Below are 144,179 nucleotides of genomic sequence, written 5' to 3' on the forward strand. Positions count from 1 at the left end.
TTTTACATCTTTATGCAGTTAAAACAATGTAAAACGGTTACATTTTAATTTTGACTCGATTTATAGGCTAGAGATGAAGAAGAACCGAAAATGTCTGTTTTTTTCTTTTAACAGGTTTGTTATTGAGCATTTACAGAAATTTCTTGTGGTACAGAAAACTTCTGTAATTTTAATTTAAATTAACAGCTTTTTTACAGTGTTGTATGTCGATGACCAAGGCAATATGGTATATGGAGGAACTTAAGTAGAGCAGTGAGTTAAACGCCATGCAGCTAAATGCAATCCGTACAATTGCATTTAATTGTTTTCATCATATGCTAAACGTGTAGCCCCTCATGCAATGTTTACGCTGATGTATTACATCATTAACAAGCTGTTCCACAGTGCGTACCCCAAAAACGTCGTACCAATCGGATGCGCACTAGAATTCGTCAACACAGAGATGTCAGGAAGACTAAAGGGATGTGAGATGCTTGTCGGTGAGAAGAATGGTGGTGAGAAGTGTATGGCACAGAGAATTTCGACATAAGTGCAACTACACCTAAGCTACACAATACAAGGCCGGAGCATAATATAGCTCAGAACCGACCTCTCTGCTTTTTCCATAATAAGTTTTTCTCTGTGCAATGACTCGGCACTCATTGTGTTACAGTGGCACGCAATGACTCAGCAGAACTGTTCCCAAATGCGCACGTTTATGCAATGGCAGACAGTCAATGTGCAATGAATGGGTAGCCCAAGTAAAATGAATATAAGAAAATCAAAGAAGCCAATTAATGCAATGCGCTGTTACATTAACAAGTCTGTGTGCTTTAGCGATACAGTTAAAACTCGATTTAACGAAGTGATGACCACGCTCGAATTATTTCGTTAAATCGAGACGTTCGTAAAATCGAAAAATTAATTTTTTTCGGTCCTTCGAAAAGGAACATTGTAACGTCGCGATCCGCAAAGGCTACCTCGGCATTGTATTTGCTGCTAATTCAGCCATCTGTTGCATAAATAATAAAATAACGAAAGCAACCACCGCCACCCCTACCGAGGCTGTGTTGAGTCGGCTATTCCGTGCATGGGCGGCGCTCAGCCTCATCAAAATAAAGCTAGGGATGGGACTATGGTCCCTAGAAGTGTTAAAACGATAGCTTTACAGCGCACGCTCGAAGAAGAACCCGTCTGTGTCAAAATTAGAAAGAAATCACCGCTTCTTTAGTAATTTATTTGAGGAAATACTTCGTTAAATCGAGTTCGGCGAGGTTCGTTTCGTTAATTCGGGTTAATGATAAAATTGAACCCTATGGGTACCTGCCGGGCAAATGTAAATTTCTTCGTTATATCGGGAACTTCGTAAAATCTGATTTCGTTAGATCGAGTTTTAACTGTGTACCTAATGTGAACCGACGATATGTACAGGTTTACGTTGTGATTGCATTGCGTACATTATCAGCATGCTTTTGGTTCATTAATTTGTGAGAAAAAAAATGACTAGGTATATCTACGGTGCTTTTTCGCAATAGGATGCCTCGTGCACGTGCGATAGTCGAGCTTGCATACACTCCCAGTAATACGCATCGTCGCTGCAATCATAAAGCCTTTATTTACGTCTTCCCTAAAGCTTCGCTTCACATATATATTCCCATATGCACATTTAATCCACATATTGTGTCTTCTTTTTTTCTGGTCTGAGGACCTGCAATATTATGTTGCACCCCCAGCTTGGGATTTCATTGAATCAAAAGCCCAAACTTTCCCACTTTAGTGGGAAAATTTATTACGAAGGCTCGATCGTGCCTAAGCAGGCAGAAAGCCTAACAGCTCAAGAAAAAAATAATAATACAGGTGAGCGTGTACAAACAGTGAGAACACAGAACCGCGTTTGTATAGGCCCAGCTGTGAGCCCACGTGCTCGATTTCGCTCCATCTGCCAGCAGTGCGCTCCGCTCGGTTGATCGCGAAAGGCGAGTGGCCCGCAGAGGCCAATGCGCTCGCTGCGGCGCAATTCAGTTGGCGTCTGGTGCTTGCTTGCGAAAGCAGGGTGTTATACGAGAAATGACGCAGCGAATAGCAGCTGCAGCAACCGGCTCTCCTGCAAAAGGAACCGCGCGCCGCCCATCGCGTGGGCCCCGCTTCCTCCGTTTTCGACTCTTGAGTCACGTCACAACGCCGCTTATCCTCCTCAGGGAGAAACCGTGACGTGAAAGGCAGCCACGTTCGTGAATGCTCCAGCGACACCACTCGTGCACTCACGCGTGCGCGTTGAGATACGCGCGCACGTGAGACGTTGTGTAGGGCCTTTATTGTTATTTTTATTTACTTTAATTTATGGACCGGTTGGTGTGTGCTAAATGTCACTTTCTTTTTTCCTTTTCCAGGACATAGTGTAGAAAGTCGCAGTGAGCCTGTCGCACGAATAAAGATGGCCTTTTGATTTTTGAAGCTGTATATGGTGTACCTGCAAGATAACTAACTTCTTTTCCGCACCAAAACAAAAGCATAATGTAAAGGCAGATATGCGCTCAAACGCATGTCACTAGACAGTAAAAAACAAGGAACACACCCAGAAACCGATGCGCCGTACGTTTGATGTACTTAAGCTGGTTTTTACGTAGAAGGGTGAAAGTAAAATATGAACGGCAGATGGGGGTTATCCAGAGTAACGGTCCGCTTCGCCGCACTAATGGGCTTTTACAAAAGTATGCACGGTATATGGCTGTCTGCAAAAGCGGCTACCCAGAAAAGTGACAGGCTTCCGTGATGGATTTTCAATTCGCGGCATATAGTTGGAAAATGGCAGGGCACGGCATGGTTTCGGCAGTTAAAGTCGCACGGGCCCCTCGGCTTTGAGCTTGACGTTGAGCGACGGTTAGCTTTGTGCGCGATCGATGAACCACATTCGTGAGTTGGCCATGCTGTTTTGCCTTTCTCAACTGATGCGTTAAAGTACTTCCCACGTTGCCAACTTATGTTGCACGTGAGCTGTATATTGCTACGTGATCCGCGATGCCATTAAAAGAACTGCGCACTCATAAAGAGCTCTGATTTCCTTCATGTTTCAGGTGGCGTATACAGTGGGCCTTTCTTTTAAACGGGAACAAAAAAGCCTAATCTAAGTCTTACAAATTGTTATTTGTTTGCTCGAAGCTGTCTACTCTGAAGAGAACTCCATATAGGTGCAGACATGACAGTTCTTTTTCTTCTTTATATAATATTAGACGCATCGATTTCAACGTTAGGCGCTCAACAATTGAGCTACAGCAATCTGAGGAACCGCAGTTGCGCACCTATAAGTATTAACGAACTAAAGAACACAATCTGCAGGCGATAATGTGAGAACGACGGATTGAGTTATCTAAGATTTGGTAATTCACATTTCAGTTATGAAATATTGTGTGCATATTTGTACCACGAAGCCTTTGATGAACATTGGCGAATGTGAATCCGCTTTGCACAGCACGCGGACTGCCACACAGACTGTAAAGTTCAGGGGCGCAGGAACAAAACGATTCTAATTTAATGCTATGCTACGCATCGTAATTTTCTTCAGCGGTGCTATCGCGCGTTCTGTCTACGTTATTAGCGCATTCGGTCGGCCGGGAACGTCTAGCACAAGCAAAAAAGAGTAGAATGGAGTGAGAGAGGGAGAAAGAGAAACAACTTTATTTATGGTCTAACGAGGTCGTTAAATTAGCTTGCCGGTGGTCAAAAGGTGGTGACCAATTTGCTCGCGACGACAGTTTCGACACACTTAGTATTTTCATATTACTCATATTCTGTAAACTTCATGGCCTATATATACATTCACAAAGCATTCACGCTAGAATTGTTCGTAAGAGCAGTTGTCAGCCATTCAATTATGCTGATAAACACCTTAATACCGAAAGTAGCCAGCCAATGGCAAACAGCCTTTATGAGCGAAAAGTTTTCTAGATTGGCGATATTAAGGGCACGAGCTAATGACATATCGCGGACAGCATTTGGGTAGAATAATTTTCGTTGACGCAAGCTCAGCGCTTGAACACAAAAGTTCTTACGTTATAACTAATCCGTAAGAATAGACACCTGTCGATCGCAATGTAGGACTTACTATTAGCGAGGACTGGGGTCAATGGCAAATAGCACTCAAGTATAAATGACTGGGAAGTAGGCATGAAAAGTCGTTGAAAATGAAGGTTATCGCTCGTAAGAGCTGTTTACCTCTATTTTCTAGGTTAATAATATGCCCAACATCCAAAATGGCGGGGGCCTGTGGTTACGAATAGTTCTTAGCGTACGCACATTTTTTTAGAATATTGGTGCAGATTTAGAAATATCGCCCACAAGGGCCGGTATTTGCAAAGCATTTTATACGCTAGAGAGAGAGAGGGGGGGAAAGGCTTAATACGCTAGACGTGCTCGTAAGAACAGGGGCCGGCGAATGAAGAAAGCAGCAAAGACAACGTTAGCCAGAGGTCCAGCCAAACAATTACAATTATATATATATAGCTCTATTAAGATGTTCCTGCATGTAGAATTGGCCGACTTTCTTAAACATGCTAATATGGCTTATTTTTTTGTGACACCGGGCCTCACTCGGGGCACTGTTTCCATCAATAAGCGTTTCTCTCTCTTTCTGCCCTATAATTTACACTTAATTTCATGCGATCGCACGCTACTTTCGACCAGTACCCCTCACATACTTATGTTCATGTTAGCCGCAGTAAAAACACTATCATGGGCCGCGACCTCGCAACTGCATTCCTTTTTTTATCCCACAGCAAGCGCTCATATATCTCCTTGTACATGTGTTCGTACCCATAAGTTCTTCTATGAAATGGAGGCTGTTAGCCGAAACCATTTGAGGGGAGCGTGCACTTCTTTTCTGGTTCACCTCTCTGCCTTTCCTCGGTTTCGGTATCTCTTTACTCGGAAAGTCATCAAAACTTTCACTCGCTTTTCTCTGGGAAACCAGGGTAAAGTTTTTATGCATGTATCTGGGACGCAGTGAATATGACAAGAATCCTCACTAAAGAGTAGTAAAGAAAGTATTGAAGGCAGATAAGTTAAGTGCGAAGGTACATAAATGTTTAAATACAACGCAGAATCTAAATGACGTTGTTGTTGTTGTTGTTGTTGTTGTTGTTGTTGTTGTTGTTGTTGTTGTTGTTGTTGTTGTTGTTGTTGTTGTTGTTGTTGTTGTTGTTGTTGTTGTTGTTGTTGTTGTTGTTGTTGTTGTTGTTGTTGTTGTTGTTGTTGTTGTTGTTGTTGTTGTTGTTGTTGTTGTTGTTGTTGTTGTTGTTGTTGTTGTTGTTGTTGTTTTCTATCACCTAACTAGCATGCTGAAGCTGCCAGACAACATCAGAGGAATCCGACAGAAATCTACCCAGCGGCGGGCGATATGGACTTTTATGTAAAGACCGTGTGTAATCTAAGCGCTGCGCCCCCATGACGACCGTCGCGCGTAAGGATGAATCCTTCTTAGCAATAGCGAACCACAGCACTGCTTCTTCTTAATAAGAGGCCTGTCTCTCCGTCGACGTTTCAGAAACAGGATTTACCTTGATCAATTTCCATATTTTTGGAAACAATCTCTTTAAGTAAATATGATGCAGGGTTCCCACTTCCGGATAAATTTGTTAGCGACGGCTCCATCAAGACTTAAAAATGTATGAAAAACCTAATTTTACCCTCGCTTTGAAGTGCATTCTAGACGCCAAGAGAATACGTGCCGTGCCTTAAGCCGATGACTTCTATACATAGCACATGAGCAGGCATGCGTGCTCGAATAAGAACTCGAGCCACAAAGCGCTGGCAGAAGAGAACATAATGTCATGTGGTAGTAACGGTGAAGAAAGCAGTAAAACTGTGAATGGCGAAACCAGTGTTTTCTTGGGCGAACCTGTGCCCTCAATAACAGAATACAGTCAAAGCACAACGATAGCGGGCAACACAGTCGGCGATCGGCGAAAATCTCATCTCCCGGTCAAGCGCGTCGGCTTTTATGCACGAGTCATCGAAGGTCCTAGAGTAATCGGTGGTACCAGCGTGTTTTCCAGAAAGCTCTACGCAATTCGCGTCACACATGCAATCAGATTATACAAGCTTCCGTGAGAGCATGACCATTGACAACATTCGAGAAACTTTCGATGCATGCTGGCGCGTCCCGCGCTGAGCGATAACATTTGTTAGATGGTGAAAAGCGCTCACTCGTAAAAGATAAGGAAGTCCACGTGTCAATAAAGACGGGCACATTGTTCCTACAACAGTTACCGTTGCAGGTTGCGTTGCTTGTAGCGTAAAGATCGGCATAGGAAAGGTACAGAGAGCCGGTCACAAAACCGACAGCAAACTCACGCAACGCAATCAAGAGGGCACTTTTTTTTTCCGAACGCGCTAGAAACCGAACCCGATATTGCCATAGTATCGTTCAAGCTCGCTCCGTTTTTCCCTTTTTATTCACAAGGGAAAGACACAAGGACGAGAAAGGGGAAGATCCAAAGATCTAACGCAATGATGTTTAGCAAGAGAGTAATCCGAACTTTAAAGGTAACCTGCAAGGTCAAACTTGTATGACTTCTTATCGTGCTTAAAAGCACCCAGACACCGAAATAGAAGTCCGAATGTGGACATGAGTTTTCTTATTATTGCAGTTTTTATTTACTTGCTAGCAGTGATGCAAGTTGGCCAGCAGTCTGTAACAAATATCCCTTTTAAGGGAGCGGCTGTCCCGTTCGCGTTCTGGTTTTTTTGTTTTATCGTTTTTGCGCTAGTTTAGGCTTTCAGGCAATGGCCGGAAAGGTAGCAGATCAGCTATTCAGGGCTATATTCGTTGCCACTCACAGGCTTCGCGCGCCCTGTTTCTAATCCAGTCAGTTTGGTAGGTAAGAGGAAAACTTTGAAGAAAGAAAATATTTTCGGAAATGTTGTTTTCTTCACGTTCTCTAGAAAATTTTCTTACGGCAGGTTCCTTCTAAGATTAAAAACAAAGAGAGAAAATTCTCTTATGACTGGACCGGTTACTGTAGCTAGAAGCTTGGCATGATATTCCACGTGTAACATAATGAGCGATGAAAGAAAGGTAAAAAAAAAAAACATGAATATCTAGCGCTATATTGGAATCGAAATGACGCGAAGCTTGTTCAAGTTTGCGAAGTAGCCTCGCAGCCTGTAACTGTTAGCTAGTTGTGTCATAGAGATGAAGGCAATGTATGAAGCTTGTTCAGGAAAGAATGTTGTGGAGAGGTGTACGCAGATAATTACGACACATATACAGGGTGTCCTACGTAGCTTGAGCCAAACATTAAAAATATGCAAAGGCCAAATAGCCGGACAGATCCAATATAATGTTGTTTGCCGTCGCTTGGAGATATTCAGATATTTCTTTCGTTCTGCATAATTAGATAATCAGTCTTAATTAATTAACTTCTCAAATGTTATATATATATATATATATATATATATTTATATATATATATATATATATATATATATATATATATATATATATATATATATGTATTAAAAGTGTCAATGTGGAGATTGTAAAGCAACATGAAAAACTCCGAATACAGTTTTCTGTTGCTCAATACATGCTGCATAGAAGTGTTTTTCCGTGCGTGACAGAAGCCTGCAAATACACGCAACGCGCCACGAGCGGCCAGTCACGCGGCAATTTTGCATTCATTTGCGGGCTTCTTTCACGCTCGGAAAAACACTTCTATGCAGCACGTATTGAGCAACAGAAAGCTGTATCGGGAGTTTTTCATGTTGCTCTACAATTTTCTCATTTACTTTTCATCTAAATATAATAAATTGATTAATTATTACCACTTATCTAATGAGGCAGACTGAAAGAATAATCTGAGTATCTCCAAGCGACGGCAAGCAGCGTTACTTTGGTTCTGTCCAGCTATGTGGTAGTGGAATACATTTAATATTTGGTACAAATTCCATGGTACACCCTGTATAGGCACCTTTAAGGATTCGTAACTCTTGTGTCACAAGAATGGCCCAGTAACCAGTGGCTCAAACCCAATTACCTAAGTTGCCTACTATGGGCCAGACAGCAGCTAACACCGAGGTACAAATCGGGCACCTATGCAGTGGCTGAACTAGGCATGGCGGTTTGTATCAAACCCTGTTACTTCCTTATATCAGCGCGATGTGCTACCCATTAGAACATGGACAGACAGACGCTGGAAATGGGGTCAAGTACCCTAAGAATGCTAACCAGAGTAATAGATGCCTGCAGGAAAACACACGTGCAACGTAACAACGCGTGAACTTAAGAGGAAGCTTTAGCTCGGGGTATACTCTAAATACATGTAAAAGAAAAATTCGTTTTTCTGGGAAACCACTGCACCAAATTTGGTGAGGTTAAATGCATTTAAAAGAAAAATTTAAAATCTAGTGGCTGTTGGTTTCGAATTTTTTTATTTGGGTTGTAAATTTTTGTTTTAAAGTGGCAAAAATCGAACATTTTCAGAAAACGAAACTATCAAGCTTACGACGCTGCAACTGGGCAAAGTAAAACGATGTAACAAATACGTGAATTGCATCTAATAGTACATCTAAAGCGGACAAAGTTGATATGTTACACATGAATCTCAAAAACTTTAGTAATATGTAAACACAGCTTTTGCAAAACCCTTGTACACAACGTAAGAAATTCACGTAAGTTACCAAATGACATCAAATTTGTCCGCTTTCAATGATCTAGCGGATACCATTTTCGGAACCACGATATCTGTTTTTGATGCAGAGCCATTAATTTAAAAATTTGTGCTTCTATTTTTTTGAAACTTTCGCATTTTTAAAATCTTTTTAACAGAATCGAGGCCCTAAATCGAAATTCAGCTTCCAGCAATCACTAGAATTTAACTTTCTCTCTCAAATGCAACAAATTTCATTAAAATCGGTCCAGAGGTTATCCCAGAAAAACGTTTTTGTGTTTTACATGTATTTGAATATGCTGCGTCGGAGTTTGGCCCGAGCTCAAGCTTCCTCTTAATGATGTTTGCTAAGTCTGGCCTCAGACTACGCCTACATTTTTTGTTGCCTTTAGTTGCCTCCCACCCCTCCAGAAAAGAAACAATACATACATGCAGTAAAGAAAGACAAAACAATGTGAACAAATGGATACGTGGCATTTCACAGCGCAGGCTCCTCGGCAACTTTCCTCGGATCAAGCCTTTATCTCTTACCCAGCACGCCAGACAGTTAACCACTGTCAGCTTATACGTTTATTTGCAGCTTTGATAAAGCAAGGAAGGCCAGCTTTGAATAAACCAAAAAGACCGCACCAAAAGGGGAGCCTGAGTCTCCGATTTCAAGCCTCTGCTAAGGATTGGGGCTACGGGCCAGTATCTTCGGAGCTTTATACTGGTGGAACTAGCAATTGCGGCTTACGGTCTGTCACTTCGATCTTGTATTTCGCGATGTTTCGAAGGATAAATGAGTTGCTCGCAAGATCCGGCTGAAGTCTTGGTATAATTAACGGTGCCTTTGCTCTCGCTTGAGAATATTCTGAGACCTTAGGCTCATGCCTCTTTGATGCAGTAAGCGACAAAAGGGCCTGCCATGGTTCTTAAGATCCACGATTCTCTGAAACGGACACTTGAGCGCGCGCCCGCGCGCGCGCGTGTGTGTGTATCAATTCTTCTTATGCTTTTGTTTTACAACATATCTGCATCCCCTTATCACTTCACTCTTTCTCTTGCTTTGTTTCGTTTTCTTTTCTTCTTTCTTTCTTTCTTTCTTGCATTTTTTCTCCAAATCACAACAGTTGGTAGGTTTGGTATAGAGGATTTGTACACGGGTATTTGTGCAATATGACGCATGAGCGCTTCCCTTTCCTTGCTTTGCACGTTGTCCTCTCTGCGCTCTTTGCAAGCTTGCCAAATTGGATGGAATGCTCAAATTTAAAAAAAAAGGAAAAAAAGTTGGACGCGATACAGCGGTAAATGAGGGAGAACTGCGTCAGAATTACTTCGAACCTCTTGGAGGTCCCAGATCTATGATTCAAGCCACGTTCACCTCATTGAAAGATGTTCAGTGGCTCACTCGACCCCGTTCTACCTCTGCAAGACGCAAAGTGCGACTTACTGTGGTCCGGAGCATATATATATATATATATATATATATATATATATATATATATATATATATATATATATATATATATATATATATATATATATATATATATATATATATATATATATATATATGTATATATATATATATATGTATATATATATATATATATATATGTATATATATATATATATGTATATATATATATGTATATATATATATATATATATATATATATATATATAGAGAGAGAGAGAGAGAGAGAGAGAGAAAGTGTGTGTGTGTCCCAGCTAACTTTAGCTAGAGTTTAACAATATGTGAACGCCATGTAGCTATACAGAACCAAAGTAATGTTGTTTACCATCACTTGGAGATACTCAAATTATTTTTTTCATTCCACCCAATTAGATTATTATTCCTAATTAATCAATCAACATCTCAAATACTATTATTAGATCCAAGATGGAAAATGTCAAGGAGAAAATTGTAGAGCGGCATGAAAAACTCTCGATGAAACTTTCTGTTGCTCAATACGTGCTACATCAAAGTGTTTTTCCGAGCGCGAAAGAAGAATTGTAGCGAAGAAGAAGGACGCAATAGTGGGCCGTCCTCTGCAGTGCTTTCGAGTGAGTCAATCTTTCTAGCGCTTTTGCTCTGGGAGCACCGCTCGTGCTGGGAATCCGTGCCCTGCTCTGACGGTTGGTCCCAAACGCCGGTGATAATGAACGCTTCTACATATATGTGTAATATATCATGTAAAAAAGCCAGCCAGCCAGCCATGAAACCAAAGGAAATGTAGCTAGGGGTAATATGCTGTGGTTGAAATTGAAATGTAGAAAATAATGAAGAAAAAGACAATTGAAAGTGGACGAAAAGATAACTTGTCGCCTGCAGGGACCGAACCCATTAACCTTCGCCCCCACGCTTTCGGTACACTACCAATTCTTCGGCAGTGACCGCCACCAAGCCGTCCACTCACTTGGTTATTTATGTGTACTAGATATAGCCCTGGGAGCGTTAGTCAGCGCGACTCAGAGCAATGGCATACGTAATCTGAGAAAGAAGTGACCACACGAACAAAAAGGCAACTTTAGGAACTTAATCAGGCTTTTTCGTACGTTGGACTACTCCGTCGCTTATATATAGTTGCAGGAAATGCCGCAGTGATCCGCTACATGGCTGGTAGTGATGCAAGAAAAGTTCATCAGCATGTTACACTCCTGCAACACGTGAACGTGAAAGCGTGCTGCACACTTGGTGACGTATTAGCTTATACGATCGGAGGGGTCAGACTTCTTGCAGGACATAACGGGCTGCAGTGTGAAATACACGTGTGGCACTTTAGGTTCACCTCTTCAACGACACATGTGAGCACTTAATGCACTAGCTAAAGGTGCAGCATGCTTGTCACCAGTAAGTGTAACCACTCGACTGGACGCCGCGTTCGTTTTTCTTTTTCTTTTTTTCGAGGCCGTCGCGCAAAGAGCCACTTAAGGTATTCGCCTTAATAAGAGGACGAGGAACACATGACTTGTGACTGGGCGCTGCTGGCTAACACTTGAGCCTTCTATCTAGGACTTCAGAGTCGCACCGTCTCCCAAAGTATGAAGAAAAGTGAGATAGCGAAGGAAACTATGCTTTGAAAAACAACAACCAGCTTGGTGTCAGCAACAACCGCCAAGCCTCTTAAAGGAAAATGCTCATGAACTCTATCCAGCAGTCCTAATTCATTCTATTCTTTCGGCAGCAAAGGAACTCAGGCCTCATTGAAGAAACTTCGAGGCCGTGACAGCTAAAATCATTATTCAAGTATTATTGCGCAACAAGAAAGGTAAGGATGTAAAAGGAAAAGAACACACACCAAGCGCAATGCTTGAGTAATGGATTACCAACTTGCCCGGAATGCTATTCTCATTAAGCTAAAATCACTCCAAGACACTGCAGTTCGACAGAAAAATATAGCGATGGCCTCTTCATCTGGTACCGCCCGATCAGAAACAGGCGAGCTTAACCTTTCGTTATGCTGGTTTCCAGTAGGTGGCGCCAATGCTCTCTGAAACGCTTCGCTCTCGGACACACTCGCAGTCACCCATCGCAGTTTCATAGTCTTTTCTTATGGCGCTTCCTTTTTTTTCTTGTTTTTTTAGGTCCTCTCCCTGCTCCCGCCTGTTCTCGTCTTAAAATAAAGCCCTTTTTCTGATGTTTCTGACAGGAATGAAACAATAACAAAAGGAGGCACTGTATCGACCACACTTGATGAAGGCCAAAAACAACGGCACATCAGTGCATGCGGGGCCGAAAACTGTTGCGCTGTGAACGTGAACAGAAACAACAAGCGACCTATAGGTGAAAGGACGGGGTAGGTATAGGGACGAGAGGAGCGCATTGTAAAGACAGAAATGTCAGTGGGCACTGAGTCATGCCAACGGAAAATAAATGGAACTTCTTCTATCTCTCTCTCTCCACATCTCAAGGGCGCTCATCCCGCAGTCAGGCCGAGAGCTTGACCAGGTTTCTTTCTTATTTCTTTTTCCTACTCCGTTTTCTCGCGGACCGCGCTTGACAGGGCGGAGTTCTTTCGACACAAGTGTTCTCCTACATACTGCGGCAGGGGAAAAAATACCAGTCCCGGCTGTCAGACGAGAAGGACGATGTGCTCGAGTGCGTAGGCGCCGCTTAAGCTGCCCCCAGGGCACACCCACATCGTTGCCTGGAGGACAACTTTCTCTGTACTTTGTAGTCTCACGTTCTCCACTTGTTTTCAGCTTGTTTTTTTTTTCTTTTCCTCGCTTTGATCGTGGACTCGCGCGTCGATGATGTGTCGGCGGCTTGGATAAGCTGTCACATGAATGCCAATTACTCATTGCTGCTTAGTTTCCTTTAGGCACGCCATTTTCTTTTTTGTTTTATTTCGTTCTTCTTGTGTGACGTAAAGCTGCCATGTCCTTATCAGGATATAGCGCCCCTACCACAGCACCGCTCAAAGTTGGCATCTTGTGGAGTGAACGAAGCATATTTGAGAGAGGTACCACAGCTGCAAAAAAGTTGTCGTCAGTTATGTGCAGAACGACTTCCGGCAACTTGTGTCCTACTTCAGCCTCAGCAGAACCGTATGCTGGGCCACGTCTTAGTAATCCATAGTTAAACCTACAGGGTTAAACTGCACGCACCACGAAAAGACAAGACGGACTAAGCGCTGAGATATCAACCTGAATTATATTGATAATTCAATGCTTTGTCCATCTTGTCTTATTTTTCGCCCTCTGTAGTTTTGCGCTGTAGATTCAAGTACTTGTGCCGTTCGTGTTTCAAAATTGTTCTGTCGGTTGTCATCTAGATCGCTTTGAAGAGATAGTACCTCTTAGAACCTATTATTCCCATTGTGCGCGAACTTGCTCTCTCAATGTGAACTACGTTTTTATTTACTCCATCCGGATAACCTGCTGATTGAACGGCACCAATCGTCGTATATTTCTGGTGATTTTGTACTTACTGTGCTTCTTGAAGGTTGTGTGATATCTGTACAGGCGTACCTTTGGCCTATTTACGAAATTAATCAGTTATAAAACTAACGCTTCAGGTCTCTCTCCGTCGCCCGTGTGTCAATGTGCGCTGTACAATGAGAGTAAAAGGATTTCAACAAGCGAAGCAGGCAAAGGAAGGTCTGCCCTATACTGACCTGATTCCTACAAGAATACGAGCGTGTTCTATCTCGCACGGAAGTCCTACACCACCTGTGCTGTTATCGGTTTATATGTTTGTTTCTTTTTCAGTTTTGGGGTTTTACGCGCCCGAACCACGATCTGATTATGAGTCTCGCCGTAGTTGGGAACTCCGAATTAATCTTCACCATGCACCTGCATGGGGTTCGTTGCCGTGTATCCAATGCACGCTACACGGCCGTTTTCGCATTTCGTCCCCATCGGAATGCTGCCGCCACGTTCGGGATTTGATTCCGCGACCTCGCACTTAGCAGTGCAACGCCAAAAGCCACTAAGCGACATCGGTTTGTGTTAGCGCGCAGTGTAATCAATTGGTAATCTACATTTCTTGTCGACTCGACGCATCACAAGTGACTAACACGGCTGCCTGAGTGTTCTACTTGTGCGCGGCGTCTCGCTCCGGATGCCTTGTGCTGTTTTAACGCCTCAGTTCTGGTTCAAGTTTTCACTAGAATGCTAGTCTCCAGTCCACCTATCACTTACGTACGATCTAACGCTCAATCTTTCCACAGGAAACGACGAAATCAGGCAATCACGTGAAGAAGCACGTCGTGAGACACCTAATGCACGCCATACGTATACGTCACGCAGATGTTGCCGACCGACACATCCAGATGGACTTCTTTCACGAGCATTGAACAGCTCGTGCTGGAGTCCCGAGTCCCGAAATTCGCGCACTGCTCCAATGGCAGAAATTCCTGCGCGCAAGTTCCTTCACGCGTTCGCTTCACTGGTCGATTTTCCCAAAGCATTTTTCCTATTTGCGACGCTGTCCTTGCGACGTTTCATGCTCCGACAGTGGTGAGGCGCCTTGCGAGAGTCTCTTTCGCGGCATTAGATCTACCCTGTTTAAATAAACATTGACGAGCATTTCTGCACTGAAGTCACGTGGTGTGGTATTTTGTTCGGAGCGCTTTTAAATGTTTAGAGCAATGACGGTGGTAGCTTCAAAAATGCAGACGTGATCTCTTCTTGCATGGCATATAGCTTGAACGAATGTCTACTATGCGACGACGGGTGCTACATGAGCTTACAGAAGAAGTATACTTCGCAGTTGGATTTTCATTGGTGTATCGCGTTGTTCAACGCAAGATTGTTGCTACCTACACAATCACAACAAGCGCCATCTGCAACGATGATCCATAGTGCTTGTTTCACAACAAAGCACTTCACTACTGTCTGTGAAAGTGGCACATTTACGCTTCTGACAGTCTTCTAATTCAGACCACCATTGCGGTATACCTCGGTGTGAATTTGTATGTCGTCTTCCGAAAGTTGAGTTCGGCACTGTTGTTTGTTACGCATGTGCGCGTTACTTTCTAGCGTTGTGGTTCAGTGTGTGAATTTTTTTTTACCTATTTCAACCTCCTTTCCTCTTTTATTAGCGCTCCGCTTCTTCACTAACTATCACCCCTTTTACTTGCCCAATTATTCTGTGTGCCAACCTCGGAGCACTCGCGGACCTATGTTACCACCGTATCCGATATGCGGGCTGCACACAGAAGCCCGATCTTAGCGCGGAGCTGAAAATGTTCACTGCGCGTGATGCATTCCGAAACAGTGCAATTTATACCACCCGTAATTGCAACCTGTGTGTCTCTGGCCCACTGTGGGTGAAACTGCATCAGTTTTCGTCAATTTTACATAGCCATACTTACCTGGGGCCGCTGGCTGGTCTATAAACGTAAACACTGGGTAGTTTGTTCTTTTCCAACCAGCAACTAGCCGTTACCCTTTGCCTCCTTCCCACACACACACGCGCGCACAAAAGCACATACAGAAGTCGGAGGCCTTACGCCTTAGAGGAAGTATTCTTTTGCGTGTACTAACAAAGAGTACGTCTACATTTTCCTGTTGTCTGTACCAGAAAACATACGGAATGCAGTGCGATTACTGAGAGCGTGTCAGAAGTGTTAAGTTACGTTGAAGGAGTGAGAGCCTATATGCTTAGTGAGAGCCTATATGCTTTCAGAGCAACGATACTTACACATCAAGTGCACTTTGTAAGCGACACAAAGGAGGCGGATGTAATCCCTTGTGCTGTCTCAAAATAGACCTCGTCGAAACGGACTCCTGTAGTCACTCGACTATAACGTCAGCTATAGAAAATTCTTATAGAAAATTGTACTGAGTAATGCGAAGAGCAACTTTTTGGGCGCATATTTTACCAACATATGTGTCATTCGACCATATTTGCTTAGCAACGCACAGCCGTTGCTACTGAACCACTGTGGTGGGCACACAAGTCCCTTTATTATATATCCAAGCATCAAAAGAAAAGAAAACGATTTTATTTTCATGAACATCGAACAAAAAGAAATGAAGCCAACAGCCGAACCATTGAATTTTGTACGAGGCACTGTATTCAGTGAAGCAACTGGTGATATTGCCTCCTGTGATATCTTATTCAGCGCTATAAATCTTTTGCGCTTATGCCGACTACTTCGTTTAAGCTACATTAAAATGCGTTTATGCGAGGCACTGATTTTCTCTGCCGTCATGTAGAACCTCGATTTTGACCTCACCAATGTAGTTGTACTTTAAAACTCCGACGACCTTGTATAGTGTACTTTTTTCAAGCTATCAGGGTTCTCTTTAAAAGAGTTGTGCACATATGCTGTTCAGAATTTTCAGCTAACCAATCGATGGATTGTTCACATGATATACTGAGTTCATATTTCCGAATATCCTTTCTTGAGTATGATTTATTTAATCAAGCATTTAATTAATAATTAAGTCTATTTAATTGAGATATTTAATTTAGCCGAAAACACAGGAATAAAGATTAAGCAAACTCTGGCAGTATCGCGCATACATTTAATTAATTTACGTCAGCATTTGTTTAATCGTCGGTTACAGTCTGATTTATAAAGGTCCCTTTAGGAAGGAGTCCGCAGGCACCAAATAAACAAGAGCAAGATGCATGGCTTTATTGTAACCATCTACTTAAGTAATGTTTACATGCGCCCATTGAGGTCAAAGCAGCGAACACTGTCTTGCAAGCATTATAGGCCAGAGCATGCTAGCCTAGGCCGACCTCTTGCCTCTCAAATAATTTATCTCTCTCTTGCTTCACAAAATAGTTTTGCTTTGCGCTCGCCAGTTTGTCTCTGTACATATAATTCATCAACTTTCCTTCGGGGGGCTATCATGAAAATTTTGCCAGCACAACAGTTTTGTTTATTCACCCTGCCAGCAAGTGTGTTATATCAGGAAGGTACCCGTCTTCCTAAACACGGAAATACCAAAACCTTAGTATTATTCTGTCTTCAGTGCCAAGATATCACTCGCCATTTCGCGCGAGCTATCGCATCCATCTTCTCTTTTCCGTTTTTGTTGATAACTGCACTCACGCCAAGAATGATTGACGGTGGTGCCAGTTTCCCGTGCTCATTGATCCAGAACACTATCGTACAAGGGCCTCGGGGCTATCAGTGCAGCGTTCCGACGTGCAGTCACGTGTCTTTTATGCCACAGCAGTCTCCGGCAACCTGAAACGTGCCTCTAGCTCTCTGCACGAGTCAGGACGCAATGCTGTACTCAATAGCCCTAGTATTGCGCGTTCTGTAGTATTAATACGAGCACGAAGCTGCAACTTTTTTTTTACAGTGATTCGTACTTGAAACTTTTTTTTCATAGTGGCCTCAAAGCTACGAAAACTGTGTATAGCATTTTCAGAGCATATATTTCGCTACGAGTAATGCCGCGCGCGTTGCTGAACAAAACAAAATTAATAGTGGTAACCTCGCGGACAAAATACAAAAATAAATGACCGTGCTTGACAAGCTTATCGCCTGAATCTCACTGCTCTTTTGGGAAAGTAAGCACAATATAATCGCCAAGTGCATTTCCAGTACGAGTAGACAGTGATGATTAGTATGTTGCAGAATTATTGTAACGCGAAGAGGGAGCTCTTCTGGACCGTCAGGTTTAGTTCACGCTATATTCCTGCCCACATATTAAAAAATTATACTGAAAAGGCTTGATGAATACAGCGGGCTTCGTCGCAGGGGTGGAGGAGCCCTCCAGGAAATGAAGAGTAAGCGCGTGAGCCACCCCGTGGCCATCTCTTTAAAAAAATATTCTCAGGATTAGGTATCTTACGGGCCTAATTGTTCTCAACGCTGTCCCAGGGCGCATGCTGCGTCTCATGTACAGCCCTCCAACTTCTTTCTCCTCTTGCTTTGTTGTTGCTATACGTAGCATACGACACCGCGTTGAAGCATGCGTTTCAGAAAAAAATACTCTGGTGCATATTTTACCATGGGGCATATATAATTATGGGGTTTTACGTGCCAAAACCACTTTCTGATTATGAGGCACGCCGTAGTAGAGGACTCCGGAAATTTCGACTACCTGGGGTTCTTTAACGTTCACCTAAATCTAAATACACGGGTGTTTTCGCATTTCGGCCCCATCGAAATGCGACCGCCGTGGCCGGAATTCGATCCCACGACCTCGTGCTCAGCAGCCCAACACCATAGCCACTGAGCAACCACGGCGGGTGCAGTTTGCTGAAGATCAAAATAACCGCACAATTCACCAAGCAGGGTTTGTTCATTGTTTAACAAGCATTAACTTTTTCTTTCTGAACGTACTGACTTGTGTGCTCAATTGTTCCCACTATGCTTCAATTTATTCTACGTCCTTTATAGATGCAAGGGCAACAGACAAAAAGGCACAGTAAGGAATGGTCTGAAGAAGTCGGCGCCCTATAGTGGCAGACATATGGCAGCGGCAAGCCACCAGTCTGGCCTTTGTGTTCTAATGAGATATCCTGCCTTACTCCATCCCGAGAGACTTGGGAAATGTTACGTTAGTGTGCGACTCGCCGCGACGCTCTCTCCTGAGGTGATCTTCCGAGGAGATCCCACGAGAAGCAAGTTCGGCAGTTCGACGGTCACTCTTGACCCGAGGTGAAGTCGCGAATGTGTGCGTGACTTCACTCCTGGCACTACTTAGATTTATTTTTTCTTGGTGCCGCACCCTAGTGGACCGACTGCGACTTCTCTCTTAAGTGGGGCCGCGATCAGGGAATTGGGGAAATGGATGTGCTCAGCGCAAGTTATGTCTGTTTTTTAATTTTTCCAAGCACGAAAATATAGAGTTGTAGAGTTGTAGAGAATATAGAGAAAATGGAGTTGCACAAGGTAGGCCATTACGAACGCACTGTGCAGTTTACAGCTAATCGTCCTTACGGCTGTATGCTCAAACCATATCGTAAGATCTGTGATGCGCTAGAGGTCTGGGAGCTTCCGGGGAGCTCTATGATGAAAATATTTGTTTCAATGAAAGCAAGGCAATACCTTTTGCAACCAGCGCGTAGAGCAGCGGATTGTACTGTCAATTGTTTCGCGTATGTATGCTATCGTGAGACCATTTCTGGTGAGCGTTTACAGGACATACTGTCAGGTACTATGGTATCACTGTTGTGTCATTACAGTCAACCAGGCGATATATGCCGTTCTTTTCTTTTAGTTCGAAATCATTTTTTTAGTCCCCTGTGATAAAAATTCATGTGGATTCCTGGATGACGAGGAAATCGCCTGCATGAGAAATCTCAACGATAGTGTAACTAATTAAAATGGTTTATTTATCTTTGATGTACACTTTAGTGCTCGCATTGTAGTTGCGAAACGGAAGCTGAGTGATATTGAAATAATGTCTCCTTGATAGAAATTTCAAGACTATGGCACCACTTTCAAGATATCTCTCCCCAAACTCTAAACATGCATTGACGTTCCACTTACGTTCCATTGACGTTCCACATTGACGTTCCAATTGTCAACTGTAACGTCAATGTATTTCCTAACTCAAAAGTGATGCATGCCTCAGTATTTCTGATAAGCAGACATGAATCCTTTGCTGCATGACGTCAATATTATGGAAGGCTCACCAAGCAGGGTTGTAAATCTAAAGCCAGTGTATTTCTATGATAGAAGGATGAAATGCGTATGTTGCCTGAGTTGACATTTTCATTCGGGATAGTTCGCTTTTTTCTCATCAGTGCGTTATATGAAGGATCCTTCCTTCATTTCCAACGATTATACATGGACAATTCTTGCCCGCACTCGGCTTACCGGGGACTTTCAAAGTTTACTTCGTTCAGCCTCCCCAGCACAGTCGAGAATCCTTTGCTAAACACAACTTCGCAAGTGCACTCACTTTTGTCGAAACAAAGAATCTTGGGGCATTGGTCCAAACTGTCAGAAGCACTAAAGTTCTCAACGGCGCATTGATCCGCTTATTGAGGGTATGGTGACTTTGTGGCAGGACTGTTGCTTGCTCCATCGCGTTTATGTTCGCACGCTTTCTCTCCTCTATCTCTTCTTAATCTATATTTATTTAATCTCGTACCTCCTTCTATTATGTTTATTACTTTTATCTCGTTATCCCAGCATGAGTATTCAGCTGGTGTACACACTGACTAAACTCTCAGTCTTTGCCTTTCCTTTTTATCCTTCTTCATAGTTCAGAGCTTAATTGATCTCGCAAGGGGGCAACTCAGAAAGCAAATTCTTAAAACAAGTAACGTTCACCTTATCTTATATCTGGCCATCGACGGCTCCTATGCGAGCATCTTAGTTGACTGCAATTCTGAACGTACCCTAGGCGAGGTCATCACGTTATCCTACGAGAAAATGGTGAATATTACCGGCCCAAAATTTTTGTGCTTTGTTTCCGAGGGGAGGGCGGGGGGAGGGGTTAGTTTAGCGGCAATGGCGCTGTGCAGATGAGCGCAAGGTTTTGTTTTCGACTGCAGTCCGAAACTGTGGCAATTCCAGACGAGCAAGCGTCTGTCTTCTGAAGTTTCTGTGAACGTTAGGGAGGCCTAGGGGGTCAAAATTTGCAAAAATCCCGCTATCAGACGACGTGTTTTTGCTGAATACTTAATACCCACCAAGCACGATCTGATTCAGGGCTAATAACTAATAAGCAATGCTTAGCACACACTATACGTACATCGTGGAAACACTGAATGAGACCTAATAAACTGAATAATTTTTCCTTTATGCGTACACCAGAGCATACCTCCGATGTTAAGCGCTTACGTGTAGAACACTGCGCATTTAGACAGTAGTGATGCACTGCCTAAAAACGCCAACCTCCCTGTGGCAAAAAAAAAAGAAATATGCTTCTCGCATTCGCGCGTCTCGCCGAACTCCTCCGTCGTTGGCACGCCGGTGGCTCCGCTTGATTTTACTTTTGGCGCCTTATTATGAAAGTCATACTTGTGCGCTTCCGTGCGCCCGAGAGAATTCAATTCGGAGTCAAAGCTCGTGCGCTAACTTTCCAGGCACTCGCTCATCACGTTGCATGGAGCGCACGTGACCCATTTGCGCGTTGGACCAGAAAGGCCGCCGCTCTTCCTCGCAAAGGTGTGAAGTTCGCGACGGCAACAACGCGCCGAGCGGCGAACTTTAAACGCAATCTACTGTTGCAGCTTTGGAGCGAGGAATGTCACGTTGCGACCTTCCTGCACAATGTGGCAATAAAAGTAGGCAAGAGCTTTGGGAGTACGAAGGCTATTAGACAGCGACAGCAACTTCGCCGCGTTCCCGGGCATGTGGTAATGAAAAAGAAAATTTCTAATGACGCGCCATTTGTAAGTCATTCTTGTAAAAATAAACTTAGAGGTTTTCCCTCGTTCTTTGTCATTTCGCCGTTTTTAATTAAATCTCTCGCACCTGTCCTGACAGCTTTGGCCGCTTCCTGTCAGTGTCGCTTAGGCACATTTGTGCTGACGGAGTCCTCCGTACGCTGGAGGAAGTGTTGTCGCATGCCCCAGCATCTCTGCCGAGGCAAGCGACAATGCAGGAAAATTGACTACTTGCTGTGAGCATGCCTGTAGCGAGTGAGATAGCGCCGGTTTGGTCTTGTCGCAGGGCCGAGCCCCAACCCCGGCGCCGGGGCCGTGTACGTGACCCCCTTATCCTCATTTGTTTTCCCCGTACGACTGAATTAGCAACCGCTACCTCGAAATGTTAAGCTGCTACTAGTTTTACCGCTACCACCACTACGGGCGCTACCAATGGTAAACGAGAAATACTATTTCTACGGTTATACTGCTCACACTCCTGGCACTCCATCTGAAATAGCAAGCCCTCCAGGTAGCGCGGCCGACGTCTTCAAATTTCACTAAGCTCTCGCTCTCTCTTTCCTAGTATTACTAAAGTGAGTACTGCAACTAGAATTGTGAGCGTTATTACAAGTACTAAGTAGTGACTACTGGAAATGCTATCGCTAGCACTGCGAATTCTTGTAAAGTATTGCATTATTACCAGTTCCCAAACAAACCTGCAGGGTCTGGTCAGACAGAAAGACATGGAGAAGCTATAGATCAGAACGGAGCTAGAGATTAAAATGCGAATAACTTTGAGGTGGCATGAAGTTAAAGTAAGCATGGTCAGCGCTATATATATATATATATATATATATATATATATATATATATATATATATATATATATATATATATATATATATATATGGGCGATTCAGATTATCAAAGTTGGCTCCACTAGCGCATATAAAAAAGAAGGTATCTTTATTTTTGTTTTTAGGTACTGATATGGCGCAATTTTCTCTCTTGCATGGGGGGTTTTCTGTTTCCAGTATCTGTATGAGACTTTAAATCTTCTTTGGTTTGTTTTCATGACGTTCGGTGATTCCTAGCTTATTTAGTGTTTTGACACGTATCTAGGAGTAGCGGATACCGTCTTTAGGTGACAAATTTTATTTGGTCGTATCATTAAAAAAGAGAATTTTGCTTACCGACGGCAATAGCAGTGGCCATCCGTGTAAATGTGTGGTAACTGTGTTAAATTCCCAGTGGACCTGGTGAGAAATTGTACATTTACCTTAACGTTTGCAGTTTATGTTTACGGCTTGCGGTTGATGCGCCCAGTAAAGGGTGTTCATTCAATTTTTATTTTAGCTCGGATTTATTTCCTGGACGTATTCTGGTGAACAAAATATTTCCGCGAATCCACTCCTGCGAAGTTAGCTTGGTCAGCGAAGCTGTAGATATGTTGCGCCTAATGTAGGGCAACTTGTCAAACACTGATCACGTTATGTGCGCCCATTACATACATTGCTCTTCAAAGCGACATATGAGACAAACGCACGTTTCAATGCATTATACGAATCCTTTATTTTACTTATTGCTTTGGAATTACTGCTATAACTGTTTTGTCGTCGCTAAGATACACACATATGTTTCCGGTTCTTATTTGGGAAATGCTTTTGGCCAACGTTAAACCAATGCATGACCAGCGTGCGGTACTTTGTTGAATCGGATCGTTGAAGTAACCGAGGCCAATGTCTTCCACGAAATGGGTAAACCACTGCTTTGTTTCTGGTTTTGAGATGCCTAAGTTAAAGTTTCTGACAACGACGACCGGCGAGGGATTTGTGGCAACGTATGCGTTGATCAAGGCGGAAGTGCGCGTGCCTCGTCATCAATCATGCGTTTTAACGGCTTTTTTATCATTATTTGTGCGTTTCATATTGAAACTAAAGCTGTGCTTGTGGGTTTGCTTTAGGCCTCGGCCTTAGCTGGTGTGAGTCCTTGCTCCTGACCCTGCACTACCACTGGGATCGGCCCACGTGGGCTTTCTGTCGTCGTGCTGGACGCGAAAAAAAGAAATTTATTGTTGGGTTTTATGTGCCAAAACCACTTTCTGATTAAGAGGCACGCCGTAGCGGAGGACTCCCGAAATTTCGACCACCTGGGGTTCTTTAAGTGCACCTAAATCTAAGTACACGGTTTTTCGCCTTTCGCTCCCATCGAAATGCGGCCGCCGGGGCCGGTATACGATTCCGCGACCTCGTGCTCAGCAGCCCAACACCAGAGCCACGGAGCAACAACGGCGGGTCACGGGAAAAAATCACGGGGTCCTATAACCATAGACAGCTTAGCTGCGATAAACCTGAATTGAATTAAACGCCAGAGACACCCCTACCCTGTTTAGAAAACATCAAAACTTTGTCTGCCTTTGCGCATTTATTTTAAACATAAATAGAAACATTCGGCAGCATGTTACACTCCGGTAACACGTGAATGCGAAAGCCTGCAGCACACTTGGTAATGCGCCGTGTCGCATCGTCGCGTCGCTGCTTTCGCAGTTCGGCTTCTCCGGCTCGTTTTCGACGCTAGCTGCAGCTTCGTGCGCTCGCATTTCGCGCCAACGACGTTTCTCTTCGACTTTACGTTGCATCGTCTCAGCAGGGCATTGAAACGTATGCTGTTCGGTGCGTTGTATGGGTGACTTCAGTCAATGTATGCACTGTTCGCTTCACTTTGCCGAGCGCTTGTATCCTCGCCTTACGGGGATGAGCCATTGTATTTTTTGCTTGCTTGCGGGGGTGTGAGCCATCGAGAAGTGCACGTATGTCTTTTTTTTTTGTGTGTGTACAGATCGAGTAGACGCCTCGTTTCTGTACGTTGTATGCGTGATTCTAATAAATGTACGCACTACACGTTACACTTTGGTGAGTGCTTGTAGCCTCTGCACTATGAGAGGGATGAGCCACTGCATTTTTTGCTTGCTTGAGAAGGGGGAGGGGGGGTTGCAATTCATTGCTAATGATGGTATTTTTGCACCATTGGACCCGACCACGTGTTTTTTTTTTCTTTTTCTTTTTTGTTTAAGGCAGGGCATCAGCCACTCAAGGCTTTCGCCTTAAAGAGAACAAGCATTTGTCCCTGATATTATCACGGATGGCAATGGGTTAATCAAAAAGCTGTGTGAGTACGGTTCGTGATCCATAGTGCTACATTAACGAAGCATTGCTAGAAACTTTTCGAAAGAAATAATCAAAGTGCAAATCGTTTTGACGCTGCCCTTCTTAGCTTCCATGCCGTCATTTCGAACTATTGTTCTTCATACGTTCTTAAAGACAGTAAAGACAGTAAAGACAGACGGACGCACATATTTTTTCTTGATTATGTAAACTGGAGGAGTTCATCCCTATAAAGACACGCGCACTGTAACAACTGTGCGAACAGACAGTTTCACGGACAGGACATTGTGACTGTCGTTTGTTTTGGAATTGTAAGATAAAGCGGCTCTGCCCGTAAATATTTTACGCCACATTACGCACCGCCCGACGCTTCGCTTTGCTACTGTGGGCGTTTTCTTGCGCGAGCACTCTAACCGCCTCGGATAGCACGTCTGATTACTTGAGTAACTCCTCGGGGCAATTTACTCGGCGCGCTGCATAAGAAGTTAATGGCCGGGACTTTGTTAAAGATGCGCAGCGACGTCGTCCGTTCTTGACGCTTGTGGTCAGCGTCTTCGGCTCAGGCGTCACATAGAGCGCCTAAAATGAGCCGTCACTTCTCGAGGGCCCCTAAATTTACGCCGTGGAAAGCGGGGCTCGCACTACCCCGCTCGCGTAATTTTACTCGCCAGCTCCGTATATAATGAGGGCTGCTTAAAGGACAAGCTTCTGCGAGAAAAAATTACAGTGACTAAGTTCTTACTGGAGTAAGGATTGCCACACTTTGTGTCCGCGCTTAAGAGACCCACCGGCAGCGGTTTCCGATGTTCTTACAGTGAACGCTGTTATCACTGAGTACGTGAAGGTGGTAAATATATTAGTCCAGCCCTAAAATGTGCCAGACGCACTTGGTATTATAGCGGCTGTAACAGTTCTTGTGACTCTGCGACTGCTACTAGAGCCTTTTACAATATATTTATTTTTCACAAATATATTATTAATCTTTTCTCACTTTCTACCAAATATGACGGACGACGTGTTTGTTTTGTCTTTTCTTCGTTTTAGTGCCTATATAGTTATTACATTTTTCATTTAGCAATAGTGAGAATGCTGTTTAGTTAGTCAGAGAGGGGGGGGGGGGGGTGTTTTGTGAGTTTCCACCTAGTGGACGTATCCAGTTCGTCTGCTGCAGAAGTTCTGAGGATGTGTTGCCGTCACGGGCGGCGGAACGATTTAAAAATATATTAGCTCCTTCTCCGAGAAATTTAAGTGGTGTGCAGTTTATACAAGGTTGACGGGTGATCACTATGCAGCCTTTCGGCGCAAGAGTGACTATAAAGCATGCGGAAACTTTTCTTGGCTGCGCAAACTTGCGACGATCCTCACTAGTCGCGGTATGAGTACGTCTTGTGAAATATTTAGCCTGTATCAGTTTTCACTCGACGAAGAGCAACAGCCCTTGTGAAATGCCAGCGTTAATTGAAAAACTTCACATCATCTGATCGTTGCAAGGAGCGTCTCATAGCTCTCACTGAAACTAGTAAATATTCCGAGTAGCCTCATAGCCGGCTGTGGACTATCGCAATGCTTTCGCCAGCAATTGAGGGAAAGCTACAGCAGCAGAGATTCTACATTGTTAGAATTGTCAGTGGTTGCTCGTATTGTAGTGAAATCCGGAAAGTGATATTTCTTTTTTTTTTTTGCACGCGATATTGGTAAGCTGCCGTTTCTAACCAAGTTCGGCATGGCAAATGTTACTAATACGACAAATATCTACAGCCCTAAAGCTAGCGCACCTCTGTACGAGCGCTCAGAAATATTTTTATTCTTTTTAATTTCTATTACAGTTAACAATATTGCATCAGCTATAGACCTTTTTTTTTTCATGAGCACCGCAATATTGTTTCAGCAGTGACACCATCTATGAGGAGTTTGCATGCTGGCTTGGGCGAGCGCTCCGTGTCGTATGCCAGGCATACCTTCGGCGGCAGTTTCCGGTGAAGGTTTCCGCGCTCGCGCGGTCTCTTTAGTGTCAGGTGGCGTTTTCTACCTCGGTAACGGTTCTGTGAAACGCACGGGAATGATTTAAGTTGACGTGGCCGGAGTTATGGGTGGCGTTGAGGAGGACGGAGCACCCAGCTTGACGTGTGCGCGTGTATTTCAGCGCATCTACAATCAGCGTCAGAGATCAGTCGTGTATTCAAAATTCGCTTCATGAATTTGTCTTTACCGCAACATTCTGAATGTAATTCTAAAGTTTGGTTTAGCAGAAATGAATAGTTAAGAAACATATGCGACGATCGGGATAGCGGGATCGGGATAGCGTTCATCTACGGAATAAGTTCTGCTCTTTACTTTGACAAGCGCTCAAATAGTTATCCCTACAAACATTGCGCTACAACCTCGTTTGTTCAACGTGGTTTCCGCCCACTAATACAATAGTTTTGGTAAGTAATAACAACTTGTCGTACAGCGTGAATTCCACTTGTCGAGTGATCGGGCGACCGGCTGCAAACTGCGCGAGCGTCCGAGGCAGGGTTATGTGCTGCGTTATGGATGTGTTTGTGCTTTAGAGCGCATGGTCCAGGCTTGCGGCATGACTGTGCGACGTCTTACTGCCGTGTTAGCCTTTGTGGCTCTTTTTTTGTGTGTGTGAAAGAAAAACATGAAAACCAATTTGTCTTTTCGCTCTTGTTCGTCCGCTCGTCTATGACGGACCCAGCCGTTTTACAGAAATTGTGTCCTCACAAATAGCCGTCGGATTCTTTTTATGTGGTCCCCTTTGGATACTGCATTTCAGGGCCAAAGGGCAATGCCGAAGCACAAAGTTTATGTGTCTCGTGCATGTTGGTTGACCAACCGTAGTGATTCATCCCTGTGTTGAGCAGCGCCATCGGCGTCCACTACAGTCCACTAGACTTGAAATGCATGAGAATGATTACGGGGCGTGACACAAATATTTTATAACAATTGACGCTTAGATGTATCCTGGTTGCATTGGGTTGGCCGTACACGAGCCCAAGAATTTGCGTTCTAGTTCCCACTCCAAGCGATCAGATAGTGTGAAGATTTTCCAATTAACGCTGGCATTTCCCAAACACTGTTGCTCTTCGAGTTGAATCCGATACAGGCTAAATAGATCGCATGACGTACACAAAGCGTGGTTAGTGACGAGCATCGCATGTTTGCGCAACCAAGAAAATTTTCCGCATACTGTAGTTACCCGAGGACCTGGTATAAGTTGAAGTTGAAGTTTATTGTTTGCTACTGCATGTACAGAAAACGGGATTATGCATTATATACAGCATCAGGAGGTCCCAGAGGGAAAAACAGCCAGGAGGACCTCGTATCGTTCCTGGGTACATAAGAGTATTAGAGCATCAAGAACAGGGCTAGCAGAAAAAGTAGAAAAATACAATCGGCAGGGAACAAGTTATAGAGAGAGAGAGAGATGCAAATGAGAGAAAGGCAGGGAGGTTAACCAGACTTAAAACCTCCGGTTTGCTACCCTGCACTAGGGGAAGGGAAAGGGGAAGTAAAGACGGAAAGAAGAGCGTGACAAAAATAAAAGCGTGAGAAAAAAAATATGAAAAGGGATGAAATGGGGTCCTTATAGTCTTTCTAATAGGCCACTGTCACGTAGAAAAGTCAACAAAGCCTTGACCGACTTTTGCGGCGACGACAGTTCACGTCGGCATTCCAAAACTGACTGTGCTGAAAGTGGCCTGTCGTCAAGGCGTGCCAACGTGGTCGCTAGTGACAGCCGGTGCGCGCTGTATTGAGGACAGTGGCAGAGCACGTGTTCGATGGTCTCCTCGCCGCCGCAGTGTCTGCAAGCCGCGCTGTCGTCCATACCGACTCGGAAGGCGAAGGATCTTGTGTAGGCGACACCAAGCCACAGTCGGCAAAGTACTGCTGTTTCTAGTCGAGAGAGTCCAGATGGGGGTCGAAGTCGAAGGGATGGGTCCAGTCGGTGTAGACGTGTATGCTGTAAGCTTGGTGTGTTCCATAAAGTTTTGATGGATTCATTTGCAAGCACACGAATTTTCGTTGCAGCGTCTGTTCTTGAGAATGGAATGGAGTCTTGCAAGCCCTCCTCATGTGCAGATCGTGCTGCTGCGTCGGCAAGTTCATTGCCCATTATGCCACAGTGGCTTGGAATCCACTGCAACGTGATGTCGTGTCCTTGCTCGACGAGGTGGTGAAGCAGCAGTCTGATTTCTAGAACTAGTTGTTCGTGGGGTCCTCGGCGTAAGGCAGAAACCAAACAATGAAGTGCAGCCTTGGAGTCAGTGAACACGCTCCATTTCTTGGGTAGTTCTTCAGAAATTACCCGAAGTGCACAACGAATAGCAGCAAGCTCCGCGGCAGTCGATGTAGTCTGGTGAGAGAGTCGAATCTTTATGGTGGAAGGTTTTGCAGGAAAGATCACCGATCCTGCAGACCCATTCACCGTGGTTGAAGCGTCAGTATACAGATGATGATGATCGTTGTACGTCTCGTACAGCAAGAGCAGTGAAAGCTGCTTGAGTGCTGGAGACGAGAGTTGGGCTTTTGTTCGTATGCCTGGTACGATAAGTCGAACCTTTGCTTGAGCCAAGCACCATGGTGGAAACGGAACTTTCGCTGGAGCTGTATAACCTGATGGAAGGTATGCACGATAGGGCAGGACAGTTTCACAAAAGGAAGCGCGTGGTCGATCCTCTGGCAGTGAGGCTAGATGATGGGCAGGGGCTCGAGCAAGGTGTCTTACGTGTGCTCTGAGTGCTTCCATGACTATATGGGTCTTGGCTGGGAAATCGTGTGCAATCGCAATGGTTTCAGCCGTTGATGAACACCGCGGCAATCCAAGACACACTCTTAGCGCCTGGGCCTGGACGCTTTCGAGTGTACGGATATTACTTCTGCAGGTGTTGGTCAGCAAAGGCAAGCTGTATCGCAAATACCCAAGAAAGAGCGTCCTGTACAGTTGCATCATTGCATGTACTGAAGTACCCCAGACATTTCCTCCAAGAAACTTAAACACATTAGAGATATCCGTCAGGCGCTTCTTTAGGTAGGCCACATGAGGACTCCAGCAGAGGTCGCGATCAATGATTACTCCTAAGAATCGGTGCGTCCTGACATAAGGAATGTTTTGACCGTCGATAGAGACATCGTATACTCTCATTGGCTTCCGGCTAAACGCGACCAATGCGCATTTTTCTGGCGAGATCTTGAGGCCTTGTTCATTTAAGTAGGCCGATGTTGACGTGGCAGCTTTTTGAAGCCTGGCGCGTACTTGCGGCCGTGTCACACCAGATGCCCACACGCAGATGTCATCGGCATACATTGAAATTTTAACTGTGTTCGGAAGTCGTTCCACGAGACCAATGAGTACAAGGTTGAAAAGCGTTGGACTCAAGACACCACCTTGTGGAACTCCATGGTGCGTATAATATTCCGAGTTTGGGCGAGCTTCAGTGTTAAGAAATAGAGACCGCCTATGTAAATAACTGCGAGTCCAACGATATAATGGACCGCCTAGGCCCACCGATTCCAATGCTTCAAGTATGGCGTCATGAAGAACGTTGTCGTAGGCTCCCTTTATATCTAAGAACATTGCGACAGATAACCTCTTACACGCCTTTTGGTGTTGAACATAGGTTACCAGATCGATAACGTTGTCGATAGAACATCGGTGACGTCGAAAACCAGCCATGGCGTCCGGGTAGATTTCGTAATGTTCAAGATACCACTCAAGTCTGGCGAGGATCATTCGCTCCATTACCTTCCCAACGCAACTTGCCAGCGCAATCGGTCGGTATGAAGTAATCTCTAAGGGAGACTTGCCAGGCTTAAGAAGCGGTACCAGGCGGCTGAGCTTCCAATCTTGAGGAACTTTGCCCTCTTGCCAGGACTCGTTATAGATATGAAGGAGTGCACTTCGTGCCCGTTCACCAAGGTGACATAGCATGCGGTAAGATATGTCATCCGGACCAGGCGACGACGACCGATTACAGAGGGCGAGCGCCGCGTCAAGCTCTTGCGTCGTGAAAGGCAGATCCATGCGTGAATCGCGTGAATCTGGAATACGGTTCAATGTAAGCGAACCTGTGCGAGTTGGCTGGCCCGCAATCATAGCACAGAAGTCTTCCGCCACATCAATGTCTTGTCGGCGCTGGAATAGTGCTAGGGCCTTAAACGGGAAACGCTGTTCCGGAACAGAACGTAGACCTCGCACAGTTCTCCATATTTGAGATAGCGGTTTGCGGGGATCTAGCGACGCACAAAATTTCGACCAACGCTGAGCCTCTAGTTTATCCATGCGCCGTTGTATCTTCTTTTGCATTCGCCTGGCTGTTCTGAGATCCTGAATTGACTTAGTGCGTCGATATCTCCTTTCGGCACGACGGCGAATCGCACGAAGCCGCTCCAATTCCAGGTCGAATTGAGAATACCTTGGAGAACACGTAAGTGTGCGCGTGGCCATCTGTGCCGTGTTCTTAATAGCTTGTTGAAGGCCACAAGAGAGGCCTTTGTGACAAGCGTCCTCAATCTGGGATGTAAAGACAGACCAATCTATTCTTCGTATCGTGGTGAACGTATACGTGTTAGACATTCCGTTGATCTTGAGGTAAGTGGGGATGTGGTCACTTCCGTGCGTTTCAATGTCCAAAAACCACTTAACATGTGTGGCGAGGCGGTGGGAGACGAAAGTCAAATCGAGGCAGCTGCTGTACGTTATTCCCCGCAGAAATGTTGGACTCGCGTCATTCAGCAGGCAGAGACCATTGTTGGAAGCTAATGAAGCTAGTCGTCTTCCCGTCGCGTTAACCTTTGAGCTTCCCCAAATGGTATGGTGAGCGTTGAAATCCCCAGTGATAATCCATGGACCAGGTTGTGTTTTCAAGATGTCTTCTAGTCTTTTGGTGTCAAATCGACTCGATGGAGACAGATACACCCCCAAGAGTGCAAAGGTGACTTTCCTATTTTTAACAGTCATGCACACATACTGATTGTCGTCATGATGTTGCACCGGTTGGACGACGTAAGTGAGTTCACGGCGAATAAACACGACCACCTTGCTACTTTTGATGTCTCTTGATGAGAATATTGTCTCGTAGCCGGATAGCCTCATTGGATGGGATAATCTTGGTTCACATATGACAATGATTGGAAAGCGGTTAGTGAGAACAAATTGACGAAAATCGGCGATGCGAGATCTTAGACCTCTCGCGTTCCACTGAAGGATCGACGCTTCTCTGACCTTACGAAATGACTTGTGATTGTCAGTCATGGCTTCACTCAAGGCTTGCTAGGACGGGGCTCAGCGCGTCGAGCACTTGTAGTCCACTACGAGCAAATGGAGTGTCAATGCTTGTCAGCATGACCCTGATGACATTCACAATGGATCGCAGCACCGGGATCATTTGGCAGTCGACTGTTGAAGCCTCACCGACAGAAGCGGGCTTCGATGGGAGCATCAAGCGTGGAGGCTCCTTAGAATACTGTGAGCTTGCAAGCGCCGGCCACTCTTCCACGGGGGCAGCAGTTCCCCTCTGAGGCTTCCTTGTGCTCTCGGGCGTTCCATATGAAGATGATGGCGTTGGCGCAAGCGGCGCACGAGCTCCACCCTGTCTTGAGCGTTTCCGTCGATGACGACGTCGACGCCGGATCTTTTCTGAGGCTTCTCTATGGATTGAGTTATCCCTCACCATTTGCTTCAGAACTTCGAACTCTTTTTTGATTCTTGGGCATTCTTTAGACGTCGCTTCATGGGTGCCTTCACAGGTGCCACACCTTAAGTTTGTGGCACGGCAGACATCTACCGTGTGTGACTACGCGCACCGGGGGCATATTGGGGAGTTTGTGCAGGCGCCCTTAACATGTCCGATCTTAAAGCACTTGTGGCATTGAAGCGGCTTTGGGATAAACCGTCGTACGACATGTCGGAAGTGACCGACCTTTACGTGCGAAGGGATGGAATCCCCCTTGAACACAATCTTCACACAACGGCTGTTGCCAAGTCGGCATACGTGCGTGATGACCATTCCTTCGTATGCCGGTTTGATCAGAATTGGCAGGTCCGAGTTCGAAATAGCCAAGTCAATATCGTAGATCACACCTGCAGTGCAGGCCCCATCCATAGGTATGACCGATCGTACTTTTATGTTGCCCAAATCTGTTATCTGTCGTAGCGTCTCCAGCGTGGTTCCACGGGTTGTGTCGACAGCTAGAACATTCTTTCGTGTGTTCAGCCGGACTTCCTTGATTTCGTTAGGCGCCTTTCCCTCAAGAAAAACAGAGAGAGCTTGCCTGTTCAATACTCGAAGGCTGACAGAAGAATCCACTGGCATGAAGAGGATGGTGTGCGGCCAGCGTTCACTACCTGCCTGCATGGTTGACGTACTCGCTGGTGACGACGCCTTGATAAGCCTCCTTTTAGCCCTTCGGCTCCTCACCGACACGAAGCTGTCATCAGATGAGTCGTCACCTGTGATTGAGTAGACCTCTGTGTCTTCGCTGGTGCTGGACCAGGTGCCTCGTTTCCTTGAGGAACTTGTTAATGTAGTGATCTTGCCAGACGGGCCGGCAATAGGCTCTGCATCCATGGCCACAGGAGTAGGAGTCTCTCTTGAGTGGTCACTGGTGGTTGACCAGGTGCCTTGACTCATAGAAGAGATTGCCGTTGCAGACTTCTGGCAGCACGGGCCTGCGGAACGTTCCGCGTCCATCGCCTCAAGCCAGGACGCGGAAAATGCCCCAGAGACTGATGAAAATTTGACGAAAACTGGCTAGCTGGGACAGATGCGTTCTAGCACTGAGTAACTTCGAACAAGTTATAATAGTAAACAACTCGATATGCATTAAAACAGCGCTATACAATAATATCACAACAAGCACTCCCAAACAGGAATGTCTAGTAATGTACAAAAAATACGCTTTTCTGCACACTACTAGCAGCCGACATCATGTTAATTTTTTCTCGGAGTACGAGCTAAAACATATCAAATTCGTTCCACACCACGCGACGGCAACACATTCAAGCAGCGCCGGGTCGGCTCGCACAAGTCAGAAAGGAGGAAAGATTTGCCTTTTCCTCCTGATTTGACTGGGGAACCAGCGCTAGCAAGGAGGCGCTACGGCTGTTTGAGTGCGTAACTAAAATATGTTTGCACCGTCCGGTAGGGAAGCCACGAAGATGGCGCGACATATTTAACAATAACAGACGCGCGCCTTTGTCGACGTTTGCTGCGCCCGATTAATCTAGCCAAGTTCAGTACACGCATAGATGTTCATGCAAAAACCACTAGAAGGAACTCTGACACTAGCGTCTACTGGAGCTGCAAGCGGAGGAGTTCAGCGAGCGTAGGAATGATGGGTGGTGCGTGGATTTGCCTAAACATCATCGTCTTGGCTTCTATAACGGTTTCGTGGCTTTGTAAACTTGCCGTTTTCCACAAAGTGTTGTGTAATAAATGAATGAATGAATAAATAAATAAATAAATAAACAAATAAGCATTACTAAAATTGTCCGATGACAGGATCCGAACACAGGGCCTCTAGCACAGACGCCCAATATTGAAACCGTTACGCCATGGACGCATGAATCGACAAGTGACATCTGACGCCCTTATGAACTTCTCGCGGGCAAGCCAGAGTGTTCAGGCGCTTGGTGTGTTCCGAGTGGGCCACCTCGAGTGGGTGAACCGCTGCAATCAGCAGCGATAGTGCGTGTTCGCAGAGCCTTCTTCACTTGGAAAAGTATATATCTTTCTGAAATTCAGCACAATGATTGCAGATACAGCGTTATAAACAAAGCCACAAGAATGTCTGAATCCACGAGCACGAAGATCAGACAAATCCATGTACTATAGAGATCATTAGCATGGTGGCTGAACTATTGCAGCGCCAGAGTTTTCTCTAGGAATTATTCTAGGAAACTCCATGAGTCCATGGACATGCGGGACGAGGAGCGCATGCACTGCTATGATCTAGAACATCTGTGTCCAGGCAGATAAGAAGCTAGACGCATGGGCTTCAGTATGGGCGGTGAGTTTGCTATAGTAAAATTGTAGCATATGCTACCGTAAACTTTGTCCATCGCTCGTTAGGCTGTGTGTTCCAGTGCCGCTGTTGGCGCGCGAAATTTCAGCGCTGTTTACCCATACGGCACACATTAAACCTTCTTGAAAGACGTCTACCTACGTTTTTCTCTTTGACGAACGATATTTATAAAAATTAGCAAGTAACTCAAAAGAAAACGAAGAAATCAATATTGATGATGAGGGACGAAGGCGTTTCAAGGACAGGAAGGTATGCGTAATGCCACTTTAATTATCGGCGTGTTGTGGCGCAGGCGAGGCAAACTTCATGCATTCGCGTGACAGGTCACTTACGTGCCTGACACGACGCTTATATTAAAGGCGACAACAAAACCTATAATTGGAAGTCTGTTCGATGGAAACCGTGAATCATTTACGTTCCGCGGTCGTTAACAGGTCGATCACAGTATAGCGCAAAAACTTAATGCTGCCAACAAGAACAGAAGAACGAATGTTAATGTTCAACTCCAAATGAAAATTTCGTTCTTCATTGAAACCGACTCGTCAAAAATATTCTGAGGCATAAAGCGATACACTGTCACATCAAATCGATTGCATAAAAACGCGGATATTGCTTGCACTGTAAATCGCAATAGAACAATATCAAATTGATGAGCTGGCACTGCATATCTTGTAGTGGTTCCCTATATGTCACCAGGCTCAATGGGCAGAATTAAAGCTGAGACATATGCATTCAGCAGAAATACTGTGCTCACTACCAATTCCAAGAAAAACGTCTTGGAATTATGTGGTGAAGTGCATTGATGTACCGCTTAACATTTACCATCACTATGAAAATAGAAGCGTAAGCGCCTAAACCAATAACAATGTAGTGCTTTAGTGCCTCGTCGTTCTCTTACTGAAGCAGACGTACGCGTTACAAAGCACGGCGCTTTTGACGTAACACCATCTCCGTTTTAATGACGCGCTGGTCCTTCCATATAGAATCGGTTTTCACGCAAGGTTAACGAAGATAGAGCGAAGTGTCTCAGCGTCCCCTCAGGCTCCTTCCAGGCAATAGAAGCTAATAAGTGGATGGCAATAAACAACAAGGTTGTGAGAAAGTCTGTCTGGTTGAAACTGTGAAAATTACAGCGCGTTGGGTTGCAGGACAGATGCGCCTGTGAAGATAAATAAGCGCTTGTATTGTGTCTTATCACTTGCTTGCGTTGTGTATTCTATCGTGCTTTATTTTGCTCAAGCTTAATGGTTTTCGTCTAGCGTGGTTTCTAGCGTGGTCTGACCCAGAGCCTGTTATTTCTGATCGCTATAATCGCTAGTTGTCTTTAGAAAAGAGCCCAGATAAGGTGGTACGTCACTATACATAAAATACATTTAAAAAACTATCCTGTATATGATGCGCTACATGAATTTTTGCCAGTCACCTGAATATTAAATGATTGTGCACCGGTAATCGCATCAGTATATTGCCCCCCTTGCAACCGCACTCATAACTTTCTTTAACTATTAATACTCTCATTGAATATGCTACCGTGATAAGTCTTTTCGTTAAGAGGAAGCTTTAGCTCGGGCCCAACTCCGACGCGGCCTATTCAAATACATGTAAAACGCAAAAACGTTTTTATGAGATAACCCTTGGACCTATTTTAATGAAATTTATCGCATTTGAAAGAGAAAGTTGAATTCTAGTGACTGTTGGAAGCGGAATTTCGATTTAGGGCTTGAATTTTCTTAAAACGATTTTCAAATATTTGACCGCTTGAAAAAAATAGAAGCACGAAGTTTACAAATTCATAGCTCTGCATCAAGAACCGATATCGCGGTTCTGTAAACGGCATCCATTAGATCATTCAAAGCGGACAAATTTATTATGTCATTTTACATCTTAGGTGAATTTGTTACGTTGGTTACAACGGTTTTGCAAAAGTTGTATTCCCCTATGAATAAATTTTTTTTATATTCATGTGTAACATATCAATTTTGTCCGCTTTAGATGTACTATTAGATGCAATTCACAGAATTATATTATCATTTTTAGTGGTTAAGTTACAGAGTTGTAAACTTGATAGCTTCGTTTTTTGAAAATGTTTGATTTTTGTGAATTTTTAATAAAATATTGACGATCTAACTCAAAAATTCGAAACCAACAGTCACTAGATTTTAAGTTTGTCTTTTAAATGCAACAAACCTCGTCAAATTTGGTGCAGTGGTTGCCGAGAAAAACGAATTCTCCTTTTACATGTATTTAGATAGGAGCACTCGAGCTAAAGCTTCCTCTTAAGTTGATCGGTGATTCTAACATTGAATCTTTAGCTAATACCGCTCAGACACCGTTGTTTCTTGATGCTACTGAACCATTTAACTATGCCAATGCTATTTCCTCATCAACTATTATAACATTTGATAGCGAAACATTTATCGATTTATTCAAAACGAACTGCGAGCTGAACGACGTTATTTGGGCACTTTCCAGCTCGAGTTAAATGGTCACATGCGAATACTTTCTTTTCTCCCGCGTCTAAAAAAACAAAAGTGCATTATATATCAAACATAATATCGTAGAAATCTCAATATATATACAAAGCGCCTTCCATTATATGACAGAAGATGACTATATGATGAACGACTGGGATGACATCTACAGAGAAAATGACCAATATACCTGCTATGTCCAATTTCCTCAAAACGCTAAGGTTTGCAGCGATGGTGCTTTTGCTTCACACCGAGCGAAAATGTGAAAAAAAATCACAGGACTCATAGGTAGCTCGAGAGTAATAAAATAATCAAAGAAACAAATGAATTATATCAAAATTTCATAAGTTTCAAGGACCTGACTATACTGGCAGAGTATTTTTCAAAAATTAGAAATAGTTTAATCCAGATCCCAGGAAAGCTCGAAATTAGTGCTACAAAGCGATGTCATGTGCTATATCCAGTGACTCCCCAAAAATATGGAATGCAGTCCGCTATCTTAACGGCAGAATTATGGACAATATTCCGAGTAGCCTCACATTTAATAATGCTGAATATTGCGATGTGCAGAAATTTGTTACCATTTCTTAAGTGCTGGGACAGCTTCACAAATGCTAGATGGCGGTGTACACTTTGAGAGGTACGTGGCGTTTAAGGTTACATACTCTTTGTATCTCCTTATAACGAGCAAAGGACCATACACAGTACTGAAGCCATTGAACAAGAATACGACTGCTGGCAATGACGATGTCAAAACATAATCGAATATAAAACTCACTGCCATCTTATGTGCACCCTTATGTTACCTTTGTAATAATGCATTGGGTGCAAGCATCTTTCCTGGCAGGAGGAAAGTCGTCAGAGTAACGGTACTTCACAAAGCTTGCTTCTTTAAAGACGTGAATAATTGTAGATCCATCTCTACCCTTCCATTTTATTTTTAAACGCTTTAGAACAACTTATACTAGCAAGATTGGCCAAGAATTTGTTGAACAACAACCTGGTTTCTGTGCGAAAAGGTCACCGTAGATGGCACTGCTAAAGATTAAAGAAAAAAAAACATCTAATAACTTTGACAATGTCTTGTGCACTATAGGGCTTTTTTTTAGATTTATGAAATGTGATTTAGAATATATGAAACATAATATTTTGCTCGCTCCGTAAACTGACACTTTATGGTCATTGAGTTAAATTTGATTCAAAGTTATTAAACTAAATAAAATTCTGGAGTTCTACGGGCCAAAATCACGATCTCATTATGATTCATGCCGTAGGGGGTGCCTTGAAATTTTGGCCACCTAGGTTTCTCTAATGTGCACCTAAACATAAGACTGCAGTCTGAATTATTTCACACTTTTCAATCTTAAATGAAGATGATAATGTTTGGTGTACCTTAAGGTTTTATTTTGGATCCACTGTTTCTGATTTTGTACATAAATTATATTGTTAACATTCCACTTACCCCCGACATCATTCTATACGCTCACAACATCTGCTCATTCTTTTCTGAGAGTAAATTGTGTGGAATTGAAGTAGTGGTTAATAAATAAATTAGTAACCTTGCCAAGTTTAAATCACCTTTATGCAAATGTAAAAAAAAAACTAAAGTAATGAACGTTAAGCTTATAAATGAGCCTGTAATACCTATGTTTGTACTAACTTTACCAGATGTATGGTAGAGTGGGCATCTGTTTTTAATTTCTTAGGTGCCATTTTCGAGGAATCTTTTAGCTGAACACGTGAACACGTGAACAATATATGCAAATATGTTCACATCATGAACCGTTTTATTTAAGCTTAGATTACTGGTTCTAGTATTGATGACAGTTGTATTTCTCGCTCATTCAATCTCATCTCCGTTGCTGCTTATTAATATGGGGTTTAACAAGCCAAAGAAACAATGGTATATTATTGCTTCTTCAGAAAGGAGACCTGTAGGGCAGTAAGAAACATAATTTTAAAGATTATATGGTAGGTTTTTTTTAAACCATGTTATTTTAAATATAAATCAATTCTTCAATCTTACACTGACGTCGTACATATGGTGTGAAATTGCAAGATATGAGTTTGCATGCTATGATTTTTCCAGTAATATGTAATATAATATTTCACATGTTTACTTCAAAGTGTCACAACACAGGGCCAATTGTGCAACTTAACAATGTAATTATTTAGTACAGAACTTTCAGAGCACACACCCAGCTTTCATCCAAATTGTGAAGCAAACTACATAATTCGTCAGTTTTAAATTGCAGTGATGTCCTATCTTCTGACCTGTCCCACAAAATAAAACAGAAAACTGTTCCTGTTCGAAGCAGGAATTATACTATTGTTTTAATGCAAGCTGCGGGAAATTATACTTCTTCTTATGTTAGAGTAATGCAACGAAAATATTGTTCAACCTAAATATACGTCAATGTAAATATTTTATAAACTTTCAAGCATCTATTTCTATAAAATATTGTGTACATGTATGTGCCTTTACCACGTGAGCACTGTGCAGGTGGCAGGGCCATGATCAGGCAGAGATGATCTGGATTTGGCACTGTCATCCAAGTTGTGTCTGAAACAGCGATAGAAAAAATTAATAAGATAAGAAAAATATGCCATGGCACTTATTCATTAAAGGCGTGGATCTTGTGCCACGAATTCCCGCATTCCTGGATGGTCCAAGTTTTGCGTCTGAAAGTGATATGCCTTCTTTCTTTATCAGAGAATAAGTTCCATGTTTTAAGGCCGTTTAATGACAGTTATCGTTCCCCTATTCGAAAATACTATTTAATTCAAACGAGTGTAGACGGATTTTAGCCGCAGCTATTTGGCAGCAAGTCGGTTTAAACAGAACTTGTGTCAGCAGGTCTAAACAAGACCTGCTGACACACAAAGAGATCTGAAGAAGGACCTGTATGGTAAACAGACAGGTTAAATTTGAACTAAACCATACGAATTCATTGCTTGAACGGGTTTGTACTGGAACTATTGTGTACCTACGCAGACTTCTTCAACACAGTAAGGTTGACACAGGGCCGTTCTTCAGGTGTGTAAAAATAATATGACCAATAGCTGGCATAAATAGGCTATTAATGAAGCTTCACGTACTATCGCACACATATACAAAAAAACCTTCCGCCATAACCTTCGTTGGTTTGGTTGGTAGCAACTTTATTTATAGTCCTGCAGAGCTTTCGTCAAGGGGGCCTTAGGTCTCCCACGTGGGGAAATCGAGGTGTCGCCTGTACGTCTCCTCGCGGGCCTGTTGGACGGCCTTCGTTAGCGTATGATTTATTACATATATCCATCAGCATAGAAATGTTCTGCACGTAACGACACACATACATTTGCCCAAACATGTCATTAACTTTGATCCTCCAATAATTCTCACTTAATGGGAACGTCTTATGATACTGAAACGGGCGAACGTGAACATGTTGGCAAGAAATATAACTACTTTGTCCGTACTGCAGTGCATAACAATCTTCAGTCACGGATTCTATATTTCTTTTTCTAGCAACTAAAGATTTCTTACACAGAATTGGCCGAGCGGAAACCCCCGAATGTGATTGTGGATTTGTAGATGAAGATATATATCACCTCCTTCTAGATTGCCTACATCACGACACACCAAGATGCCGACTTAAATCAGCGCCAAGTAAATTAGACCGCAGACTTTCCGTTTAAGGAAACTTTTGGGCCCTTGGCCAACAACGGCCTTGCAGAAGAACGCTTTAAAAGCACTAAAGACTTTTTTTGAAGACAGCGGCATCGTGGGACGTTATTAGTGCTTTCATTGTTCTGTTCATTTCAATGTCACTCTATATATCCATCTGTTTGGGAATTATGTTATGCGCGCCAACATCTCCTTATCTCATATCAATAATAAAAAAAAGATTCAACAGAAAGGCATAGGTATCCTTGTACCGAAAATAACTGTAGAAAAAAATGCAATCACAAGGGAAGGTACGAAGCACAAGCGTACGAGAATAAAGCGGGCAAAAGTGTGATGTATCGACGCTTGATTTCATATTTTAGGGAACATTAAGAGTAACGGCAAAAGTTGGGAAGACAAGACTGTGACGCGCGCGTATAGCAGGAGTATAGTGCACAGATAGTTTCGACGACTTGGCTTACCTTTAGAACCATTTCGCAAAGTAGAAGGAAGTACCTCAAAAATACAAGAACAATTCACATGCAATCTTGAGCTCACTAGTAGAAATAGTCCAACCATCGCCGAGACCCTATATCATTTCACCTTTATTTTTTCGAGTGTTAATTTTTCCAGTTACCTTTTGTTTAACTTGAAGTCTCAGTCAGTAAGTTATTACGACAATAGCAGCCGTCTCATGGTATTTCCCCAGCGTGCAAACATGTGACGTACACATCGCGTTTCAGGGCTCACAACGTAATCTACCGAATACATGAAAACAGCAAGCATCGCCAAGTCTAAAAAACTAATATCCTTCATCCTCATTTTGTGATTTTTTTAAAGACTTTCGCTAGTGCTGCTTGAATCCATCACATAAAGTTATGTGAAACGCATGGCTGCCTTGCTGGAAAGACAACAATCAAGAGCCTGTGCGTCCCCGGGAGAGAAGAGATGGGTTTAGGCGGGGTTCGTTTTTTAGTTGGAACGCCTTCGACAGGTGCGAGAAAAGAAAAGCGGCGTCACAGAACTGTCGTCGAGTGCAAGCGGAAGTCGTTTATCAGCGGCTGTCTCAAGTAAGCATGGCGTGCGTTGGGGCCTCATGGCCTACTGAGAGCCGCCTTCAAATCGCAATGCGCTCCGGAAATCTGATGTGTTAGCCGTTAGAAATATTGCTTATTTTAAAAAAGACAAAGCACCACGACAATCAAGGCTATAAATCTGCCTAAATTTCTAGTCCTTAAATGAAAAATCAGTTCTGCGGGAGCTTGCAAGACAGAGCAATGTTCATGAAAGGAAAAATTGTTATCCATCCAGCTGTAGCATGAAGCTACACAGAAGCCTTAAGAAGGGTTTCCCAGAAAAAAAGAAAAAAGCTTTGCAGTTAAATAAAAATTCGAGCTCGTCCCGGGGTCGAACATGGTTTCAACGCCTTTTCGCGGTGATGCCTCTAACATCTGAGCTAACCAAAGGGCTAGTTGATCGCTACGGCAACGACCAATCATTCCACAACTCGAAGCACTGGAAAGTGAATATGGCAAACCAGTTCTGCTAAAGCCCGCAAGGTGGGCATGGTAGAGCGACCACTCCGGACAGGTGTCCATCATGTATTTAGGACTCAGAGCAGGACGAATTTCAACGCGAAAGCATTTATATGTCCCGTCGGGCAGGAAATCCAGCGTGATCAAGCGGTGATACGAAAAATAATCATCAGTGCGCCTTGTATGACGTCAGTAGTAACACAAAATTTATTGATTGGTACAACCACGTTAATTAGCAGTAATTATGAGTTATTAATGTGAATTAAGGTCAATTAATGTGAATTAGAGTGCTGTAAAGAGAAAGTTGGAACAAGTTAAGAGCAAGGTGACTTAAGGTGGAGTTAAATGAATTAAGGTGAAGTGAACGCAGGGAAAATTAAAGTTGATTAAAGTGGATTAACGCGGGTTAAGGTCGATTACAGTGGATTAAAGTACAGTTGTGAAGGACACGTCACAATGTACGACGTCACGTATAGTGGACGTAACAAATTAGAGAAGTCATAATGCCTTCGCATTCTAATCACGTAAGGATAATTAAGTGACTGTCAATTCTTTCTTCAAATGCGAAGTTTTCTTTCTCAGGAACCCGCGTTCGCTTTCCTTTGTAGCTTCATCCTGCAGTTGGGCGGACGATAATTTTCCCTTTCAATTTCGGGCCCTGTATGGCTCAATTGTGCCCATGTTGTATCTGACAGCCAAATTTAGAAATTTGACTGACTGGCTTGAATGAAGTGAGGATACTGTTTTTTGGGTACGCGTCGACGTTCCTGTAGCAGGCTTCGCAGAATTATTCAACCCAGCCTGTCAGCAAATTAGTATATCAGACAAACTCTTACTATGCTTCATGTTATGTGTCAATCGATCTTGCGGAAAAAGAAGGTGCTCTTGTAGTGTAGCCGACTATGAAAAGGACAACGTGGTGACTCTGTCGGATATTTTTGTTGCGGTGGCGCTCGCTGTTGTCCGTGCACACAGAATAAGTAAATCCCCTTGTTCGAACATCTCTCCATAACATATTGATAGATCTGCAGAATGTATTTCCCAATTTTTTTTCATGCTGTTACTGCTTGCTGGCTTCGTCAATAGTAGAGTTTAGCCCCCTACTGTGTTTCTTTATTGCCCTACTCCGTTATCAACCCGGTTTTCGGCCGATCGCTCAAAGTAGGCACTGGCAATTGGGGAAAAGATAGCCACGACGCCCGAGCCCGGCCGTCAATTTGACGTTGTCCATTTCAAATGAGATTCGTGAGGTTTTGCTCAAATTATTATAAAAGAATGTTGCAAACATTATCCCTGATATATGCTTCCTGACGCGCATGTTCTTACTGAATCAGTCTTCGATATCGGAAGTGTAAGGTCTGTAAATAGGTTCAGGTTCTCGAGGTTGTGACAGGATGACCTAAGGCATGTTGTTGATGGCAAATTAGTCTGTTACTGTCTTCGATAGAGGCGAAAAGTGGTCACACTAACTGTTTCCTTGATGGCGTGACTTGTATTTTACACTGTCGCGAGAGCGATACGAAACAAAAAGAAGTGCAAATGTTGTTACGATCCACTTCCCTGAACTGAAAAAGTCTATTTGCAGGAAGTTTAACAGGCTTCTTTTTGTCCACCTTGGCAACCTTAATCTGTAAATGGCATGTCCATAAACGCTGCGTTACGTTTCACCCGTTTAATAATATTTGGGGTTTTAAGTGCCAAAACCACTTTCTGATTATGAGGCACGCCGTAGTGGAGGACTCCGGAAATTTTGACCACCTGGGGTTCTTTAACGTGCCCCTAAATCTAAGCACACGGGTGTTTTCGCATTTCGCCCCCATCGAAATGCGGCCGCCATGGCCGGGATTCGATCCCGCGACCTCGTGCTCAGCAGCCCAACACCATAGCCACTGAGCAACCACGGCGGGTGGTTTCACCCGTTTCCTTCCCCGTTACAATATCGTTATACGGTCTGTGGGTTCTTTAAGTCAAAGAGGTAAACAAATGCAGGAGAGGCGGCGAACACATCGCTAATAGTCTAGAGAACTTCCGCTTCCTTACATGTGCTATTCAGCAAAACCGTGTTGCATTGTAACTGTAAATATTGGCCTGACAATATAATTTTATTTACCTACATTGACAAGCCTTGCATATATAGCAGAGCTTAGATGTTTATTTTTACAGCGACGCTGTTAAGGACTACTTCCCCCAGGATCGTGTCCGTGTGTTAAAGCTATCACATCAGGACTGGCCCCGTCCTCGTCGTCTCCCACATCTCGCTCGTAGGCGCCCCTCGGCGGTATACCGCGCGAACGCGCTCGTGCGACTGCTCCCGCGTTCGTCGTCATCATAAATTAATTACTGAAGAAACACAAAGTCGAAATCAATTTTACAGCGAATTACAGCGAAGCTGTTAAGGGCTAGTTGCCCAGGATCGTGTCCGTCTATAAACGCAAAACTCACCATGCGTGGGCCGATCCCGGAGATTATGCAATACCAGGCCGATCCGCGGCGGAAGTGAAGCAAGCGTTAAGCACTCCCCATACGTGGGCTGATCCCGAAGATGATGCAATGCCGGGCCGACCCGCAGGGGAGGTGCAGTTCGCCGTTAAGGGGCCCACGTACACAGCTTTGCTGGTCAACCTCCTTCACATAGTAGAAGGGCACTGAGGTTTTTATCAGCGGGTAGTTCATAATTTATCTTACAGGTCTTGAGGGTATGAAACGTGGTACCACATACCACACCATTTGCTACTTCTAGTTGCACTTATTGTCGAGTTACGAGGCAGTTACAACTTTGGCGCACTCGCGTGAACACGATGCAGCGCTGCGTGCAGGTATATCTATAATGTAGAAAAATTATGCCTGTAATAACTGTTACCGACGCTTGCATCTGCGTAACTGCGTTCCCTTCGCTATTCGTGTATCTCTTGAGGCGCTTATTTCTACGTGCAAGAAAATTAATCTGCAAGAATAGTAGACAATCATATCACAATGTAGTCGTAAAACATATTATGCTTACTGGTCCACATCAAGCCGAATCTATCGATTTTTAGGAAGTGATTAATTGAGGCCTTATCTCACTTCTTTCCCTTGGCCCAAGCGTGGTATTTTTGCTATATGGGCTTATTTATGAAACCGTGTTATATCTGTCTCAAGATTTGATTCATTCATTTTTATGTTTTTTGTTTCCTGTAAACACACCCGGCTTTCAGAAACCGCTTAGGGATCGATTCGACTGTTTTTGTTCTAGCGCTAAGTAAAGATCACGCTGCTGAAGTGAAGCTTAACATAGGTTCAACGCAGTTCCGTTAGGCGATATTAGCACAGTTGTGCTATATCTCCGAGGGTATAGTAAGCTTGCGTCTGAAGTGTTGCGGCTGGAGACCCCACTGAACATTACGTACTTCAAGCTAAGGACAAATAAACATAAGGCCATATTTCAACTTCTTCATGGCGTAACTTGAACTTGAATCTCACGGAAAAAAAGAACACATGGAATTCAGAATATGGTTCTCATCGCTGGTTCAGTCTTGGCAACTAGGATGGGGAATCGGATATAAAGGAACACTAACAATAAATAGTCAACCAGATCATACCGTTAGATTACACTGTCAGGTGTCGTGTCATGTGCCATCATCTTTCGCGTCCTTCATGAGTTCCTAACTGATTTCTCATATCCCAAAGAGTCTGTGCATTTTCTCGATAGGATGGCTTATTAAACAAGTCAAGGATGAACTTCCCTGCGGGGACTACGTGCATAAACTACGGCAAAGATGACTTCATTCGAACATCATAGATTGGCCTGTATTTATCCATATGTGTGGTCTTCTTGCGCAAGCAAGTGCATGAGGACTTCTTAATTTGTCGTTTTAGTTTTGTAGGAGGCCGATTTTTCTCTAGCGGCCCCAGTTTATTCGGCGCCCTCCTCCCGGGTGACAGAGTGGCTATAATCGACTCTCTAGGAAAAGTCGCTTGGGCATCAAAGATGCGTAGTTTTTACAGCGAAGCTGTATATGACTAGGAACCCGGAATTCCTTCGTCTCCGTACCCAAAAACTCAACCAATCACAGCGGGAGGCGCGCGCCGCGTGCGTCGCTTGGGTTCCTTGTAGCGCAAACAGATGGCGCTCGCCTCGGTGCATTTGTGGCAGTGGCGGCGCGGGCCGTGCGTTGAAAGGAAAAAAATAAAGAACCAGAAATCTCGCCTTTATGCACAGCGATCGCTGAGAGCGTTTCCCAATCAAGATTACAGTTGCTTAAGCTGAAGTTGCCGGGAAGCGGCGACTGTAGATTACGAAGTATCGAGTGACTTAACTACACTTTCATGTGTAAAAGAAGAACCCGCCTAGCAAATGATTTCATTTGTGTTCTGATAGCGCTATGAAAGGTCACACATAGTTAGGACTCCCGAAGAGCAGTGTGAATACGATCAGTGGTGATGGGAACAGTAACTTCAAAAAGTACAACCGCGCCGTGCTCAGGCTGTGTAGGACGCAGCGGTTCCTGCGCAAAGCAAGCCACGCACAGTTAGGACGCCTAAAGAACAGTGCCAATACGATGAACTACGAAATGTACAGCAACGTTAGTTTGCATAAAGGGTAGTGCTCAGTCTCGGCAGGACCCAGTTCAAGGCCCTGTCACATTGGTCTGTCGGATCAGGTGATACCACAGCTTCGCTTGCAATCCACCTTCACAGCGTAGATTGGAGCCCTCTCTTTTACAGCTAAACTGTTAGCTTCTAGTTGTTGAAAATTTTTCGTGGTGCGCTTACCCAAAACATAGCAGCTGGAAAATGGGCTTGTGTGTGAGTTTCCGCGTATGACAGTTATGTTTTCTCGTATATTCTAATTACAATACGATGCTATAATGTCTGTAAGTTGTGTGTAAGTCGTACTTTATGAATTTTCCGACGCATTTTACTTTAACAAATTCAACTAGTTCAATACCACACTCACACCAGGTGGAGGGACCAAAAAGAAACGGTAGCTGGAAGGATTTGTGTTGAAGTTTATGCGTAGACGTAACAGAATTATGTTTTCTTGTATGTTCTAATTACATTCCTTCTCATGCACATCACTTCAAAATTGTGAAAGGTATCTTTGTCACATCAACATTGTACATATTCATTGTGTACACTCTATATATGGAACATCATTTTATACATGTTACAATTGGTTTATGTGTAACTGTGCCTTTCCGTGGGTCTATACGATTATATTGGTGTGAGTGAGGACTGGGCACTACTTTGAAAACGTGCGTGCGTGCGTGACGTACGTCGCCTGTGGTGGTGGTGGTACTTGTTTAACGTCCCCAACAGCTTTGCTGTATATACCTACACTTTCACAAGGTGGAATGGCGGAGGATATTTTTTTAAACGTAATGGCAAAAGAACGTGAAGCTCTTTGTACTGCTAAGGCAGAGGCTAAGAAGGACGCGGAGTCAACGCAAGACCACGGCGCACCACGAGAGTGCAATTAGAGCGCTACGGACTGGGAAGAAGCAGCGAAACCAAAGGACAAGCAAACGACGCATGACAGTTTCCTTCTGCTTTATACGAATGAATGCAATCCTAATCTTGTAGAAAATCGCCTTGGCCGCGCTTGCAATGTGTGTGATAAGCTGTAATTTTCGCAAAATGTTACCCTAAAAAATTAACGGACAGCTCATCTTATCTCCTCAGACACCATATCACTTGGAGATTCCGTCATTCCATGATATCCCCCCAGGACAATAAATGACCGACGTGCAAAAATCTCTTGCGATGAACGTTTAGAAATGAGTATTTAAAGTTTGCGGCAGTATGAAATAACTGTCAATAGTAGACCACCACCGGAAAGTGTTCTGGCGCACCTTTGTAAATCCTTTCCCCAGCGTAGGGTAGCCAACCGGACTCTTGAATGGATAACATCCCTCCCTTCCCTACATCTCTCTCTCTCTCTTTCTGTAACTCCACAGATTTTCATCATATTGTTTTTATATTTGTTTTCTTCACTTCAGGCGGCGACTTACGGTTTTCTTTCACCTCGTCGTCGGTGGTAGCCGATTGGCCAGTACACTGCAGCGCATATAACAAACCGGGCTGTGGCGGCAGTGGTGAAATAGGCCATGCGTTAAAGCAAGCACGGCTATCGTCCAGCTTCAACATATCCGTTACAGCCATGGCAGGCGCAATTCCGGTTCGCCACGTGGCTGACTGGCAGCCAAAATGCCTCACCGAAGTGTTCTAGCCAGGCATTCGTGAACCCCTGACTCATAACTATATTCGTTCTCGCTGGAGTGAAAGAGCGTAACCAGATATGGGCGATAAGCAAAGAACAGTGGGATAAAGGGAAGAGATGACAAAGCAAACGAGAATCTTCCGAAGTAATCTATAAAAAAACGAAACGTGTCGGATATCTAGTGGGTAACTACGCCGGCGGGCATACAAGAAGGATTAATTTTCGCTACGGCATGCATTCGCTATTTTTTCATTCTTTGTGGTGTTGAGCGAGACATTGAAAATCAATTATGTGTCTGCGTGAAGAATACATTGCAGCAAACGCAGATGGAACATTGATTCGAAGAGATTCCTCTTCTGTGTAACAGTCTAGATAAGCTATCTCTCTCTCGAAAATTTCGTGTCCTCTTCCATGGCGAACATATTAGCTCTCCCTTATTTCTGAGTTACAGTGTTCATGTAGACAAACAGAAACTTTTGCGGGTTGGTTAATTGCTCGTGTAGATTCCGTGGCGCTTTTAATGTATCCGTCTTGCGTCTTCCGTATCCGCCTTCCAAAGAAACCCTCAGGCCGCCTTCTGCTTGCTTGCGAAGCTCCAAGCCTGAGGTCAAGACTGTTCATTTAACATGTGTCTTAACATCTGCAGAGGCTCGTTGCACAGAAAATAATGAACGATGAAAACATGAAGCGATATCTCCAGAGGCAAACAAGGCGAGATGAAACACGACGAGGACATCGTCACCATGCAACGTCAAGTTCGTAACGCTGATTGTTCCCATAATTTCATGTCTCTGCGCAACCCTTTATTTCGCCCTTACCAGCAAAAAATCTGAAAAAAATATGCATCATTTAACACTGCATTGTATGTTAATGACTAGATACTTATTTACAATTTTGGCAGATATGTAGTTCCTGCGACTTCCATCTCGAGTACGACACTAATGTCCGTCACGGCTCCCATCCAAAAGTCCATCTCCAGTACAAATAGAAACAGAGGCCGCAACGCTCATTCTGTAAAACAGTTTATTGCCTTTATTTTTTGTCCATATGTAAAGAATAGATCACAAAGGCCTAGTCAAGCTGGACCGACTTCTTATCATCTGTGCCAACTTCTCATACTCGGTGTGACGTGATCTTGTGCAGCAGCCCACACGTATTCTGCGCTTCAGGGGACACAGCGAAAACAGCTACTGGAAGAATTAAAGCCATGCTATTTGAAGTGCATTGAGTTACAAGTGCTCTGAAGAAAAAAAAACACATTGGGGACACTTGAGTGCTTTCTTTTTAACTGGTCCAAACAGCCTTTTCGTGGATAGCTGCTGAAACATAAGCGCGCGGTACACAACTGCCAACTAACACCACATAATAAAATATTGAGATTTCCGGGACAGAATCGCCGGTACATACAAATTCGAAAAGTACATGGCGCAGTGCTATAAGCCTTCGGCATGATAAGTTTTATATTCTGAAATTGCTATCATGGAGAAAGGAATTTGCACAGCTTGTTCTGCCACCTTGTAATCGCATTGAATGAAAGGCAATTGGCAAACAAACCAGACAACAATCACGGATCATCTCAGCACAGTTCTATGCGGCGTCCAGATGATGAACGCCCGTCGCATGCTACCTTCTGAATAGATAAGTATGTATAGACCACACAAGAAATAGTGAATGAAGCAGCAACAATCCCGCACTAATCGAAGAAATCAAACAGTCGAATGCGTGCATATTTCAGCACATAGCTTATGAGCTTAAGAAGTCTCAGTAGCGTCTCAACTGAACTCCTCACATTCTAGTACGAGATGAATAGAGCTTCATGCAAAGCAAAAGGCAGCAATCAAGCTGCACAACGCTATCGGTATTCTTCTGGCAGCTGTGCCAAATTTCTATTTCGATTCACTGTCTTTCATAAAGCAAGTATTCTCGCCAGTTCAAAGCCTTTTTAAATGGAGAAAGGTTAACATAAGTCATAAAAGTTTGCTTAAAACCACTGTTTCAAACCTTCCATCAAATGCTTTTTTTTTTCAAGCTTCGACTGCCAGCATTCGACTGCCTAATTTGTTCTAGCGATTCAGCCCATTCCATAACAACTCCTTCGCAATAAAGTCTCACTGCTTACAACATTTGTAGCGTTTGTAACAATGCCTACGAAAAATACCGTTCCAAAAAATGACAGCTTAGTTCTAAAGCTTTTGTATCACGTGTTTTTACAGAACGGAGTAGGCAAGTGGTCAATCTCAGGACCAGCAAGTATCTAGATGATTAAATCTTAATTTAGTGTGCAAACAATATTGTGCCGCCCTCTCGAAAAGGTTAATCAGAGTTTATTGAGCTGTAACACATTCGCAATCCCGTATTCATGTAGGTTCCTGAAGACTCCACGCACACTCCCGATTCATCAGTGTGACGGACTTCTTCCTCGTTGCACATTGACATTACAAAATGCCCCTCGGCCAATAACGTGTAACCAGAGGGAAAGCATGAACATGTCTCGTGTTGGCAAATTCAAACGCTTCACTGATCAATAAACCACTGCGCTGAAAGAAAGCCCGTGTGTGCTCTTCAAACACGGATGCCTACAATGGAATCCTTGATCCGCTAAAAAGTGGCAAGTAATAAAGAAACATATTTAGGCATGTATATAAAGTCACACGTGAGGTTGACATCGTCGCCACAATTGTTTCCTTAGGTAATATATTTTAAACGTACTCAATCCGCAACTCTTCATCACAGCACGCTTCTTTCAATAATTACAGTTATGTTGCATCCTGTATTCCTTACACAAATATATTTCTATATTTGTTTATATATATTTATATATTTCAGAAGCTTTTTCTTAGTCTTTATGTACAAACCTGCCTACAAACGATTAGATACGCGCGCTTTTACTACTTACAGAATCAGCAAGGGGGCGAAATATGATCATCCTACATATTTATCTTTCTTTTTATTCTACGCGTAATCATCATAAATGTTAAAAGTCGTGAACGTGGCTTACAAAGAATAAAGACACACACGACGCATCGCACTTCAGTAGAATAAACAAGATGTGCGCACTTTATTGTTAGACTGTGTTGTCTCTCTCTCTCTCTCTCTTTCTATTAAATGTTATTAAATGTTAGACGTCCCTATTCATTATTTTTGTGAGACCAGATGCAAGACTCTATGCAAGATTCTTATTTATTTCCGTCTTTACTTGCACGCAGTGTCATATGTATTGCTATGGAATAATACAGGCGTGAAGGCTTTTGCGTACCATTCTCGCTGTCCGAATTCGGAAAAAATTAGACTTGAACACGGTGCAGCAAACCTTTCCAGTAAGATTTAAATTAGTTCTTCCTAACAAATTTATTGAAAAACAAAGATATCTTCTACTACCTATTACGAACGTTGCCGAAATCTACGGAAATGCAACCGAAGTAAGTTGGTACTGGGTGCGGCATCAATGTCTAAGGCGATTTCCCCTTCTAAAGTTGTCGAGCGCTTCCCTACAGCATTCGTTTAAGCACTAGCAGAAAGTGATATTCTTTGCGGCTCTATAGGCTAAAATACATATCACTCCGACTAAGTGTTGTACTACAATTTCGAACCTTGTCTCATGTCTCTAGCATGCTACCAACACTTCTGCTAACTCATTCATTCATACAAGGATTAATAGACAGCTTAGTTCCGGCGATATTTCTGCCCAACTACCTACAGGAGCTTTCCATGGCTACTGTACCTAGCCACAAAAACTCTCCTTAAAATAGGAGGTCGAATAGTTGCCGCAGCGACTACCATGCAATTGTATTGTCTAATTCTAAGCTTGGGCAGATCACAGTGCACATGCGACGATATGTAATATTCATTTACGTTAAAGCGATAACAACGCGGCTGCCATGGTTTAAGTTTTCTTATAACGACTAGTCAAAAAGACAAAAATATGCTTCTTTGGTACATTCACGTCCTGTGCCCCTTTTCAAATGTCTTCAAAAATTTTCACGGAAAGGTCCAGCAACTATAGTTATATTTCAGTTTGCTACCACGCGTTCTGAGCTTTCAGCCTGCACATGAATGTCTTCACCTGAGCGCACGCTGTGCAACGCAGGTTCTTCTACGCACAAGCCAACATTGACAACCCGTCTCAACGCATCTCGAGATATATTTATAACTCTGCTAGTAAGACTACTGGTATACGAGCAAACGCGAGTCAAGGGCATGGCACGAGTCAAAGAAACGGGGTACCTGGCGTGCCCTCCTACACTTGAGCTGATTAGGCATGCTCTTGCGAGGAAAGGGAAATAACCCTGGTGCACCTTCACCGCACAATATGGATGGGAATAAAAATACCTCTGGAGCTAGTTGCGCGATTCTTTCAGTTTTCTTGGAACTCTTACATAACACTGACACAAGAGGTGCACGGTTCGAGGATATGTTCGCGCAGGTTGGAAACAGTTTTACATATCTATGTACAGATCACACTTTCTTCGCACTCGAAGAGCGAGGTGAAACTCGCAGTCGTGTGGTTTTCGTTTGTACAACAGTGTGCTACTCTTGGAGAAAAAAGCAATAGTCTACAAAGAGAAGACGGTGGTCGTGTTTGCGTTGCCCCGTCTTGCTTGCAGTTCCGACTGATATGAGCGCAATGTAGATTCCCCCTACACCGGAGACGATGCGTCTGAAGAGGTGTCCTTGCTGTGATACGTTGAACTCCTACACTCTTTCTACGTAGCACCTCCCGAAGTTAGTTCCATTTGTTCATTTCGCTCTTGCATGTCTCCGCCGTGAACTAAGAAACGAAAAACGTGTTTTAAAACGTCCCGATGAAAGTTGGTAGTTTGTTATTTCAATGATGAACTAGGATGCGCGTGCAGACCCTGTTTTCGGAAGACGTCATACGTAAACTTAGATCACAATGCGCGGCAGTGACAAGAGACAACTTAGTGAACTAACCTTTAAATTATAGTTGTGCATTCAAAGACAAATATTAGAACGCTGGAGTTGTCTTCGTTAAACAGAATTTCCGTTCGTTAACTGAACTAGCCGGCTCCCCTTGGGTATTACCATAAGCATGGATTCAGCTCCTACTTGCGAGTTGACAACTCGTCCAATATTGTAACCATCCCCGCAGCAAGCTTAAAACGTCTTGAGACGCTGTCCAGGCCTAGGCCGCGTGAAAAGTGCCACTCGGCTAACGGTTGACGAGTACAGCAAATATTAAGCGTTTGAAACGTAAGAAGACAGGAAACTACATCAGTTCTCCGACCTTTATGCTGGTCGATTTTCTGGCTACTTACATAAACTCTAGCTTGCGCGCGTCTGTCTCAGAGGCACCCTACGGCTGCCTCTCAACGATGTTTCGGATCATCCATTTTCTTTGAGTTTTGTATTTAAAAAAATGTCCATTGAAGTGGCCTTCCCGCCCCTCTTAAATACTGTTATGTTCGTGAAGTTTAATAACGGATACAAAAAAATTAGGTTTCAGTTATTAAAACGTTGAACGGAGCTCGTCACCGACATGCGCACGGCCGCTATGAGGCACGCTGCAATCTAACTTACATGCATTGTGAACGATATCTAAAGAGAATCTAAGTCGTCTCTGAGCTAATTTGTGCATTTAATAACCAGAAAAATACTGAGAGAACTTGTCTCTCTCACAGAGACAACTATCAAAGAATACAACAGGACGTTGTTCCCACTGTACCTGGAACCATGAGCCGCTAGATGTCCAGATCATGGCGTCATGGCACCATCCTTATACAAGCATGCAGATGCTCAGAGGAGCCAACAATATTAAAAGGCCCCTAACCAGGCCCAACTGCAAATTTCTGTTATACACTGAAAGTTGTAGGACTCCGTCTGAGAAGCGCTTTGCTAAAAAAATTTATGGTATTGGTTCATATTTAGAAGAGATCGAAGGAATTGACTGGCCTGTTATTATGCGGCTAAAAAGCGAGCGTTACTCCTAACGGAGACACAATTTTTGCCTCGACTAGCGTCCGCAAGCAGTGTTCCTTCCCTGCTTTCACCCATACTGGAGCCGTAGGATGAGCCTTCGGCGTTGGATGGTTAAACTAAGTCACGTGCCTTGCTGAATGACGTAGCTAGCAGTGAGTTTTACATCATGACATTTCTGCATGTTACCTTGCCTCTCTGGCTGGGAGCACGGCTTCCTCGAGAGGAAAAGCGCAAGGCGTTCGGTTTTAAATTTCAGCCGTATTATAGCGAAGTACTATGCAGAAACGAAAGTCAGCATGTTGTGTATACGCTGCGCTTGTTTGTCTAAAATGGCCAAACTCGTTGAGGGGTGCATTACCAGAGCCTCACGCCTCACGCCTTTTCAGTGTCTGCCTCACGCCGATTAGTGAATGAGAATCTAGTAACCCACTGTGTCCCGGTTGATTTCATCCCGGTTATAGAGCATTACATGCTTCAACAATACTTGCAGTGAGGAGTTAATGCGTTGTCCATGTATGAAATGGTATCAAGTGAACTGCGCATTACGGAAGCCCGCGTGAGAACGTGTCATAGTGTAACTACACACTTTAGGTTTCTGCAAAACGTAGCTTAATGTTGCTTTAAAACCACCTTTATTGTGACGTTCTATCTGAATGAAGTTCTTTTACCACTTGTTTTGTTCTTTTAAGGGGGGGGGGGGAAGCTAGCTCGTGAAAAATTCCTTTATACCGTTAATATATTTGTTCCATTCGACCTGAACAGCGTAAATTGAAGGCTAAACGTCTAAGCACCGTCTTGTGACTACAATAACAAGAGAAAAAAACAATTAACTCACAAATGTCCTTACTACTTCAACAAACTTTTACCCCTAGGATCTTCTACAGTCAACATCCGGAACATCCTATCGGAACATATTATTCCACTACGTGCAGAGTGTGCAATACTACGAGGCAATCGCATGGTAAGTTACTGCGCGCCCGCTTCACATTGTCAACGACTTCTTCGGCATTCGCAAATTGTCCGGTCAGACACACACATACACGTCTATAGCACCGATGGAAGCACGCACCAGCTCTTAATCGCGACGCGCAACCTTTGTCCGAGAGAAGCTAGGCTACGTTGTCACGGGTGTATACAGTGCACTTTTGAGACTCTGCGGCAGGCACTACTGTCAAGGGTGATCGTATTATCCGAGGAAACACTGAACCACCTTCAATCGCGAGACGATGCCGACTTTCCCTATAGTTTGCCCTCCTGGGGCCCTATTTCCCTAAAAGAACCTAGACTTAATGTCTGATCAACCTACAAATTAATCAATACTTTCCTCTGGAGCTTAAGGGCGAGCCTTTAAAATGTTGTCTGACCCTGAAATATTAAAACAAACAACCTACTTCACTTGTGTTAACTTTAGGGGAAAACTTACAGTAAAAAGTTGTAGAGCCTTGTATATAAGAAAAAATCTAATGCAGCTGCTTCTAATTTCCTACTTGTTGGGTAATCATTTTTTCTGTGTCTTAAACAAAGCCCGCAATATGTGAAAAAAAAAAAATAAAGCACGTGACACGCCCGCTCGACCAGCGCGATTGCAGTGCTCTCAGACAGGCTAGAAAGAACAAACAGCGCATTTAGCCTGCTGTGCTGCCGCTTAAATGTTGACTGGGCAAGGACGCAGGCGTTGGCTACGCGATTTACGATAGTCATGTGCTTGCGGAAGTGGAATGCAACGGAAGACGGCAGACGGCGATGGCGAAGAGCGCGCGAGAATGAAGGCGGAGCAGGAGGGTGCAGCGGAATCATGAGGCGGAAAGCAGAGGAGGATGGTATGGCGAAAGCGTGAGAAGAAAATTGTAGTGCCGTGCCAGCAGGGCTTTGTGGTCACGAGATGGCGTCACGGAGAGTAGCGCGCGTCGTCTGTATGGAAACAAAGCGCTGCACTAGCGGAAGTCTGTCTGCGGCGGCTGCTGTGAATCGCGCTCACGCGTTGACCACGCGCCGTCTCTAGCGATCTCCCGATTAGCGAGGCAGTCACGCCACATTTCACTCTGTTTGCAACGTCCCGCACGAGACAGATTGGCCGTGCCAGCGATATGAAAACGCGTATATAGCAGCGCTCAACTTTCGCATTAGGAAGTATTGTAATCGTCAGTGTCCTCCCCCCCCCCCTTTGGTGGCTTTCCTTTAGGATGCAGAAAAAATGCCTACGCAAGAAGTAGAAGTGTAGAAGCTGCTGAATTAGATGTGTTCTAGGACGCCTTACTATTTACTGAGAAGCTCCCCTTTAACTCTTGCGAAGTCAGTTAAGTTCTAAGAATTATGTAGTTAGCCAGTATAGAAAATTATCGTGCATTGCTTTTGGACGTGTCGTTCTAGCGTGCTTTGATATTGGACGTGTCGTTCTAGAGTGTATTGACTCCTTCAAGCAGCTTGAGGAACATTCCTTCCTCCCATTCTAAAGCATCCTCGGAGCATGCGAACGCCGATGACTGTGCGTGAACCTGCGTCAACTCGGTGCAATGTGGTTTCTCAATTTTCGCCGAAGGCCGCATTTTCGCCGAAGGCCGCCAGACCGAAAGCCTGGCGCGAAAAAAAAAATGTAGTCTGTATATATTTAGCTCCCGTCTCAACTTAGGCCACTACTTTGATGCAGCGTAACAATGAACTGTTTCAGCGAAAAGACCAACAAACTGGAGCTTAGCCTTACCACATGCATACAAAATGATTTTGCGTGACATTGTGGCTAGCCTGTTATATGTCGAGATCTTCATGTAGTAACACTGATGTGAGCCAGTATGCATTTGCAGTAGGATTTCAATCTTCTCGTAAAACTCTTCACGAAAGTCGTGCATTACTGCGCGTTATGTTTTAGCTAAGCTGCACCATTACCTGTGTCCGTTCGTAATCACTGATGCAACAGACAACCGCGATATCCACTTTCATTGAGATGTATGATGAAAGGCGCGATTACAATTCGACGAACTGTTTTTGCGCGAAACTTACGGTTAGTTGACTTCTACTATTTAATGTGAGCTACCAGTCTGTCCGCAATGACGGATCATGAAGACATTTCGTAATTAAATAATCGTGCAATGCTATTCTACAGTTAAGAGGAAGCTAACTTCATAACTCTCACAAATGATGCTGGTATCAATAAGCAGCTTGCGGTATGCATTTGACTTATACTAATCTTGCGGCTACTCGGAACCAGCTACTGCTGAACTGTACCACATGCCTCTTTTCCTTTCTTCCTGTGTCGGGCTTTCGTGGTCTGTCGCACGAGGCAATAATCTTCTCGTTGACGCATATCAAGCTTAATGGTTGTGTTGTGATAAATACTTTTTGATTTGTTGCGGTGGCGTAACACCACATTTATCATTATCCTTCCTCATATTCTAGCTATTGTTCTACCTGCGCTCTCGATGAACCCTTCGACCGAATCTTGAATATTATCCGTTCAGCAGCACATGCAACACCAGTACCTGTACATCAAGATATCGTGTATGTGGTCATGGGCACTTCAGATTTGCTCCCCCTACCTCAAAACGCACGACTGACATTACTCACGCTACGACTAACACTATAGAGATCATGACAATACTCGGTTACGGAGTAGCTTTAATGACGATTTTGTAACGCAGCATGAACACTTTTTTTAATAAAAAGCGATAGCAGTAACTGGCTCTTGACAACAATCTGATGTAAAAACACAGTGGTAAACTGAAAAGTAGAAATATTGAAAAGGGTTACTATGTTACAAAAAAACCACATGACCGCTGCTACGACAGAAGTCAAATAGCAAATATTGGTCGGCACTGAGTCATATCGCCTGTAGAAACGGGCATGGATTATGGTTCATGAATAACCCTGGCTGCACCTTACACATGACCATAGCTGCCTTGCAGAGCGGAAGACAACGAGGTACACCAAAAGAGAATACAGCGTCCTATTCAGGAGGATAGACAACCAGAATACTACTACGCACTAACGCCATTCCTGTACATAACCTTCTTTGAGATGATTGCGTCCATACAAATGCCGACCACCTCGTTGATAAGCACTTGCGCCCAAATGCTGGCGAATAAAAAGTGTTTGCTCTCGCCAACGGGAGATAGTTTCTCGTCCATACGTACCTTATATCAAGAAAGGAGTCGCACTGTTGACTTCGTGCAAAGCGTACTCAGAGTGAAGCCATACGTAGCTATATCTATAGCTCCCTTGGCTTTAAGGGCGAACGTAATTATTGCGTCATCAATCAAAGAGGCCACCCTGCGAGACGGCAGTTGGGCCTTACTTGATCATGTATTTACAGTCAGCGGTGCTATATGGTAAGCTTCGCTTAGTTGCCTGGCTTCTATTTGCTTCAATCGCATAACATGAGATGCGCTTGAAACGACCGCCACAAGCCTTCACTGTGTCGTCACAGCAGACCAACCTTCAATGAACTATAGTCAAATGCTGGTTCTCCACGCATTCTACAGAATATCGCTGCTACATGAAGAAACCCAGGCTTAGGGCTGAACATTTTTTGAGCCTTAAACATGGTCGTTAAGGATGCCCTCTAGCAAAAGGAAGGTCGACACTGTGTGAAAACCTATACGCATGCGCGCACCGGCCAGACGAGAGAAGGCTGCGGTCGCACCACCGTCAGGGTGCCTCGCCGCCGCTGGGTAAGCTAGCCCTCCTTCGCTGGTTGTCGTCGTCGGACGCCGGTGTGACGCGAATCGTGAGGCGCCGCGAGCCGGTGCCCACGATCTCTTCGACGTCCGACGACTCCTCGGCGAAGTCGCTCAGTTCCTCGAGCGAAGCGGCTTCTTCTCCCTGCAGGCGCCTTTGGATGATGCCGCCCATCATTTGGTAGTCGGCCGCCTCGGCGTCCCTCAGGATCTCCGTTTCAGCCGCTATGGCCGCCACCATGGGAGTCGGTGCCGGGGAGGTGGGACTTTCTGGAGGCGGAAGCAGGCACGCCGTGCTCTCCAGTTCATCCGTAATGCTCGTGTATTCGCCGCGCAAAGCCGACAAGAAGGGAGCTCGAGAACTGCTGGTGGGCGCCGGTCGCGGTTCAGTCCATCGGCTGACGCACGACATGCCCCGCTCCAGACGGCTGGTCCTGCCAGAGGCTTGGTGATGTTGCAGTATGTCACTGCCACCGCCAACGTCAGGTTGGCAGACGCTCTGCCAGCGCTGCAGATTCTTCCGCTTCTGCGAAGCCATGTCGAGAACTTCGTTGGTGGCTACCGTGAGCTGTCGGCTGAGCCGCTGGTGCGCCGTCTTCCTTCGGATGGAGCCGCCGCGCCGCCTGCCGGAGCCCTGCCGTACGAGGAGGTCTGGCGGTGCCACCGACGTGCCGTCGGGCGCCGACAGCGCGATCATAACCGGCCTCTTGGGAGACACCGGCGCAGTCTCTTCTGGCCTCCTGCTAGCCTCGGTGCCCTTGTCTGATGATGCTGGCAGCTGTGGAGGCTGCGATGGCGGCGGTGACGGAGACCTAGGCCCGTGATCGGTCGGACTCGCACTGTTGTCGCTCTCGGCCGACGGACTGCGGCTGTCTTCGAGGTCCAGCTCCTGCACCTCGAGCAGGCGCTGTACCGAGGCGGAGATCTGCTCCGAGAGGTGCTCGACTTGTGTTAGTCGGATGTCCAAACCCTGGATGGTGGCGTTGGCCTTCATCTCCCACTGGTGGATGTCTTCCACCCTCTGCGACATGGCGTCCACTCTGCGTGGACAAGTTGGGGTTTCAAGTTCCGACACATGAAAAGGTGCATGTTTCATTTCCATCTGAAGTGAGCGCTCTAAGCAATATCATGTTCTTAAGCTCATCGATTGGTACAGTGCTGTAAGACCAGGTAATTTAGATAGCAGCCCAATTATGTCTATGAGCTCGCTCAGGAACCGGTAAAGCGCAAAGGCGCGTAGAATAAAGAAAATTGGCAATTTGTAGAATCTATCCAACAGCGTTTGCAATCTCACTCCATGCAGTTGCCCCATTCTGTCCCAAAGGCTGCCAATAGATGGCGCCGTTTGGGCTATACCTACCTCTCAGTGGTATTGAAGACACGGTTCTCGGTAGTCATCTGCTTCTGAGTCTCTTGCTCGCGAAAGTAGCCCTCGACACACTCCTGCTCGAAGTCGTGAATACGTTCGATGTCCGGCTCATCCAGGAACAGCTTCAGTCCGTGGTCGAAGGTGCGGCTCTTGCCTTTCCACCAGCGCACCCCGCACTTGATGGCTAGATGCACGTGCGACAGCACGATCAGTGGTGGTGGAAGCAGCGGCTTCTGCTCGTACTCCATTACCACCGTGAATCGCTGCGACTTCCAGACGTGCTGGGAGATGGCGTTCACCTCGATGAAGATGTTGCTGAAAGAAAGCCACGCAACCTGAGCATACGCAGAAGTCTCGCTCAATGCTTGCTTCGCTTCAATGTGTTCAGTTTTTCTAACCCTGCTGCCAACGTATACCTTATACGCATGGGCTTGTTCGCTTTGTGTGTGATTAGCTTAGGCCTATATAAATCAATAGTATCAATCAATCATTACAATCAATTACACAATTCTTAGGACGTCGATGGATGCATATGGTGCTTTTCAGCGAGTAACTAGATTCACGAACACGAGTATACTATTGATTTAGATTAGGCTTAACACCCTGGAATCTTGCATTCGACATAGAAATGGCTGTATTACTAGGAGGCTTCGTATACGCCACTGCTTCGGCTAGCAAAAAAACAGGTGAAAAGGCATACTACAATGTCCCTCACATGTGTTCTAACGTGGGGCTTGACAGCCTGTTGTGAATCTGCGCCATCTGTGCACTGCTTATAGTGATCTCAACAATAGACATATTTTGAGATCAGCCTGCTGGTTAATTAACGACGCTGTTGTCCTGCATCAAAATATAGCGTTTTTACCTGCCTTCAGATAAGAAGTTCGGCAAGACTTCTATTTAAATTTATTTTCCGTTGTAAGCTCTTAAGTAACTCATACTTTCCGCGCATAAAAATCAGACTACGAGGGAGATTATTGAGGCCTTCTATATCAGGAAAAAAGGGTCGCGTTGTGTAAGCATGCCATCGTTAAATTTGCATGATAGTGAACTTGAATTTTTTAAGCCGCTTCATAGCGTAGCATTAGATTAAATGGTTTTGCGTGTTTTTTGCCTGCGCACCGATAATGACGCCATAGATGGGAGAGCGCGTGGCTATGGGTTATGTACATAAGTGTCTGTATGCCTTTGAATAAAGTTAGTTGTGAGTTCATCGCTGTCCTGTGTGTTCCTGCCTTCTGTCATCGTCTTTTCGCGCTGCCCCTTCAAGATGTTCAACTCAAGTACGTTAATGAATGAGCTCGTGCTAGCCCTCTTGTAGTGGCTTCACTCACCCAGTCCCTCCCTTTCTCCCTCCCTCCGACTGCCCCCCCCCCCTGTGCTTTCGCACTCACTCACTCCCAAATCAACACACTCCGTCGTTACCGTTTTGTCCCACGTGATTAGTGTTTTGTGAGAAAGTAGGATTTTCACTGATAAATTCACAGCCATCACTGACGTATAAAACGTACAGTCGATCTTACTTGAACACAGCGATGAGAAGGTTGACTAGCAGTATGTTGGCGACCAAGAGGTAGACTGCCATAATTGCCGGGTTGATCCAGCTGCCCGTCTGGCAGGTATAATCGCCAGGCTGCCCCTCGTTCGTGCAGACGGCTGGTCACGCCACACGTGCAAAAGACCATGCACGTTCCACGCTACAGAACACGTCTACACCGCACCATAATTAAACAGCAACCAGTTATACCTTCTTATAGCAATGACGGTCAAAGAACGAATGAATAGCTTCTGCAGAGCTTAGGGAACTGCCATGGGTGTTAGCTTTACGCTACAATCTTCGATATAAAGCCAGGCCACACAGGAGTAGCTGGCGTTCTTTTTCCTTTCTTTCGTTTTTTTTTCTCCCTAGTCCTATGCGAAGCTTCGTACGCAGAACTTTTCGAATCAAGTTTCGCTTAACTAAGCCCCGGCTGCTATGCAAAACTAAATCGGTGCGTTGGCTGTACTTGGGCTTTATGCGCACCCTATATAGCAGATTCCATTGCTGTTGTTGAAAGTGATATCATCGCAGTAATGAATTCTCTGTGTTTATTTAATTTCTTTTAGGTTCGCAACTTGCCCCGGTAGAACACAGAAAGCTTTCCTATCTACTTAAACTGCTGTTTCAGGTCATATTTCCTGTATGCCACACTGCATGTTATGAACGCGCCAACACATCTCAGCGTTCTCAGTTTGAAAAGACGGCATCAGTCAATCTCTTTGCATTACTTCCTTCCTGGTTCTACGGTAAGATAAATATAAACTGGCGCCCCCGGCCCTAACGCTTTTAATCTTTTCATGCAGGGTGTCCCAACATCATTCATGTGCAAACTCCACGTAGCTCAACAGAATCAAGGTAATGTTCTTTGCCGTCGCTTGGAGATACTAAGATTATCTTTTTTGCATTTAGCTTGATTACACAGCTAGTCTGAATCAATTAATCGACTTCTCAAATATTATAATCAGATGAAAAGTGGCAATGAAAAAATTGTAGGGCAACATGAAAAGCTCCCGATACAGCTTTCTCGTGCTCAACACGTGTTACTTAACAGTGTTTTCCGCAAATGCAAGCAAAGTGCCTCAGGTGGCCAGTCGCACCGCTACATTGCGTGTATTCGCGGGCTTATTTCACGCCCGGAAAAACACTTTTATGTCGCGCGTATTGAACAGAAAGCTGTAGAGAGCTTTTCATGTTGCTTCACAATTTTCTCCTTAGCACGTTTCATCTAATTATAAGATTTGAGACGTTGAATAATTAAGACCAAATAATTATTACGCGGAATGAAAAAAATGATCTGAGAATCTCCAAGCGACAGCAAACACTACCTTGATTCTGTCCAGCCACGTGGCATTTGCATATCTTTAAATCTTCATGCATGATAGTTGGGATACCCTGTATAAAAACTACAGTACACGTGTTCATCACACATGCCCTGGTTACGACTGCGACCTTCTGGTTTCAAAGTAAAGTTATAGAGTCGTTTGTTTTATTTTTTTCCAGTTCAAGGTTCCATTTTCATTAATTAATTGTTGTTTTCAAACTTACGGTCGATGCTGTCGGCGAACACCTCGCCGTAGATCATCCAGTAAGGCATGAAGAATATGTTCTTGATGAGACCCCAAGACGCGGTTTCTTGCGGGTGCAGAATAGATTGTCTCGCCACTCCGTAGCTCATCAGTATCACGAGTAGTAGGACCACGAAGTACATCATGTTGATCACCTGCGGGAGCACACGACGAAACGCAGTTCTAATCTCTGCGGGCAGTCAACGGATCTGGCTTATACGCTAATGAGTGCAGCTGGTGAGCCCGAACTTGTACGCTAGGCTTCGGATTGTGGCAACAGCACTCAGACGAAGACAGCACCCTTATCAAAAAGTGCCTATGTACTAACACACTACGTATGTGCATGTTATGCCTTTTTATTTGATCAACATGAACCCTAAATCCTCCACCACGACACTTTTAACTAGTGAACAGCGTGGTGAGTAATAACTTCTTTCGTACGTGATATTGACACTTGTACTTGGTTATCTTTCTCCCGTGGTTGCTTTTCACCGTCTAACAAATGTCAAACTTTATCGCTAGGCTTACATGTGCTGGAAGGTTCTTGAACGTTATAGATGGTTCTATCTGTTGTCTGCTGTCATCGAACTTTGTGTAATATTGTATGCGCGGTGGGAATTGTGCAGTACTTGCTGGAAGGCACGCATGCACCAGCGGTTACGTTGAAAGCTTCGACGAGTCATGTAGCAAAGACGACGCGCTTGACCCGTTGATCACATTCCGATGATCATCGACTGTGCTTGTCGCTGTCGTGGTGCTTTCAGTGTAGCCTGTTTTGTCTGGGCACAGGTTCGCCCAATAAGGAGGTAGTTTTCCAATGCACACTTCTTGCTACAATCCAAGAAAAGTTAGCGCGCTTTGGGGCTTATCTTGCCCCTCAAAAGTAATCGTCATTTGCCTTGCCCACCATTCCTTTCTTCAACGCTGCGCGCCCAGTACTTCATGGTCACGAACGGCATGCGCGTTATCTGCGTGACACAGCATTCTCTACAGTAAAGTAGCGAGCGCAGGGTTTTCAAGAAAGGAAACGCAAGCAAGGCAGATGATGATTATTGGTTGGAGGACAGGATAAGCCTCAAAGGGTGCAAACTTTATTAAGACTGTATAAAACGTATATATAGTCAATATAACGTGACAATATTTAGAAACGAGGATCGACTACTTCGAAACACATATTTAAAGATCTCCCTTCTATTTCCTAGCAAACCTAAACATAAGTTGCACAAAAACACGTGTTACATATGACAGCCAGCTTTAAATGCAATGTATACCAGAATATGCGCTCACCATGAATATTAACAAGTAATCAGGGTAGCTAGAAATCCTGTCTTAAAAGTTTATCATTATACGCCCATATATAGCGAAACACGACAATTTACTGCATTAATTCTTTCCTTCAAAAAGGAACGTTGCTGACACCCTTTTCTTTCATCTCCTTCCCCGCTTTGTCTGGGGAAAAACAGAAAACATTGTACCAACGTACCATTTTGCCGATCATGGTGACGTAGGGACCGAGGTATTTATTCACGCTCAGAATGTCCAGAAGCCGAATGTACCAGTACATGACTGTGAGGCAGTATAGTAGCCGGCCCTCGGCATGTGTGGACGTGCTGAAGCGCATAGACATTCCCACCAGAAAGACGCTGATGACGACAACGTCGCAAGGATTCCACTTTTTCGCAGCCCAGACAAGTATCTTTTGAGTGAAGTTCTCGGGCTCCGACATCATTGCCTGCCGAAACAAATCAAACGGGTTGGGTTTTGTTTTTGTTTTTCTTTTTTTTTGCACATATAGTTCCCGCACCTCAGGTAACAGGGGAGTCATATATATATACGAAACCTTGCACGCGGCGTGCGCTAGCAATTAGCAAATACAGGTCCCATTGAAAGCAGGAGGCACAGAACACGCATTCACGCAAGGAAACACTTTTCTGTAATTTCACGTGTGCACTAATTGCGATGCCTTGTAATTACAAATGTAGTGCTCTCAGACATGTGCACTCACTCCAAAGAGTGAACAGGTGAAGCTGAACTGGTCTCGTGTTTTGTTTTGTTTATTTTTTTGTGCGAGTGTGTGTTCTGTGCTGGCTGCTTTCAATGGAACCTGTATTCCTAATTGCTAGCGCACGCCAAGCGCGATATATATATATATATATATATATATATATATATATATATATATATATATATATATATATATATATATATATATATATATATATATATATATATATAGAGAGAGAGAGAGAGAGAGAGAGAGAGAGAGAGAGAGAGAGAGAGAGAACAGTCTGTCAAATGTGCTCCGTCCTGCATGCATGCTTACACAAAAATCTGAAGGAAAAGTTTAAGTATGCGTATTAAGTATAATGCTCGACCTTAGAAATGATTTTATTTGTTTAAATGATCCTGTGCTCTCATTATCATTCAAATTATTAAAATTAGCCGGCACGTAGAAAGCGCAAGTCCTCTTGCCATAGTTGGTGTGCAAACGAGGTACGACATATTTTTCTATCTCACGTAAGCAGAGGGATTTCACGTTGGAGTTTTTGAATATACTAGAAAAACAATTTTTACACATGGCGTCAAACAGAACTTGCTGCTCGACAAAGAACATGTCCGACTTGTACATGCTTAACAAGACAAGCTCCCCGTAACCAAGTCTGCCATAAGAGAGGCTATAGGCTATATTCTTTTATGATGCGGCTAAGTATCTTCAATCTACTAGAAGAGGCAAAGCCGCAAATTATTATTCCGTACTTTCTGATCGATCCCCCGCGTGATTTGTAAAGCATTTTACGAACATTTGCCTCGCACAAATATTTCAGAGCATATAAATGAGCGAACACAGAACCGTAAACGTCTTGCGAGCTCTTCAATGTGAACATCCCATGACAGGGTGTCATCGAAGTGTAAAGCCAAGTATTTTGTGTTTTTTACCAACGTTACCAGAGGAAGAGAACGTGCAATGCAGCCACTGGAGCGGAGATAAACAGGAGAAATATACGAAGCTACTTTATATGGACTCTGAAAACATACCATGTTAGTATTCGATTTATCAATAGACATTTTGTTGTCAACGAAGCAATCAAGTAGTTTAGACACATCATACTGTAGTACTCTAGCGGCTTCGTCCAAAAATTTGTTCTATATAACCGAAGCCGTGTCATCAGCATATAAATAAATTTTTGATGTTAGTCATAAGCTAGCAAAATCTTTCATATAACTATTAAGAGGAAGCTTTAGCTCGGGCCCAACTCCGACGCGGCCTATTCAAATACATGTAAAACGCAAAAACGTTTTTATGAGATAACCCCTGGACCGATTTTGATGAAATTTGTCGTATTTGAAAGAGAAACTTAAATTCTAGTGACTGTTGGAAGCGGAATTTCGATTTAGGGCTTGAATTTTCTTAAAATGATTTTCAAATATTTGACCGTTTGAAAAAAGTAGAAGCACGAAGTTTATAAATTCATAGCTCTGCATCAACAACCGATATCGCGGTTCTGTAAACGGCATCCATTAGATCATTCAAAGCGGACAAATTCAATATGTGATTTTACATCTTATGTGAATTTGTTACGTTGGTTACAACGGTTTTGCAAAGGTTGTATTTCTCTATGATTAAATTTTTTTTATATTAATGTGTAACATATCAATTTTGTCCGCTTTAGATGTACTATTAGATGCAATTCACATAATTGTATTATCATTTTTAGTGGTTAAGTTGCAGAGTTGTAAACTTGATAGTTTCGTTTTTTGAAAATTTTCGATTTTTGCCAATTTTTAATAAAAAATTGACAATCTAACTCAAAAATTCGAAACCAACAGTCACTAGATTTTAAGTTTGTCTTTTAAATGCAACAAACCTCGTCAAATTTGGTGCAGTGGTTGCCGAGAAAAACGAATTCTCCTTTTACATGTATTTAGATAGGAGCACTTGAGCTAAAGCTTCCTCTTAAACAAGAGCGGTCCCAAAACGGACCCTTGCGGCACGACTCATTTAACCCACAACGAAGAACTATAAGACTCCGCCACACAGACACATTGCTGCCTGCCTATACATATGTTCTATGTATAGTCTAAAGAAGCTTCAGCTGCTAGACAGAGCTCGTTCAGTCTCTCTTTTTTCGTCTCGGCTCTCGTGTAGAGGCACTGCTGAAGATAGAACCTTACCAACACGCCGTGTTTGTCCCGCTTCTAACCAGCACACAATAAAACATAAGAACACAACCGATGTGGTATCATGTATATGCACAGAAGTCAAAGTGTCGTGATTTATGTAAAATCCCTTACCTCTCTCACTTTTTCTATGGCTAATGTCACAATATAAGCAATCACGTAGACCTCCTGCCAGGTTGGTTCGGGGCGCATCTTCACAAGAACCACGTACGTGAAGAAGCAAAGAAATATTCCATAGGCAATCTGTGAAAAAGCAAACAAATACTTTTTGCTCAACTTCTCTAAAAAAGAACCTTATTAGGTTGCGGGATTTCCAAACTCCCTCTAACCCTACCAAAATAAGACGGTGCAGCGTGTCGTAACAAAAAGTACGAGCTTGCACCAGATTTCATGACCCCACATCATGAAGCAAAAGAGTCGTGTACCACTGTTTCATGGAAATGTTTCTTTTTTAAAGTCACTTACTTAGCGGGAAGTCAGAGATTGTAAAACTCGATAAAACTAAACACTCTCCTCAGTGTACCGGTGTGGTTTACATACAGTCCTAACTCTGGTGCGCTCGCAGAATATGTCTAATTGATGCCCTACGTGCAGTATTGCTCCTTCTTTTCGACATTGCTTCGAAAATAGTAGCGAAACGCGGAAACACCCGTGTACTTAGATTTAGGTGCACGTTAAAGAGCGCTAGGTGATCCCAATTTCTGGAGTCCCTAACTACTGCGTGCCCCTTAATCAGATCGTGGTTTTGGCGTGTAAACACCGTAATTTAATTTGTTTGTTTGTTTTTCTCAAAAATAGTAGCGGCCATAGCCAAGGCACAGTGAACTGCACAGACATCGGCTTTGGCAAAGTTTACAGCTTCCTGTCTGTTTAAGTGGAATACGCAGCGCGTAGACTGTGAATGATGACTGGAAAGGCCCGTAGAGGAACGTCCCGCGGAGTTTCCCCGTTCCATCCCACATACTGTACTCACAGCGTGGCTCCAGAACTTGGTAACGGGCGCAGCGTAGAACTCGTAAATCTTTCGTCCCAGCTTGAGAGGCCGCTTGCGCGTGCGTATCTTGAGGTAGGCAGCTTCGGTGTCCGCCGGGAAGAGGCTGCCGTTCTCGAGACGGTTGAAGACTGACGAGCACTTGCGGGACAGCGGACCGCCGAGCGTTTCGGGGTCGAGGTTGATCACGCCCGGCGGGTTGAGCACTCCACCCGGCGGGTCGTCTACGTCCGGGTTCGAATCTTCCTCGTCGTCCTGCAGGTCCAGGTAATGCTCTTCCTCGGTCTGCGGCATCAGCTGCAGCTCTTCCTTCGACTTGAACTCAAGCCAGAGCACCGTCGGCGGAAACAAGAGCCCCAGGATCACCTGCGCGCGAAACCGAAGAGCACTCACTTTTCAGGATGCAGTGCTTTACAGCCACGCGCTGGCACGCACTTTTAACTTCGATTCTGAGAACAAAACGGAAAATTCGAAGCGCTTGCACAGACAGGGACCGACAACAAAGGTTTTAAGATTGCATCGCGTTGCGAGGGCGTGTTGGCACTAAAGCGGTGACACCAGGTACCGAAGGAACCGAAGACGCTGAAAGAAAATGCGCTTGAATTTTGAGTGATTGTGTTTGCCGACGGCGGTGCACCGGTGAAGAGGCAGTTGCAATGAATGCACATGGAACCTGAATCAAATACATGGTCATAAAACAATTGTGGCAGCAACTCGACAAGTAAAATTTATTTCATGCCGTACTTGTCCAGAAACACACACACAAAGGCGCGCGCGCGCACACGCACGCACACGCACACACACACGCACACACACACACACACACACACACACACACACACACACACGCACACACGCACACACGCACACACGCACACACGCACACACGCACACACGCACGCACGCACGCACGCACACACACACACACACACACACACACACACACACACACTCCATCTTTCCCCTCAATTCTACTCAATTTCGTTCATTTTATCTGTCAAAATTTGCTCTTAGGAGTCCACACCTTGAGGCTGACATTCTTTCGGGTCCGGAGTGCGCCCATCCAGAGCTCGGCAAGCAGCATCTGATTGGCTGTGTGGGCAAGGAATCCGCTGTGGTTGGCAGCAACGGCCAGACCCAGGCAAGTCTGCTTGCTCCAGTTCTGCAGCTCGTACGTCAGTAGCTGTAGCGTTGTGTTTTCGTCTTGGCGGTAGCAGTAGTCCAAAAGGTCCAGCGCGAGCTTCTCGAATTCCCTGCGCAAGCGACCAGCGCCAGTAGCGTTTGTTTTTACCACTAGTTTATGGGGTTTCTTGGCGCACGTGTGCCAATATCTTTATTTTCTTTCTGTTCTGGCGAAGATGCTTCAAGTGGCATTTAGAGAAATGCCTTTTTATGTTCTTTTGACGAAGATGCCAGAGTGGAATATTGTGAATATGTATCTCGTTTTTATACTCCTATATGTTCTTCCTTTTAATACCTTTATCGTTTGTAGTTGGTCATGAACTTCGTTACAGGAAAGTGTAGAGTCGTTATAAAGGATCAAGATAATCTGTGCAGTAATATATTGGTTATTTACTTGTATTCCTGGTGAAACATCTGGTGCCAAAGACGCGTATTCATGCCCAACAGTTTCTGAAAACGAAACGCGTGACTTGGATATTGTAAAGCGGTGACATACACAACATTAGTATGGATTGGCGGACGGTCTCGTTCAGTAGGTTTGCGTATGCATACAGCACGTGTCATTTGGGAGTCACTTCATGTTTTGTGTTCTCTTGTTCTCTTCATTCGCTTGTAGTTCGTACGCACACTTTCAGGTGCGCATCATGTACAATACCTTGCCATGTGTAGCCACAGCAATAAAAGGCAACTGTGTACATAGCATGTATGGATATTTCCGTAAGAGAGCCATGAAAGGTTTTTTTATATTTTTTTCACCGCATAGTGGTCATCGTGTTCACAATCCATATCGGAAGTTTCAAGATTGTGCCTTATGCCTTCTACTGAAAATCGAACTCTCCGCGAAGCTATTGGCCTTGATTTAAACAAAATATTGATGGCGATCGGTGCAATCAGGCATAGCCTGTGTCTGCTCCCCTTACCAACTGACCGGCTTCCCACACTTCCCACGCCTGCACCTTTTTTACACTTCGACTTGCCTAATGCTAACGCAATAGAGGTCTGTATAGTGTAACGACTCTTCTCGCTTCGTTCTAAGCCTTTATCATCCACCGTTCATTACCAGCCGATGCTAGTGAAAACTCAGGTGGAGGAGCGCTCAGAGCGCTGGAGAAGCGCGAACAGCAGTTATATTACAGAGAATCATGCCATTATTCCGGCCACACCTTTTTGTATTGAGTATTGCTGCGAAGAGACGATGGTAAACTCTGAGCACAAAATACATGTCTATAAGCTCAGTTAAAATTTTAATAAATAGAATTATCTATCTGTAAGTATGCTGAAAGTTGTCAAGCTGCAAAGGGTGTCCGTCTCTTCCCTTTTCTCAGGTCGCCTCAGTGAGCGCAATGGCGTTACACTTCAAAGACGATACTTTACCGGGCATTCTGTCTGAGCTCGTCGGAAGCGTCTGCTTCCAGGTCGTCCTGCGCAGCCTCGTGCGCCATCGCCCAGTAGAGTCGGCTGGCCACGAGGGCCTTGACGATGGCTTCTTCACCGTTCTGCCACATGAATATGGCCATGCGCTGGCGTTTCATCAGCACTGCCCAGATAAGCAGTTCGTTGAACGGGTGCGAGAACGTCGATTCGGAGCCCAAGAGTGCCAACGAGGCCTCGGTATTCAGGGCCGTGTGCAGCGTAGGGGCCTGCGTAAAGCCCAAGGCAGGGTCAGATAGGAAGTGACTGAGTTTATTTTTATTCAAGACAAATCACCTCTGTGACTATGAGATGTTAACTGGCTGGACGAGGGAACGATCAGTCTCAAATAACTAATAAGAGAGAGAGGGAGCGACGTCAAGGTTAACCAGTGCATAAACGGGCTGGCTAACCGGTGTTTTGGTAAGCAGGAAACAGAATTAGGTAAACTAGCAATGCACATGAGCAAAAGAAAAGGAGAAATGAACAAAACGAATAAATGCTCAAGGGGAACAACATAGAAAAGGACAAGGTGTTTTTAAAGCATCGAAGGCAGCGCCCGACCGTATGGGGTCGCAAGGCCCCATACGGTCGCACACAAGAAAAAGAAGAGCTAACAAGCCATGACATTTACTGTACTCATTCTATTTTTACAAGTAATCCAAGAAGGACCGCAATTTCACTTTCTGAAAACACCTTTCTTTGCCTAAATAAATTTGTGCTTCGCATCTTCTTGGTGAGCGCAACGTCGCACGCTCTCCCGCATCTCATATCCACTCTTTCTTTATGCATGCTCCTACTGTATCGCAGTACAATAAACTTCGCGGCACTGCTAGCAAGTTTACTATAAATATTGTAGCAGGTCTTGAATATGGCACTTCGCACGCGAATAGGCCGAGCGGGTGGTGGCGTTCAGCGAATGGCCCTTGACACGACTCACCGTGGACATGCGGCGCATGACAGTCGAGTAGAGGTTTCGGAACTTCCGTCGGCAGTAGGCCGACCGGTAGGCGCCGCCCATGAGCTTCTCCACCACCAGGCCAATGTCGTAGAGTGTGTACCGGTAGCCGGAAGGAAGGTTCTGCGAATGCAGGCGCCGATCGCGCGCTGTTCGAGAGCAGCAGCGCAAGCACCGCGACTCAAATACGATTCAGCGCGTGCGCCCTCTGGGCTGGACTCTGTGAGCGCACCTCGTTGGAAAAATAGGTACGTCGAACCTGACAGCCGAGTGATGAATGTGAATCGTTAGCGGCAGTCATTTTATGCAACATTGTAAGTCCATTCTTCTCAATACTTGAAGAATGCTTTTGTGAACATTATAACGGCGTGTAGTAGTTGTGTAGGTGTCTTACAGGAGTACGTAATACGCGCGAGCAGCGCCGACACACTCACAGTCAGTGCTTCGTACACCACCCCTGTTTTTGACTCGCTTTATTGCTCTTTGGCAGCACGATTCACAAACATAAAATATTAGGGGCCACTCAACTGAAATTCATCATTATCATCAGCCTGGCTACGCCGACTGCAGGGCAAAGGCCTCTCCCATACTTCTCCAACTACCCCGGTCATGGTATGGCCATGTTGTCCCTGCAAACTTCTTAATCTCATCCGCCCGCCTAACTTTCTGCCGCCCCCAGCTACGCTTTCCTTCTCATGGAATCCTGTCCGTAACCCTAAGTTTGGACAGCGACAATTCTGATAGGCAGGAGGAGGCCTGGAATCGACATCGGGACGAGATGAAGAGGAAACGAATCGCCCAGGAAACAGACGAACAGCGCGCCGAACGACTGGCTGAACGCCGCAACATAGCCAGACAACCAGACTAACCTGGACTTGCAATCAGGATTAACCAAGGCTTAGGATTCGCTACGTATATCGTGGCATAGCCGAGCTAAGCCACTGCCAATTTTTTATTATTCTGATTATTTCATTCTCATGATGCGGATCCGCAGTCACTACCTGCCCTAAGTAGATGTATTCCCTTACCACTGCCAGTGCCTCGCTACCTATCGTAAACTGCTGTTCTCCTACGAGACTGTTAAACATTACTTTAGTTTTCTGCAGATTAATTTTTAGACCCACCCTTCTACTTTGCCTGTTCAATTCAGTGACCGTGCTAACTGAAATTACATGCAAACAAAAAAAATATCTTCAACTGGTGTATTTGTTCTTCAGCTTGCTTGTATGACGTAATGAGTACGCAGCGTTTGGGTAATAAATGATGTTTTCCAGTTTTTGCTTGGAGACGCGGCACGGCACCCACGGCTAATAAATGAGCAGTGTTCAGATTAATTTTTCGTTAGTTTATTTTCAACCTATAGTATCTCAATTGTCCATAGTCTTATTCAAAAGTACCTGTGGCTCTACATAATTCTTTCTTTCTTTTTCTTTTTCGCTGCAGTTTACGGACACGTCTATACCGACATCATTTCCTTCATGTTCTGCACTCTTGGAAAGAACTATATGCTTCATTATTTCGTATGATCGAAGCTCCGCATATGGTATGCGAACATTTCAGCCGAAGTGGGAATACAGCTGCATGCGCCTTGTGGCCGATATCCATAGGAACTTTCAGCTTTAAACGGGGGGGGGGGGGGGGGAGGAGGAGAGGGGGCCGGCCAAAAACACGGCAAATACTGTAGAGCGCGCAATTTTGAATGATGGAGCTCTTTGCTGGAGAATTGCTTCAAACTGTTGAAATGTACTTTGCACTTTGAGTAATCACTGGGCACTCTAACCAGACACTTACATATAGCTACTAAAGAGATTTTGTATGGTCGCATTTTGACGTTATGCACATTTTCTTAGAACTCCTCTATGTGTATGCTGAATACTCAGCACACGCTTATACATGTGAGAACATGGGAGGTAGTAATAGTTACTTCCAAAAAAGTCAATTGGTTTAGAAAAAACACCAATATTGTTAATATTGTATTTTTTGCAGAAATTGTGGATTCAGATGTAGGCGGTATTAAACAGACTTTCTCTCCAGAAGAATATCTGAACAATTCCATACGGTCTACACTCGCACGGAAATGATGGAGACAATTTTTTAGACGGAGACAACACCGCTCGTCCAAGACATCAGCTATTCGATTTAATGACGCACATTACCTACTACCGAAAGAAATTTAGTATAATAAAACAGCAGGCAAAGAGGTCGAGATGAAGTAATAGGTTGGTCACAACTAATACAAGCGAAAACTGACGGGCAGACTTAAATCGTCGGCATGTCGTCTTCTAATTTGCTTTTAACTAAGATTTCCCCGAAACATTCCACAGTTTAAAAATAAATTAAGTGGTGATTTGATAAAGAGGACCACGAGAAAGTGCACCAATATGATTTTGTTATGCATATCATTTAGCCACAATTCAACCAAACTTCATGCCATGAAAACAGAAGAGAAATTACTGTGGCATAAAGGCAGCGCAAAATTGAGATAACGTGCATAGAGAATTTGATAAATATATTACATATTGATAAAGATATGGTCACGTTGCTAATATTACCGTCCTTCCGTTTCAAAATTTTGCTGCGAAGCAGACCCGTTGGTTTTCGTCACACCTCCCAGCACCAGTCCCTCTTCTGTGCATTAAATGTTTGTTGTATTTTGCTTTCTTCTGTTTTTGAAGCTCAGTTCAGTCGCAAGTTTAATCCGAATCAAAAGTTCGAACTTGCAAAACCATGCGAATGCTGACAGCATTCGCACTGTTAATAATACTGTTAAATTAATACTTATAGCACTATGAAATGCTTACCGAGCACCAAATCAAAGCATTTGTTGCTAGTTTTATGCCTCTATAGCAGATGAACGTGGTGCGTGGAACTCATACGCACAAATACCCTGATAAAAAGAGTGACCAGCCCCAAGCGTCCGCAATACTAAAAAGAAAAGCTACCAAGAAACACAAAGCAATGCGGTCAGCGTCCATTGTATATCATTAAGACCGACAAGAGAAGGAATAAAAAACTCAAATATATTATCTGCATTATGCTTTACTTCAATTCCACTAGAACTTAGTGGAGCAAAAACGTGAAGCTTGCAACAAACTCCCTACCGCTCCATTTATTTCTCAAGGCCAACTGTCTTTTATTGAAGTATCCACCCATAAAATTTAGTCCCTAATAAAAAAAAACTTATTATTGCCGTCTGTTATTCGGCACGGCCAAGGCAGCTTACCCATTTACTTGCTACCCCACGAACGAATATATATAAAAATGAAAGAAAAAAGCGAAATGACGCATTTGCGCACAACTTTAACGCGCTGCATGCGTAAATAACAGCACAGAAAGCGAAAACCGGTTACTGAATAAAGAAAAATGATTGTGCGTGTGCAGGGGGAACGATGATAGGAAGAAACGGGCTTTCCAATTTCACGCTGCACGACAACGTCTTGATGCGCACGATCGAGAGGCCGGAGTTTTTTTTCCTCGCATGTCAAAATGCCAAAAGCTTCTTTTTTGTTGCTGTTGTCTACCAGGTGTCACCGTCGACCTGCCGTTCTTTTCCTTCGTTCAGTTGCGTTGTCGGGCAGGTGTCACCTTAAAGCCGTGCAGGACTGGCGAGGCTGAAGGCGTGCAACCTTACGTCCGCTCCCGTGAGCTACTGAGGAGCCTCGTTCAAGATGACAGCAGCGCGCGCCGGCTGTGCAAGCTCACACGCGCTACTGTCAATATTAAGATGCGTGTAGAATAAGCGTGCAAAAGTTACGAAAACTAAGTTTAATATGAAGAACTGTAGGTTCTACGTGAGATATGGCTCAGGGCTTGGTGTAGAAGGGAGCTAGACTAAATCGGAGCAAAAGTGAGATTTACGTTTGCTCACAGAAGTTTACGGGACACAAATTTCACCGCGAATGGGAATTCCTGCTTCGTTCAGGCACGGTGCTTCTAATTGCATGGATTACTGTCTAGTTCGCAAAACTACTACGCACGGAAACTTCCGATTGCAGACCATGTGCCCAAGCTTCCCGGGAATACAAATTTCTTTTTTCTTTCTTTCCTTCTTTCTTTTATATCTATCTATCTATCTATCTATCTATCTATCTATCTATCTATCTATCTATCTATCTATCTATCTATCTATCTATCTATCTATCTATCTATCTATCTATCTATCTATCTATCTATCTATCTATTCAATCAATCAATCAATCAAATAGACTGCCGTGTCAAATCCACGATGAAGCACCTATTTTGGGCCAGGATATGTGCCACATTATAATAAAGAGTGGTGCAGTCCGGTGACCAGCAGTCTCCACAACACTGCACAAAACCTGCGTGAGGCGGTGCAAGTTACCATCGTATCGCTGCCGAAGGTGTCCTTACCTTGCGCACCTCTTTCACAAGAAAGCGAAAGGTATTGCTGGGTCCATGTTTCTGCCATTGAGAAAAAAATGGGAAGGGAGCAATGAGATTGAATCAGTGAAGGTGTATCGACAAATACCGAAAGAATAGAGGCGGTAGGCAAGAAGGCGGTTCTTTACGCAAGCTGCGACATACGCTCGAACAGAGTTGGCGTGGGTGCACCGCTTTAAAGGGCGGTGGATCTCACGCTGAAAAGTCGTTTCTAGAATAAAGGGTCTATTGGTCTCTTGTTAACTAAAAAAGCCATGTACTCTCCTAAACTGCGACAGATAGGTCATGGTGGATATCGAATAAAATATAAGAGAGAGCCGATATCACCCGTTAAAGCCAGGCAATCAAGTTGGGGCACCGAATTAAGCTCAAGCTATGTTATAAAACACCGTTTCCTTAAACCCTGCAAATTCCAGCTGAGAGACTTCGCCCCCGCCAGGTCTTACACGAATCAGAAAAGTGAGGCGTTCAGAAATGTCAGGCGTTCTCTATAGCACCATCAACATTGGTTATAATTTTGCTCTCTTACATCCGATGGACATTTACGCAATAAAAGTAAGTTAATTGTAGTAAAAAAAATATCGCATCCTTATATAATTTTCATTTTAAACTGTTCATGCCATTTAAGTTGTTTATTAAGCATGTTCACTATAAACGTACATGACGTGTAGGGAAATTACAGCACAGGCTAAATTGGGACTTCGCAAGCGTGTTCAGCATTTGAAGCTTTTGCTTACTGTGCTGTAGAGTTCCTCGAGGCGTGGTATGGTCAGGAACTTGTGCATGCTGACCCCGTTCTCCAGCAGGATCTGCACGAAGTCTACTCGATCCATGGCGAGCGCGTCCATCATCGCTTGCTCCAGCGCGCCCGGCTACGTCAGTGCAATGAACGTAACGAAGCTCTGAGTCTGTCAACGCAGCTAAAGTGTTCCCTCCCTTGAGATCATCAAACGCACCTGCCTACTGTTGCTTTTCGTTACAAACATTTTTTTCGTTTCCTCTTAGATTTAAGAACATATGTGTACCAGTAGGAATGGAAACCGAGGCAAGATATGCTCACACTCTAAAAAGCTGATTAGAGGATTCAGAGCAATGAATAAGTAGATAAGACTACGTCCCTGATATCACCTCTGTCTCTCGTTAGGCGTCATAGGGTAACAAAACACTAGGTAAAATTAGAAGTTCACATTTCTAGTTCACAACCACATGCTCTCTATATGAGTAGGTTTTTCTGCCATTTTAACGCTAAGACTGCAACCAAAAACATCTTATACGCGCCGGAGCACGTATTTTCTGATGATGGGTGCTGCATTGGTGATATACTCCTTGCACCAAAACCAGCTTGATAAGGCAGTAAGCCAATTTTGGCTTCTATCCACAAGACTTCGCTTTTGAGAGTTTTAGTAATGACCGGAAATCGGACACCCGTCTCTTGTGATAGCTGTCAACGTTATAAAGGAGGTGATCGCCGTGAAGATAGCCACTCGTCGAAGGTGCGTACAGCAGATAAGTTTTGTGACCGTTTTCTCTTAGCTTTCAACATGTAAGCGAACAGAAGGAAATAGAAGGGTTTGAAATAACGCGATTCTTTAGCTCAAGGAGCATGCACTCATATGAATCAGACCCCTTCTTCCGGCGATAATAGGTCCCTATTGCTCAATTAAGGTATCAAATCAGTTCATTCAATAAAAATGCCTCTAAATAACATCCTCCTGTGATTTCCTCAGCTAAATTTGGATCAAAAAGACGCAATTGCGGTCACACTTTCTTCGGTGATCAAGGGCCCATAGACTTTCTTTCTTCCGCGACATGGGGTACCACACATTAACTTCATCTGATGATGCCGATAATTCATGTTCTAGTATCCCAGAAACGCACTACGATTAGCAGCGTCCGCACAAGAAGTGAGGATTGCTAGAGTTAGACTGGTAATTAACGAAAGATAATCGTGTTTACTACAGTAGCACCCGCTCGCAACGCGACAGGTAAAGGCATTGAGATTATTTGCGCTTGCCTCACGTTTAGAAGCGCTGCCTTTACCCGACCAAATAAGCACACAGGGCCAGAGCTGGTCTTTCTAGTTAAGAACAGGCATTTATGGCTAATTTCAATCAATCAATCAATCAATCAATCAATCAATCAATCAATCAATCAATCAATCAATCAATCTAAGAACTTTACCTTCCCTAAAGCTTACAGTAAAGAAGGTGCCCTGGAGAAAAACTGCCTCATCGCAGTTGAACTGGGCCCCAGCTGCCCATCATCATTGAAAACAGGCTATGGCACTAAAGTCATTAACACAACCTCCACAGCAGGAAAATAAACACTACATTCATGTGGTTTATACTTATAAGAACTGTTTAGACACACCAGCTTTCGTGTCCTACTTTCATGTTCTTTAGTCGCGTTTCCCTGTTTGGGTAAGTCTCAGACGTAATCTAACAGTGCCGTCCGAGTGTTTACAGAATAAACACCTTTCACTTTCTCCCGCTCATCCCTTCCTTAGCGACTGTACGCACGTCGTCCTGCGTTTCCTGCTTCCATTGCTCACAGCACAGGGAAGCTAGCAGGAGTACGTTGGCCTTGTCCCCACATCGCCTGTATACTGCCTTTGTGCTGCGCAGTTTCTGTTCAGTGTTCTTTGGTGAATCTGGGATATCATGCAGACGCGACATTCAAATAGCTCCCTTCTCTCACCGGCCACTCCTGGCCGTAGACGAAGATTTCCGAACGTGCAATGTCCGCCCTATTCCACGTCAATGCCAGGTTCAGCTGGTCCACAGGTGGCAGATACTGGCCTGCGTTGTGAATTGGGACAGAAACGAAGAAATGTAAATGACAGCGGTATTTTTATATATTTTTCTTTTAACCCCGTGATAGCATGTATGCTGAACCTAAAGAAACAAAGACGCTGCTTGTCATACGTAAGCAATCCGCACGACGTATGCATATGACTGGATCCGAGCGCGACGTTATGTGCGGTACATTAACAGCCACAGGCATCGAAAGCGCTGAAGAACCAGGCAATGGAGCACCATCGACAACTTTGTATCTAGCCCTCTGTGTGTCTTTACTTCTGAAATTTTAGGTAGAGCCCCTAACGACCATTTCAGAACGTTTTATTCTTGCGCCATATTAGCGTTTTTTCTTCCATAGATGTTTGCCACCACTTGTTTTGAATCTTTCTGCACCTAATTATAGACAGCACTATCACACCTTGGGACTGGCTAAACTGCTTCGCTATTAATTTTTTTTTTTTCGCAAAAAACCATAGAAACTACCATGCAGTTGGGTGTCACGGCAGCGTGCAGATGCTAAAGCAAAAAAAAAGAATGCTGATCATTGCAGAAGTTGTCATGTCGTTTACTTTATCAGGAAACGTAAAAATTCTTTTCTAGAACTTCAATAGGGCATCAAGAAACCATTACGCTATAGTGGTTTCATGTACTTATTTTTGTAAGTTTACATTCAACATTACTATTCTTTTCGTTCAATGGTATTTGTTGATCATTCTTACCATATGATCCAAAGACATCCCGTTTCACCTCACGCAACAAAACTCACATGAGCCCTCTTTCAACTCAGTAAGCATGATGATAGCAGTATTTGTCTCGCTTTTTACTCGGCATCCGGTTCTTGCATTCGTGCTGATTTCTAACTCTACACGCACGCAATATTTCTGAGCCTTTCTTGCGTACCTTTCTGCCCGGCACTGCAGATCACAAAATGCTCAATCGACCACCCTACTCAACTCTGCGTACGTTATATATTGTGGCGAATTATTTTCCTCGCGGTCACGTTTCCGTTGACCTTTATAGAGCTCCGACGTTACGTTGAGTAGGACAGGCTCTGTCGTATTTTATCATCGTTAAAGAAAGCCTAGAGTGAGGCTGCAGGATTCCTGTATCTCTTTATAGCGGTGAGTAATCGGTGGCATCGAGTTTCGAAGACACAGCCTCCTGCTGCCGTATCGCATGCACTTAAAGAATAGTGTTATAATACACCTTGCTTCAGTATAATATAGTGTGCTGGTAGTCTGTCTTCTATCTATAATATATAATTGTTCCTGGAGCCAATGACTGACTGCACCTGGGCGCAAGATAATTAGAGACAGTTTTTCACCACGTAGTCACAATTCGCGAACTAAAGCCGTCTTACGTGGACACTTGGCTGTAAGGAGATTTCGGAATCATTGCAGTTCGGAACTGCATAAAACACTTCCTAAAGTATCACATCACTGGGCTCAACCTCGCAATTTTGACGCCACGACGCTGCTTCCCATTTAAGTTGGTGTCTACAATTAACGACAAGGCTTTTTATAGAAATAAATTATTAGTCATTTGCTACGTAGGTGATGGACACATGATTGCCGCGAGCCGTATAGACAACGTCATAGATTTTTAAACACTAGCTAATCATCTGGGTGGATTCTTATTTAATGATCACAATATTAAACGTTTGCGCGATAAGATTGAACTTATTCTTCATTTCTTTTATAAATTACGTACTTCTTAACTCAAAAGCGTGCATTTGTGTTAATAAAAAAATTTTATGGTTTGCTTTTAAGAACTTACACGTGCTAGTGTAGTGACAACGAAGAACGCCAAGTTGATGCTTGACAAGAAACGAGCGACACGCAAGAAAACCGTTTGAAATTTGCAGTGTTTTTTCGCGACCATCGCCTAATCTTTTTTTTTATTGGGAAAGGGGGGATTTGATTGGTGGAGCGTAATTCGCTTCTCTGCTGAAGCTTCAACAATATTGTGCCCTTTAAGTGAACGTTACATAAACTGCATTCTTAGTTAAGAAAATAGGAGCTCCTTGAAGATTTAGCGCAGCTTCAAGTAGCTTCAAGTTTCCTGTCTTGAATATTCAACCATTGCTTCTCATTCGTTTCGCTTTGCAAACGAGGGTTCCACAAAGCCGCATGTATTTAAGGAAACGCACAACACACCGTTCATTGCCGGGACCCATCCGCGGCGACTCCCTCGAGACTACGCATACCGTTCACATAAGCCGATCAGCTTGCAAAAACAGCCTGCAAAAACAGCCTGTATTTTAGCGCGTAATGAACGGCTGTCGTCGGATATCCGAAACTCGCGGCGTGCCAATTTAAATTAACCTCGCGGGCGCGCTCGGGATGACTAGCTCGCACGAACAGAGTGGAAACTAGAAAGATATAAAACTCGTTAGGATTAGCACGGTAGGTGCGGAAATAATATGACGCAAGTTTCCGGCTCGGCCAACCTACGCTGTTAAATGTTTACTCGCTGTGGACCTTCGTAAGGTGTGGAGCGTGTAAACACTAGAACGGTACTAGAACACACATTACGCACAAGAACATTATAACCACGTGATATGACGTTGATTAAATTTTGAGCGAGCTTTAGCATGTCTTTTCACTTAGAAACGCTAAATCAAGATAAACTCACGCATTGTAAAAAAGAAACGAACACGCAAGCACTAGAATACTTATGTGAACGAGAAATGCGAGAAACATCATAGAATGCAGTTGATTAGTGTAAGGTTTCATCTTTATATTTCAACACGTCCTTATATTCGAATCAATTCTTGCGGCTTTCATTTTTTTTTTTTTTTTGATTAAGCGCACACAGCCAAAATCATCTATCTCTGTGCTTGGGTCTGACTTTTTTTCGCTTTAAAACATAATTGCTTTATTCTGATTGAATACCGTGCTTCTAAGCTGCCAGTATGATTTTAATAATTGCTTTTTTATGTCGATATTCATTAGGCCAGAGCAAGTTATAGCTCAGGCCGACCTCTCTGCCTTTCTGTAAATAAATTTCTCTCTCTTGTCGCGTTTTGCATGTATATTACTGATATTTTAGCTATCATGCATTCAACTAACTATCATTGGAATATTTCTAAGTTCTTAATGATTTTCTTTATATCAATACTAAGTAATACGAAGGATTTTTGGCATCCAGAGGCAATGTAAACGGCGCTGTACAAAGTATTTTGGTAGGCTGTGCTTAGAACTTAACCACGCTGAATCCTGCAACAACCAAAAACACACCTAAGCATGCTTCGAGAACGTTTTCAGATGGAAAAATACCAATATAGTCGAAAATATTAAATCTGTGACGTAGTGCTATCGACCCACCGCTGCAGCTAGGGTGGCACATTTAAGAAAAGGGAAGTTTTGTTTTCTGCACCAGGTGATCAACTTTCAGAAAAATAAATGGGAACAGAGTGTTGCGAAATATTGCACGTGTGTAAAATGATCTAGCCATTGTTTAAGCGTCCCTTTCGTCGCACCACAAACGAGAGCAGAGCTTCCACTGTCTGAGCTCTGAATTTTAATGACCAAACATTTCTGCGCGTCGTTCATCTCGCTGAATAAATCACGTAAGAATAGCAACACTTATTTCAAACTTATTTAGCAGCCTGCCGTACATTCAAGGTATATGCGTTGGAACTTTAACTTTTGATTTTATTTTGATATTGTTGAACTTTGATGTTACTTTATTTGTTTTAACTCTGCACTGAGTGTGCGTACGTTCAGACTTTAAGAGAAAGCTGTAGCTCAGGTGCTCCTATTTAAATACGTCTAAATAGAGAATTCGTTTTTCTCGGCAACCACTGCACAAAATTTGACGAGGTTGTTTGCATTTAAATAAAGAAACGTAAAATCTAGTGACTGTTGGTTTCGAAGTTTCGATTTAGGTTGTTAAATTTAGTTACAAATTGACAAAAATCGCGAATCTTCAGAAAACCAAATTATCAAGTTTACAACTCTGTAACTCAGCAATGAAAAATGATGTCAGAATTATGTGAATTGCATCTAATAGTGCATCTAAGGCGCATAAAGTTCAGATGTTACACATTAATCTAAAAAAAAAGAAATGTAATAATATGCAAATACGGCTTTTGCAGAACCTTTATACATAACGTAACGAAATCACGTAAGCTATAAATTGACATATCGAATTTGTCCGATTTGAATTATCTAATGGATGCCGTTTACAGGACCGCTATATCTCTTATTGATGAAGAGCCATTAATTTGTAAACTTGGTTCTTCTGGTTATTTCAAACTTCCGGATTTTTAAAAATTTTTAAACAATATTTAAGCCCTAAATTGAAATTCCGCTCTTAACAGTCACTAGAATTTACCTTTCTCTTTGAAATGCGACAAATTTCATTAAAATCGGTCCAGGGGTTATCTGAGAAAAGCGTTTCTGCGTTTTACATGTGTTCGAATAGGCCACGTCGTAGTTGGGCCCGAGCTAAAGCTACCTCTTAAAAGAATTTTCTTCTTTGGTCTTGTGTTCTATTTTCTTTTTATCAAACGCTTAAAGCAGACGTCACATCATCCACTGTTTGACTGTTTTTGAATCGGTATATTTTCGAGTGATTGTTTTTCCTCATAACGCTTCTTCAACTGATCCCCTAGCTGGACCTATCTTAAGAGAGCATTTCTGTTTAAGGAATCGCCGAGAGGCTAACAGTGTATATTGCCTGCTTGCCTTTGAGCAGAGCCGACAGGACTGCCTGGTCGAGTTCCTTGCAGGGGCCTTCTCCCATGCGGAAGACCGTTATCTGCGAGTCAGAAGGAGAAGCGGGGGTGTAAGGGGACGCAGGGTGATAGGATAGAGAGGAAAGGAGAAAATGAAAGTACGCCGTGATTGCAAGGCCGAGCTGTGGCGATGAGCACTCCACTGAGCCGTCTATGAGTGCTCGATCTCCTGTCCTCCTTACGGGCCCGCCTCTACCGAGTGCTGTATTGTGCGCGTCGAACGCACCTTGCGGACGCATTTAGGCGCCCCTCACTTAGTCTCACGCGAACACCTGGACGGCATTCGGATGCGTGCCACTTGCGGTGGCGGCAACGTTTTGCTGCGCATTGCGGCAAGAGTGCCAGTGTGCTCGGTTGGTTAGGTATAGATGACAGAATCTGTGCATCGAAAATTGTAACCACTATCTAATTATATATGTATGCAGAAGAACTGAGGACCGTCTTCAGGTTGTCGCGGGCACCTGCAGTAATCTTTATCGTGTTCGGCGCACGCTTCCACCTCGTCTACTCTCAAGAGAAGTTGACCACTACGTCTTTCGGGCCTGCCAGCGCTAAACATATCACCTGCTTTTCTCCCTCATCGCCGGTTATATTTTAATCCTCAACGCTTTCTTTCATCTCGTTCTCGCTACGCACCCAGACACATGTATATTTTTCTTTCTTTTTGCCAGCATTTTCACTCCCTCTAAGAGGAAGGCAACGGAAGACGCAAGAAAACGCAGGCTGGCAACTGTCACTAGGAAAAGACGTCACTGCGCCACCGAAGAAAGCATCCCGCGTTGGGACAGCTGGACGCCCACAGCGGCGGTGCAGAAAACAAGAAAAGCGCATAAATGATAAGCTTCGAGCGCGACAGCCTCGTCGGGATACGAGCGTCGGGGCAGCTGTCCCCACCCACGCGAACGTACAAGGTCTTTCTTCTTGATGGACTGCAGGAGTTCCACGTAGACTTGCTCGGCCTGCTCTTGCTGTATCTGGAACGTCCTCTGGATGGTGGTGATGAGTTGCTCGCGGAAACCCTCGGGCAACTTGCTCCTGTGAAGCAATGCGCGCGAGTGCGTGAGCTTGCGCACATGGCTTACTGTTATAGCAAAGCGCTGCTCGGAATAATATATATATATATAGGTGAGGTATCTGCAAATGCACTAGTGATGTAAGCTACGCCATCTTTTATTAACGTTATTGCGTGCTCACACCTATGACGCGGGCCGACGGCGCAAACTAAGTATTCATTGCGAGTTTCTTTAACAGGTAGAATTTTCATTCGCCGCGTAAAGCAAGACATGAAGGGCCATATTTTCTTCTCCTATTTGCATCTTCGCTTACTTCTGGCAAAGTGTAACAACAGGCATCAGAGTGCTGTTCTTCAATACCTTTGAGTTAGTCCATTTTCCCGAGCAATATTCCTAAAAATTATGGCTGCAAGAAAGAGGTATGTGTAATAGAGGGGAAGAAAACTAAAAAAATAAATTATGGGCTTTTAGGTGCCAAACTCACGATCTCATTATGAAGCCAATTGGGGGGAGGGGGGGGGGGGAGTCCGGAATAATTTTGGACCCCTGGGATTCTTTAACGTGCACCTAAGTATAAGTACACGGGTGTTTTTGCATTTCGCCTCCATCGAAATGCGGCCACCGTGGCCTAGGTTGGATCCCGCGACCTCGTGCGTAGCGCCGCAACACTAAAGCCACTAAGCAATCACGGTGGGTAGGAAGAAACATTATACAGTGAGAAAGCAGGGTCCATTGGCATGCAGAGAAGAAAGCTGACGCCATTAGAAGAATACGTAATCTGTCAACTTGTTGATTAACCTAACTAGTTCTCGAGACGATTAAATCAATGCTATTGAGTATTTCGTAATGGCGCGGCTACCTCGTGTCTAAGCGCTTTTCTATAAACACGCTTTCCGCGGCAAACGAACTGCGGCGTCTAGCGGGGTCGCCCGCTGTACGTACTCGTCGTCGGGTATGTATCGATGCGCGAAGGCGATGAGATCGGCGGCCCGTCCCGATCCGTCGCAAACCACCACGGGCACCGGAGGAAGGTCGGTCACGTATTCGAGCACAGTGCGCACTGTGTTGAGGCCACCCTCGACGATCACGCACACCACGGGAATGCCGCACCACTGCACGCTGGAGCCTGCACGGAGAAAAGGAGAAAGAGGGCCGCCTTCAACCTTTTGTCTTTAAAGATTAGTAAGTCAGTAATAAAGAAAGTAAGCAAAGAAAGAAAGAAAGAAAGAGTGCGGGAATCATGTTTAGCAACTTCATTTTAATTTATCCGTCCTAAATGAACGTCCATGTTGACTTCAAAAACTATCCAAAGCAAAGCAGTCTCCGTTTCTGTCTTTTTATGGTGTGGCCGAAGTGTTCATACGAAATCTCTGTGATAGGGCGGTGCTATATATCTGTGCGTCGCGAACTTATTGAAATTCCCACTTACGCCAGTTTCAAATTACAAAGATAGCTCCGCTGTACCGTCGCTATACCAATTTTTCGCGGAGCTGCGGACATATGATAGACTTAGAATAATGCCTATATCCAGCTTAAAAGAGCGTCATCGCATGATGATTGCCTTCGTTCAGACCTTTTCTGAGACACATATATGTTCACTGAACGCTCCTTTGCTGGGCGTTGTTTTTCTTTGTGATCACTTATTCCCTTACTCATTTAGTCACGTAGTTAGTCGGTCGATCATTTAGTTCTTTAATTAGTTAGTTTTATTGCTGAAAAAGAGAGAGATATGGAGTATCTGGGGTATTTTCGCGCCTCAGTCTCACTGCAGAAACGAATTTATAACAGAACAGAACATTTATTTACGGTGTGTATTTAGTGGGCAGATGAAATTATTCAGCTGAATTTGATTCGATTCGGACATTCGAACCAATTCCAGTTGGAACCAAGTACACTCGTTCCGCATTACCACATAGTAGAGACCGCGCGTGGACGGCGGCCGCAGAGTGCGTAAAGAAAGCGCCACTCACGGTGGTAAAACCTCTGCCGCGAGATGTGCTTCTCCAGGCGTTTACGGAGGCCAATCTCGGCGCCGTACTTTCCCGTCGTGCCGTTGTCGGCCAGCACAAAGTAAGAGTGGTGCTGGTTGAGGACTGCAAAGCGGCTTTTGGGCGACGATATGCTGTAGTACTGCACAACCCGCTGCAGAATGGGAAACAGGAAAAGCGGCGAAGTAGGAAACGGTAAGTCGGCAAGATATGGGAGAACATGCAGCGAGGCAAAACAAAGCATGGGAATGCTGCAGAAGATGTGAAACCTTGGTTACCGTTCACTCTTGCGTCCTCATGTTTGCTGACTGTATTCCCGATGGGAACTCGGCAAATATGCTCATAGTAACAGTAAAGAACTTCGCGAATGAACGTCGTTCCTTGTGTCAGCACCGATGTAGCAGCCGTGCAGTGTTCTGCTTATAGCCTTAGACAAACAAGACTTTTTTTGTCCTTTCCATCTTGAGCTTGGAACATAGACGTAGTAATGTAATCACCGGTTATGTAGATGGAGTAAGGCCTCACGCCGTTGCAATATGTTAGGCACCCTTCAATTTAGGTTGGTTGGGCCTATTTCACTCTGTTGATATTGCTGTTGTTGATATTGCTGTCGATGCACTGCACTTATCTCCATCCTTCCTCTCCAAGCATTGATTAAAATTTGCATTTACGGACTCCTTAGAGTCGCCGCTTAAACGCCCACACTCACTCACTCACTCACTCACTCACTCACTCACTCACTCACTCACTCACTCACTCACTCACTCACTCACTCACTCACTCACTCACTCACTCACTCACTCACTCACTCACTCACTCACTCACTCACTCACACTCATACGATAATAATTCCGCACTTTTGTGTGCACATTCATAGAGTATCTTTGCTGGGTTAGCTAGCAATCGCATTTGATGCAAGGGAGAATTGAAATCCACCCAACGAAGTTATAAAGAAACCCATATTCTCAGAAATTCGTAGGGGTTTCCTTGTCGCTTCGCGCTGCAGTTGGGTGGTTGTTTTTTTGCTTTTCTTTTTCTTTTCATGAACCTTCCTTTACCTTGCGTAAACCCGCCGTGGTTGCTCAGTGGCTATGGTGTGGGGCTGCTGCGCACGAGGTCGCGGGATCGAATCCCGGCCATGGCGACCCGCATTTCGATGGGGGCGAAATGCGAAAACACCCGTGTACTTAGATTTAGGTGCACGTTAAAGAACCCCAGGTGGTCGAAATTTCCGGAGTCCCCCACTACGGCGTGCCTCATAATCAGAAAGTGGTTTTGGCACGTAAAACCCCATAATTTTTTTTTACCTTGCATAATTCCGCATAACTCACTTGCAACAGTCACGTGTTTTAGCGTTGAAATCCACTAACATGCTTAATCGAAGATCTACTGAGAGCGACGCATAGCAACTATACCTGACGAAACTCACGCCCTACGTGTTGCAACAATATATACATACTCGTTCTAGTCTTGGAGACGCGATAAATTGGTGTCAGTGTCAGCAGAGCAGCGTATTCACGCTAGTGTGAGCCAAATTCGCCACTTCGACTGCGTAGGCACTTGCACATTCCAAAGCGAAAAACACCAATGCGATCATGCGCACCACTCCCCAGTGTAAGGCAAAAAAACCGGACGCGGGTCTCGTTGGCTTTTCGGTCTTCTCTTTTATTTTGTTTCCTCTCTCTCTCTCACGCGCTCAGAATGCAAAGGCGAGGATGAGCCGAAGCTAGAATAGCCACCAACTATTGGGCCAAGCCCCATCTGCGAAGCGGTGTACGCCAAGCGTAAAGGTCGAATCATCTCAGGCTTTCTTTTCCCCCCTTTCTCGGGTAGCTGTGACGACGCCGTATTTCACAAGCTCCACAAATCTGATTGCCTTCGGCGCGAAAGCATACTGCATGCTAACATTACGCGGAACGATTTCCGCAACGAAGGCGCAAAACACGGCAGCCTTTCTATTTTCCCAGACCATAGACTGCTTTCCAGAAGATGCAAGTCTGAGAATCATCTAGTGATGCTTTCGAGAGATATGGTTGTTTACATCGGCATCGATCCATCGTGTAGCTGCTCAAGCAGCAAGACCCGACGGGAGACTTCTGGGGAAGCAGGAAGGTACCACGTGCACACAAAACCGTGCAATCGATACACACAACAACCTCGGAGTCGGGCTCTCTTTCGCCGCTAGACACGCACGTGCCCGTGTAAAGCTGTGTCTTCTAAATGATTATTCGCTTAACAACAGCGATTATGTCACACTTAACAACAATATTTCCCTGAACTTCGCTAAGTTTATGCGAACGACGGGGTTAACAATGAGTTAGTGGCAAGTTTTCATGATTAACATATAGAAGAGCAGCAAGGACGCACGCACGCTCCTCTTCCACATCAGTTGTAGCTTAAATTTTTAATTGTCTCTCAATGCGCGTCCGTAGGGAATCTTTCCTCATTGTAGCACAACATCCTTAGTGTAGCTAAAATTTACGCAATACTTATCTAAAGTTAGCGAATTTAAGTTAACATACTTCAATGTTCAATGGCTGTTGAGTGATACGCAAGAATTAATAGACCTGTCACCGACAAAGGTAATGCATTCACTTGAAAGAGGTTACGGCTCCCCACGGGATTCTTGTTCATAATAACTGCAAACGGCGAAGTATACTAATTTAAGTAGGTGTTACCACGTCCTGCACGCACCATGCTTATGGGGACGGTAGGCTTCAGTTATTCCTGTTAAGCGTGTGAGCAGTGGTTTCAACAGTCGAGAGATTGTAGGTACCAACGTAGAATCATTTCTTTCTTTTTTCTTTTTTTCAATATGATGACAGAGGCGACATCTCAATTCAGCAGGTATCTAGAAGACACACCAAGCACTGCGAGGGCATTAAACATCACTTTCTTGTATTTATATCACTAGAGTGTTTCCGGAACCTTCCTTTAAAGAAGACCATCGGTCACATTCTATTTCAGTGTCCACAGTTTTGTGCACAGAGACGTTCACTTACTTTTGTCCTCAGCAAGTCCGTTGCCTGACCTCTGTCCCCCAACGCAGGCATGATACCGTATCAAAAGACTTTTAATACAGTGACTTTTTTTTTTGCGTTCTGCAGAGAGCGGCTTTAGTACTTCTTGTTTTTTGTTTTTTCTGCCTCTCTCTTCGAAGAACGTACGCTCTCTTTAACGCAGTACGGTGCTCAGAAGCGCACTCACATGGAAAGCCGTAAAAAAGAACAAAAAGGTTTTGCAACACAAAATTTCGAACAGACATAGTTGGGCGAGTTAAAAGAGCCGAATATAATTCGGAACCTCGAGCTCTGCGCTTTGGTTTCGGATGAAAGGACAGGTCTTGGTATGAGATGTTAAAGTTCCACGATCAATGTAGCGGAGAATATTTTTTAATGAATAAATATAGCAGATAAGGGCAATCTTCAATCTCTTCACTAAAATACATCCCGAACAGTGGCGACCACCGGACGGTCCCCACTGTTTGGGTACGCTGAACGAAAGGCTAGCTAAGGAGGCCTAATTTGTTTTGCTTGTTAGATTGCCCGTCTTCAATATCAGGTAAATTGAGTTCAAGCGCCTTGAAAGTGCTGCTGCTCAAGTGGAACTGTGCCATTTGTAAACGAATAAGTGCCAATGTAAAAACAGTACTTTTTTTATATGCCGTACAAGTTGCGAAATGAAACAATACAGTGATTGAAGACGCAATTGCTGGCCCGCTTCGTACACAAACTGAAGAACAGGACTGTAGAACTGTTCGTCCTAGGATAAATAAACATACTTCTTCAGGTCGGCCGGTTCGTATTGCTGCACATCTATTTACTTTATGTCGCGTACGTACGCCTTGTTGCTGGACACAGTCACTGAAAATGTCGGGCCGCTGCTGCGGATGCGAGGACAGGACACTTTATCGGCAGTGCTCATTTGGTAGCGAGAATTTCACTGTAGAGCGTACGCCGTTTTCTTTATGTTACATTTACCAGATTATCTTCATAATAAACTGTTCATCTGCACTCCGCCATTTAAAACCAGCCCGAGGCAAAGATATTCCCTGCGTTCTCCCGCTCCAGGCAAACTAAATTTGTTACAGCAGTACGAGGCGTTGTGTTCTCTGTCACAACATTGTCTTCCTAATCTTAGTTATCTTTCCTTATAGCACTTTAGAGCATCAAGTGTTTTCTTCCAGGCCTAAGGAACGATAACGGTAGCTCTGTTTTCAAAACATAAACTAAAGAGCGTTTCCCTTCTTCTATACAAAACTCGCTATTTCTTACTTTTAGCGCTGATTTTATCCCAGCCGTCGACCTTTCGTGATTGCGAATAAGGTAGTTTGTTTTTTCTTCTTCTTTTCAAGATCTTTCCCTCCATCGGTTTTTAATTAGGTGGCCTGCTTTAAGCCTTCATGAATGATAAAGAGAGGGTCGATCGCAAAGTGCGAAGAGAAGAGCGCCCCGAATGTTGACCTTAAACCAACATGGCTGAATTTCAGAAGCGTGAAATACGCCCAAAAGAATTTTGGTAGTTACTACAGCTACCAATAACAACAACACTTAGGAGGGTTCTCAGGAACATCCTGCAATATCTCTAAAAATATATGTTGAACTCCATGAAAAAAAAAAACTGTCTCTCCCGTGTAATTCATTTAGCGCGCCTTAGCTGAACCGCATGCGGGGAGCAGAGAAAGAATATTCAAAAACAAGCGCAAAAAATATTCTTTAAATCCATAAATATTCAGCTATGTCGATTCCGGTGGTTTTTAGTGCATACGGTTATATCTTTTTTCTTTCTCGGAAACTTTTGTATTGTTTTAGTTGTTGCGCATTTTGCGTTATGATTGTACGATTTTTCAAAATCAATATCAGCGCTACGAAACACAGTAGGGTGTTTCAGAAGAATTTTGGCCTCCTGAGCTTTCTTAACAAAACTTAACAAAAATACACCAGTGTCTTTGTAATCAGCCATAGTCCGGCTGCTGGGGTCAGGACTATAACCCGCAACCTCTTGTTTCGGAGTAGAACGTATGTCTATTGAACCGCTGCGGGTCCGAGAGCTCTCAAAACATGGTGTCCAAAGAAACAAAAGATAAAGCATTATCTAAACTCTGAATACAAACTTCTAAATCCTAGGCCATGTAACGTTAAAGTTTTCAATTGTGATTTTATTCCAGTTTCCTGACGGTAAAGTTACGTTACCGGTGAGACGCAAGCATCAGGCGGTGGCCTGCCTCCACCGCTCTTTTTGTTTTCAATAAAGGCTTTCAAGCAAGCAAGCCGTATTCTTTAAACGCACTAATCAAATGCTCTCCTCGTTTATAGGAGGTCACTTTTGTTTGGTTTTAAAGCAAATGGAACTGCCCATCTTAGCTGTCCTTTTTATCCAATTGGCTTACAAGGGGCGAGGAGCACGCTAAATGGAGAGGGTTTCCGCGGGTCCGAGCTAGCGCACTGAAAGTAGATAACCAGATGAGCTAATAACCAGATAACCAGATGAGGTGTTTCCGATTGGTGTGCCTATCGGCTTGCTTAGTTTCCGGTGTGGCTGGTCGAAAACCGCGGCGGCGGGAAACGGAGCGTTGAAAGTGCCGCTAAAATGAACTCTTGGTAAAGTAGAGTTAGCAAAGCGATATCGTATTCGTGCGGAAAGGGCTCGACAACGTTAAACTGTCACGAAAACATTTTTAATGTACGCAGAGAGAGACAGCAGAGAGAGGAAAGGCAGGGAAGTCAACCAGACGAGCGTCCGGTTTGCTACCCTACACTGGGGGGTGAGGGAAAGGGGGAATAGAAAGAAGAAAACAAGAAGGGAGTGATGACTGTGTGTGCAGTGAAGCCCCGTGACAACAAAGTGGAGTTCCATAGCTGGTGATCTGCGTTGATGACATCTGGGACGACCAAAGAGCCAGTGCTCGTTGCGCGAACAGGGGGATGCGGGTGAGCTATGGGGCTTGCTCGCGAGTTGCAAGCACTGGATTAAGAGCATCCAGCACTTGCACTGCACTTCGCGCTCACGGAGTATGCTACTTACTGAAAAGTACACGAAGGGTATTTGTGAGGTACCGAAGCATTATAACCACTTGCCGGTCTTCCTCAGGCGTATACCGTATCAAGGTTTGGACATGGGCTAGTTAGTATTCCATTGTAAGCATATATCGTACAATTTATCGGCAGTCGGCGCTGTGGACTATACCGCGCTGCGCTGTATCCTTCGATGTGACTGTGGCTCCGGCTGTGGCATCGGCTGTGGCATCGGCTGTGGCATCGGCTGTGGCATCGGCTGTGGCACCAGCTGTGGCTTCAACTGTGGCTTCAGCTGTGCAATCGGCTGTGGCCCCGGCGGTTCCTTCGGTTGTGGCTTCAATTGTGGCGGCGGCTGTCGTTTTCTTAGCTCGGGCTAATCTTCAGTATTGGTTTTATGCGGCACGACCTTATAGATTCGACTCTGCCAAGCGTAGGGGGCAGAGGAGGAGGATTTCTCGGATATATGGTGCTCTTCGCGGAAGCATCTGCGTTCTTTGAAGTCCGACGTCGTCGGGAGCGTCGCCTTCTAAGGGCCGCAACAGCTTCGTGGAGAGACGAACGGTCTCTCGACATCTGCTTGAAGACCTCCCTTTGCTTCTTCATTTTGGGACATTCCTTGGAGGTAGCATCGTGAGACCCGATGCAAGCGGGGAATTTGAGAACCGTGGCCACACAGTAATATGCAGCATGGAGCATGGAACTCTGATCAGCGCGATCACTCTAGTGTTCTCGCACACAGCACCTACAGGCCCCAGCCTCAGGCAATTGCGGCATTAGAGCGGCCTTCGGATAAATGGTCGCACGGGGTGTATAAAGTGGCCCACCTTCTCGTGTGAGGGAAGAGATTCGCCGTTGAACATTACCTACACACAGCGGGATGTGCCGAGTTGAGTTGAGTTGAGTTGAGTGGTTGTAGGCTACTGGTGGGATTAGCCTTGCAGTAGCTGCCGGCAATTGCTCAACCGTAGCGACACTTAAAATACATAAATCATATAAATCAGACACAGACCTCACAACTACACGAGTCGAGACACGCGTGTTATGGCAAAGCTATCAAGGCTGGCTTCACTAGTATAGGCGAGTCAGCGCTAGAGATAGAAACGTCCACGTCGTAGATAACACCAGTAGTGGTGTCACTCTCCAATGGGAGTATACGAGCGGCCCTTCATGCCGCCAAGTTCCGTAAGTTTGTCCAAAGTTCGCAGCGCCGTCTCATGTACAACGTCAATAGCCAAGACTTTTTTTTTCGTTTGTTGGCTCTGACGTCGGTGACTTGATTTGGCGCCACGGCTTCAAGGAGCTCCGAGATAGACTGTCCGTTGAGTCGCCTCGGGATGTCGGTAGCGAGTTCCGGTACAAATATAACCGTACTGACTGAAGTATTCCGAGTTTGTCCTACAGTCGACGTGCTTGCATACAGGTAGGCCGTGGTGTTTCTTCGTTTTGCCTTGCAGCTCCTCACAAGCTGAAGGTCGTCATCGGAGTAGTCCTCACTGCTGAGTGAGTAGACACAGTTATGGTCGCGGTAGCTGTCGCTCTGGAAGCCAGTCCGCTTTTTAGACGCAGCCACCACTGAAGTCGCCATCCCCAGCGGAGGCGTGGGGACGTCAAGTTGCATCCGTGCCATAACCCATGGCGGCTACCCCGTGATATACACAGAAATCAGGCGAAAATAGTTGAGCTAAATAAATAGCGTTCTAATGTACGCAGAGAAATCCATTCTCCCCGGCAGCTCCAAGTAGCCAGTGCCATAGCGATCGGCTGGCAGCCATCTGTTCTTCCTTTCGGAACGAAGGAAACAATGACCGGCTGTACCGGAAAAAAAGAATAGTTTTGTTCGCCATAATAATACATCTTCAGTGCGTACACGTCACTTTTACACGGCGTGTTTTTTGTGTTTTTTGACACAGCATGACAGAAAGGCGAAGTGGCGAAAGCGAAAAAAAGTTTGACCAATAGCTGAGGGCTAATGGCGGCGACTGCATAGAATTTGAAAAAAAACTTTTTATTTTGTTTCGCCTAATCATGCGTAATCTGTACGTAAGTGTCGTATCAGATGGGTAGCTTTTGCTGTTTTTATGGTCCTGAGTCACAGACGAAGTGGGAATGAGCCGAAATATTTTTGACCAATTGTGAAGGGCTAGTGGCAGAAATGCGATCTTGCGATAACTTTACGTTATATCGCCCCTAAGTTAGGAGATACATAGTTTCGCAAGAGTTCTTTTCTCTGCTGAATTTGGTGATCCTCCTGAAATCCCGTTGTTGAAAACTTGTAAGGGTCCTCTTAAAATAATCGGCTACAAGAAACACTACCGCTGCGCGGTTAATATTAGACTAAATGAGTTTAACTAATTTGGACACTGAGAACACAGTTTGTCGCTTCCTTGAAGGAACATTCACGCAGATCTGCATTTACGGCATGCAGTAAACACGGTGTATGTAGCTTTGCTGTGGCTGTTTCCGCCTTTTAACTTAGGACCTCATTAAGTGTACTTTATTTTGAACTTTATTTGAACTTTATTTTGGCTTCAGCTCCGCCAACAAGTCCGTACTTTGAACGGCCATGCGCAGCCACGCGCGCCGTATTTTGAAAGCTGCCTGCAGACGGCTGATACATTTGTGCGCGCTGTCTACTTCCACCTCCTGCATTGAAGCGATAGGCCACATGGTCACTTCGCTCGCTGCTGCTGCCGCGCTTACTCACACCAGCGTTTGGCAGCGGGTGTCCGCGTTCAGCGAGTGGGATATGTTCATGTTTGCTTGTGCGCGCTGACACCGTGCTTGTTAATTCAGTTAGTAAGCGATTGTTTCCAAGTTTTTAAGGCCGATAAACTACTATACTTACTTCATATAGCCGTGTATTAATTTGCTATCGCAATCGATGCTTCGCCTTTCGGGCAAGACTGCAACTTTTTTTTCTTTTTCTTCCTTTATCACGAATTAACAAGACTGGTACAAGTAGGGCATTTCGTTCCGTTGATACGTCCACCCTTAAGAAATTTTCGCTTATTTATACGTCATTTATCCTCCCTCGTATCCCGTGTAATTCGGTCTTGTTAGAGGGGTAAAAACACTGTTAATCCTTGCTTGTCTAGGTCAGCACTGAGCTCACACCACCCCGGAAGCAAGTCTTCTTCGCGAACGTCTCACAGCAGCGGGTGCTTGTACGACACGTAATTGGCAGCAGTCAGATCCACAGCGAAGGTTTTGCTTGCGACGAGTGTTAACGAAGGCCGCTTGGCTGCACGTCGTATAAAAAGGAGGGAATAAAAGAAGCGGCATACATAAGCCGTTTTCGCTTATCAGTCTCGCACAGGTGCTTCCTTCGGAAACGTCAGCAGTCCGTGCAGTGCAAGAGACGGGAATAAACTCGCAAACAAAGCTGGACTCCGGTGCTTATACGCGTATTTAGGCTTTAGACCTTTCGCATTATGTTGGTCGCACCTTAGTCACGGTCATCCAGTTTCTTTTTATAAATTTCTGCGGTATTACTTCCTGTCCTATTTTTTATTATTTACATTTTCCCCATCGAAGGGTCCGACTCTCACTGAAAAAATTCGAAATGTATATAAATTTAGACGTAACGCAGTAAAATAGCTCCCTTGCAAAATGCAAGGGTGGTCGTCGATGCTTTGCAAACATTTTTTGCCTCCCGTAATGCAATAAAGCAACTTCACTGCATGGTACGTAAACCTATGGTGGTGCACGCTTTACAGAAGCTGCTAGATGTTCGGGTCCAATTTGGTTAATCTCATGATTCATATCTGGGGCGTACCTCCAGCCTGCGCGTCACGCAACGTCGGAACGCCGCTATCATCGATAACCACGTGAAACATACTTGAACTTTGATTGCAACGTGTACAGATTGTGTGACAGCATGCTGACTAACCGACGCTGAGGGAAGCAGGATCTTTCCGGTGATTAACGGGTTACTAGAGAGAAAAAAGAAACAATTATTTGAGCTGCATTAGTAAATTACCCATCTATAATACCAACAAAACCACAGTTACCTAGAGCAGGGGCTTGGCAAGCCAGAAAAGATGCGGAAACGCACAATAGCCGGCGACGCTGCCTTGAAGTTCCCGCTCTAGCTCTCCGTGATGTCATGGATTTTGACAGTGTCTTAACGGACATGCTCAACGTTTTAACAGTAAAACTGGAATGCATCGTGTTCTAAACGACCTAAGTATTCTACTTGGCAAGTTTCAAAAACTTTAAACGAGTCACTGCGGCACAAAATACTATATATATATATATATATATATATATATATATATATATATATATATATATATATATTGGGGAGGGTAATCGAATACGATTATGGTTTGCTACCCTGCACTGGGGGAAGGGGAAACGAAAGACGGAAAGAACAGAGGAGAGAAAAGCAAGGAATCCAGAAAAAAACCTGGGAAAGGTCGTGAACGTCCATGCGAATTAGTCTCTCCATTAGGTCACTTGAACGTAAAAATTTCAACAGTGCCGTCACTGTCTTGTGGTGTGACGGACTGCATAGGTTGGCGTTCCAGGACTGTCTGCTCCGAAAACAGCCCATCGCCAAAACGCGCCAGCGCGGTCATGACAGGAAAGAACGAAAAATAACGTGTTTGATAGTTTCCTCGTCACTGCAGTGGTCACACACAGCACTGTCCTCCCATCCGATGCGGAAAGCAAACGACTTCGTAAATGCGACGCCAAGTCACAATCGGTAAAGTATCGTTGTCCCGGGTCGCGATAGTCCAGGTGGAGGATGAAGTCTCAGACAGGAGTCCGGTCTATGGAGACGTGTGTGCTGGAAACTGGGTGTGTTCCACAACAATTGTAAGGCATCATATGCAAGCACTCGAACTTGCGCTGCTGCATCTGTCCTTGAGAGCGGGATTTATTCGTGCACGCCGTCTTCATGAGCAGATCGAGCCCACTGAAATGCGACGTCGTGTCCTTGCTTGACGAGGCGATGAAGGAGCTCTCGGATTTGTAGTGCAAGTTGTTCATAGGATCGACAGCGTAAAGCGGAAAGCAAGCAATGTAGAGCTACCTTAAAGTCGCTGAAAATGCTTCACTGTTGAGGTACTTCCTCTCGAATTATGCGTAGCGCGCGACTAAGAGCAACAAGCTCCACGGCTGTCGATGTTGTCTGGTGCAATGTCTTGAACTTCAAGGTGGTGACACAAAATACGAGAAAATGCATACCAGAGACAGGGTGTCAGTGCGAAATACGAAAACTAAAGATTTGACCATCGTTCTCCCTTCTAATGTTAAGCCTAATGCCTCGAAATGAATGTAGAGTTCTCAAAGAATACTCTACCATTTTAAACTAATTTAGCGTTTCTCTTTAGCGTCCCTTTAACGTCACATAAGTACTTCTCTCGACAGCAGTGTTGACTCATCGCTCAACCCATCAAGTCACGCCTGCGAGCCACAGTAAGAAAAGGCTGTATCAAAGTTCCAAGTTTTCTCTCGGTTATAAACTAGAGTTATCGTAGAATCCCACCTGCAACAGGCACGACGATTACAAGTACGAACCTGTTACAAAGGAAACTACTTCACTTGTCGAACTTTGCTACCACCTTTGTATATTGTAGACTAGTTTAACACAGACGAACGCTATGTTGAGATATGTTGCCTCAAGAAACACGCCTAGAATTTAAGCGAAGTAGCACGAGTGACAAAGAACGGAAACGCAAACCAAAACGTCACGCCGTGATGAGCATACTTGTCAAGCTAGCCTGCACCGGTTGCAAGGGCCTTGCGAGACGTAGTGGCGTGGTTAACGACCAACACTTAATTACACACGCGTGTCACCGCTTCAAGAAGTATGACTACAAACGCACTACGCACACAAAATACGTAATACACTTCAGCCTAGCGCGTGTAACGAATGCTGTAGGGATAAAAGTCCGAACCATAACAACGGCCCTTCAGGAGCAGGGTCAGTAGACGAACGTGCCCCTTGCGAGCGTCGGTGCAGCGAAGCAATTAAAACGTAGTGCTCTTTTCCGACGCGCTACTAGCGGCTGGCGCCAGGGATACGCTGGAAGCACGGCACCGGAGGGAGGGGATACTGCTGAGGGAGCTCGTGCGTGCACTGCAGCTAGCTGTAGAAGGCGCGCGCCATGCAGGGGGCACGTATTTCATGGCTGGACTGAGCTATGCATGCGACGCCTGCAATTCCAGGAACACCATCCGCGGTGTACGTGAACAGGTGGAGACCGTAGCTCCGGGCTCTGGGCGTCTGACTAGGCGCAAACTGTGTCAGCCAAGTTACACGTGAAAAAAAAAAAAGCCGCAGGCTTAATTTTTCACAACAGGAATAGTCTTAAGATTTTGACTCGCTTGTTGTAGTTTACTACGTACTAAGAGATTTAGATAAAAGGAGCAGTTTGTTTAAGTACGTTCAGTATATTCTCGGTGTGTAATACCCTTTACATGCTGTGCACAGCTGTACCAATGACAGCTGCATTTTTTTTTGTGGGATGAGGAGTTGGGGGAGGGAGGGCAGTGTAAAATTGAAGAAAGAGAACTGTGTTGCTTCTAATCTCTTCTAACGCCTGCAGTCAAACCTACACACAACTTGTCAAGGTAAAGGCACAAGTGTGATATTAGCAAGAAGTCAGGCTTCGTGTATATATCGGCAATGAGTGTTTAGTTTCAGCACGAGCTTGCTCTTCAAATTAAGAAAAATAATCTTAGGTGGCAAAGCCAGCGCGAATACGACTCACTTGTTTCCATTCTTATTTCATTGCAAAGAACATGTTGTTGTTTTTTGTGAATGGGTAAAGACCAACGTGAATTCGCGTTCTTTTTTATTGTGCTCGGTCTTTTATTCTTCTGTGCTAGACGTAAATGATAATATCACTGAGCCATACAAGGTGGCCGGACTGTTTACATTACAAAAGAAGATCATATCTAATTATAGAGGCACATGTGGCTTACAAAGTGTTTGGCGACAGTGTATACTCGCTACCACTGGACCAGGAGTGGTTAGACCAGAAGCAATGCAACAAATTACCAAAGCACGCTGAGCGAAGACGCTCCACGGTTGGACCGATAAAAGCAAGAAGCACGAGGACTGCTATAGTGCAGCTTTATTTATTTTTTTCAGCTTCTGAACCTCACTCTGCAGTGACTGCATTCTTACAAATTAGCAGCGGAAGGCAGGCTGCGCAGTCTATGCCAGAGAAAGGCAACTTCAGGAAGCAAGGTTCAGGCAGGTGCAACAGGACAAGCTGCTCACCTTGGCCCCTATGAGGTCTTTCCTGTTTTCGATGATGCCCCATGGGGCGATGCCGATTGCTACCACACGGCCGCGAAGCTGCGGCGTCCTTTCTGTCAGGAGCGCCTCTCCCACGTGACGCGTCACACCTGAGGCATAAGCAAAGGTTAGCACAAACACAAAACAATAGTACGAGACGGGTGCGTAACCATCCGATCCCTTAATCTTCGGCATTATTAAACATTTCTGCCGCACATAACACGTGGCAAACCCTATGAATGAAACGTTTAGAACGAATAAATACAGCTTCATCCCGTTTCGATTACCCCGCCATTACTTGCAAGGGAAGATAAAGGTGTTCCAAATGAGGTTTGAGTTGCTGTTTGAGTATTGCTGCCTTTTACAAACGTTTACAACATTTTCTTAGATTTCGCAGCACAAAAATAAAGCCCGGATGGAAACGTGCTATTCTTCACCTCTTTGTGCTATCCTGTGTACGGTGACATTATGTATTTAATCCAATATTCACAGAAAAAAAATTGTTAAGCCGAAACTGTCCGTAAGGGTATGTTATTAGCCAATCACGGTTTTGGACATGCCATTAGCAAAGTGGGCCAGGTAATAAAACGCTTTCTGAGGCTTTTCTTTGCGTAAGAGCTTTATGAATCCGGCCCGAGTATTTGGGCCGGACCACATCATTTATTTAGCTTTGCACTGACAAGCACCTCAGTAAACACCAACGGCTCCAACCACCATCTTATTCTAACATGAACTAAGAAAACATGGACACTGAGTAGTAACCACAATGTAATTACAGCTTTCTTCCAAATGATGTGCATTTATCTGTACTCGTATATTCTGTGCCATACTCTTTCATACTCTGTGCTGAAGCTAACTTTTGACTGTCATATCTCTGTGCGTACATTGTTTCATGAAAGTGTATCAGAACAATTAATAATAGACAAGCAATTGATTTAAACTGACGCAAACAACTGCTGGGAATCGTAATTTCATCGCGAGTAGAAATGAATCATAACGTTAGGCTACCGGTGTTGGTGCCCCCGGTGAATATCCACGCGCCGGTGGTCTTCGCGGCGCGCACCAGGCCTCGGCAGAGCACCTTCTTGAGCTTTGCCTGCAGGTGAAAGTTGGCCTTGCCGCCGTGCACGGTGATGAGCAGCTTCGGCAGCTCGAGCTGCCACTCGCGGGTCAGCAGCTGCAGCACGTGCTCGGGACGGCTGTCACTCACCAGGCGCACGTACTGCGGGCAACAACACGCATCGAACGCACCCTGCTCAACCGCTGATGCTTCACAATGACGAAGGCAACTAACGCTGGCCCCATTTGAGGATGGGAAAAAAGAATATGGGGTTTGACCTGGCCGAAACAAAGCCAAGAAACAATTTAGGCACGGGGGAAAAAATGAATGTCTGGCTTTAAAAATGTTCTTGTATTTCTCCTTACTCTTGCTTGCTTGCTTGCTTGCTTTCGTGTTCGTTTGCTTGTTTCCATTTTTCTTCCTATCTTTCCTTTTTTTCTTTCTTTCTGTCTTGTTTGCTTGCTTGCTTTGTGCGTTTAATTGATTGATTGATTGATTGATTGATTGATTGATTGATTGATTGATTGATTGATTGATTGATTGATTGATTTCAACTCCTGATCAAATATTTCTTAACTTTCAACTAATTTTCTAGAAACACCGTAAAATTCTACATACTCTACATCAATTTCTAGCCTCTACATTGAATTTTTGTTTTCCGTGCCATATTGTAACATAGGAAAAAAATCTGCCTGTCTTTTTTTCGTTGGAGTCGCATTTCGGAAAGAGCAAAGCACCATTGGTTAAAGAAAAAACCTAAAGGCTGACAATAACATTCGTTTCTTCGTATGGCCCTGGTTGCATGCACACCAGCTGTTCGCGCCTCGGATCTGCTATTTGAAAGGCTAAAGTACAAAAAAGATGCCCGAACATAGAGAATTGCGGAAGGTACGACAAAAAAAGAAAGAAAAGAAAAGGAAACAAGAAAGGTGGCAGTAAGGAAAGGGGGCAGGGAGAAATAACTGGGAAGGCCACAACTATTGAGGTGAAATAGAGGTAAAGCCAGCGAAGCGTTCATCCAGCACGACACAAGGAGCGCTTCAAAAGTGGATTTTCTGTATAAACGACTCGCAATCCCGTTGCTGTGTTCGGGAGGCGATTTTACTTGTATGCATGGAAGTGCAATTTCGAAACCGGAAGGAAGCGCGTTGTCTTTTACTTGACCGCTGCTCTCATTGGTATTTCTTATTTTCTTTTTCTTTATTATTTACTTTTACTGTCTCAGTGAGCAATGTTCGCATCAACTAAAAGACCTTCTTTTCTTTCAGAAGCTAAAAAAGAACTTGTTTTCGTTCCTCGGTTGTTTCTAGCGAAACCACTTTGCATAAAAACAATCCTTTTTTGCGACACTTTAACTTTCATCCAGTTGATACGCTTTGCCTATATCACTATTAACAATTTGGACTGTTACGCAAGAGCGTTAGCCGCGCACCGTGGTGCAGAAGCTGTGTTCCCGTTGCGAAAGCGGGATATCGTTTGCACCATCAGTGTAGAAAGACAGCAAGCTGGTCACCGTCATGTTGTAACCGCTTCAAGGCAGCTGTAAATGCTTACGTGCTTCAGTATGTGCGCCACTGAAAAAGTATTTGCACAATTATCACACCGTCACGTTTTATGACGAATGGGAAGAAAACACCAATGCCAGCAGTTCGATGGCAAGCGACACGCTCCGCGTTTCGTAATTTGACCACGGAGTGATGCCGACCTGAGAAGCGAAAGCAGTTTCTATGTTTCTTCATTTGGCCTTGTTTGGAGAGCCGGCATAAAATAAAGCGAGTATATCTCTGTGCCCAGGGCGGGCAACCGAATCTATCTCATCAATAGATGAGCATTGATTGATTGATTGATTGATTGATTGATTGATTGATTGATTGATTGATTGATTGATTGATTGATTGATTGATTGATTGATTGATTGATTGATTGATTGATTGATTGATATTTCACGTCAGGTGCACGACTCAGTATTATAAAACCAACCAAGCGCGAGCGACGGTGGATGATGTTGCCATGGTATTTCTCAGCGAAAAAAAGTGACGGCGACGCTACAGAAACATTAACATCGCTGCTATAGATTATGAAATGCTATAGAAACGTATGTGAAAGTCTTGCATTTATGCTTCCATTCCAAACGCATGCCGCAAGAAGGCACGCACCTGCGCCTTCAGCGGGTGCGAGGTGCCCTGGAACTCGATGGTGCCGAAGGCGTTGGTGGGTGACACGTCAGTGTGCCTTGAGATGGACCAGTGCTCTTCTGTCTCGGGTGGCTGTGCCTGGCCACCTTGTGACGTGAGCGACGGCCGCGCCGACAGTGTGTGGCCGCCCAGAAGCTCGCCGCATCCGCATCTACATTGAGTATCAGATAATAAGGTAAAACTTGATAACATACACGAAAATATATAAAGCCGCCTTATTCATTACTAATACGTTAGGACGCGGCAACGGTCTCCTAAACTGTGGCGAATCTGCACTGTGACGTTATACGACTTCAGAAAAAAGAATACATCGTCAGAGAATAACGTCAGAGGTTACAAGAAGCAAATGCCATTAACTGCATTAGCCAGCTACAGCTTAAATGGATGAACCAGAGCTCTACATGTCAAAAAAAATATCAGCGTTAATGTGAATAGGGTCTGTAATACAATGATAAATCCAAACTTTCTTTAGTCTCTTCCGGGTTAATGTAGGACGCCTGCATGGGGAAGGTGCTGAATGCTGTTTTTATTACTCTACGAACTAATAATTGACATAATATAGTTAGAAGCACTGCAACGTAGGTCAGGTGGCGCGAATTCACGATTTAAATGGCCAGCGTGACGCATCAGGCATAAAACGAAATGCATACAGCACGCATCCAGTACATTTCTTTATTTCTTTCATCTCCACTACGTCGTGCTGCGCATGAGAACCGTGACGAGATACTTCCACTACCACACAAACATATAAATCTAAGTTTCTTTGATTGGTTAAATGGTTGCTTTTTTCCTAAAGAACAAAATTGTGCTGGAAAAGTAATGTTTTTTATAAACATTTGTAGGTTTACAGCGTAACTGTCAACGCTATCCCGGATTTTTTTTTCCTCATTAGAGACGCTAAGAACTTTCATGCGATAAACAGAAATTATTTCGTACTTCTTCGTACAGAGTTTTAAAACACCTATAGCAAGCGGATATTTGTCTGAAAATAACATTAAATTAACTTTTACTTGAACAGAAGAAAGCGGCCGTGTGTAACGAGCACAAACCGATGCACAGCCATATCCTCTCAAACTCAAGAAAGACGAATCCAAAGAGAGCTCACACTTGCACATCCACTTCTCAATGGCACCTACGCATTTCGTATCAAAGCGCACCCCACACTGTTTTATTTCTACAGAAAGAAGAACGCACTCGCCTTTCCGGTTCTGCTTTAGTTGGTATAAACTTGACGCAGTCCCGTTTCTGAAAGGTGCATTCAATCCAGGATTTCTTGAGCTAAAGAAAAAGAAAAGAGAATAAGAAAAGTTCAATGCGTAGTTCCAAAAAAAAGTAAGCATATTATCTCTACCCTTTCGATGTAGAACGCAGGGAAGAAGAAATAAGGTACCCGAGGCATTCGTTAGCTCACGCATTCCACAGCAAAGTGTGTAATATAGAATACACCAGACGCAGCTAGCACTTTGCCTTTTAAGTCGTCGGGAAACAGACTCACCTTTCTTTAACTTTGCCTGAATATGTTTACGCATGATCTACACATTGGTAACTGTCTCGCTTATGCTGTATGGACTACGTGATCTCTGGCATTGCTGTCGGTTTCTGTAATTTCATTCTTAGTTCTTGCTCCCTCCCCCCCCCCCGCCCTAAGCAGGCGTGCAATATTTTCCTTGGGGGCTATTTGTGGCATTCATCCTCAGAGGATGATTTATATACGCTTATTATACTGACGGTACCTTAACAACCTTAAACTGTATACAGGTGGCTGGCAGCACATTCATGCAACTTGTGCAATATGTTCCTTCCGCGAGCACGACGAAAAAATGCAGCGCTCGGTGTGGGTATAACACAAAAATCTAAACTGACACAAATTGGCCGCATTCATTGCAAAATAAACTATACTGTGATTCTTTTTTTTATTTTTTTAAACATCTGATTGCCTCGAGCTACACACTTGCTACTGACCTCAACATAAGTTCTATTGGCGCACGGTTGGTGCGCTGTTTTCCACAGACAGTTTCCTAATTCGGTATCAAAATGAGAATAGTATTATCATTGATACTTTCTTCCTTCATAGTTTCAAGCAGTAAGGCACGAGTTAACAACTCTGTAGAAAAGGCAACTGAGTTAGTTGTAACCGTCTTGGTGTCTGTGATAATACTTAACGCGCAAAACGAAAGCAAAGTCGTATTCGTGACCCACGTATGACAAAGCGCAACTATGCACTGTTCACTGTTAAACAAAGAATGTTAATGATGCTGCAAAACGGTTAAAAAAAGACGGAATATTGTTAAGCAAAGTTGTGCAAGTAATCCCAGAATAAGTTCCGTGCATGTATGCGTTTATCAAGTTCCTCTCATTGCACGTTAAGTTAACCTGGGCCTGCTTTTACAAAACTCATCGTACTTAACACCCCTCCGCGAAGTTTTACAGCTACTGCGATCGGCAATGTGGCCTACGGCACACAAAATTGCGAGCGTGCTTCTATAGTGTCCTCTTTCCTTACAACATTTTCTTTTTCCTGAAAGCAGTTTTAATTATGACATTGCGGGAACCCCCTACTCGGAATTTAAAAATGTATACTTTTCGGCCACTTATTTCGTTTTGCCAAGCGTTTCGCGATTTCCTCCTCGCGAATACTCTTTCTTGGCGAGGCCTACACGAAATAGGAAAACAAGTTCGAGCCGTGCAAAACGCCCCCCCCCCCCCCTTCCTGCCCGCCCGCACTCTCGTCCGCCGGCGTCTCAGCGCGAAGCGATCGAACACAAGTGGAGTTCCGTGTCCCGTCGGTGAAATGCGAGTCGTATAGCACCTGATTTCTCGGGTCGTTTAGACCCGCGTCCGTGTCGCTGTTATCGCTTGGTCTGGTTTTGTTTCTGCTTCTCTTGCTCAGCCCAGTGCGAGGTAACCATCGTGTCGTTCTGCTCCAAAGCTCTTAACGTTTGCTCCTCCTATATTTTTTTTTCTTTTTGTATGCTTTCCCCTGCATGTCCTCCAAGCGATTCCGCTCACGATATCACGATGCCGCATGCATTCTGCGCGCTCTGCAATGTGTTTCATCTCTCGCACTCGTTTACCTTCGTACGCTCGAAAAACCAGCTCGTTGTGTGTATGATTTTTTTTCTAAAATTTATTCAGCAATATCTACACATTTTTTTCTATACACGTAACAGCGAACATCTGGCGCTATAGACTATTCCCGCTGTTTATTTTTTTCTTTTCCGTTAAGCGTCGGTTTCGTGAGACGAATGCCATGGTTTGCTTTGTTGTGTTGCTTCTATTGTTTCGCCCATGAACAGTGAATATCTAGGGTCGTTCATCAGTCCCGGTTTGATGCTTTGCCTTCAGCACAAGCACATTTATTTATTTATTTATTTATTTATTTATTTATTTATTTATTTATTTATTTATTTATTTATTTATTTATTTATTTATTTATTTAGTTATTTATTTATTTATTTACTTAAGCTGCACCTAAACCTACGTATACACGTGCATTTACATTTCGCCCTCCATAACCATGTGGCCTCCACGGTCACTAGTCGAACCCACGACCTCGCGCTACCCGCTAAAACGCCGCAGCCACTGAGCCGCCGTGGCCGGTGGGCACAACCACAGAGCCAAGCCTTTTCTCATCATACAAGTCCAGCAAAGACGTGCTGACAATTATTTACGCCGCACATAAAGGGCATGCTTGCTTTGAAAACAAGTACTCATAGCCTAAGGAAGACAACGTTCGGTGCAAAGCTCTCGTATGAGCAGTCAGACACTGCTGTAGAAGGAATAGGTAAAATATAGCCCGTAATTGCAACCATTCTGTAGTGCAATGCTCATTTGAAAACATATAAATTTAACGCTCAATATTTTTCCCGTGTGTCAGTGAATCAAGTGCACTACTTTAACCACACCTGCTCTGTTCCACTGCGATGAACCTCGGGGTGGATAATGCGCTCGCTTAATTGCTATGCGACTCCCCACGTGTCTGCAGCTAGCAACGTACTACAAGCACCATCTTACTTTCCACGGAGCCTCTCCTTTCATATTTTCTTTCAGAAACAGCTTTCTCTCCGACTTCCTCCTTTCTACGATATGTAAATGCTGCCTTCTTGTTGTCCTGTTTTATTCCATCGCGAAAGGCTGGGCATTACCAGGTATTCCGGTTTCCCAAAACTTCGCTCACCGCACCTGGTCCGGAGGCGAGAAAACCGGAAGGAAAACGCAGTTTTGCGTCAGAGCGCGCAGCCCGCGGTTGAGGCGCAACGATTTTCCGGCTGCACATGCTGCGGGCAACGTTGCAGCTTTGGGACGCCTGCTTTCGCATGAGCCCCGCGTGCGGTCTTTTGCATATCAGAGCAGGGGGAGCACCGGAGCGTAGCGCCGGCGAGGTGGCTCTAAGCGGAACCCAAGGTCGCCCACTGGTCGTCGAGAGCGGAAGCGTCGGAGGTCCGGACGCAAGCGGAAGTTGTGTGCATCAGACAGGCGCGTTTTGTCGTTATCTTAATTTGAACGCGAGCGCTGGAAAACACCTTTCGTCTCTGCAAAAGCATCCTGCTTCGAAATTTGCGAACTACGCTTCCCCTAAGGAACTATTTGCTTGTTATACATGTTTAGAGAGTCAGAGAGAGACAGGGATGTGTGGGAAGCGAAAATGAATGGAGGTTAACCTTACACTGCCAGATCTATTAGGACTGCCGTTATTCATTTATATATGTAAATATTGGGATGCGTATGTTGTAACGGTGCCTGACACTGATTACCTGCTCTTTGAAGATGCACATTTCGGGATGCAGACACAATTCATGCTGTAATGCTGAAAGGAGAGCACCAGGGCTGGTGTCCTTCTTTCATGAGACGGAAATAGTAGCCAGTTACCGACGCTTAAATTTTTCTCCCGGGTTGCTCCCTTAATTGTAGGTGTCATGAACAGCACAGATTCTGAATGGTATTGTTGAAACCATTATCCTGCAGATGGATAGAAACTTCTGGCAGCGTGGAGGATGAGAAAAAAAAAGTCGCAGTTTCGTCCGGAAGAAGGAGCATCGATTGTGATAACGAATTAGCAGACAGCTACACGAAGTATGGACACTACTTTTATCGTCTGTGTGAACTTGTAAACATTCGCTTGCTGACAGAATTAACAAGCTTGGCGTCAGCGCACACGGAAAACATGAACACAGCACACTCGATGACCGCGGACACTCGCTGTCAAAACGTTGGCGCGGCGAAACGCGGCAGCAGCAGCGAGCGAAGTTGCCTTCCTGCTGTCTATCGCTTCAACGCAGACTGTGCGCCGAGAACACACAGCACGAACAAAGCCACGAGCCGTCGATGCACCTAGCGTCTGCCCCCAACGCAGATCGCTCTAAAGTTACGGCCGCTCGACCGCGCTCAGCCGCCACATGCACAGTTGTGGCCAGTGTAGAACGCCGCCCCTCTCCCCCGTGTGCCTCGCATTGTTGGTTGCCTCGCGCGCGACGGAAGACGGTGCACTTCCTCCTCACTTTCCTACCTTTCGTGCGCACGAGATTAAGCCGCGATCATCGGCTCTCCTGGTGCGCTTTCTCTCGCACATACAGCGTAGGGCGCGTGGCGACGGTGTTATCGCCATTGAACTTTATACAGAACGTCACGGCGACGGCGACGGCGATGGCGACATCAGAAATGCGCCTGGAGTTTCCGTATAATTTCTATCGCAATAAAAGGACGAGGTGTGTCTCTGTTCGTCATCCCTGTTGTTAGAACCCCGCTTGCGGTTTCGAGGCAAATAGTGCTAGTAAACCCCATGTTTGAACGCTTCCGTGGAACATCTTGATAAAGGTTGCAAGGTGCGGTCGAGTGCAAAAATCTAGAGACAACGGCATCATCAAAAAAATTTAAAGATTAGTTTCTTCTGGCGCAGTCATGCAATGTGAAATTTTATTAAAGCATGACGTTCGTCAAACAGGCGCACGTAGGCAGTACCACTTGATTTCAGCCTTTGTGAAAAAAATATTTTAGCGGCATCTCTGATTCATAAACTTCTGTACTCGACTATACGTCCGAAGCACACCACGGAACTTCACAGCGCAACCCTTGGAAGTCGTTCAGCCATGTCGAGTGAGAGCCCCTCTGTTTCAAACACGGCTCCCGTAACACCGATTGATTGTCTTTGTCACTTGCGAAAGATACCGGCACCTTCTGCGGCACCAACAATGTACACATCGAGGACTGACTGCCTGAAGCCAACCACCAAAAAACAACGCAATGCGACCCGCAGGATATTAAGTAGAAGCGCGCGTCGTATCATAATTGAAACCTTGCAGAATGTATGATCAAGGAAGATATGCATCTTGCCCAAAATATTCATGCAACGGACAAAACAATGAAGTTATTAACTGCGATCAATGTAGCATTACCTCAGCCTTAATCTTTTAATAAACATATTTTATTTCAGCGAATGTAATGCGAACTCCGACAAAGAGATTATATTCTCCACAGCAACAAATGAGGTGGTTAAATACTCTTACCAATTTGACCACGACTATATTGAGAAGCGGAAAGAGTTCACGGGCTCTGCGAAGGCGCTCTACTTCGGGCAGCGAAAATCCGTGCAAATTGTTGCTGTCCTATACTGTACAATGAATAATTACTCAGCATGTTCGAGAGATGTTGCGGCAGTTTAAACTACCTAGCGCTTAGAATTAGTCGTGGATTTAGTAATTCTTGCCGCTAAATTTAAGAGTATGTTCTAAAAATTTAATTAAGACTGACAGTACGCTCGTGTGCACTTTCGAAAAGGGCCAGTGACATTTCACGTTTCTTTAAGCTGTTGCCTATTGCAGCGCTATAACGGGTCACTTAAACGTCACTGCTTTTGACTTTGTTCTACAAGCAACCACAGGCGCCTTTAGCTACTTTCTTGGCTGGAAATTCGTTTAATTTTGATTATATCGTCTTTTATTGTTGCCCTTACAAAATTCTTTCTCATTTTCTTATTGTGGCAATGTGAAATTAACTACTCACCAATTATTCGGATTCTAAATTTTTCTTTAAAGTTAGGACGATAGTAAACGAAGTGGTAGTGTTGGTCGCATTGTACTGCTACAAGCGTAGATGCTTTGCACACTTTGATTGAAAGCATCTGAGGGCAGTAACATAGCGAAAACCATACATATGCCTGTTTTTTTTTTATTACTCACGAGTATCTTGATCATGCTGTACGGAGCTCAAACTGCTCCACAGACATATCGAGAGCAATCTTTTCCACACTCAATCATTTGTTTAGCAGTAGCTTGCGGAAAAAGCTGCTATACTGAAAAGAGGCGTTTTTCAGGCACAGTTCTACCACTAATGTGACGAACGTGTGCCACAGTGCTTTATAACACGGATGAATTTGAGCAATGCCGAAATCATGGTACGCCCCTACGAGGTCCTTCTCACGACAGATTGTAATCGAGCCACTTTAATTAGTTTATGTTTGTTTGCTTGCTTGTCTGTGATGGAATTTATTGTGCTAACGTAACTGGGGACTAAAGTGACATACAAACATACTGTGAAAACGACAAAGGACACAACTGTATGAAAAGACAAAATACGCTTGTAAGAAAAACGAAATCGCATGAAACCTCATGTGAAATCAAGATTATTCTCAGTTTAAACACACTTATTCACGCAATACTGTAAGAGCAAACTAAATAAGCAAAGCCCTGTTAGGCAAGCTCACACTATCTGGGGAAGTTCAAGCGCTAGGCCCCTATAGGCGTAACTCAGGACCGAGGAGAAAGACCGACGCGCCTAAAGCAATCGATGAACGCGTGCGGAGAATCGGCGTGACGCAACTCGACAAACCCTGTTCGCCTATTTGTTATCTCGGTCGATAAGGAGGCCACCAGCTCTGTCTCGAAAATACCTAGCTCCTCGCTCCGAAGCAATGCCCTCAGCATACTTGCAAAATCGACGAGCAGTGGAATGCCTGCTTTCTCCTGTTTGCGTATCGGCCTCGGGAACCGTGCACTGTTTGGGCAAAGCCTGCCTGCATGCTCTTCGACCGGTGCGCTAGCCCTAGTTTCCCATGCATGCATGCGGGCGGAACCGCCAGCGGGTGTTCACATTCCAGAACGACGCTGGCCTCCCAGTGTCGCCAGGCACGGTGTACCACACTCGTGGACGAGAGTGATGTTATCACGTGGCTCGTGGAATCGCACTTTGTTTTGGTTGCATTCCCTTTACTCCAACCCGCTGCCGCAATGGCTATGGCGCTGCGCTGTCGTGGGTTTGATCCCGACCTCGGCGGCCGCATTCCGCGGTGAGGGCCCAGTGCAAAAACGCTCGTGTACCGTGCATTCGGAGCACGTTAGGGAACCCCAAATGGCCAAAATTTTACCGGAGTCTCCATTTGCTCCGTAATCAAATCGCGCTTTGGTCCTAAAATCCGAGTAACTAATTTGATTTTTTTTCTTTCCTCTACCGTAGAGCGAGATGGTTTCTCTAGTGTTTTCTTGAAGCTGAGATTGCGCTGTCTCCACCAGCAGGTTGAGGGCGGCGTTCCTCGTGCTAGTGCACCGATCGTATAAGCAACACGCTCACAGAATCCGCGCTAGCACGTGCTATGTTTGCACTTCGGTTTTAAACAGAAACCGTGCCATTAGTGACGTAGAATAACCCGAAGAAAAAGGTGAGGTTATGAATTGCTTTATACATACCCTTATTATTGTTATTCATCGGCTTACCGTGAAAAGGACCGGTTGGTATACATGGCTTCGCGAAGAAACAGCGCTTTAGAACGGGACGATATGAGACGTCACACACGGGCGCTTGCCTCTTGTTCCGTTCAAAGACGGTGCTCGTTCGTTCGAGCAGCTCGCGCCATCTTTTGGCTTCAACATCGCCTATCGGTCACGAATTCAAGAAGTTGTAGGAAACAAGAGACAAGGAGACAGCATGAAGGAAAAGATCAAACTTAGTGAAGTCAAGACGATATTTCTGAAAACTATAGCCACGATCATAATTATACACTAAAGCGACCAGCAAAAGAAAGAAAGAACCAAGCAATCTGTCTTCCCCCAAAACCTTCACTATTACACTGTGCGTTACAAACGATTGCGACAAGCCTTTATGTGAGTTTGAGCAGGTCGGGGCTTTCAAAACCGTGTTGCTCAACTTGACGAACCTTTGTTACCGGGTCGCAAACAAATGCTATGCGGGCGCGACAGTTCGCTTCGATCGCACCGCGAGCCGCGATTCAATCAGTAGTGAACGTTGAAATTCAAATCGGTGAATTTCCCCGGAAGTAGCGATCACATAGCTCGGAGAATATCTCTGTCAACTCAGCAGGAACGAGGCCAACGCTATCGAATGCCAGGATTGCGAAGCGCGTATAGAGATAATGAGAGCGCCGCTGGAAATCGGTAGCTACCCGATATTCCTCAGGATCAGGCCTCGCTAAGTTCAGAATGCGACCCGCATTTTGCCCGCCGCTGTCGAGGCGCAGCATTTCAGGGACGCTAATGCGAGGACTCCTAAACGGCTTGTGCGTTTAAAGAATACTCGCTTAACGTGCCGTGCCGGAGCGAAGTTGTGAGGGAGTCGTTGCTCAAAGTATGAACGTACCCTTGCTAATTACCTTATCGGGAACTTGCACGTATACGTGCGGAATGGCATAAGGAAAGGTGGTAGGATAATTCGGACTGCGCCCACATTTTCCTCTATGCGTAACGCATGCAAAAGCGTCTGAGTGAAATAAACTGAAAAGGCACCTTAAAGGGACACTAAAGTGAAAAATGATTTCTTCTGCATCAGTAAATTACCGTTCTACAACACCGAAAACACCGCTCTTAGAACGATAAGACGTTTGGTAAGCCATAAAAAGCGCAAGAACGAAATACGGGTGGCGAGACCTACTTGAGTTCCCGCACCTGAGGGCTGTGACGTCATGGATTTTGATGGCATCTTCTAGGGCCTACTAACTACATATAGCGGTACAGATTGACTACATTGTGTTCTAAAGGAACCAAATATTAAACATGGCAAGTTTCGGGAACTTTTATTCAGCCAACGCGGCCCAAATGCAAAACATACTTTGGAATCCCTGACGTCACGCTGACGTACCGGCGCTGGAGTTTCGGAGCGAAATTCAAATACTGACACTTGGACCTTCATTTTCTCATCTAATAACCAAACTATTTTTTTTTAAATGACTGCCTGCAGGGTTCTCAAACAATGCTTCGTTAGTTTAAACTGATTTATTGTTTCGCTTTAGTGTCCCTTTAATGAATCCTCTTCAACTTCACTCATGCTGTATACAAAACTGGAACTGCAGACTTGCTTAACGTAAGTGAATGCTGACTGAGCTACTGCCGCCGACCGCTGAGAACTGCTTTCGGACGATCGTATAGACGAACTATGCGAGCTTCATCCGTGGAAAGTATGCTTCCACCCTTTTTGCGCATCGGGTAGCGCAAAGTCGTTGGACTAGTCTGCGTGGGCATTACAATCAGCTGCAGCCCAGTGACAAAAACGGTACCAGCATGATGAGTGTGGGAAAGTGAAGACTAGCTTTGGGGGTAGATAGGTGCTCTTCGAGAGCGCCAAGCAAAAGACAGTGAAGTCACAGGAATATAATATATATAATACATAATATGCGGCATTACAAGCTGCAAGATGAGATACTCGACATCGTACAGAAGACTTTTTTCAATATTTCAAGAGCTTCCTGCAGCCTTAAAGCGTCAAGTACTGGCTGGTCACTATCCGTGCTTGTTACTATCCTCAGAACTTATTGCAAGTTTCAAAAGGCTCTTCATGCTAACTGATTTAGGGATATTAAATCTTCTGGTACTAGGGCTTTTTTTTTTGTTTAGAGCGATAACTGCTGTGGGCGATCCCTGTCATTTTCATGTCTGCCGGTGTCCGCCGTTGCTGGAATGCCAAAATCCTCTGCGAGAAAATTACAGAAAAAGAAAAGTTCTCGTTGTACCACTAGGATTCAAACTCACGACCAACCGATTGGCAGCCCAGAACACTACTTCTCAGTCACTCTGCCAATGCTATAGCAGTGGAGAGTGCCGATTCTGGAGAGTGCTATCTTTCCAGCAATTGCCATGTCCGGCTGACGCCCGCGCAACATCTGTTTACTGGGTAGAGCTGCAGGCGTACTCTGCTTCATCATGTTCTAGCACCTCGCCTTCCTAGTTGCGGAAGTTGTCTTAAATTAGTATTTCTTCTTCTTCTTCTTCTTCTTATGATGATGATGATGGTGGCGGTGGTGGTGGTGTTGGTGGTGGTCGCGGTGGTGGTGGTCGTGGTGGTGGTGGTGATGATGTGCCTCTTTTATGGCGTGTAATGCGCTAAGGGGGATAGGTCAGGAACCGGGCGGCAAGAGGTACCTCATAAAAATTCTTACTTGAAAAGAGGAAACGCAAAGTGGAGGAGAAAAAAAGCAAAAGGAGATTTTGGAATTACTAGAGTAGTATGCAAGCGAGCAGTCATGCTAACTGAAGGGTAAAATTTAAAAGAGGTTAAAATCAAGCAGGGAATAAGTACAATGACTGAGCGTACCTGATGCGCCTTCATTAGCCTTCTTTTAGCGCTCGGCTGTTTCACATGTTTACTGAACGGCGCTGACATCACCTCCTTTTTTTCTGTTTGTTTGTTTGTTTGATTGTTTGTTTGTTTCAATGAAAGCATGAGAGATGATAATGAAGTAACCCAAACGTATATATGAAAAAAAAATCCAACCAGCTGGAGGCGCAACTTCAAAAAGTCAGCAAAGAAGGAATCTGGCACATTTTTTTTCTTCTAAAAGGAGATTGCTCGCCCGCACCTGCGAATCTTCACTCCTGCAAACACGACGTCAAATAGCTGCTCCGCATTATACTGTGCCAGCTATTGCGTCACTTAGTATTACGGCCGAAACGTTTTTTTTATTGCGATAGCAATTATATGGACACTCCTTGTGATTTTTTGGCCGTCGGCTTCGCTTTTAGGTTCCGTATATATTTAGGTATGTGTCAGCTATATGACATGTCATGCTGTATTCAATGTCATGCTATATGACATACGGCCCATGCGAGTTGTTTTGCCCCGCCATTCTGTAATGTTCCTCATACTAGGTCTTACATTCCTGACGAAATTATTCCTCGGAATCTTGAGAATGGCAGCCCACAAACAAATGTCATGAAATAAAGCACCGACAGCGCACGCCCTATATCTTAGAGAGAGAGAGAGAGAAAGGCATAGGAAAGACAGGGAGGTTAACCAGAGAATATCTCCGGTTGGCTACCCTGTACTGGGGGAGGGGCAAGGGGATGCAATAGGTGAGAAAGAAAGAAGGATAAAAAAAGGGAAAAAACCTAAGCACACACACGCACGTACACATGAACTATTTCTGTGGGCTCTGTCACGCAGCCCGCAAAGGCGTTCATAGTCTTACGCAGTGTCACCGTACAGTCCTACGTCACACAGTGTACAGTCACAATTTGTCAGAAAGTCCCGTGTCTTTCAAGTATCGCAGCAGCGCCTTCATAGCGGATCACGCTGATGTTCGCGTAGGCCAGGTTCCAAGGATCTTGTTTTCTGTCATTGGGCGCTTGTCCAGTTTGTCTAAGGTGGCTGAGAGGACTGCTCTTTGTGGGTTAAAACGACAGCACTGACAAAGAAGATGCTCGATCGTTTCGTTGCACCAGCAGAAGTAACACAGTGGGCTGTTGGCCATTCCGATAAGGAAAGAGTAGGCATTTGAAAATGCTACTCCAAGCCATAGACGGACAAGAAGGGTGCAGTCACGTCGTGGAAGCTCGGGCGGAATATGGAGCTGTAAATTAGGGTCCATGGTATGAAGGCGTGCACTTGTGAAATCGGATGAATTCCATTGGGCTAATGTCAGGTCACGCGCAAGTGCGGAAAGGTTTTTCGCTGCATCAGCTCTCGAAAGCGGAATGGCAACGCAGTTGACGCCGTCATGGGCAGATCGGGCAGCTGCGCCTGCTCGATCATTGCCATGTACGCCACAGTGACTAGGCAACCACTGATATATTATATCATGTCCTTCGTCAACTAGTCAATGGTGGACTTCTCTTATCTCTGCGACGAGCTGCTCATGTGATCCATGGCGCAGTGCTGAGAGTACACTCTGTAGGGCTGCCTTGGAATCACAGAAGACTGACCATGCGTGGGATGGTCCCTCCTTAATGAAATGAAGAGCCGCACGCAGGGCTACCAGTTCAGCAGCTGTCGTTGATGATTCATGTGACGTTTTTAGCTGTATTTTGACGGATCTTCTTGGTATCACCACAGCGGCAGCTGCACTTGCAGATGTGACTGAGCCATTGATGTAAACGTGTACGCGGCCACTGTGCGCCTCATGTAAAAGTTCTAATGAGGCCTGCTTAAGGGCAGACGACGGCATGTTGGCTTTCTTCATGATTCCTGGGATGGTGAGGGGTATGTCAGGTCTGTGCAAGCACCATAAAGGCGAGGATGGTCTTGCTGCAGGCATGTAGCTCGATGGCAATGAGGTACGATTGGCATCAGTTATACGACTGAAAGTTGTGTGTGGCCTTTCTGCGGGTAGAGTGGCAAGATGGTGAGAAGGTAAACGGGCAACGTGCCGAATATGCGCCCTGAGAGCGTCGGTTGCCAAGTACGTTGATATTGGATGATCTCGAGCTATGACAATCGTTGCCGCTGTAGACGCACACCTCGGAAGACCGAGACACGTCCTTGGGGCTTGAGCTTGTAGTCCCTGGAGTACACGCAGGTTTGTTTTGCGGGTGTTCCCAAGCACAGGGAGGCTGTATTTTGCGAAACCGAGGAACAAGGCGTTATAAAGCTGCAGCATTGACCGCACCGAAGTGCCCCATGACTTTCCGCCGAGAAATTTGAGGAGATGTATAAAGCTGTATGTATGGAGCTGTAGATGTATGGAGCCAGACATAGCATCTGGGTACACGTTGTAATTTTCCAAGTACCATTGCAGGCGTGTCAAAATCATTCTTTCCATTATTTTCCCTATGCAGCTGGCCAGAGCGATGGGGCGGTACGATGAGAAGTTTAACGGTGATTTACCAGGTTTGAGAAGTGGAACCAAGCGACTGCATTTCCATTCACGTGGAACCAAACCGTTGCGCCAAGACTCGTTGTAATGGTTTAGCAGCATGAGTCGTGCTTTCTGCCCAAGATTGGCGGGCGCCGCATAGGTAACCCCGTCCGGGCCAGGTGACGAAGAGCGCCTGCAAGTTGCCAGTGCCACTTCAAGCTCCTCCAGCGAAAAAATTACATCCATGCGGGAATCCCGTGGCACAGGAGTGGCACATGGTGTAATTGCGCGTTGGAACTGCAAGCTGGAAAGTCTCGAGCAAAATTCTTCAGCAATGTCAATTTCGCTGCGACCTTGGTGCAAAGCGAGGGATTTGAAAGGAACATGCTGTTGTTGCGATACGCGAAGCCAACGCACGGTTCTCCATATTTGAGATAATCGCTGACGTGGATCCAACGACTCACAGAAACTTTTCCATGTTTGAGATTGTAGTGCATCGATGCGACGTTGAATCTTCTTTTGCATCCGCCTTGCCTCTTGGAGATCATGGATGGATTTAGTTCTCCTCTATCTTCTTTCTGCCCGCCGGCGAATTGCTCGTAGTCGCTGCAGTTCTGCTTCAAATTCTTCATATTTAAGTCTTCACAGACTTAAATATGAAATTCGCGACACAATAACAAAGCTCGTACGTAAGAAAAATATGCAATTTTATTGGCACGTCCGTGGCACCTCCGGGATCGGTCTGAGAAAGAGGTTTCCAACATACCCGATACGGAAAAGTGGTAGTAAAATCGCTACTAAAGAGGTGGGCTTTAATTAAATACCGGAAATGTTGTCCGATGGCAGGATTCAAACTTAGGAATCCTAGCGCAACAGGTCGTTTTTGCTTAGTCTACATTTACTTCAATTCGCTCATTTACTTCATTACGTGCATTACATTTACTTCAATTATGTTTACTTCAATTCATACTGCCACTACAGCTAAGAGTCTTGCACTTTCTTCTGATAGTAGTGATGTTTACAAGCCTTTTTCCACTCTTGAGGCTCGACACCCGGGCTGGCACTTGTAAATTTTGTATTCCCTGTCTTGAACGCCTGCGACATTTTCCGCTTGCACACCTAGTAAACAGTCTATATGCTTACGTGCCCACAATAAGATGAAGGTGTAAACAAATTTTCCTTGTGCTGCGATTGCTATAGCGGTATTTTATTCTGTTTATACGACAAGTTGCAGCTGGTATTGATAACGACAATAAGATGGGACCATCTTGTGTTGTCATCATCCACACAGATGTTCTCGTCAATAAAAACAAAAGCAGAAATATAAATGTTGTTGTTGTATTTTTCCGGCCGAGTATGACCTTTCATTCCCACGTATTCGGATAAGTAACATCAAAGATGTTGCTCAGCACTGAGTGAAAGTTCTTTTTTGTTTCAGAACCAGTTTGTTGAGCAGAAAGAAAAGTATTCGAACTAACAGGAGTTTTGAGATCAGTGCTGTCAAACTTGTGGCAAAATGTGCTGTTCTTCCACTTACGTTATTAACGAACTTATTCTTATTCGTTGAAGTAACATTTAAAAACTAGTGCATTTCATCGCAAGCATTTCGAAAGTGCTGCCATCGTCAGACTACGCGCAATTTATTAATTACTTGAAACATTGATTGACAAACTATGTTAATTAGTTTATTGTTAATTTCGAGCTATGGCGTAAATAATGTACAGCTCTCAGAGTCATATATAAGATATAAAAATATGTAGTAACATAATTAATATATAACATATACATACAGAGATGCACACACACACACTATATATATATATATATATATATATATATATCAGATCAGTAAATAATCATACTACCATATCATTGAATGCCAAAACGTTTTCGCAGCTTGTAGCTTCTATTCAGGAAAGACTTTGTGCTCGAGGCGGCCAAACATACAAAAACAATGTGCGCGTGGAAAAGTTAAAACCTACAAAAAGGGTTCTCAAAACATCGGTAAAGATTAATTAAATGTCGCTTAAAGAAATAAATAACCGAAACTTGAACGCTGCCCTAACTACCTGACAGAGCGTCGCTTTCTTGTGCACCAAGACTCCGTATATATGTCGTCAGTGGTTGCTTCACCCTTTGCATTGCATGCAGCTCAACTAACAATAATGTATACTAGATATGTTTGCGTAAAAGACAGCTAAAAGTACGAAAAGAATAAATCCGCCCACGCCGCGCACAGTTATATTGGGGTTCCTGACAGCCCATGCTAGGAGGATAGGAATGGAACGTCACATAGTTTTGATGTTGGCTTCCTTCAAAAAAAAAAAAAAAAGAGAAGGAATGTCTAAAGCCAGACAGCATAATAATGAGACTAGTCGAGCTGTCTTATGGTATTTCCCGTTCATTGAAATGACATTTCTAGTTGACAGGAGACAGAAAAAGGCTACGAAAATTCTGATTCCAGAGTTTTAAGGAAATAAGAGCTTTCACTGAACGTAAAGCAAGTGGCCGCGTTTTGACATGGCTTTTCTTGCCTTTCGAGGTTTCTTTCATCAGCGATCTCTACGGATCTAATGATTTTCGTCACCGGGAATTCCATTGCTGTGCCGCGAGATCCTTTTCCCATCGCACTTCTTTTCACCTACGCTTGCCAGGACGTATTATGAAAATGAGCATTACATTTTTTTTAACTATAACTCCACTCGTTTTTGTCGAATGGGGCGTTCGCTTTTTATTGAGTACTTTGTGCAATGCTTAGCGCCAAAGATGCCAAAATAAAAGCGGTGAGCTGCCGCATAGTTAGATGAACCGGCTTAAGCAGGGAGTTTTGCAATTAAAAAAAGTTTAGGAGTCATTCAGAGCAATCGCTCACAAGAGTTGGCAGTCCGAAAGTTGTTAGTTGGACACCTTCAGCGTCTCCTTTTCTTCCCGTAGTGATTTTAGGCCTTGCGAAGGCAATATGGTATCAAATGCAGCCAAATATTCCGACCAGAAAAAAAATTGGAAGGTGAAGCAGCTTTCTGTTTCGTATATTTTATATGTGAACACCATTACACTCCCTTCATTTTTCACACGTAATCGAATACTACTTCTTTGTCGAGTAAGCGCTTACTCCACGTGTATTTCTTATGTTTTCACATTGCTTTAAGAGTATTTCTGTTTTTTCTGGCATAGACATATCTAGCCGTGGACTATACTCTATTCTACGCTGGTATTAGTGAGCTGTTGACCCGGGCGTTACTGTCAATGGTGAGGACGTTTTAAACGTGCCTGTAGAGGTCAGGGTTATTATCAAATTAGAGATGGGAGTGCTCGAAAAACAAATTGAAAATATCCACGCATGAAAATTCTCCTCGTTCTCTCTCTCTCTCTTTTTTGTTTGCAAGAAATGAGAAACGAAAAAGAAAATTGTGGAAGGTTGTCCAAAAGAATGAGGCGCTTGCAGGTAAATCATATGAAACTCCCATTGGCGTCCCTTTAGGAACATAAACATTTATACCGCACACTGTTACACCACGTTGGAGTAACGTTGAAAAGTCAGGTTGTGTGCAGTGTCTCCATCTTCGTTCCTCAATGTTCCACACGGGTGGCAATTTTGGGTTTGCTGGTATTTCAAAACGCTTTATGATTTGTATGTTGGAACGGACGCTGACACTGATGACCTGCTCTTTGAAGACGCACGTTTCCGGGTGCCGATGAGATTCATGGTGTAATGGTGAAAGGAGGACACCAGGGCTCCTGTTCTTTCATAAGACGGAAACGTTGGCGCTGCGCCCCAAATTGGCAGTGCGCATTCTTTGGGTGCTTTCTCTAAGGCACCCAAAGAATCGGCGCCCGCCTACTGGTGACGGGGCCCTACAGCGACCGTGATGGGCAAGCAAGCGGCTAACTTAGAAGCGACAGCATCCGCCGCCCTCCGTGGAAAAGGTGTAGCTAGCGCAAAGAGTAATCTCCTAGCCCTGACAAGATTACCTCCAGGAGAGCAAGGAACAGTCGACGATTTTCGTGGAGGGAGCGGGAACTGTTTCGTGGGAGGAGCGCGAACGAAGTCTGTTTCCCGATCGCCACGTCCTTGATTCGAAGGTTGGATATCAGAGGCGGAGTTCCGTTACCTGTACGACCCCTCTTATTGGCCACAAGGTCATCTGATTCTCTTGTGTAGGGAACTAGAGAAGAACAACGGCTTAAAAAGGGGACCATTGGTGCAGTGTAGACGTGTCCTGAAGTCTGCAGTCATCTGTGTCCTGACTAAAATGTGATTACTTGTTTCAATAGGTAAATGGTAAATGGTAGGTAAATGTAAATAGGTAAATCAACCCCTCATCTTTCACTCCTACTCCTGGACGTACTCATCCCTTTGCACGAAGGATTCCTTGCCTAAACGCTACCCTGAGTCCCAAGTGTAGGCAGTTACGCATGCCTAAATTTTGCTTTGGCGTCACTTTTAATGAGGGAACAAAAATATTAGAAGGCAAACGACTCCCCTGGTCTCCTGTATTTTTTTCTTGTTCTTTCCTCATTTTCCTTCACTCACTCCGAGTCGAGCTTATGTCAAGAAAAAGTCTCAGAGTAGAAACCTCGGCATGCATCGCTTAGCTGTCACAACACATGCGCCTGAATCATTTAGGAGCATAAACGTGACATAAATAACCATCGCAGCTATATTTTAATTCACGAAGACTCGAAAAAATCTAGCCTTGAAATTCAACTTAGATGCCTTGCCATGGACGCGTGGACCTGCGCGCAGAGCATAATGTGCCCTTAATCGAATTTAAAAAGCCGCATGAGCCGCGGAATTCACTATAGCTGCGCCTTACAGTTGCGTCTCGAGCCATCTACGTAAGCACACCCACCCTAATCTCATTTTTCACCAAAATGGCACAAGAGTAGACCGGAAGTGGTTGAAAAAAAATTCCGCCTGCAGCTGCTCGCCGTAAATTTGTACAGCTAACAAAGGTCCATTTTCTAAGGGTTTTCACTTGGCTTTTGGTTTTGTTCTGGCAAGGGAAGGACCCATACGAGTTCCTTGCTTCTCTTGAATTTCAAATTTCCTTAAAGCCTTAGTGATATCGTTTTCCAATGGTGGGTTCTCTGGCTGTACAGTTCGAACTGACAGGCTCCTATAGCGAGACTTAGAGTACGATATACTTCAAACAGTAATTCGTTTGACTATACCTCATGTTAGGTGAACGCTTTGAGTGTCCTAATTTTTTTCCATTAAGCTTTGTCATATTGTTTTATGTGCGTTCTTTGTGTGGTTCCTGTGGCGGAAACAGATGTTCACGACTTAACCCGAGCCTGTCCTGCCTTGCCAATGGAACGCCCACCTATTCTTCTGTAAGCCGGCCACTGCTTACAGCTAGTCAAAAAGCCTACACTTTGCGCATCGCAAGTCTACATTCTTGTTGTTGATCAGCAGTAGAAAAACGGGAAGGTAAGCTACATTATAACCGTCTATCCATAGGTACATTTAAGGCTACCCTATCCCCACTATCTCGTACACACATACCGCAAATACATAAGTATACTAAGTCTACGAAAATAAAAGGAAAATGTAAACAGGACCAAAAATAAAGCTAACCAGGAGAAGCATTAGATGTGCACCTCTGTTAGTAAAGAAAGGTATGCATTGCAGAACGGACGCGAACGTGTTCTATAGAAGCACACTAGAATTTCATTGCTCGATCATCTCTTAAAAGGAAACGCTCGATATACGTAGAGTTCGCAAGAATCTAGAAATAAAAATCAAGTTAATTAGCTTACTGTCTACAATATAATCACCGCCTGGCTGCCGAACCAAATGCCCTAAGGCATATGAAAGTCTCCGCTCCAGAGTGCCACGTCTATTGGGATATTGTATTTGATCGCTGGGTAGACAACAGAAGTACCGCAAAAATTACCATTCTTTGAATGGATGCAAATATGACTGGCCTTTTACCACTCATGCAGTGTGTATAAATGCACCAAGGCGTTTAAGCTTTCTCTCAAAACGGCAAAGTTAAATGAAGTTGACCATCTTGTCACACACACTACATCCGCAGAAACTGTACCGGGAAACTAAAATACCGCTAATTTGCAGGCAGCGTGGCAGCCTCCATTTCTTGAAAGAATGAGAAAGCAGCTTTCATGTTCAGAAAATAACTTCGATGACCACTAAGAATCGTTGGGTGGATAAAAGCTGACGTAATTGTTACACAATGTCGACGTTTTGTAAGCTGAGCACACATCTCCCTGCACAGACCCTCGCCTGCAGTTATTTTTTATTGCTATTATGGTATACTGTTTCCGAACACATTTTCAACGTTTCCAATTTGATATCGAAAAAGGAAAGAAATATTTTTTTTTCAATGTTTCTTATTATTTCAACATTTTCGGAAGTTACCTTAAGCCAATGCCCGATGACATCTCCACGCCAATACACACCAGTATTAGGTAAGAGTAATACTTCATGTCTGAGGCTATCCAACCTCTGTTGCTTCACCAAGATATTCTAGCGGAGGAAGTGCCTTTATTACGATCTCTTTTGTACGAAAACATAGTGCAGTACGTGTTTGTGTGCACCCTAGCGGGAACACATCGAACGAACTGTTACTAATACAAGCAAGCGCTGTCCAAATCGTGAGCGCCATACCGTGAGTGCTACGCCTTAGTCCCCTGGGTCTTTCCAAGATGGCCGGCCTGTCACCGGCACCTGCTTACTATAGCACATCACGGGGGCGGGCTGTCGCCTTTTAGGCGTGCAATAAAAGGTAAAGGAAACCATGCAGCCAATATTACGTGGAGAATTCTGGCACTCCCCCCTCTCCGGAGTGACAGGACTATCAATGCTAACCGAACAGAGAAAAAATATATCATTTTTCACGCGCTTGGTTTTCGATGCCAGGACGGACTCTCTCGCTCTCGAAAGCGGAAAAACGAACACCCCCTCAGCTTCGTCCTCGAGGCCAAATCCGCACGCTTTCTACGCGACTTGTCTTAAACAGCAGGCCTTCTTCTTTCCACGCTTTATCGCTTTCTTCTTTTTTTTTTGCCTTTTGTCGTTTCCACGTTGCTTACTGGTCTGGGAGATTCCTTATTGCCTCGCACGCAGCTCTGGTTCGTGTCGTCTGACGGGAGGCTTTTGTCTGGGCCAAGTGTGCCTCATCCTCCTATCCGCGCCATGTCGACAGGCCTTCGATCTTGTCGTGTGACTCTCGCCCGCTACACACCTACCCTTCCCCGCCCCACTCCACCACCCAATGCACGAGCGTACACATCTCTCCTCCAAAGCCGGGGGACGGTTTGCAGATCATACCGTATCCATCCATTCCCTCCCCTCCCCCCTCTACCTCCACCTCTTTCCCGACTCTTGGCAAGCCGATATATTGATTAAATTCCTCCGTTTGATTGCACTCGTTATCGATGCAGCCGAATCTGCTCCCGGCGTATGCGCTTAGTGAACGAGAACGCGTGAAGAGGCGCATTGAGTGGCTGTAGATACTGGGAACGTTTCCGTCGTTATTAAAAGCCTGAGCGATGTAGGCGCTAAGTTATTGAATCAGCCGATCCCCAACCGTGATTTTCAGTTTCGGAGAGATGAAGTTATCTTGAACGCGAGGGATGGTGCTTCATGACGTAGCAAATTTGTTCGTGAGAAAGTGAAGAACATTTCCTATCACTTCCCTGAAGAGTTGCGAGAATGGTTACTGTTGATATAATTCGTCATCGCAAAATCAGCGCAAAAATGGTCTCAAGTAGAAGTTCTAGGTAAGGGAGATATACTTAAGGATAATTCTTTTTTCTTTTTCGCCTGAAGTAGAACCTCAGAATTCAGAAGCAGCTGTCATAATTTAGTAAACTTGAAGCGGTAATTTTAGAGGTAAGCAAATATTAATCTTTTCCAATAAGAATAATAAGCATCAAACGTTGAATCAGGTATCGTGTAGTCGAACGCAAACGAATACAAGTACGCATTTACAGCAGGAATATTTATTTTGGTATAGTTAGGTACCGAGCCTGTACCGAGTGGTACACAAAAGCCAGCTGTCAGGAGAAAAAAGATTGTTTTAAACACATCATCACTAGTTGTCACGAAAAACTACGCGAGTAGCTTCTCAACAGTATTGGAGCCTGGTCGCAAACAAGCTTTCCAAGAATTGAAAGGAGCTGCACAAGAACTATAAAGAAATAGTAGCCAAAAAACAATTTCGAGTTGTAAAAAAAGAACAGGAAGAAGTTGCTGAAGCATTTGTGCGCCATAAGCACATGTGAAACGGCCTGTTGCTAGGAACACCGTACCGCATAAAAGATAAAGATGCTATATGACTTAATAGTCAAAAACAATGACAGACTACAAACAAAACTCAAAGACTGTCATGTAGGCTTCCACCGCGAAACAGAAAGCAAACTTGCATTATCCGTTTTGTTATCTCATTCCGCTGAAAACGTTTGTCGTTTCACTTCTGGTAGTTTGCGATACTCTGTTTAGCAGACGGAAAACGGTAACGAGATTTTATCAGTCGGGTGTTGCAAAATTTCCGGTTAGTGTTTAATACTGTTCTGAAATACAGTGTAGTTCCTTTTCGATTGCGAATAGTTAGTGTGTAATATTCGATTCGTATGCGAAAGTTTGAATATTCACACACCCTTGGTTATTTGACTCCGCTGCGAAGCACCGCAACAGACCCTCAGAGGTCTATGTGATCCTCTAACGGGATACGGACACCATTTCCGTCTCATCGTTTCCAAGCACTTTGATTGTGCTATGAATGTTGCATTGGATGGTACTAAAGCAGTATTTTTGGAATAAGCAGGATTTATATATATAACCGGACATAAGAAAGGGAATTTGTCCATCCCTGTGCGTGTTCTCGGGCTATCTTTGTGTACTTTCGCTTACTAATGAAACTATCCACGTCTCCGGGTATCCTTTTCCTTCCAACTGTGCCTTCCTGTACAAGTGTGCGGAACTTCACAAGCGTTCACGCTCCAAGTCTGTCGTTAGTGCTTTTCAGTGCATTTTGTGATTCGTTTCTGTTCAGCCTGCGACGAGACGTAGCCGGCACCACTAAAGGGGTCAGCCTCTCCTTTGAATACAAATCAATGGAAAAAATTGCATAAGTAATAGCAAGCAAGAGTGGTATGTTCTTGCGCTTTAAACTTTGCGGCATAACTCTGCGGAATGGTTACCCTCTGATATTAACATAATATTTTTGCTGCGACCTCCCTTTTTCCAATGGTTATCGAGATGCCGTGGTACTTAAAAAGAAAGTTTCGACCATAATGCAAAGTAGTGGCATTATAGCTAACGCCATATCATACGCAATAAGCTTTGTACAGTATAAGTTGGACGAAACATTCGCAGATGCGCACGAATCAATCTCCTGTCGAGAGCAAGCAGAAAACTGCATTCCCTGTGGAAGCTGTGCTCTTTAGGGAATAGACTGAGATAATAACCTCTTTTCTATACCTCAACTTTCTCATTTATAACTCCTGGCTTCAGTTTTTTCACCTCTGTGCTGCTTTATATGCAAGTTAGAGAACTTCGCGTCAGCCGCTGCATGGTATAGCTAAAGACGTGACCGCGTTCTGCAAGCGCAGTTTTCTTTGCTTTTGCATCAGCGTAGAAGTAAAACTTCCGACTGAAGTTCCGTCCGTGGGAGCAGAGTTCGCATCCACTCGGAGCCCTCTGAAGTTGTTTTTTTTTCCTTATTTATTTAGAAACAATATTCACACCAAGCACTTTGAGATTCCTGTGAGGGACGGTGACGCGGACACCAGAAATGACCAGGCGATTACAGATACCGCTGTAAAACACAGAAAATAATGAATATCAATAGGCGTCGCATAACAAGTATATAAAGTGCTTGCATAGAAAAGAAATGGTGCAGTAGAGAGAAAATAGTGCATAAGTAAGAAAACGTGGACACTATTTTATATTTTTAAAACAACCACTTTTCCCGAGCGATTTCCTTTCGTAACGTATAAAAAATGCTAGATAGTTATTTTTATCTTATCAGCTGTTTATAACCATTCGTGCATATATACATGCCATTCAAAGCGGGTGCAGTGCTTGTGCAAGTTCGTGCCCGATAATTGTGAGAATTGTGCGTGATTATATAAGGGTGGTGCGTGCTGAGCCGGTCCCAACTTTGCTTAGAGATAGCCTCAAATGTTTTAATGCAACCGTTCTCTCGTTTCTTTTTCTCTTCTTTTTTTAAATTTTAGTCATCGCAGAGTTCTGGATTGTGCTTTACATACATCGACCCCTCAACAAGAGTCGTAGACTTCTCTGTCAGCCGACGTGGTATTTCTTTGAATCACGTGGTGGACAGCACGTCAGACTAAGTAACACCAATCCGCATAGGCCAAATTGTAGGGCTCATTGACCATTTGCCATCGGTATGGCCTGCAACTGGTGGCCAGATTTAAACAGTGTCGCGCAGCGGCTTCCTTTCAAGTTGGGCGGCCCAGCACGTTCCGGGGTGTTTCACGAACATTGTGGCAGTCCACTGCTCTGGCGTACGCGTCTGCGCCGTTCGGTCCGAACTTTGAGCGGCTCTTGTGTCCCTGCGAGAGAAAGACAACAGAGACACTTTGAGGAGAAGCTTCGAAGGACGCACCGACGACACCTCGCATATAATGTGACCCGTAGGGAAGAGCTTTAGAAGAAGCCAGTCGACCGTGTGCGGATAAAGGATGTTCGTTTTTCATGTCAGCGGTATTCGCAGCATGTCCTTCTAACCGTTCTCTGAAAAGGCGCCATGCTGTTCTGCGCGCGAATATTTGAAGTGTGGTCGCTGTTGGCGCCTGCTTTTATTCATCGGTCTAGACTCGATCTCATTCTAAAGGAGCATATTCCGCAGCTGTTAAAAATGTCAGGTTTCATTTTTTTGTAAATGGTCTCCGGCGGCCATTAGCGCTGTTCGCAGCAGAATGCTTTATTTTTATTTCAAACTGTTACTACGTGGTAGTTGAAGTCACTCGTATAGTCTGTGTTCGGCGTAGATGATGCGCTGCTGTACGGGTCATCAAGCTTGCCAATGAAAAGTAAAAAGCATATAATGAGCTTTAAAGCCCACGCCATCTCGTTTCCGACTTAAAAGAGACGTAAAAAACGTACACCCTCGTCCCATATGAAAGGGAACTTCTCATCTACATTCGAACACGGATTTCTGCGAACGTGCAAGTCAGAGCCTCCCTCACGGCTGTTTGTTATGTTGTTCTCCAGTTGAAGAATCCTGATCATGTAACTTTTCCTCATTACAAGCACACACAAGGAAGATTACCGGATTTCAACTAAAATCCAGCATTCCCTTTCATACTCGACAGCGCTTTGCAAGCGAGCCTGTTTGCTTCGCATGCAAATCGATCATCTCAGAAAAAGAACATAGGACCCTCACCTGCCACGGGATCGTCGTACGCGAGGAGACAATACGCGGGGGAAGCGAACCCTAAATTAGACGAAGATATAACGTACGCGGAAGTGTATGAGGCGGCACAATCCGCGGTTAAAAACTCGGCACCGGGCCCAGACTCGATCACAAATGCAATGATTCGAAACATGGATTCGGTAGCCCTAGCGAAAATCACAAAGACATTTAATAGCGAGTGCTGGGCCAAGGGAGACTTGCCCCAAGAGTGGAAATTGGCTAAAATAATCATGATCCCCAAACCAAAAAAGAATCCCTCGATTGATACACTACGGCCGGTGTCGCTCACGTCCTGCCTAGGTAAGCTCTATGAAAGGGTTATCCATAGCAGATTGCAGCGATACCTGGAAGAGCGGAGCTGGTTCCCGGACTCCATGATAGGATTTCGCACGGGTTTATCTTGCCAGGACGCGTTCCTCCTACTTAGAGACGAAATTCTAACTAATATACCGTACGGCGACGAGAGACTAGTCCTAGCACTAGACCTGAAAGGAGCCTTCGACAACGTCTCTCACGCCGCAATATTGGAGGAACTCGAACTCGCGGGTTGTGGTGAGCGCACATACAATTACTTAAGAGCGTTTCTTTCCAACCGCGAGGCGAGCATCAGTATAGGCCAAATAACTTTGGATTTATTTAAAATGCCTGACAAAGAAACACCTCAAGGAGCTATTTTATCTCCTCTTCTCTTCAACATAGCGATGTGTCGCCTCGCGCGCGATCTGGATCGGATACCCGACCTAGGTTACACGCTCTACGCGGACGACATCACGCTGTGGACGAGCAGAGGTTCGCTAGGGGATAAGGAATATACGCTCCAAAGCGCAGTATTAGCGGTGGAGAAGTTTTCTAGATGGAGTGGCCTGAAGTGCGCACCCGAAAAATCTGAGGTTATCAGGATACACGCGAAAGGCTACAAATCCAGAGGATCCATTAACATCGTGGTTGAGGGCCAATCAGTCCGAGAAGTACCCACGATGCGAGTCCTGGGTTTGTGGCTTCAGAGCGACGGGAGAGCAGTACAGACACTCAAGACCCTCAAATCCACAGCCAACAACATAGCCCAAATGATACGTCGCGTGACGTATCGAAAAGCGGGAATGCGAGAAGACGATACCCTAAGGCTCGTACAGGCCTTAGTGGTTAGTCGAATAACGTATGGCTTACCGTACCAAATCCTGAACAGGGAGGAGGAAAAGCAGGCTAACACAATAATCCGAACCGCTTTCAAAGCTGCTCTGGGCCTGCCTAAATGTACTTCAACGGAGCGCATGTTAGCTTTGGGAGTGCACAATACTTTCGACGAACTGAGGCAAGCCACCCTGATGCGACAGAGGGAGCGCCTCAGCTTCACAAAAACTGGTAGGGCAATATTGGCTAGACTGAATATCCCAGCATACCCCATTTATCTCACAGAGCAGGCCGTGCCTCTCCCTCTTTCGATGAGATCCAAAATTACAGTAGCCCCAATTCCTAAGAATATGCATCCCGAGTACAACAAAGAAAGGCGCAAAGCACGCGCACAACACATTCAATCAGCGTACTCTAATAACCATAGGTACAACACGTACTACACGGACGCAGCTCTGTATGCAGAGGCGACCGGGCAGCGCTACCAAAGGAGGTACGCCCTGGCAGTCGTGAACACTATCAGCCAACAGCAAATTACCGCGTCGGCCACGGCAGGATCTCCCACCTCGGCTGAAATATTAGCAGTGGCGATCGCACTCGCCCACGCGGAGCGTTCGCAAAGGGACTCGGTCGTGGTCACGGACTCCCAGGAGACATGTCGCATGTTTCTCAAGGGGCACGTGACTGCGGCTAGCCTCGCGATAATTCCCAAATCCTTCAACCACCATCATCGCCTACTCTGGTGCCCGGGCCACGCGGGGGTACAGGGGAACGAAAAGGCTAACGCGTTAGCTCGAGGGTTCACTAACCGAGCGACGGCGTCCTCTTCAAACCCCAACCACCCGCACTATACCTCACAAAATTCCACCAATTTAAATGCCAAAGACATCCTTGCTCATCAGGGTGGAGTCCGCAGAAAATACCCGCCGCCCCACTCACAACTTAACGGGGAAGAGGCCGCCGATTGGCGTAAAATACACACCGGGGTGTTCCCCCATTTAAAATTGCTAAACGCCATGTATCCCACTCGTTATAGGGCCAACTGTCCTTGGTGCGGTGGCATACCTACCCTAATACACATAACCTGGGAGTGCACTAAGCACCCTCATAGGCTAAATACCAGTAGGGCAATGGAGCAGTGGGAGGCACAGCTCGCCCGCTCCGACCTGGCAGGACAAAAGTCCTTAATTAGCCAGGTCAGGCAGGCGGCAGAGGCCAGTGGGGCCCTGGACTGAGAGGCTCCGACCACCCCTCCTTCAAATTTTTACAATTGCAATAAAGTTTCTCTCTCTCTCTCAGTTCGCGTGCTGCGCTTGCACTTTTTTATTTCTCTTTGAAGTCCTTCGTTATTTTACGCTTCATCACCATGGGCGGGGAGGACATAGAAGAGACAGTCAGTCATAAAGATATCCCTGGTTTCACTTCGCGTGTTGTGTGAAATCTTGGAGCCTGTTTCCTGCTGAAATGCCCGTACACTCTTCTTTTCTCTTTAACTACGGGATGTTTCAGCAAACACTTTAAAAAAAAATTAACAATAGTTATAGTCCATGAACTGGTCTACTTGAAGAGGTGAACACTACTTGCACTAACAGTTGAAATGCATGCTCGTCTAGTTAACAACAATTCACCAATGAAGTTTCTGACTAATTACCGGACGGCACATATTGTAATTTAAAAATTCCAGCGGGTGAGACTGCAAAGCATATCCACTTGAAAAGAATTGTGTGGGTGACGCCATTTACAAAATATGTTCCGTCAAACTTGCGGTAAAAACGCATTGTCGTTCCACTTACTTTCTTAACATAACGTCGTCTTATGCATTGAAATACAAAACCAACTGGAACGCCAATGCATTTCTCCAAAAAGTGCCACAATTAATATTTCGAAACTGCTGCCATACTGAGAATTCCTTCCGAGTGAATCCACCTTGCGAACTTCCCAGCTAGACTTTTTAAGTTGCAGTGTGGGCCATAAGGCAATTAGTTAAAACTTATTTAGTGCATTTTGTTAATTAGTCTATCATAAATTTCAATTTTTTGTGCAAGTTATGCTCACCTCTTCGAGTTGACCAGCTGATGGACAGTAATTGTGCCATCTGCCACAGGCAATTCTTAAACATTTTTGAAAGTGTTCTCTGAAACACCCAGTGTACAGCCGGATGCGAGTTCCGGTGATTAGCACGTTGAGATCGCTCAGAGACGTGACAGTGCTGAAAAAAAGTTTTCACTGCATCCGTATACTTTACAATAATTTCCGGAATACCGGCTAACCGAAGACGTAAACTTGATAAGCCACACTGACGGTGCCATTTTCTGGCAGATAGTTTTAACCAGAGAACAGAGAGCTATTATCGCAGTGACCGACCATATTCGAAGTAACCAATTGCTGGCTTAAAGGGTCGGAAACTACATAATTATTAACATGCAGTCCTTAACGTGCAGTCCTTTTCGCCAAAGGAAACTTTGCTTTCCTTTGGCGAAAACTCCGAAACGATACAACAAATTTCGAACGCGTTGTGATTGAACTGAGCGTCGCAAGCCGCTCTCAACGCTGCTACTTTACTCCAGCGAATTCCAATTCATCCGTAATCCAGTATTTAATGAAGGGTGATGAGTATAGACACTAGCTAAAACTGTAGCTATTAGAACCAACTTCATGTTATGCCTAAAACGGACAAGCGTATAGTCAACGCCGAAAACCGCGGGATCTGAGAAAACGCTGAATAATTCCACAGTCTGGGCACGCAATCCGCTGATCGGATTTCCGGCCGGTACTAGTACATCCCAACAACATAACGTTGCACGGCCTTTCTGGCTGCAAGCACAAGCAGCTGAGAAATTCAACGTTTTCGCGCTACTTATGCCCGAAAATTTTAAAATTAATAAAATTATGGGGTTTTACGTGATAAAACCACAACCTGATCATGAGGGACGCCGTAGTGGGGGTCCCCGGATTAATTTCGACCACCTGGGGTTCTTTAACATGCACCTAAATATAAGTATACGGGTATTTTTTTGCATTTCGCCCTATCCAAATGCGGCCGCCATGGCCGGGATTTCACAACGCGACCTCGTTCTTAGCAGCGCAACACCAAAGCCACTAAGCAGCCATGGGGGTAACCATAAATTTCCGACGCCGGCAGTATGGTTAGGTGCACGTCGCTGTTTCACGGCCCTTTCCGCTGTTATGTCCACAAATGATGCCACTGTCGCGTTCTGTCATCCCTCCGGAGCTAATTTCTCAAGAAAAAGCGATGCCGCGAATTACTGCCTAAATAAGAAAGCAAAGCGGAGTGGAGAAAACAGACAAAAATTAAGATAACTATATTTCTGGAACCCGCAATTCTTGCACTCGTGTGATCTTCCGACTTCGGGAAGCCCACGCCTTGTCCATTTCTCCACGACAACGGCCCCCAGCTTTCGGGATTCCAAGCGTAGATCATTATTGTCATAAAATATATCTCGCGCATTTTAATGCAATTTAATATAAGCAATCCATTCGCAGTTTGCGCAAACAGCTGCAGCTTCATGAAATAATGTGCGGACGTTATTCAGCAAACGAAGTTTAATTAGCACAGCTGAATAAAACCTGAGGAGTAAGCACACGAAGTCCTCGCAAATGAAGCTAGCGCGAAGAAGGTATATGTTAGAACTGTGGGGAGAAAATGAAACTACCCTAATAAATAGAGAATTTACAGTCTATGCAAGTCGCAGTTCATATATTGGACCATAAAAATTAATGTGCCTGTGCAGAATCAATCGAGCCGTATTCTCTTCTCCAAATATCAGGTGCAAGATAAGTTCTGATCGGTTTGAGAATTCAAAGCTTTAGCTAGTGCTTTATTTATTATTCTGTTACACGCGCGCACATTGTCTGCTTGAGGTCGGTCACGTCTGAAGTTACTGCGGTTTTGATTCTCCGTTATACGATTTGTTCAACAACAACAACGACAAAAAAACAATACAACTACTCTCGCCATGACGTTGCACAGTCCCCATGATTAACCACTGAAAACAGCGCGAAATAATTCCTTTCAGAATTCATTTCGAAACGTGGGGCTCGCTCGTCGACGGTTTTCAGTTCTCCGTGTATTTAGACTGGCAGAAAAAAAAATGATTAACCAAGAGAGCGTACTGCATACCGAGGCGCTGCATAAATGAGCCCGTATAGAAGTGGATTATATACAAAGACACGTATATACTATGTGGAGGAATATATTAAATTTTCGAAATGGTTCTGGCGAAATTGTTTAGCTCCTTTAGTGTTGTAACCCCCCCCCCCCACTTCCTCTCCTTCATCATCAATGACCAACGAAGTGAAATATGACCTGCATCTCACAAAATGATGTCATGCAACAGGTAAAAGAAATAAGTATAAAAAATAGATTTATCGTTATATATCGCTGGTCACATGCTGTAGACCATCAGGTTGCTTGTTTCTTTATTATTTACAGCGATAGCTGGTATTGGTTCACTCCCCTTGTCATATTGATGTCCGCCGGTAATCGCCTTCACCGGACTCCCAAAATCTGTTGCTAGAAAATTACAAAGTAAGAAAAATTGTTATTGTGCCACGAAAATTGGAACTTACGACCAACGGCTTGGCAGTCCAGGATTCTATCTCACAGCCTCTTCTTTTTTTTTTGTATTAGACATTATCAATGCCACTCTGCCGATGCTAAGACAGTAGAGAATGCTAATCCTAGACGGCGCGATCACGCCAGCTGCTCCCACGAGTGAATAATGCTTGCGCAACAGCTGCGCACTGGATAGAGCAGGCGTCCGCACCTTCTTTGCCTTCGAACTCGTCGCCTCCCCAGTTGCGGAGATGGTCCAAACATAGGTTTTGTTTTTCTGCATGTAATGCCAACGATGACGACGATTGGGCGCATCTGTTTCGTCATAATTGCTCTTCTTCTAGAGCATGGCTTCTTTTCATGTTTACTAGATGGCGTTAACGTCGTCTTGTTTTCTTGAAGAACAACGTGAGGCCTATTAATGGAGTAGTCCAAATATAAATTTAAAAAAAAAAGAAGCCGAACAAGTCGAACAGTAAGAAGTTAAAAAAAATTGGCTGAAGGCTTAGCTTGGTTAAGCCTGGAAGATTGCGAAAGCAATACCCTTGGCTGCGCCTTGGTTAGGCTGATGGTGTGGACATGTGGACACCAGCAAGCGCCCTCTCTCGGTAGCGCCGCAGCAGTGGCGCGCAAGGCTTCGCCTCCACCATCGATGCCGCGAGCTGGGGCCCCGTCTCTCGGTCGGGCGGGACGTCACACGGTCACGTGACGCGCAGCTGTGTAAGGAGGCGCCACGACCACCGATGGGCCGAAAGTGCGAGCAGTATTGCTTTCGCAATAAAAAGGTGTTTCAGTAGAGCCCAATGGTAAAGTCACGATCGGTAAGAGGAGGAAGATAAGCCCAGTCTTTCCGCTTCACCGGAGGGAGGCGCCACGTCCACAAACATTGTTTTGTTTTACTTGTTGAAAAGATATTTCTCGCTCTCGCTCCTAACAATCTTCCCTCCAACAAACACCGCGCGAAAAAATTGCTGCGCTTTATATTTCCCGAGTTATTAAAAAGAAACTGTCTTGCTTTCTTTTTTCTCTTTTTTTTCTTTTTCTTTCTTTCTTTCTTTACATTTAGTCATAGTTGAAATGAGCTTGTGTCTAGGAGATTTCATTGCTCGTATTTTCCTTTATATACGTTATTTGAAGAAAAAGAAGAAATAAATTATGGAGACAAAGCACTCAGGGTAAATAAAGTCAATATTTTCATTTTCTTTTTTTACAACCTGTCCCTCGTTAGCTCGGACACATGGCCTCGTTGCCGTTACCATGTGTGTCTATATCGAAATGGTTTCAACGCTCCCGCTCTAGTATTATGATAATGTTTCTGTCAATAGAGAATAACTAGCCTCCCCTAACAGACACATGTACACTGGGTATTCCTGATATTCAGCATATGGTAGTACATGGGAGAGCTGTTTATTACCATCCAAAAATGCCTCGAATACAAATAGCTACGACCTAAACCCTACGGGCGGTAGAATGGCAATCATTCGTACTTTTCTGAGTACTAATAGGCTGGGTTAGTTCAGCGATCACGTAGAGCAGTTCTAAATACGCAATAATGTTTTAAATGGCTACTGCATGCCGACGATGAAAAGGTAATTTGTCCGATGGTACGGTAATTAAGGACCCCGTGAAGGACGCCAAGTATCTGCAGTTTAATATATAGGCTGATAACGATGTTACAGTGTATATGGTCTTCGGTTTCTATATGAGCTGTGAAATATGGACAGTTGGTCACTGAATTAAATGCCTGGTTATCTCAAGATTATAGCTAGAAAATACAATAACTAACAGCAGTGAAATTATAAAACACTTTCAAAACAAGTCGATAACGAAATTACCGCGATAACTAAACACTAACAAAGAAAGTCTTTGGATCATATAAAAAGATTAGGCTTGTAATGCCATTGTTAGTTACTGCGTTGAGTAAAGCTTACCTTTCCTTTTGGCCTTTAATTACGTGAAGTCTATCCTCCCAAATACATAAAACGCAGTCCAGTTACGTAACGCAGCTCTTATAAAACACAATGCTATCAGGAAAAAGACATATTGCATCAGCGATCTTAGGTATATTGTTACCTTTAAACTTAGTAGTCCTGTTGCTCGCCGAGGAGAACTCGGAGCACTTCTAAACTGTTTTCATTGCGATCAATACACATCGCTGCGCTTTCTTCTTCTCTTGTTTGCCTCGTTTGCGGTCGTCTAATTATTTTATTTCCGTCCTGTTACGCTCTCCATCTCTTTTTATCTTCTTACCCCCTTCCGCCGTACCAACCAGAACTGCCTTTCGATACCGTAAACATTTCTCTTTCTTTCTCTTCTTTCTCTTCCTCTGTCCAACCAATAATAACGCTTCCTAACGGAGAGAACAAACACCTCGTCAGGATTCCGAGGATGTCATATTCGTGGCGAAGGACAATGTGGCCGCAAATATGATTTCAAGAATACAAATAAAACGAAACCACTCGCAGTAGCGCTCACTAGGGGATCTTACGAAACATCAGATCTTCCGGTTTCAAAAGACCTCACGCTTTTTTTTTTTTTTCGCGTGCTCTGGTGTGTGACACTTCTGCTGTATGTTTCTCTCGTATTTTCGCGGTGGGATCGGCGTGTCGTATATAATGGAGAAAGATGGAGATTTCTAGGTAGCGTACTCGGCGTTCAGTGCGAAACAGTGACACTCTGCTCTTTGCAATATAATGATTATTTTTTTATGCTAATCAAGGAACGGCACCACTTACTTAACCAATGTAGCCTGTATCTTCGCGAGGAACAGTTTAAGTACGCCGACCCTGTACACCATGGTTTCGCACAAAAGGCTCCCTGCGACAGACATCTGCATCACCGGCGATTTAATTAGACTTTCATCGCCTCGGTTCCTCGAAGGCTGCGAACTTCATCTGCATTCTTTAAAGGGTTACTGCTCGACGCGGCGAGGGCACGCTTCTGACCTCAGCGCAATCGCGGTTCGCATCGCCGCCGGCGCTTGCTATCTTTGGGTGAGGTCGAGCACGGAAACGATGTATAGCGGTGCCCGTAAATAACGGGGCATTCACATCTCGGCACTCAGCTTTGCTGGAACGCGGGGTGAGAGTAAATGATGTTTGCGCTGCTTTCAGGAATTCTGAGGACGTGCTGCAATAAATACGAGCCATGTCGCCAACTTTCGTGCTCGTACTTAACCACACTTTCTGAACTCTCCGAAAGTTACACGGTGGCAGTTTCGTCATGACTGTTTTGCATGGGCCGCGTGGCACTTTTTGATTGATTGATTGACTGATTGATTGATTGATTGATTGATTGATTGATTGATTGATTGATTTATTGATTGATTGATTTTAAAAGATAGCCTCGCCAAGTGTCTTTGATAACATAAAGAAGCGAACTCCTTTGTACGCTTTTTCGCTTTTTTGTACACCCGGCCAATAAAGATCCACTATTTCGAAAGCTCCCTAATGACTCAATGCCTCTGGCTACGTGAAGTAATAGCGGGCGCCTGCAGACACGACTGTCTTGATTCAGTGTTCGTTCCGTGCTCTTGTATATCTCAGATCATATGGGAACCTCGTTTAAATTTTTTTCGGGATTCCTCGTGCATGATTTTCTGAACAAGGTCTCTGTTATCTACGACTTTAGGCAAGGAAACAAGAAGCGCTGTCTGAATATCCCCCCAACGAATATACGTCTTCGAGTGCATCATTTCTTTAATGAAGGGAATATACCTTCCTAGAAGCGTTCGGTTCTTCGCTTGCACTGACAACCGTCGTCGATGATCTTTGTACCAGCTTTCCCACCACTTCTACGTGATAACGAGTAGCCATCCCCGGGCTAATAAGATTAAATCTTCGTTTATTGTCATTTAGATCTCAAAAAGAAACGCAGGACATGAAAACGCTACAAGTAATGTACATGTAGTGCTTAAAAATAAATGCAGTACTGTATTACCTTATCAGAAGGTAAAATGTGGTAACAATTACACGCAGAACGCACATTACCTTTATCGACTAGTGCGGTGGGCTTACAAAAACCCTCGGTTACAGCATACGCACATCCTTGCTTTTATTGGTCGTTTCGTCCCGCATCTGTTACTTCTGAAAGTGCTCGCCTCACCCATGGGTGGGCCTATAGCTCAGGAAATACTCGATAAGCCGGACGTATGCTTCCTTACAACACAGAAGGGCAGGTATTGCTGGCGTGATGGACTACTTGTTTCGCGGACTCAAGGCACGTCAACAGCTCCCGAAGGATGGACGCTATACTTATACAATAGGATGAATCGCGCGCGCTTCCGAGTGCACAAACACATCACCTCGTGTTTCCCGTTCTTTGTACCCATTTATCCAGAACGATGCAAATAAGAGCCAAATCATGGATGGCGGGCTGGCTGCAAGCGAAGTCTCATGGCTATTTCTTGCAACTATTGCACCACCATTTCCTGCCACGCTGGTTGGTTAATCATGCGCAAATGCATGCAGCATGGTCCTGTATTGCGCGTTAGAAAGTTTTACAATTATGGTGTATAACGTCACAAAACTACTCAGTGGAATGTGTGGGACGCCGTAATGGAGGCCTTCGGATCAATTTTTACCAGCTGGGGTTATTTAACGAGCACCCGAAGCACGATGCACGAGCGTTTTTGCATACCGGCCATAATTGGAGTGCGGCCGCCGCCGGGAGTCGAACCTGCGACCTCTTGCTCGCCAGCGCAACACATAGCTATTGGGCTACCACGACGTGTCGTTAAAGATTTCGCGCTCACAAAAACTGTCTGCTGCTGCACACAAGTATAGTCGGTCAATTGGCCACCTGGTTTATGCCACAGAGGAATATAGATGTTCGGATGGAGAAGAACGTAAACTTTATTTTCAAATCAATGAGATTCGAGTCCGGCGTCTTTTTAGTGGGTCTGGGCACCCGCCGCGGGCGCGGTTCCGAGACCTTGTCTCGAAGCGGCTTCCTCGGCTCGCTGGACGGCCCAGAGTTGTGCTGTCAGATTCGTGCTGAGCAGTGCGGTCTTCCAGCGCGAGCGGAGGCTGGCGGTGAAAGAGGCGGAGGGGTCGGCACTGCCCGACTTGTTCAAGTCCTGACACTTCCATAACATTTGATTAAGTGTGGCAACCTCGCCACACGATGTACATCTGTTTGTAGTGTACATGTCTGGACACATGGCGTGCATGAGCCTAGGGTTTCTGTAAGAATCCGTTTGTGATTGTCTGAAGCGTACTGCTTGCGTCCTGTCTAACCTAGCGTGAGGGAATGGGTTTACGCGTCTTTGTAACTGGTAGCGTGTCGTGATGTCGTGGAACCTGGTCATACGAACCTCCCACGCCCAGACGTTTGCAGTACCCCGCGAGAGCTCTTCCTCCGATGATGCTCGGTGAGTGAGGCCTCGAGCAACGCGATGAGCTGCTTTGTTGGGGGTGCTCAATCCAGTGTGTGCCAGGATCCATAGCAAATGCCTTCGATTATCGAAATCGGCCTCTCCCTGGTGTATGGGATGTCGCTGGAGTATGAGATACGCGTCTTGCAAGATGCGCCCATTAGCAAAATTGCGAATTGCCGTTTGCGAATCGCAGATCACGTATGTGGCTTTCGTTTGTGTGAGGGCCAGTGCTATGGTTGGTTCCTCTGCCGCTTCGGCATGTGCCGTGTTAACGGCGACGCTTCTGTGGTGGTGTTGCCTCGGTGGCTAGTAACTGCCGCCACGAAACTCTTCCTGTCTCGATAACGGGCTGCGTCGGTGAAGACCGCCTCCTTGTTGTTGGAATAACTTTGGTTGATTTGCCCTGACTATACAACTGTTCGTCTTCCACGCAGAGTGATTATACGTGCCTGACCGGTAAGATACAGAGGCACCCACGCCGCTATCCACATGAACATGGATTCCACTTTTTCCGGGATCGTTTCACTTTACTCGGCAAGAAACGAACCTATAGCACGCGTGTCCAACCCCGCAAAACAAGACATAGACGGCTTGGTTAAAAGAAATAATTACGTGCTTTAAGGCACATATTTGTTGCAGAAAGGATATTTTGGACGCGGTTTGTGCGTAATTCCGTATAGAGCAGAGCCGGCCATCTGCAGAAGCAGTGCAGATGGGACTACATAATAAGCCGATCCGTAAGATGAGCAATAGGAGTGCTATTATATGAGTGCGCGCTATTAAGTCTTTGTTCCTAATTGTAAGAAAGCAGCGTGAGCAGCAGCCTCGATCAGCAAAGTCCGGAAGTGTTCGCAAAGGAAGTTTCGCTATGAAGAGATGCACTGTTGGACAAGTAACGCAGGTTGTGTCGCGATATAGGTAGCGCTGAGGCAAACAAATTGCAGGCATTGCCTTGAATAGGGGGGGTCTTCACGTGCCAAACCCACGATTTGATCATGTGTCACGGCGTAGTTTGGGAACTCCGGATTAATTTCGACCCCCAGTGGATCATTAACGTGCCCCATGCAGTGCACAGGACACGTGCTTTCTTGCACTTCGCCTCGACCGAAACGCGGCCTCCGCGACCGAGATTCGATCACGCGACCTCGTGCTTAGCGGCGTAACACAATAGCCACTATAAGCCTCCGCGGCGAATGGCAGGCATCGCCTGCAGGCTAAGAGCGCTGATGCTATCACCACCGCTAGCATCTGCGCTATCGATCATAAATTGTAACCGATGTCCAAAGCAATTTGGCGGTGTAAACAGATAAGATACGACAACTTCTACAGGTGTTCAGGGTTTCTACGTAACAAATGAGAAATCTAACAAACATGCAGCGAAAATTGCAAAAGACAGTGTCTGTGCGTGCGTGCGTGTGTGTGTGCACACGTGGGTCAGGGAGAGAAGAAGGGAGGGTGAGAGGGACGGGGAGGCGAAAGTGTCTCTTCAAAAGTACTTCGCTTGGAGGACAGAAGCTGATCACACGCACCCCAAATTGAGCACCAGCAGAAAAGTAAGTACTCGCTCGTTTAATTAGTATTAACGACCTTCCTTCCACGTTTAAGGGGGACGCGAATAAGAGAAGACAAGCAGCAAATGGGTCGAAGAGGATGTGCACACGAAGCCGGCTAAACGCGACGCTAATTTGTTAGCTTTCCGCCATCAGACTCGGGACACACTAAGTGAACGAGTAGCAGCCAACGCCATTAATGGGCAACTCAGTGCGATTGCTTTGGACCCCAATAAAGCCGCGTATTGAGCGCGTGGCAAAAGAAGAATGTTTACCAAAGTGCTGTCGCTGATGCGAAGGCACGAATCGAGAGGTCGCAGAAGTTATTGGAGTGTTTGTTCGTGTCGTTGCGGAGACATTAGGTGGCTTTAGAAGTAGAGAACCCAAAATTATGAACGCCATCACCCAACTATACAAAATAACGCAACCAGCATGTAAAGAGACGAAAAAAGCTGCTTAAGCGGAGTAAGTCCTTTGGGTGCGCAAAGCGGCTTCGGGACGTTATTTTAGAAACTTCCTATTGGGAAGTTCTGGGGCGCTATTTATAAGTTGTACCATTTAGGAGCTTTAGCAATAAATGCGCGCCCCACGACCCAAACACATTTGCGCGTTTGTTGTAATCTTTCGTACGCCTGGTTGACAGCAGCCCCTAACACTCTGTCCTTTATTTCTAAAGCTTCCCGTCGACTCGATAAGTGCAGTTTTTTCCACGTACTTCGAGCTTCGGACAAAATAATCGAGACTATGACGCACGGCTGTCCTACTGACGCTGATACACGTTCCGGCTGCTCTTGCGCGAAGATTCCTCTCCCTCCGTTTTCATCCGCATTCCTATTATTCTTACCACCGGAATCAGCTGCTCCGTAGCGGCTGATTCTGGCGCTGACACAATTGCGGCATGGCTCGGCTCAACGACGTAGCGCACCAGAAAGTCCAAGTGCAGTCCACAATCATGGATAGTTCCGAATTCCGGTGAAGCATTCGCACAATAATATGTTTGTAAAATAGGACACCTCACTTACTCGAGAGCCGGGCGTAAGGCAATTAATAATTCAACGTCCAAAGGAAGAAAATTCGCTATTGACGCAGTCGTCTTCCATTTCTTTTTTTTTTTCATGTTTCTGTTCCCCTTCTCTCTCTCAGTGCGAAGTGAGAAACCATACCTGGACACATTTTTTTTAAATATATCAGACGATGGGTTGCGTGCCAGACTCGAAGGTACGTATAGCGTTCGAAAAAAGAAAACAAAAGGACGAACTTACAGCACATGCTTTAACTGACGTTTCAGCCGGAGGACCGGCCTTCGTCGGAGTGAATGCAAGTGTTGTCGGGTCACAGTTATATGTCTAGACGCGAGACACGTATCACTTTGTCCGACACGAACATACGTATAATCAATCCCATTCATATTCAATCAGCACAATCAATCAAACATAATCAATGAGGCTTGATTATGCGCATGTCCGTGTGGGACAAAGTATTAATTGTCTGGTGTCTAGATATATAACTGTGACGCGACTGCACTTGCATTCGCTCCGACGAAGGGTGCTCCTCCGGTCGAAACGTCACTTAAAACATGCTATATAACGTTCGTCTTTCTTTCTCTCTTTATATATAATATATATATATATATATATATATATACCCGGCCGCAAAATATTACGGACCATGACATATGAGAAAAAGTGGATTATCTCCGCAACATCACAACGCAGCCTGGTATTTGCATTTCGGCCCTCGACTAGGATACGTTAATAACATTGTCGTATGCAGTTCTTCAGGCTACTGCTAGAGGCTGCTCGGGAATTGAACATTTTCTGAGATTCCGTGGTCCGTAAACTTTTGTAGCCGGGTGTACGTGTGTGTGTATGCGTGCGTGCGTGCGTGTGCGTCGTGTGAGACCACTGAACAGCACTGCATGTGCAATGTGGTGAACGCAATTTAAATCATGCATCCGGACCCCTCAAAGAGGTGCGACGTATAGCTAACCCATTTCTCTCGCATTTACTGCTATATTGCCCCCGAATTTTTAAATAATTACCGTCGCTCTTCTTTCTTTCGTCAACTTTTTAACTTTTGGCATAGCACTACGGTAATATTACGTGTGTTACGTACACACTGCATCGTGCCGCAGAATAAAAAAAAAGGCAGTATTGCCCGAAGGCAGGGTGCTGAAAGCGATAGCGAAATCTGGCGTGGCCCTGAAGGCGTCTCGGAATGCTGCCGTGTCGAGGTGCGCTGCCAGCGGCTCTGCAAGCGTCGCCCATCGATGGTGCTCTGTATGAGAGCGAAGTAAAATCGCCGGCGTTTGACAGCGCCTAAAGGACGCATTTAAGATTGACGCTTACTGTCCGTTCCACTCGGACCAGTGCATGCACCACGGTGTGCATTGCACGCAGCTGCCCATGCAGGAACGATGATGTGTGCGCGCACAATAC

The 144,179-nt window shown here is 44.7% G+C and overlaps 1 protein-coding gene across 1 annotated transcript; it reads right to left on the reverse strand.

The window, feature by feature from the left end:
* Positions 1 to 54,203: 54,203 nt before the first annotated feature.
* Trpm (transient receptor potential cation channel, subfamily M) lies at positions 54,204 to 104,748 on the reverse strand. Its single transcript, XM_075678717.1, has 21 exons — positions 104,735 to 104,748; positions 103,647 to 103,836; positions 101,439 to 101,652; positions 100,413 to 100,540; positions 87,141 to 87,312; positions 86,113 to 86,296; positions 85,066 to 85,192; positions 84,108 to 84,180; positions 79,316 to 79,416; positions 77,356 to 77,490; positions 76,589 to 76,639; positions 72,200 to 72,340; positions 71,224 to 71,489; positions 69,692 to 69,920; positions 68,650 to 69,033; positions 67,791 to 67,919; positions 64,981 to 65,229; positions 63,478 to 63,652; positions 61,916 to 62,048; positions 60,384 to 60,707; positions 54,204 to 60,063 (listed from the first exon to the last, which is right to left on the reverse strand). The coding sequence occupies exons 1-21, from the start codon at positions 104,746 to 104,748 to the stop codon at positions 58,995 to 58,997; spliced, it is 4,488 nt and encodes a 1,495-aa protein (XP_075534832.1). The 3' UTR covers positions 54,204 to 58,994.
* Between the last annotated feature and the right edge of the window lie 39,431 nt (positions 104,749 to 144,179).

Source organism: Dermacentor variabilis, chromosome 2 (assembly GCF_050947875.1).
Source record: "Dermacentor variabilis isolate Ectoservices chromosome 2, ASM5094787v1, whole genome shotgun sequence".
NCBI classification, from domain to species: domain Eukaryota; kingdom Metazoa; phylum Arthropoda; class Arachnida; order Ixodida; family Ixodidae; genus Dermacentor; species Dermacentor variabilis.

Coding starts and splice junctions, on each gene's coding strand:
- Trpm (XM_075678717.1), bottom strand. Junction 76,640..77,355: donor TCGAGGAACTCTACAGCACA/GTAAGCAAAAGC, acceptor TCTCAATGGCAG/AAACATGGACCCAGCAATAC. Junction 62,049..63,477: donor GTTCGCCGACAGCATCGACC/GTAAGTTTGAAA, acceptor TGGCGTGACCAG/CCGTCTGCACGAACGAGGGG.